At 50.9% G+C, this 138,048-nt stretch overlaps 6 protein-coding genes, 1 long non-coding RNA gene and 2 pseudogenes across 34 annotated transcripts in view, besides 6 other annotated features; 4 read left to right on the forward strand and 5 right to left on the reverse strand.

The window, feature by feature from the left end:
* The first annotated feature begins 3,280 nt into the window (after window positions 1–3,280).
* Window positions 3,281–4,633, forward strand: Nppa (natriuretic peptide type A). The gene is made up of 3 exons (NM_008725.3): window positions 3,281–3,513; window positions 3,617–3,943; window positions 4,334–4,633. Exons 1-3 carry the CDS (start codon window positions 3,394–3,396, stop codon window positions 4,343–4,345), a joined length of 459 nt encoding a protein of 152 aa, NP_032751.1. The 5' UTR covers window positions 3,281–3,393; the 3' UTR covers window positions 4,346–4,633.
* Window positions 4,634–6,817: 2,184 nt separating this feature from the next.
* On the reverse strand, window positions 6,818–41,372 carry Clcn6 (chloride channel, voltage-sensitive 6). Its single transcript, NM_011929.3, has 23 exons — window positions 41,240–41,372; window positions 40,473–40,532; window positions 31,946–32,011; window positions 31,109–31,174; window positions 29,092–29,158; window positions 26,668–26,774; window positions 25,926–26,052; window positions 24,019–24,086; window positions 22,277–22,335; window positions 21,400–21,532; window positions 20,462–20,575; window positions 20,055–20,221; window positions 19,411–19,537; window positions 17,060–17,186; window positions 16,691–16,844; window positions 16,426–16,585; window positions 16,235–16,341; window positions 15,176–15,362; window positions 13,531–13,688; window positions 13,213–13,369; window positions 11,458–11,565; window positions 11,240–11,365; window positions 6,818–9,420 (listed from the first exon to the last, which is right to left on the reverse strand). The coding sequence occupies exons 1-23, from the start codon at window positions 41,324–41,326 to the stop codon at window positions 9,340–9,342; spliced, it is 2,613 nt and encodes an 870-aa protein (NP_036059.1). The 5' UTR covers window positions 41,327–41,372; the 3' UTR covers window positions 6,818–9,339.
* On the forward strand, window positions 34,018–35,038 carry Gm13207 (predicted gene 13207; annotated as a pseudogene).
* Window positions 41,086–41,724: a promoter, noted in NCBI's record as "upA (-2646/-2047)". NCBI's record gives its function as "drives expression in brain stem, hippocampus, and thalamus, cerebellum and cerebral cortex, adult testis and epididymis" and the evidence as "EXISTENCE:reporter gene assay evidence [ECO:0000049][PMID:16274753]".
* Window positions 41,086–43,770: a biological region, named in NCBI's record as "Mthfr promoter region". NCBI's record gives its function as "regulatory_interactions: Mthfr".
* Window positions 41,535–41,724: a promoter, noted in NCBI's record as "updD (-2236/-2047); minimal strong promoter". NCBI's record gives the evidence for it as "EXISTENCE:reporter gene assay evidence [ECO:0000049][PMID:16274753]".
* On the forward strand, window positions 41,636–62,121 carry Mthfr (methylenetetrahydrofolate reductase). 3 transcript variants are annotated; one of them, NR_027809.1, is made up of 13 exons: window positions 43,748–43,880; window positions 44,143–44,388; window positions 45,984–46,222; window positions 47,003–47,113; window positions 50,632–50,825; window positions 53,931–54,181; window positions 54,424–54,558; window positions 54,658–54,838; window positions 55,073–55,255; window positions 56,139–56,240; window positions 57,544–57,663; window positions 57,932–58,492; window positions 59,562–62,121. NR_027809.1 is itself a non-coding variant. In NM_010840.3 (12 exons), exons 2-12 carry the CDS (start codon window positions 44,156–44,158, stop codon window positions 58,145–58,147), a joined length of 1,965 nt encoding a protein of 654 aa, NP_034970.2. In that variant the 5' UTR covers window positions 41,636–41,691; window positions 44,143–44,155; the 3' UTR covers window positions 58,148–62,121. The 3 variants fall into 3 exon arrangements, 2 of the variants coding, with proteins under 2 accessions (NP_034970.2, NP_001155270.1); NM_010840.3 differs by lacking the exon at window positions 43,748–43,880 and adding an exon at window positions 41,636–41,691 and having other exon boundaries at window positions 57,932–62,121; NM_001161798.1 differs by having other exon boundaries at window positions 57,932–62,121.
* Window positions 41,977–43,770: a promoter, noted in NCBI's record as "downA (-1794/-1)". NCBI's record gives its function as "drives expression in neural tube, neural crest cells, dorsal root ganglia, heart, and endothelial cells of blood vessels in 10.5 dpc embryos, postnatal brain stem, hippocampus, and thalamus, and epididymis" and the evidence as "EXISTENCE:reporter gene assay evidence [ECO:0000049][PMID:16274753]".
* Window positions 43,497–43,770: a promoter, noted in NCBI's record as "downD (-274/-1); minimal strong promoter". NCBI's record gives the evidence for it as "EXISTENCE:reporter gene assay evidence [ECO:0000049][PMID:16274753]".
* Window positions 43,708–43,729: a protein binding site, noted in NCBI's record as "NF-kB site". NCBI's record gives the evidence for it as "EXISTENCE:protein binding evidence [ECO:0000024][PMID:16274753]".
* On the reverse strand, window positions 60,552–79,085 carry Gm13201. Of its 6 annotated transcripts, none has more exons than XR_004691353.1 (10): window positions 77,907–79,085; window positions 75,533–75,675; window positions 73,456–74,569; window positions 73,303–73,346; window positions 72,658–72,865; window positions 72,080–72,207; window positions 69,742–69,917; window positions 69,064–69,250; window positions 63,040–63,283; window positions 60,552–60,660 (listed from the first exon to the last, which is right to left on the reverse strand). It is a non-coding gene; the product is annotated as a predicted gene 13201 (long non-coding RNA). The 6 variants fall into 6 exon arrangements; XR_004691354.1 differs by lacking the exon at window positions 77,907–79,085 and adding an exon at window positions 77,484–77,900; XR_004691352.1 differs by lacking the exons at window positions 75,533–75,675; window positions 77,907–79,085 and having other exon boundaries at window positions 73,456–75,524.
* Chchd2-ps (coiled-coil-helix-coiled-coil-helix domain containing 2, pseudogene) lies at window positions 70,379–71,093 on the reverse strand (annotated as a pseudogene).
* Window positions 79,086–79,619: 534 nt separating the features above from the next.
* On the reverse strand, window positions 79,620–90,623 carry Agtrap (angiotensin II, type I receptor-associated protein). 2 transcript variants are annotated; one of them, NM_001301281.1, is made up of 5 exons: window positions 90,523–90,623; window positions 86,518–86,552; window positions 84,830–84,935; window positions 84,122–84,317; window positions 79,620–83,163 (listed from the first exon to the last, which is right to left on the reverse strand). In NM_001301281.1, exons 3-5 carry the CDS (start codon window positions 84,830–84,832, stop codon window positions 83,042–83,044), a joined length of 321 nt encoding a protein of 106 aa, NP_001288210.1. In that variant the 5' UTR covers window positions 84,833–84,935; window positions 86,518–86,552; window positions 90,523–90,623; the 3' UTR covers window positions 79,620–83,041. The 2 variants fall into 2 exon arrangements, with proteins under 2 accessions (NP_001288210.1, NP_033772.2); NM_009642.5 differs by having other exon boundaries at window positions 90,476–90,623.
* Window positions 90,624–100,995: 10,372 nt separating this feature from the next.
* On the reverse strand, window positions 100,996–133,698 carry Draxin (dorsal inhibitory axon guidance protein). Of its 2 annotated transcripts, none has more exons than XM_006539170.4 (7): window positions 133,541–133,698; window positions 118,118–118,559; window positions 115,271–115,464; window positions 112,604–112,715; window positions 112,181–112,270; window positions 110,494–110,583; window positions 100,996–105,141 (listed from the first exon to the last, which is right to left on the reverse strand). In XM_006539170.4, exons 1-7 carry the CDS (start codon window positions 133,595–133,597, stop codon window positions 105,029–105,031), a joined length of 1,098 nt encoding a protein of 365 aa, XP_006539233.1. In that variant the 5' UTR covers window positions 133,598–133,698; the 3' UTR covers window positions 100,996–105,028. The 2 variants fall into 2 exon arrangements, with proteins under 2 accessions (XP_006539233.1, NP_081702.2); NM_027426.3 differs by lacking the exon at window positions 133,541–133,698 and adding an exon at window positions 133,132–133,257.
* The window catches only part of Mad2l2 (MAD2 mitotic arrest deficient-like 2), a 15,547-nt gene continuing 10,215 nt past the window's right edge, over window positions 132,717–138,048 (forward strand). For 3 of the 19 annotated variants that reach the window (XM_006539188.3, XM_030253793.1, XM_006539190.4), the window contains exon 1: window positions 133,435–133,525. The gene's annotated coding sequence lies outside the window, so the exon portion shown is untranslated. Of the gene's footprint in view, window positions 133,083–133,217; window positions 133,526–138,048 lie in introns of those variants that run through there. The other 16 variants (XM_030253789.1, XM_006539187.2, XM_030253798.1 and 13 more) reach the window with 16 other exon arrangements.

Consider the following 138,048-nt stretch of genomic DNA (forward strand, 5'->3'; position numbering starts at 1 on the left):
CCCCCAGCCTGAAACCTGCTTGCTCAGGGGTGGAGCTTCCTGCTCATTCGTTCTGCCACGCCCACTGCTGGAACCTGCGGAGCCACACACGTGCACCTTTCTACTGGACCAGAGATTATTCGGCGGGAATCGGGTCCCCTCCCCCTTCCTTCATAACTAGTGTCGCAACAATAAAATTTGAGCTTTGATCAGAGTAATTGTCTTGGCTACATTTCTTTCTCTCGCCACCTAGCCCCTCTTCTCTTCCAGGTTTCCAAAATGCCTTTCCAGGCTAGAACCCAGGTTGTGGTCTGCTGGCCGGACACAACAGGTTGGCCTTGAACTTGATACATAGCTGATGGTGGCCTTAAACTCCTGATCCTTCTATCTCAGCCTCTAAGTGCTGGTATCACTGGTGTGCGCCACAAGACCAAGCAAAACATTGATTCCTTGTTCAAAACAGCCATGCCTAAATGTTCCACAATATCTTATCTGCCCAGCCTGAGAGTCATACTGCTTCTATGCCAGCCTTTTGGGTATGTGGCTTTAGGGACATCAAGCCTTCCTGCAGCAGCACACAGTGTCCCCAGGGATAGTTATGAAATCAAATCCCAGACTACAAACTGTACAGACCAGAATTCTAGACCCCGGATTCCTATATAGAAAGTTCGTTCTGCCCACCATTGGCTGAGGTGACTTCTTCCCTGAAGTGAGCATGGAGAGGCTTTGGGCCCAAGAGGGTGGGCCTTTCCATGTCTTTTACATTTCTTTTTTAACTTAATTTTTTAAATTTCTTGTGTGTATGCATACATGATGTATGTGCACATGTGTGCACCCAGCACATGGGGAAGCCAGAGGAGGACATTAAGTGTCCCGTTCTAACCCTCTCTGCCATACTCCCATAACGCAATGGGCCAACCCCTTTGCTGTCACGACCCCTTTGATGTTTGGGTTGAATGACCCTTTCACAGAGGTCACATATCAGATATCCTGCGTATCAGATATTTGCAGTGTGACTCGTAATGGTAGCAAAATTAGTTATGGAGTAGCTGCAAAGTAATTTTAAAGTTGGAGGTCACTGCAACCCGAGGAACTGCATTGAAGGCTGAGAATCATTGCTAGAAGTGAGGTCTCTCACTGAACCTGAAGTTATTTTTTGTTTGTTTGTTTGTTTGGGCGGGCTAGGCTGGCAGGCAGCAAGTTCCAGAGAGTCTCATGTCTTCGTCTCCCAGCATTGCATGCTGTGCCAGCATCCCTGCCTGGGTCTATGAATGATGCCGAGGACTCGGCCTCAGGTCCTCCTGCTTGGGAGATCAAGCATACACCCAGCCCTACCTATTGCTTTTCTTTTTATCATTCCTAAAGCTAAGGCTGGCTGGCTTCTGGACATCTCAGGAAGGTACCCCAAAGCAGAGCAGGACTAGAGATATGGAGAGAAACTTCACATTGGGTTGCCTTCCGATTGGTGCTCAAATCAAAGGCTTCTAGAGGACTGGGCTGAGTGGGTGATGGGCTCCACCACTTGTCAGACACAGTATTATACACTGTGTTGGACATGGCGGCACTGAGGTACGGAGAGCATGCAGAGCATCACAGCAGAGCATCTTTTGCCCCTGCCCCTCAAGGAAACCCTGAGGTCACAGAGTCTCAGTGGATGACATTCACGTCCCCTCCAGTTCCACCCTGGAAAGTTGACTCTAGCCAAAAAAAGATGGGCAAACCTTGAAATTGCACTCCTGGGGCACTGGTCAGGATCATAGCTCTCCTAGGGCCACATAGAGACTTCAGATGTGGCTCAGAACAGAAAAGCAACAGCACTTGTCTGAGGCCACCCGCCTCAGCCGTTCTTCAAGTCTTTGCCCAACTCAAAGACCATCTCCAGGAGGTAGGTCATGTGACACACACAGCAAGGAGCCCGAGTTCCCCCAGTAGGGCTGCTCGCCTAGTCCTCTCTGCTAATAATAATCCCCAGGCACACAATTAAGCAGTGAGCGCATCCCAGGGACTCATCCGGAGGCGACAGTGTGAACTTGCACAGATTTCAGACTTCAAGGAGAGATTGGCCAACCCAAATTGGTTGCCTACAACCCCCAGCTTTCTCAAAGGGCTCTCTTTTTCTATCTTAGAGAAAACATCACCGCAGACACCTCTTGTGACTTCCAGCCACATGACAACTCCACCAGGCAGCCACAGGGTCAATGGGCGTGGAAGTCTTCCAATAGCCCATTAAGACGGTCAGAAAGCAGAGAGCAGCAGAAAATGCACACACTTATCACACACACAAAGCATACATATGTCGAAAATGGCTACACTGGGGTGTGGAGACCACTTGTTAAAGGTGGACTGCCTGCTCATGCTCCTGAGGCTGCCAGAAGAATTCATGGCTCACTTCCTTGGTCTCAAAGGTCATGAAGGACATTATGGAGAATGGTGTATGTGTCCCCCCCTCAATCCCTTACCTCCTCCTTCTATTTCCCTGGGAAGGGTGGGACCACCACATATTTCATGCTCAGAGTCTGGGCTTTGGAAAGAAGAAAAGTGGTTTCATCCTCCAAACCCATCCTGTTGGCACCTTGGACACGAGTCTTGGGAGGCAGTAAAAATAAACTTTAGAGGAAATATGCTCTTCTAACATCCCTTGGTGTTTACACGTGTAGCTGAATTCTTTAGAGCCTGTATCATGTTGGCTTCCTGGCTGACTTCATACTCTAAAAAAAAAATAATAGCTCTTTCACCTGACTGCTAACAGGGACATCTAGGGTGGGGGTGGGCTGTCTGGGGCCAGAGGTCCACCCACGAGGCCGATGAATCAGGTGTGAAGCTAGCTCCAGCATGTGTACTCCCTGGCCAGCCTAGCTGGCCTCCCAGCTGCCTGTCATTGCCTCCTCTCCCGCCCTTATTTGGAGCCCCTGACAGCTGAGCAGCAAGCAGGGGGAGCTGGGTGCAGGCCAGCCGTCACCCTCTGCTTCCCTGCATGGGTCCTGTTGCCAGGGAGAAAGAATCCTGAGGCGAGCGCCCAGGAAGATAACCAAGGACTCTTTTCTGCTCCTCTCACACCTTTGAAGTGGGGGCCTCTTGAGGCAAATCAGCAAGAATGTGACTCTTGCAGCTGAGGGTCTGGGGGAGGGGGGTGAGTGGAGCTGCTCAAGGCAAAGGGGCCGTGACAAGCTTTGCCGAACTGATAACTTTAAAAGGGCATCTTCTGCTGGCTCCTCACTCCATCGCTTTATCGCTGCAAGTGACAGAATGGGGAGGGTTCTAGCCCCCCTGCCTTCTCAAAGAGCTGGGGGGCTATAAAAACGGGAGATGCTGGCAGCTAGGAGACAGTGACGGACAAAAGCTGAGAGAGAGAGAGAAAGAAACCAGAGTGGGCAGAGACAGCAAACATCAGATCGTGCCCCGACCCACGCCAGCATGGGCTCCTTCTCCATCACCCTGGGCTTCTTCCTCGTCTTGGCCTTTTGGCTTCCAGGCCATATTGGAGCAAATCCTGTGTACAGTGCGGTGTCCAACACAGATCTGATGGATTTCAAGGTAGGGCCAGGAAGTGGGACACAGACTGGGACCAGGGTCTCTTTGGTACTGGGTCCATTCCTGAGACGTCCCCTTTCTCTGTATTTATTTTGCCTTTATAAAGAACCTGCTAGACCACCTGGAGGAGAAGATGCCGGTAGAAGATGAGGTCATGCCCCCGCAGGCCCTGAGTGAGCAGACTGAGGAAGCAGGGGCCGCACTTAGCTCCCTCCCCGAGGTGCCTCCCTGGACTGGGGAGGTCAACCCACCTCTGAGAGACGGCAGTGCTCTAGGGCGCAGCCCCTGGGACCCCTCCGATAGATCTGCCCTCTTGAAAAGCAAACTGAGGGCTCTGCTCGCTGGCCCTCGGAGCCTACGAAGATCCAGCTGCTTCGGGGGTAGGATTGACAGGATTGGAGCCCAGAGTGGACTAGGCTGCAACAGCTTCCGGGTAAGAGGAGCTGTGGATGGAAATGGGATAGAGGTCAGGTGGGGTCTTGTTAGGGCTCAAACCTTGCCAAGGGACACTACCAGGGAGCATCTTTGGCAGCTGAGAGCCTGATGCATGTATCATTTTCTCTGTGAGTTCTTCCTCACTACGATGGGTGTCCCTTGAGTTTCAAGACAATGACAACAGCTGCTGCAGGGTCTGAGCCACAAGCACTGGGGAGTTAGAATACAGGGCCAAGACTGCCTCATTAATGCTTACCAGTGCCTTGCTTGCCGGTTTAATCACAGAGGCTAGACTGTGGCTTGTGGGAAATAGTTGATCGCTGTTCAAGTGGAACAATTTAGCCCAGTAAAGGCAGATCATCAAGCCAGTATATTTTTCTCTTTGTAGTACCGAAGATAACAGCCAAGGAGGAAAAGGCAGTCGATTCTGCTTGAGCAGATCGCAAAAGATCCTAAGCCCTTGTGGTGTGTCACGCAGCTTGGTCACATTGCCACTGTGGCGTGGTGAACACCCTCCTGGAGCTGCGGCTTCCTGCCTTCATCTATCACGATCGATGTTAAATGTAGATGAGTGGTCTAGTGGGGTCTTGCCTCTCCCACTCTGCATATTAAGGTAGATCCTCACCCTTTTCAGAAAGCAGTTGGAAAAAAAAAAAAAGAATAAACTTCAGCACCAAGGACAGACGCCGAGGCCCTGATGTGCTTCTTTGGCTTCTGCCCTCAGTTCTTTGCTCTCCCCAGCCTTGATCCCTCATTTCTCCCTCCTTCCCTCCCTCTTCTTGCTGTGTGTGTGTGTGTGGGGGGGGAGCCTCACGTCATAGTCCTCAAAATGCTCTGCCTCCATCACAGAACCCGGGAAAGTCCACCCAGGCTGAAAAGGGCATTTATTTTTAATTCATGAAAAGGGAACACGAACACACCTTTTCCTGAGGACAGGTAATGACATCTCTGCTCAGAAGTTTCAAGCATTCCTTTCTGGTTAGAGCCTGGGTGGCTTTAAGGGGCATTTAGAGAACCAGAAACTGCCCAGATCTGTTACAGAGTGCCAGCTGCTGTGACCATGTGAATTTCACTCTCTGAGTATGGGCAAGTGTGAATGGAGGGTGGGTTAAGCAGCTGAGAGGAGGAAGGTTTACAGGCTGATGGGTGGCCAGTTCAAACGATTTGTGGGCTACCCCACTGCTGCGTCACCACCTATCCACGTGTATCACTCGGTGCTGGAGATCAAACTCAGGGAGCCAGAGGCATTTGAAAATAGCCACAATCTCCCTAACACAGGACTGTGGAGCTTCAACTTGTACGTTGCGTGGAGGAGAGAACCACCAGGAAACATGCAGTACCTTATTTACTTTTAGTTTATGTAGCTTTGGCTGGCCTCAGACTCTAGGAGACCTGCCTTGCTACATTACCAAGTCTGGCTAAGGTGCAGTGTTTTTATACCAGCTTGTGAAAGGCACTGCTCTAAGCAGAGAACACATTCAGGGCTCATAGTGAACACTGCTTCTTCTCTGAGATCACTCAGGTCATCTTATAGCTCCAATAGGATATGGTTTGCTAACCCCCCTGTGTGCTTGTGTGTGTCTGTGTGTGCGCACGCATGTGCGTGTGCCTGTGTACTTGTGTCCCTAACCTGTACTGGGCATGTTATATAAAAATGGGGAGGATAACCCGAGTAGTATCGTGCACACCTGTTGAGGGGCAGCAAGGCCAGGAGCAGACAGTGATTGGCTGGAGATTGAGGAAGAACTTCAATCACTTCCAATCAAAATATTCCTGTCTGAGCCAGGCATGGTCACATATACCTTAGTCCCAGCACTGGGGAGAAAGGGGTCGGCAGATCTCTGTAAAGTCAAGACTAGCCTGGTCTACACAGTGTGTTCCAGGACAGTCAGTGCTATGCGTGAGACACTTACTCAGTTAAAAAACAAAACAAAAACCCACTTTCTACCTGGATCTCAAATTAGAGAGTACAGAGAGCCAGTCAGTGGAGAGTGACATGTGAGGACCAGCGTGAATGGGAGGGAAAAGCATGCATAGAGCCAGTCAGGGGAGAGTGACGTGCGAGGACCAGCATGAATGGGAGGGAAAAGCATGCAGAGAGCCAGTCAGGGGAGAGTGACATAAGTGGACCCGTGTGAATGGTAGGGAAAAGCACGCATAGAGCCAGTCAGGGGAGAGTGACGTGCGAGGACCAGCGTGAATGGGCGGGAAAAGCACGCAGAGAGCCAGTCAGGGAAGAGTGACGTGCGAGGACCAGCGTGAATGGGAGGGAAAAGCCTACATCGGGAGTTGGGAGTCATAATTGCTAAGGAAAAAAAGGAGCTGCTAGGGGTGTCCCCCAGATGTCATGGGACAGACATGGTGACAGGGCAGGGGCCTGACGGGCTATGACTGGTGACAAGGCAGCACAGACACAGCAAGTGGTATTCCTTGTAAAATAAGACAAGCAGGCAGAAGCGCATGCGTATGTGCAAGCACACACCAGGAGAGCTGGGAGGGCTTCCTCTCCTCAGGCTGCTGTTAGGCTCTCGTCTCTGGGGTAAGTCCCCAGACAGACTGTCCACTGTTGCCCTGGTGCAGCTGGCAGGAAGAAAAGATCAACAGACCAAAAGTGTGCATAGGTGACAGGTGCCGCAGAAGAAAGAGGGGTGGGGACAGGCAGTGAAAGGGAGGTGCGGGCCAGCAGACTGCCTTTCCTGGCTGGGTCTGATGGCAGAGACCTGGAATCCCAGCATGTGGAAGGTACGGAGGGGCAGGGCAGCTCAGGTCATCGCCTGCGTTCCATCAGACCTTGTCTTAGAAACAGACTGCTTTGCTACAGCGCCTTAACTTTCCCTACTTAAGAGCGAGCGAGCACCGTGGAGACAAGGTCTACAGAGAAGGTGCAGACATTTTTATTCTGACTTAAGAGTGACCACAAGAACGTCCACCTTCCAAAGGGCCAAATAAAAATAGACTTTTACAAATTAAAAAAGATACCATTTATCTACACAGTGGAATCAGCTAATGTTACCGTATAAACACAGTATGACCGAAAGGCGGAAGCTGCAACTGGACAGTCTCTGAGGTCCACAGGAGCCAAGGGCAACTCTCCTTGTCAACATGGCTGGGCCAGGAAGGCTGGGCTGGCCTCTCCGGAAGCTTTCTTGTCACCAAGGTCTGCATCAAACTGTCACATGGCTAGCTGAGTCAAGCTAATGTCCGTCCCAGCTGGAACTGCTTAACAAGGTCACATGCAGACATCTCATAAAATACCCAACTCCCACAGCAGTACCGGAGCCACACAAATGCCCAGGCGCAGAAGCCAGCCAGGAAACTGCCTCAAGCCAACCTCAGTGACCCCCCATGGAACTGTGTCTGACAAGGTGCTGTGGTGCATTGGGGGATGGGGTGGGGGACCAAGCTTCGACAAGTAAGAGACTGAGCCACTAGTTCGAAGGGACTGCCATGGGTGGAGGGGTCCACGGCTTAGTTATAGTTCACAGGTGAAAAAGCTGTTGTCTTTGGGCTTTTCTGGAAAGGCAGGTTCAGCAGGGACCCAGAAAACTGAGTGTCCTAGAGGAGCATGGGCCAGGGTGGGTATGCCTGGACCCTGTCCACTCTGGGCTAAACTGATGGTCACACACACACACACACACACTCGATGGACAAATCACAACAGGACTGGCTTGGAGGCAGGGAAGCTGTGGACTGAGGTCCTCCACAGGCTACAATTCTGCAAACCCACCAGGCTGGGAAGACAGTTCTGTGGTGTGTCACACTTTTCTCTTAGTGGGAGCAACTGGTTTTCTTCTTGATAGAGCACACAGCAGGGCAGGAATTGAAATCAGCCATAAAATGAAGCTGGCAGCGGCCAAACACAACCATGCTTAGCTATTTTCCCAACTACTTGGGAAGAGTTTCAACCCCCACCCCACTCCCAACCCCCAGTCAGAAGTTGAAAACAGAGTAAGTCAAGCTCTTTCTGGTAAAAAGGTAAGCAAATGGGGAAAACAGAGGGCCAGGGTCACTGTCAGCCCTAAAGATCCAAGGTAGCCCCTGACCATGGCCGTGGAACAATTTCCCGAGTGCTGGTCAGAGGACTCTGCCAGGCCTGGTGGCCACACTACTAGAAGCCAAGCGTATCACAGATGCCTACCACCAAGTTCCATGATTTAAAAAGAATCTAAAACAAATGAATGCCACATGTATCCAAAGAACAGCTGCCACAAGGGCCTTGGGTTGCAGGAAGATGAATGCAAATGTCCCTACTCAGATGTTGGTTCCGAGAGGACCAGCAGCCAGGAGAGAAAGAAGCCATGAAGTAATGAAGCACAAGGGCAAGAGCATCCCACTCCTACCTGGGCCCCGAGACCAGCAGCCACACAGGTTCCCCTACAAGTCCTCGGGAAGAGGCCGAGTCGGGAGTGCACTGGGAAGCTGGGCTCGAGTAGCGACCACAACAGGGGCCATTGGCTTTCTCCTAAGGTTGGACCTTTGGTCGGTCCTGGCTCAGGACAGCTTGCTTGCCAGCTTGTAGAGTGATCTCAAATTCACCAGGACTCTGGTAGTGGTTCTGTCTAGGGGTTCCTCAATTTTGGTTGACTTTGGGAATGAATCCAAGATAAAGTTGTGGCTGTCCCACCAGGAAGACAGATGAAGGCTTAGAAAGTCGAGTAGTTGTAGAGAGGAAAGGAATGACAATGGGAGGAGAGCGTGTGTCACTGGGAGAACAGGTGTAATCAGTGAGTGGGGACTACTGAATGTTCACAGAAGGGAGAAGCTGTCCCCCTGTGGTGGGATTTAATGCTTCAAAGGCTGTTAGCTGGAATTTTAGTGCATCAAGGATCTGGTCAGGAATGAGTCTAAAGACATTCAAGCCACGGGGTCAGAGCATGAACCCGCTCCTAGGAAACAGAAGGAGAAGAAAGTTGGGCCAATGAAGAGGCAGAATGTATCTGAAGTCTTGGTTCTGATCCCAGGCCTCCCCAAACATGGGGAACAGTTCTTAGTGCCCAATTCTTGAACCTAGTAATGAACATGATATGCAAATAACATCCTCAATGTTTGCCTCAGTCCAACACCTTCCCGGGAGGGTCTGGGCAAGAGCTGGGCTCTCCAAGAAACAGCAACAGAGAGGTACCAAGTGTCCACCTAGGATCCAGCCCGACGGCACCCTGACGTCTCCTTAGGGGAGCTGGGGAATGGAAGATTCTTACAGAGGAAGTTAGTAAAACCCCAACTTCCTACTCAACACATCCCCAAAAACTTCTGACCCCCATCTTCCAGGACTCCAGGCATCTGAGCAAACGGGTGAGTGGGAGCCTTCATGCCGGCTGTGGGGGCCAGTAAGTGAGCGGGCCACCTGCAGAGGCACCTCTGGGAGAGTGGGCTGGCTTCAGCCGGGTGCAACTGTCAGAGGGTCTGGTAATGCTGCCGCAGCCGGGCCTGCAGGAATTCATTTGTCAGGTTGTGCCGTGTAATGATCCCCACGATCTAGGGCAAGGAGAAAACACCCAGGTCAGCACAGGCTAAAACCCACCAGGAAGACTGTGTGTAAAGAGAGCTGGTTCCCGTCAATGTACACAGGATGTAGAAACAGACAGACAGAACTGGGACCTGGATAGCGTGAGGACACGACACAGACTTCCTCCTCTCAGGGGAAGTTAGGAGTCATGGCAGCCTGGGCACAGATGGAATCAGTGGGTCCTGAAATGGGAGAAAGCTGGTAGCAGGAGAGGAAGAGGGACTGGAAGGGGACTCTGGGCCACCTGCTTTCTCCCAACACAAACCTCTGTGTGGCCCAGGCATTCTTTTATTGGTTTTGGTTTGGGTAGAGACAGGGTTTCATTTACAACACAGGCCAGGCTAGCCTTGAACTTGCCTGTGTGCTGGGATTACAGGTGTGTGCCACGACGTCCGGCAATAACTACCCCGCGTTTTATCTGGTGTCCTTGTTTATGAATAAACCTAGGCCCGCGCTCTATCATTTAGCTACACCCCAAGTCCAACCATGTCCTGTCTTAGGGTTCTGTTGCTCTGATGGAGCACCATGACCAAAAGCAACTTGGGGAGAGAATCTGTTTCAGCTACTTCAGCCTATCACTGAGCGAAGTCAGGGCAGGAATCTGGAGGCAGGAGCTAATGCAGGCTCTGGAGGTGCTGCTCACTGGATGGCTCTTCCTGGGTTGTTTAGCCTGCTTTGGTATAGCACCCAGAACCACCAGCTCAGCCATGGAACTCTGGGCCCTCTCACATCCATCACTAATTAGGAAAATGTTTACAGCCCTGTATTATGGAGGCATTTTCTTAATCAAGAGTCCTTGTTCCCAAACAACTCTAGCTTGTGTCACGCTGATATAAAACTGGCTAGTGTATATCCTTAAACAGGGCACATGCAAGACCCGGTGGTACATACCTATAACAGCACTGGGAGGCTGAGCCAAGAGGACTGCCTCAAGTTCAAGGCCAATCTGGCTACTTAATGAGTGTCAGGGAAGCAAGGGAAGGATGGAGGGAAGGCAGGCTGTCCTTAAACAGGAACCACTTCCAAAGGTTTATCTTGGTGACAAAGGACTGGGTCAAAAGGGAACTGAAAAGTAACTAAAGAGAAAGACAAGGAAATGGACCACACAGCCACGATGCTCAACATCACAGCGGTGGGTGGAGTGTTGTAGCTTCAGGGGAGAGTGCCTGCTGCGGAGATGGGCACCTGCAGGAAAACCCACTAGGAACAGTGACCTCTGGGTATGCAGAACCTGGGCACAGCAGAGCTGACAAGGTGATGACCTCAGCAGGCCAGGGATCAGGGCTTGTTTTTATTTATTTATATTTTCTGATTTTGCTACAATACAGTACAATAGTACAGCAATAACTATATAATAAAAAATTAAGTTGGGCTGACAAGGTGGCCCAGTGGGAGACCAGAGTTTGATCCCCAGAACTCACTGAAGTGGAAGGAGAGAACCAACTCCAAAGCTGTGCTCAAACAGCACACGTAAACAGGTTACAAAGGTAACCCTGAAGTGATGGGAAAGCCTACAGAAATCATCAATGGGGGTGCTTTCTTTAAACCCCTCTGAGCATTTTGCCTCATATTCTACTAATGCTATGAACACCCGTAAGAGATGTGGGAGCCAAGAAACACAGAGCTGGTGGGGAGAACCCAGGAGCCAAGACAGGAACAGGCATGGGAGAATGGAAGGCAGGAGGTGCCCCCTGCTGGACTGGCATGCGCATGGAAAAGCACCAAGTGGGAGGACAGATGAGAGGCCACCCAGATGAGGGACACTACTTCCTCCACCCACCCACTTACCTCTCCTACTGCATTCACCACAGGCAAGTGGCGCAGGCCCATGGTTCTGAACAGGTTGAACACTTGAGAAACATGGGTGTTGGGGGAGACGGTAAATGGTGAAGGATTCATATATGGGGTGACATCCTGTAGCAGAAAAATCAAGAATCACCCACAGCCTGGGATAAACATGGCACACAGCAGCATATGGAACAGCCACAAGAAACAGCCCTCCTTACCACAATCATTCGGGGATTCAGCAGTGTGAGGTCCAGGTCATGTATGTCCGGGTATCGCGGGTAGTCCTCAGCCATCTCAGCGTAAGAAAGACGTGGTTGGCTGGCACTCTGCAATTCCGACCAAAACAATGTCCTTGCAACAAACAGAAGCTGCCAGGAGGGTCATTCTGACAGTCCCCCTCCCCAGTTATGATAGTATCTTCCAGTCATGTGCCACCGGGGGAGGGGCAGCTGGGCAGTACAGGAGCCATAGCAGGTGCTGAGCAGGGAGACAGCCTGATACCAAGCCAGTTCTAATGAATGATAAGGCTGCTAAGAGGGGCTATGGGTTGAGCTGTGTCCCCCCAAAAGACAGCCAACTTGTAAATCCTCGTACTATCAGGTGCCTTCGCTGAAAATAGGGTTCTGCACATTTACTTATAATGAGTGCATACTGGACTAGGAGGCCTAATTCCAACATCAGGCCCCCTTACAAGGTGGAGAACAGAAGCAGGTGTGCACTGTGTGCAGACAGGTGATACTGAAGTGCTATCAACCAGCGAGGCCTGGAACTGTTGGCAACTGTAGGGACTAAGACGAGGCCAGGAAGGACCCCCTCCTGGCTCCTTCAGAGAGCTTGCCCGTGCACTCTGGATCTTGTACTTATGGTCTTCAACTATGGAAGACCCTGCTTCAAGCTCCCAGGCCGATGGCAATCTGGCACAATGGCTACAGACAGTGTCACTAGAGTGTTGTCACCACCCCTCAGATTTCACTGCTGTGTGACAGGTCAGGGAGGCCAGTGCACGGGCTCACAGGACAACACAGTGGCCACAGTACTGGCTGGGAGTTGCTATCTGAGCAGGCTCCTGCTCCCTGAGTCTACTCTGTGCACCTCAACCTGGCTCACAGCAGGCCCCACTGCCAGACAGAGCCAGAATCAACCTGCTCTGGCAGGCCAGGCCAGGTACTTCAGGACCTAAGTTGTCACCACTCCAACTTCCTTGCTCCTAAATGCCCTACCAATCTCTACCTATTCCAACCAGGCCAGTCACCCACACTCCACCCAGGTCCCTGCGCCAGGGCAACTGCTCTTCTGCAGGCTTATCAGACCACAGAAGGGCTCAGGTGGCTGTAATGGGAGAAACCTGCAGCTGCTGACATCAGCAGTCACTAGGGAAAGCAAGGCTCTGGGTGACTTGCTTAGGCTCCTGCCAAAAAGGGGTGAGGGGTGTGGTCTTGGGTGCCATGGGGACACCCTAAAACCAAATGGAAGAGAAAAGATGGCTACAGTGGAGCCGGCAGGAGGAGGGGCACTTCTTGCACTAACACATGCAGAAGAGTCCACTTGTACCAGAACTCAAGTCCCGCAGTATTAGGGTAGGCATGGCAGCCAATGCCTGGGATCCAGCACATGAGCTCTGTATTAGGCATTCATCCTCAGCTACCCTGGGGGGTAAAGACCAGCTTGGGCTACACAAGACCCTGTCTCAACAACAGAAGAAAACAAAAGGAAAAACCCCTCGGGATATGAAAAGCTCACCGGCCAGCAGGCAGGAGGCACTAGACAAAATGTAGCAGAGGATAAACAAGGGACAGCTGGAGTCAACTTGCCCTCACCTCCCTCATGACCTGGGGGCCTCACAAACACAGCAAAAGGCCCTCCCTACTCAGCAGCTCTGTACACAACACATGCACTCAAGCACCTCTTCCGGAACAATAGGGTCTGTCCCTGTCCTTATCCTGCCTTCCAGTACACCAGAGCCCAGGACTTACGGACTGACTTTCCGAATAGCACACTCCTCGGACAAGCAGGGTGACAAGCTGAGAGCGCAGGACAAGGCCGTGAAAGGTCAGCGGACGGAAACGCTCCTCCATGGTCCAGTCTTCACTCGGGGACTGGTCAGGGTATAGGTTGGGGTAGGGAGTGTATCTGTTACACAAAAACCAGACGCTGCCTCGTATCCCCTCAGCAGGGCCACTCGCACATCCTCATCGCCTCCCCGTACTCTCCAGCAACAAGGACTCCCTCACACCCTCTGTGCGCAGGGTGCTCTGCATGGAGGCTGTAGGCAGCCAGTGTGAGGCCCTCACCTCCTCTCCAGCATCTGCTGTAGCAGGTCCTCCTTCTCTGCCGGCTCCTCAGAAGCCACATGCTCATCACACACGTTGCGCAGCTCGCTGGAAGGGTACGACTTCATGGACTGGCCCCGCTTGCGCTGCTCACCAGCACGGGTCAGGATACTGGATTTCTACAGATGGAGGTGGGGGCAATGACAGTCTTTACAAGGGCCAAGATGCCATGGTGCTGGGCATACAGATACAGGAACATCTCCAGGGCTGTGGTGATGGGAACAGTACTTTTCATGGAGGTCTGTCTGCAAGACACTCAGAGGTGCAGGCCAGTCAGTCCTTAGACTTTAACATGAACCTGAGGCCTCACACAAGACAGGCAAGTCTCTACCACTATACTACATCCTGTGACCCTGCCCAGCCCAAATGTGACACTTGACCTTGATGGTCAGTTTGACTGGGCTTTAGTAATATTGAAACAGTCGGGATGTCTGTCTGTTTTCACAGGACCAGATCCCAAGGGCTTTGACCTCAGATGAAGAGAAGGTGCTAGGGTCCAGATGGGGAAGTGGGTCACAGCTGTGTGTGCACGCACGTGTGCTGTGTCCTCAGGGGCCTCACCTTTCCCTGACCCCTCCTGGACTCTGTGTCTGCCTTCTCCCCTCCATGCTGCTAGATATTCTGTTGTTTATTCTTGGTCCTGATGGACAGAGCTACCTCTGAAACAGGACAAATGAAATCCTTCTCCTGAGTGGCTAACTTTTATTGGTTTTTCCTCTGTGGAGCAGGGCTGTGCGCCTCTGCCTCCCGAGTGCTGGGACGAAAGGCTCGTATCAGCACCACCGGCTTGGTTTGTCTAAGTGCACCAGCACTGCCCACACTGTCTAAGTACAGTCACACCACATATTTTGTCACAGTGATGCAGTTACCTGCTGCAACAAAGCTCATGCTTTTGCTGCCTAAGGCTTTACCTCCTCTCATCTGGGGAGGTGCAGCTCAATTCTGCAGAGGGAAAACAACCTTTCTCTTACATTCTGTCTTGGAGCGACCATCAATGTTTATGTTTGTTCTTCCCAAAGCCACCAAAGCCAACTGGTGGCCACATAGCCTGTGTGAGGTGATGGACCTACCCTCCATGGACTGAGAGTTGGGAGCTACCCAAGGTCAGGGAGCCACCTGTGTATACCACATAGCATCATGAGGTCAGTATCTGCATCCCTAGAGCTCGTAGCCGGGGTCTGCATCTGCAGCTTCCTCTCCCTCCCTCTCTCCCTCTCCCTCTCTCTCTCTCATCTGTGGTTTCTTCGGACAAGAGTCTCTCTATGGAGCCCACGCTGGCCCAGAGCTCAGTGATTCTCCTGCCTGGGCCCTCCCTTTCCTAAGTTGGCCAGAGCCCATTTATGTTAGCAACTCTAGAACCCTCCCTTACGCTTGTACATGGCAAATAATTAATACCAAGTCTGCTGACTTTTCCAAAAGGACCCACCCACCTGTTTCCTGCTGCCCAGATGACCCACTGTGCCAGTGTGCGAGGGTGCTGCAGACTTCCCTAGACTGACCCAGTCTGAGTGCAGCCCAGCTTCAGAGGCAGCATTACACAGCCTGAGTGTTGGGCCAGAGGGTCCTTCCTGCCTCACTGGCCTCCCCTTTGGGCCATTTTCTTTACCTTGAACTTGATGTTGTTGCTTATGAGCTGGTTGCCCTTCATGAACTCCTTCTCGTTGCCCCGGTTCTCCGTGACCACTGGGAAGGCATGGTGGACCGTAGTGCGCAGGATGCTCACCAGAGACTGGATGCGAGTGTGCGGGTAGACGTACGTCAGGTTGGGCTCCATGATGTCACTGGCTCTCAGCCTGCAGAGGGAGAAGCGGTCACAGCCTCAAAGACACCACTGCCACTGGGGACAGGCTGAGTTCGGCAATGGTGCTCATCTCCGTCTGGATCATGGGAGCCTCTCTTCTGAACCATGACCAGCAACTCCTCCAACTTCTACACCAGGCCTGCTACACTGCTCCTCACTTCATCATGCTCGGGGCCACGGCTACTCCACAAACCCCACCTGCTTCCCCAAGGGTTGACCAGCCACTCCTTGACACAGCACATCACATGCTATGATCCATCACCACTAGTCACTAGTAACCTGCAAGTGAAAGGGCAATTCTGGAGCCCTTGTTTAGACCAGGATGGCAAGGCCAGAGCCCTCAGATCAATTCCAGTCTTGCACATTCCTTCATGTCTGTTTTCCCGCTGCAGTGGAAGGGCTGTGGGTTGACAGGCTGCTGACCCTGCATTAACTCATAAGGCCTGCCTGATATCCAGAAAGGAGGCTGGATACCTGTGGATGGTCCCAGCCAAGAGTGGAGCTTGGTTGAATGTGTGAGCAGGCTGGTGTATTGCCAGGGCTGTGCATGTTCTCAGTGTGACCATCTAGCAGTGTTAAAGTTTGAAGCAATTCTCACAAGTGATTTGGCCTTCAAGCTAAGGAGACAAATAAGCACAAGCAGCCCTGCTTCCCTGTGCCCTACCACGCTACCCAGTCCTGGGACCTGCTCTTCAGATTCCTAGCCAACTCAAGCTACTCAACATCTCTAAACACACAGGGCCGCAGGTGTACCTTCTAAGTAGAACAAGGAACAAGGTGACCGACCCACTGTTCCCCGCCGCCCCCGACAGCCCTGCAGCTTGGGCGCTGGTGCAAAGGCGTAGGAAGCGGCCAGCGTCTTACTTGTCCATTTCCACGTCTGTCTCCCACTCCAGAAGAGGCACACCTCTCAGCCCAATATGGACGTCATAAATGCCCTTGTTGAACAAGTCTCCAGTCCACTTGGCCACCTGGAACACAAAGCAGAGTCCTGAAGACAGGCCTTGAAGGGAGCCTGGCCCTCAGCCTGTCGGCCACCAGAGGGATGCACTCACCATCAGAGTGACCATGATCGGAAGCCCATAGGTGATCTCATTTGTAGACTCGATCAGGATGACTGTGAGGCTGATGGTCATCCTTACAACCCCACCCAAGAAAGCTGCCGCACCAATCAGGGCAAAGGTCCCAGAATAGAGGTGGCCCAGTCCAATGTAGCTGGTTGAAGAGAGAAACAGAGCCAGGCTTAGACTCACAATGGTAGTATGGGCTCACACACCTGTAAACATGTGGGCACATGTGTACTCATTAAATCCGCACTACCTTTTCAGGACATTGGCAACTAAACGTCCAAAAGCTGCTCCACACAGCAGGGAAGGCACGAAGAGGCCACTGGGGACAGATGTGCCAAAAGTCCAGCATGCGAGCAGGAAATAGAGGATGAAGAATAAGGCCAGGGTGACGGGGCTGAAAGTCCCTGCAGGGTGAGAACAGACCTGAGTCACACCAGCAGATGCCTGCACAGGCTCAGAAAACTGTGTTGGGTCCTCCAGGGTGGCTTTTGCACACCAGCCTGGTCACCTGCCAACACTGGAGGCAGAAACGTGACCCTCTGGCATGGGACACTGTTGCAGAGAGATGCCTGAGAGGCAGCTGGCATCGACCCCGGGCGTGTGCAGCACGGACACTCACCATCCTGATGGAAGAGCTGCAGGATGGCAGACTCCTGGGAGTTGAAGAAGAGTGTGGCCATGTCATTGTAAGTGTCATTGGGACAGAAAAAAGCCTTGATAGTTGAATTCACATCTTCTGATGTGACCTGAAGAAAAGGAACCAAAAGGTCACTACAAAGGCACCTGACTGGGACGCACAGGTCTTCAGCGCGGTCGGTCTCCTAAGAGGTCAAGTGTCTGGCTGGACAGCTTTCCCTGTGGGAGGAGCTGGGGTCAAGCTAGAGGGGGAAGCAAGTACACATCTGCCGTGGCGCAAGACAGCAGCTACTGATGCTGGTTCCCGCACTGTGAGTGTGGACTCAAACAATGTGGGTGAAGGTGAGGGCCTCTGCTGATCCACGTTTTAAAGAATATTTGCATATGTCTGTGTGAGTAGGTACACAACTGCGATAGCATGAATGCCAAGGTCACACGACATTGAGCTGGGGGACTCTTACTTACTACCGCACATGTCAGACTAGCCGGCCCTGCACACTGTCCATCCCTATCTCCCATCTTGCCATGGCAGCACTGGGATTTCAGACATGAGCTGCCATGTTCAGCTTTCTAAGGGTCCTAGGGACCTAACCCAGGTCCCCGTCCTCGTATGGCAAATGCTTTATCTGCTGCGCCACGTCCTCAGCCCTCACTCACACTCATCACTGAGCACAGCTACATCAGGGCTCACGTGGCCTTTCCTCCTTGGTGCAGATTCTGAAGTAACACAGCTAAGAGCTCAGAGTGAGAGCCCCAAGGACTATGGGATGACAGTGCAGATTAGAGATCAGCGAACCCCCAACTTTGATTGAAAATGAAACCAAGCAACTAAGCAACCAAGCAACCAACTTTTATTCTGGATTTTCTACTAAAGAAACAAACCTTAACCTGAGGCCCAACAGCAGTATCATGTTAAGTATCATGTACCAATCCCTAGGAGAACACAAGTCTACATTCTCGTCACACTGTGTGAGCGTAGGATTCCCATGCCTCCTGAATTGTGAGTAGAAGCAGGGCGTCTGCAGAGGGGTGGTTCTGGGTTTCTGGCTGGTGGTGTGCGGTGGCTGAGCTTCACTGCACCGCTGTCCCTGTGACTAGGGACAGTAAGGAGGTGGAAAGCGCCTCCTGTTGGCAGAGAGGCATGAGTGCAGGGGAACAGTGGACTAACTGTTGCCTGTGGCTTAATAACTGACACATGCAGGGTTTCTCAGAACATGTCTGGAGGAAAGCCCATCCAACAGTCTATGGGAAAGGTCTTGAGGCCAGCGGCACCGCTGAGAGTCCACCCGTCTGCTGCGGAGAACAGACTACTAACTCAGACGGCTTCAGCACTAACTCTGCACTCTCTGGGAAGAGCTTTTACTTCGGAAACTCTGGCTTTTCCTCATCTACAAAAGAGATTAGTACCTTCCCCTTCATGCTACACATTACCAGCTAAGGGATCTTGGAAAAGCCTCCACGTTGCCTCTCTTTTCTTTCCTGAAAAATGGGGATACTATTATCAGCACAGTAAATGAAAAATAATGGTAGCTGTGTAAAGTACTTGTAAAAGATCCGAGACACTGAGCACCTAAGCATCTCTGGTGCTTGCTGGACTATCGTGGGCCCAGGAGTCCCATAGCCAAGAAAGTCAATGCATCCCAGGACAGTCACCTTTGTCTAGTTTTAGTTAATTTTTTTTAAATTGGCCAACTTGAGCACAGAATGTTTTATGTTTTTTATATTATTAGTGTTCCACAACAAAATACATTTTGAAAAGTCTGGTCTCAGAAATGATGTGGCCTTGGGAATAACAAGGTGCCAGTAAACTTCTACTCTGTGTGGTACCTTCTTTTGTCCCAGGCACCCTCTGCCTGAGGGCTACACAGAAGGCTGCTGCAAGGGCCAGATGTAACCCTTGGCTATGGCTGGCTGACCTTTCATCTAAAATGTCCTGGAAGTCACAGACTGCCTCTCTCCCAGACAAGCTGCAGAGGGCTCTGAGAGCCCTGAGTTGTTACTTGGAAACAAGAAGGCACGCCAGGGAGAGCAGCCCAGCACGTGAGGGACGAGTTAGCATCACCCTCTGAATGATATCACAGAGGTGAGGTGGTGGGTGGCAGGGCCCCGAGCCAGTGTGTTCCTGCGGGCCTGGAGAGAGGTGAACAGCAGGCTAATGAGCAATGCTTCCCATGAAGGACAGCTGAGCTTTAGACAGCAGAGGAAGGGTGGCAGGCAAGAACTCATCCTCGCAGGTGACAGGCACAGCACACTCAGCTGCAGGCAGGAGCAGCATGGCTCGAAACGAACACACTTTTCTGCTTGGAGGATAGACACCAAGTTTGTGAGGGTTACCTGGAGCTGGAATGAGCCATTACCGGTTTGACTCGTGGAAGACATCTGTCGGCATTCTCCTAACACCATGGAGGCCACAAACACCACCACAGTGGTCACCAGGGACACCAAGAGGCTCTCTAAGACTCTGGAAAGCAGAGCACAGCTGTTACAATGCAATCGTGCTTGAGCACACGTGATCACTATACCTGCCCCATCACCACAACCCCCCACAGGGCAAGCCTTGCAGTCCTGGTGAGGACACACAGCCAGGATTCACTCCCGACTTGCTGTGTCTAGCTGGCTGCAATAAAGGGCAGGCAGCTGATGAAGGAGGCTGTTGCACACACATCATCACTTTCTAAAGAGCTAAATGGTTTTTCCTTGCTAAGTCCAGGGCAAGGGTAACTCCTGACAGACAGCTTGTCAGCAGAATCTGCTGACCCTCCTGACTTGGTCATGTGTGTCAGCAGAAGAGGGTGAGCCACCTAGCCACTCAGATGTAAACTCAGTCTCAGTTTCTCTGGCCTTCATGGGGCACTCATGAGCTTCTTTACAGGCTTAGTCTCAGGAGAAATCACAGTGGGCGTGGGAAGCAGGGTCTATTCACAGGACCATCTTCCTTGGGAGAGATGGCCCGCCCACAAGGGGCTCACTGCAGATACCTGACGAGCTTAGGTTTCGGGTGCACGTTGCGCATACGGTACTTTGCAAGCCTCTTGTTCAGACAGTTGAATGTGGCTCCCAGGAGGCCCCCAATGACCCCCATCACGACGAAGAAACCCAAATCCATAGCTGTCCAGAGATGACATTTTTTATCAGAGTCAGAGCACTGAGAGAAGGGGGAAGGGAGGGAGAGAGAAAAACCAGAGTGGCCATGAGCACAGGAAGGGAAAGAAACAGAGACAGGAACAAGAGCAGATGCTTGCCTTCCCTGCCGAGGGTTCAGGCTGTCCAGGCACACTGCTCACGGGAGCAGGTGTGCATAGGAGGCGGCCACTTGTCCCACTGGGCTTTTAAGAGCAAGTTTCATGGGTACAGTGAAATATCCTGGGAGGAGGAAAAGACATACCTTAAATTCACCAAAGTTCAGCAATCCAGGCAGCTGGAAGGAACCCCAACTTCCAAACTGAATCCCAGAGCGGAAGAAGTTGAGGGTGAAGGTGGCGGACATGGAACAGAAGAGCTAGAGGACAGGTAACAAAGCAAGGACACTGGTGACATCACCCTCTCTCCTTCACTCCCTCTCCCACTTACTTATTCCTTCATTCATGGACGGATTTTGTACTATATATGTGGTGCAGGAGCCAGCTCTCTCCTTCCACCATGTGGGGCCAAGGGTCCAACTGGGATCTGGCATGGCATAAGTGCCTTTATCCAGAGTCATCTTGCCAGCCTGATTAAGTCCCTAGGTGTGGTGGCACAGGCACTCAAAAAGACAGGCAATCTCTGTAAGGCTAACTTCGTCTACATAGTGAGATCCTGTCTCAAAGCCAAACCAAATCAGTAACAAAAATAAACAAAGAAATAAAGCCCCATTGCTCCAGCAGAGGCCTTGGGAAGTGGCCGGTTCAGGACCCCCTGGGGAAAGCAACTGAAGGCAGCTCTGAGCAAGTTTGTGAGGGTCTTGAGTGTCTCTACGGTCCTCCATAGTGCCCAATGCTGAGAGCTCCTTATGGAGCAGGCCCTATGCCCAACACAAAGGGGGACAACAGAACACGATTTCTAGTCACAATCCTGTCATTGAGACTTACACATTCTTCAGGCAGAGGGTTCACAAAGAGAGAGCAGCAGCTGTTTGGCATGGGTGTACAGTTGGGGGTGGGGGTGGGCTCACAGGAAGAACACAAAAGCCTACTGTTTGGAGCCTATGGTGCTGTGACAAGAAAGTTCTTTGGAGCCAGTCTGCCAGCTCCAACAGAAGGACAGCTATATGTCTCAAGTGACCTTGGGTGCATTCTGGACTCATGCTTGGGTCTAAGAGGTGGCATCCACAGACAGTGTCCTTACCACTTTCCACGTGAGCCCCTGGTTCCAGAAGGATGAACCCTCCTCCAGACTGAACAAGGTGCCCCCTATAGGGGCCCCAAAAGCTGCAGCAACGCCAGCAGCTGCCCCCGCTGACACAAAGTCACGCTTGTCTCTAAGGAAGAGGAGGGAAGGGGGAGAGAAACGTTTGTGTATTTAAGAAAGAGCCTTCAGATTGAAGAGCCAGTTTCTTACTGTTTTACCTATGAGCCTTCTCCCTCACAGCTCGGGGTGTCATGGTTCTGGATGGCAGTCACAGCTGCCTCTGAGCCACACAGACTACCTACATGCGTGAGTGTGATGTGACTATCCTCCAGTGTGTTCCGGGCTGTGGCCCTGAGGCACTGCTGGAAGGCGCTAGAACCTGAGCAGTGGGGCTGAGGAGGAGGAACTCAGCCATTTGGAGTGTATTTGTAAAGAGGGTACTGGGAGCCATCCCAAGCCACTCCATGAAGGTCACCAAAACCTTCAAAACTGGGAGGAAAAACACTGCTTTCATTTCAGCTGCCCATCTCAAATGTGTGTCACTGTGACAAAGCCAGCACACTGCATCCCACTCTCGCAGGGTAACAGCTCTTCCTTCACCTGAGAGGAGGGGCTCCCTAACCCAACATGGCTTCAGTCGAACTGGGCATGGTACAGGACAGTACCACACAAACCCACGAGGCTAGCGTCTGCACAGCAGGGCACCCTTCTCTGGGTTTTCAGTTTGGGACCATCATTGCTGCCTGAAATGGCTCTTACAACAAGAGTCTGTCAGGACAATAGCTAGGTCCTTTTGCTAGCGTTCCCTTTTCTGACAGCTTCAGTCAAAGGTCAGCCCAGTGAGGCTGGGCCGCACCTCTCACCACTCCCATACCTGTCGCTGCGGAAGTAGGGGAAGTTAAACTGGATCTTCCGTAAGGAGATGCTCTGGAACTGAAATGGGGAAAACAGTGTCAGAGAAGACTTGAGGGCAGGGGCTGGGCTGCACAGCCCCACAGTGGCCCCAGTCCATCTGCACAACTGTACAGTGTGCTGCAGGAAGGAAGTCACCTAGGGTTTACTCTGTGTAGTGTCAAGTCAGGAGGAGGGGGACAGCAGAGCTAGGGGCTGGAAGGGATGGAGACCTGCTGCATATGATGTCACTACCTCTATCACATGTCACTGGGACCCTAGATGCTCACACAGGCCCCCATGCCATGCTAGTCTCTTTCCTCTTCCAGGCTGGGAGAGCCGGTAGTTGAGCCTAACGAGCAGATGGGCCTGGAGCCTTCCTCCCTCATCCCAACAACTCACACTCCAGGTAAGTCTCTTTCTAGGAACAGGGAGAAGGTCCCAAGTGAATGTTCTTCTGGGACTCTACTGGCTGCTTTCGTGTGTCACTTTGACACAAGCTGGAGTTATCACAGAGAAAGGAGCCTCCCCTGAGGAAATGCCACTATGAGATCCAGCTGTAAGGCATTTTCTCAATTAGTGATCAAGGGTAGGAGGACCCATTGTGGGTGGTGCCATCCCTGGGCTGGTAGTCCTGGGTTCTATAAGAAAGCAAGCTGAGGGACTGGAGAGATGGCTCAGGAGTTAGGAGCACTGACTGCTCTTCCAGAGGCCCTGAGTTCAATTCCTAGCAACCACATGGTGGCTCACAACCATCTGTAATGAGATCTGATGCTCTCTTCTGATGTGTCTGAAAACAGTTACAGTGTACTCACATACATAAAATAAGTAAATTAATCTTTAGAAAGAAAAAGAAAGAAAGAAAGAGAGAGAGAGAGAGAGAGAGAAAGAAAGTGAGTGAGCTGAACAAGCCAGGGGAAGCAAGGCAGTAGGAAACATCCCTCCATGGCCTCTGCATCAGCTCCTGCTTCCTGACCTGCTTGAGTTCCAGTCCTGACTTCCTTTGGTGATGAACAGCAGTGTGGAAGTGTAAGCTGAATAAACCCTTGCCTCCCCAACTTGCTTCTTGGTCTTGATGTTTGTGCAGGAATAGAAACTTTGACTAAGACAGGGACTAAGACCTCAAATGAAAGGCCATGTGTCCAGAGGAACCCTTAAGACTAGGAGCTTTGCCCAGGTGTGATGGCGAGGAGGGTACTGAGTTCAAAGCCAGTAAGGATATAGTGACACCCTATCTTGGCCAATCAATCAATGAAACCTCATTTTAAAGGAGATCTTAAGTCTTGAGTTAGCTCTTCAGCATCCTCATCAATGCTTAGGGGTCTAATCAGTTCATGACTACAGAGAAGAAAGGAACTGGGACACACAGTGTAGTGCATAGGTGACACCTGCCTGGCCTGTGACTATCACTACATCATCTAATGTGACTGAGCAGAGGTGGGCCTCAGACTGTGCCAGCCAACTCTTCCAGACACTTGGCTGCAGTGTGGCTGCATTGCCACACTGACTGACTGGTTTTCCTCTGCTTCCTGTCTCCGTTCCAAAGACTCAGCAGTGATGCTATGCTTTGAGGAGCAATAGTTATTTGCTGGGACAGACCACACAGTTTCCACCTCAACTCCAAAAGGCAACAGGTTCTGAAATTGCATGAGGGATATCACATCTGCTGGGCCTATGCAAGAGACCCATTCTAAGGAACGCATCCCCTGGCCCACCAATCCTTACCTGAGGGAGGCCAGCTCCTACCACAGCACCACTGTGGATCATGGGGCCTTCTTTCCCCACAAAGAGCCCTGGGAGTGGGGAGAAAAGAGGGGCACAGTCAGCAGAGGGCCCCTGGCCTAGATTTTGCTATGTAAACCTTTCAGCAACTAAAAACTGCAGGCAAGCATATGACTGACTCTGTAATGTAAAGACTGAGCCAGGGTCAGGGAGACAGCTCAATCAGTAAAGAACTTCCTAAACAGACACAAGGGCCCAAGATCCATCCTCAGCCCCAACTTAGAGAACCCGGAAAAACAGCGTCCAGCTGTCATCCAGCTCTGGGGAACTAGAGGTAGGACTGCCGAGGCTCTGGTCAGCCAGCCTAGCTTAACTGACAAAGTTCCAGGCCAGTGAGAGAGCCTATCTCAAAAAACAAGACCAGTAACTTGTAAAAAGTGACATGGAAAGGTTGTTGTGTGGTTTCCTTTGTGCCTCAGCCCATCCCGCATACACATGGGCTGGGGCAAATTTTCTTCAAACAAGCTCCATTTGTTACAAGAAATAATAGTTCTTATTTTCAAATTCCAGTGCAGGGAAACCACCCTGTCTGTTTCTGTACACCCTGAGAACTTTTACTCCCTTATGTATTGATGGTGCTGGGAATCAAACCAGGAGCCTCATATATTCTCAGCAAGTGCTCTACCTACACTCCCAGCCTTTATCTGTTTATTTTTGGCTTTATTTTTTGTACATGCTTACAATGTAGCCATGGCTGTCCTGGACTAAAAAAACAAGGCTGGGTTCAAACTTGAAGCTACTCTGCTGCCTTTGCTGGGATTACAGTTATGTGCCACTATATGGTATGGTTTAGTTTTATTTTGACACAGGGTCTCACTAAGTTACCAACGCTGCCCTTGAATTCACTCTGTACCTTAAGCGAGCCTTGAACTTGAAATCTTCCCGCTTCAACCTCAAAATAAGTAAGGATTACATGTGTGTGCTGCTAGGCGCAGGATTCATTTCTTTCTACCCTTTTGCTGAGTCAGTATATATATATATAGTGTATTTCTAGCCCAGGCTGCCTCCAACCTCTGTGATCCTGCTGAGACTCCCAGGACCCGAGATTCTTAAATGGGTATGTCGTACAATTCCCTAAGTTCCTACACGATGTCCTCAGTGACCTCTCCTGGCCTGCAAAGGTTAAATCATTGGCCATTTATACAAAACATGGGCTAACGCTGCCAGAACCAACCCTACAAACCAACTGAATGATAGCTCCTCTTCAATAGAATGGTAGTGTCACTGGGTATATCGGAATGGCAGTGTACTAACAATGTCTGTATTTGAAAGCCCATAGACAAGTCACCCTGGGCTACATAATGAGACACTACTTCAGAAGACCAGCAAAGGGCGGGGGGGTGAGGGGCGGGACAGGAAAGAGAGAAGGGTTGGGGAAAGAAAACAGAAAGTAAGGAAAGGAAACAAGACTGTGTGGAGTGACCTGCACTGGGATGTGAATCTGAGCTTCGCCTATCTGGTCATGTTCTGAGGCCTCCAGTGTGTAGAGCTGTTCTGAAGGCCGTGGAACCTTAGAACATGAGGCCTGGCTAGTAAAAGTGGGTTACTCCGAGGTGGCCTTCAAAGGTATAGTTCAGCCCTGGTTTCTGCTTCCCGGTGCCCACAACATACACCCTCCACCATGAAGTGTCCCTCGTCTGTCCAGCAATGACGGACTGAAACCCTTCTGAAACTAAGTACAAGCAAACCTCTCCCTGCCTCAAGCTGTTTCTGCCACATATGCTGTGACAGAGACACATAGCTAACAGGACAAAAAGTCCTTACCAGATGAGGAGCAGCCATAGCCCAGATCTACTCAATGCACAGGATGCCTTCACCACTCCATGGGAAGAGTAGAAAGCTCTCCTCACCTCCAGACACACTGAACAGCACCCCAAAGACTTTGCAGAGCAGGGTCCGGAGCCGGACAATTCCTGGCACTTTCACACCATTCAGGTAGCACTTGATCTCGGGGATTCCAGAACCTGCTGCCACTGGCTATTAGGGAAGGAAACACACAAATAAACTAAAAACCTACTCCGCCGCTTCCACTCAACAAGCCAGGGACACCCGCATCTTCTGCCCGAGAGCTGTTCACCCACAGACGCTGGGCCGCAGCCTGAGCTCCGACTCTGTATCTAACAAGCTCCTCATTGCATGTGGAGTCTGTTCACATGGGACCACTGAGCACCACTGCAGAGCCACCTTCCCCACATTCTGGTGATGCTCTCCAGGCAATCCCAAGGTGAAGGAGAAGAGCACCTCCCCCATCCATGTCTTTAATCCTCCCATTCCTATTAACCTCTCCCCGTACTGCAGGCTTTACTTTTAGGAAGATCTCCAGGTGAAGAGTAACCCGTAAGCCTCATGTACCTGTTTCCTAACACATAGCTGAAGAACATTACGTTCCTCTAGCTGGGCAGTGGTGGCACACACCCTTAATCCAGCAGTCTGGAGGTAGGAGCAGGCGGATCTCTGAGTTCAAGGCCAGCAGGATTAGTTTCAAGACAGCCAGAACTACACAAAGAAACCCTGTCTCAAAAAGCTACACACACACAGACACAAAGTGAACAGTACTAAAAACTAAGACAGTCCATTTCCAAACCACCTTACCTCTATCAAGACAAGAAGGCTTGCCAGGAAGACAAAGGTCAAGTTAAAGCCCAGGAGCTCCAGGAGGGACAGGGCAAGGCAGCCCTTCTGACTGCATTCCTCCACCGCTGCAGAGGCTGAGTCAAGGAAAAGGGCTCTCAGCCACTTGGCATAGCACTTGAAATGGGGCAGCCACGGTGGCTGCTCAGTGCTTATTTCCCTGTGCTCCACATACAACAGCTTTCTATGTCTTTCTCTGTCGCCTTGGCTGTCCTAGAACTCACTCTGTAGACCAGGCTGGCCTCAAACTCAGTGATTCACCTGTCTCTGCCTCTCAAGTGTGGGATTAGTTTAAATAGTTTAAAGACATGTACCGCTGCAGCTGGCTCTATACAACAGCTTTTAAACATTTTATTTTGGGGTGTGTGTGTGTGTATGTGTGTAGACAGGTGTATGTACACTTGTGTGCTGGTACCCAAAGAATCCAGGAGAAGGTATGGGTCCTTGGACTGGAGTTACAGGAGGTGGTAAAGTTGAGAGGTGGTTGTGAGGCTGTGGGTACTGGGAACAAAATTCAGGTCCTCTGGAGGAGCAGCAGGTGCTTTTAACTTCTGAGCCATCTTTCCAGCCCCACAACTGCTTTCGTTGGGTGTGGGAGTTGGCATCTTTAGTTCAAGTAAAGGCAGGTGGGTCTCTGTGAGTCCAAGGTCTGTCTGTCTATATAGGAACACTTCAGGCAGTCAGGCCTATATGAGACCCTCTCTCAAAACTAACCAACAAACAAAAAAGAGCCACTTTAGGGGCTGGTCAGACAGCTCCATGGGTAAAGGTGCTTGCAGCCGCGCCTAACAGCCTGAGTTTTCCCTGAGACCCACATAGTGGAAGGAGATGACACGTTGTCCTCCGACCTCCACACACACTGTGGCATGTGCAATGCCTCCCCACCACACACACACACATAAAATAAATGAAAAGAACTACTTTGAATTTACAGGATTCCCCACGCCCAAACATTACAAAGAGTGACCAACACCTTCCTAAGCCTCACCTGAACAAACCTCTACACTATGGCCTGTACAGTGCCCCGTCTGCTGTACCTCGTGTCCCCACAACTTTACTGTATCATCCCACAGTATCTCTCAGTGTTACCCACCTGAGCGTTAGCCATGTGCTCAGCTGACTTGTGCACCAAATTACAGTGCTGTGAAGGAACCACACTTTCTCCATGCCCTCATCTGTTGTCACAGCCGTCACAAAAGCTGCCTTTAATATACCTGAGGTCCATCTGAGGAGGAATTTAAAAGCTACACACAGAGGATGTGCACACCCCAGGTTCTTGCCAGAGCTTTCGAGCCTCTCCATGTTTTCCTGAGAACTCAAGGGGTTTGATTTTGTTCTGGTAAGATGGAGACATTCTTTCTAGATGCGTGGAGATGAACTGTCTCCTTTGTGTGGCACTAGGGATTGGAAAGATGGCCTCCCTCTGATACTGTGTCACGCCCCAGCCCTGTTTGCTTTTCACTGAGACATGGTCTACATTGCCCAGGCTGGCCTAGGACCTGCGTTGTAGCCCACGTAGGCCTGGAGCTTACACATCTCCTGCCTCGGCCTCCCTGGTAGAGTACCAAGAGGTCTAGCTCTGTTTCTTTTTTTTTTTTTTTTTTTTTAAAGATTTATTTATTGATTATATGTAAGTACACTGTAGCTGTCTTCAGACACTCCAGAAGAGGGAGTCAGATCTCGTTACGGATGGTTGTGAGCCACCATGTGGTTGCTGGGATTTGAACTCTGGACCTTTGGAAGAGTAGTCGGGTGCTCTTACCCACTGAGCCATCTCACCAGCCCCTAGCTCTGTTTCTTAAGTGCAGGGAAAACCTATTCCAGACTGTGCACTCAGATTTCCCTTTATTTTACAATGTTCTTGTTCTTGTTGTTTGGGTTTCTATTTGTCTTCATGAATGGAGTGTTTACTTAAATGTGGTCAAGCTTTAAGATCAAAGGTCCAGGATGAATTCTTTGCCGCCAACCCAAGTCTCTGGAGTTTTAAGAACTTATATAGTATTCCTGCCGTCATCCATTCTCCCGCTTTGCTCTTTTATATCTTAATCCTAAACCCAGGAGAGGTGATGTAGATTTCGTAATCCCTGCATTTAGGAGGCTAAGACAGGTATATCAGGAGTTTCAGGCCAGCCTCTGCCATACGATGAGTTTGAGTCCAGCCTGGGCTGCATAGCTACTTGTATGACAACCAAGGCTAGCTAATAGACAGTATCTCAAAATAAGGAAAAATGTCGTGCTTTCCTGTCCTTCAGTGACAATTTAAAAACTCCTGCCTGAATGGCTAACAAACAGTCTCTCAAATACCACATTTACTGATAAATTTCTCAACAAGAAAGAGCCTCGAGAATGAAAGGGTCTGAAACAATGGAGCCGTAGAAAGGATACACGTTTGAACCACTCCGAACTTCAGTTGGGTGAAGAGTCGCACGGAAAAGTCCACAAAGAGACCCACCTGCAGAGGATAAGAGAGTGGACATCTTCATCTCCAGGTGAGTACAGGTCTCTTGGAAGCTTCACCTGACCTCACTGCACTTCCGTGGTCACTCAAGGCACCTGCAGCAGCAGCAGGAGAGTAAACTCTGCTAGTCACGCTGGCTGAGAGATCCTGCCCCAGAATAGCCTCACTGACTCTCCAAAGAAAAGAGAAAATAAGCCGGGCGGTGGTGGCGCACGCCTTTAATCCCAGCACTTGGGAGGCAGAGGCAGGCGGATTTATGAGTTCGAGGCCAGCCTGGTCTACAAAGTGAGTTCCAGGACAGCCAGGGCTACACAGAGAAACCCTGTCTCAAACAAACAAAACAAAAAACAAAAAAAACCAACCAAACAAAAAACAAAAAAAAAAAAAAGAAAAGAGGAAATGAAGCAGAGTAAAGAAAGAAGGCGCAGAGAAGGACGAGAAGAGTCCTGCGGTTAGAGAGGGTAAGACTGAGTCACCTGGGGAGTCACTCAGCAGTTTCCAATTTCCAAAGGAGGATTCACAAGAATAGCCAAAAACGTCTTCAGTGGTGCTCAGCTGGACAAGAATGCGACTTTAAAGGGCATTTCCGTGGCTGGCACAAGTGGTCTCTGGGTTTGGTATGAGCCCTTTTTATTTTCTCAGTCATTATTTCAGGGAGAACCACTCTATCACTCGCTGGCTACCTGGGAACCTACAAGCCACTGTTCTACTCCACAGAGCTTATGGGAGGCCCAGGAAGCCCCCAATGTGGCAGAGTGACATCAAAGGCCTTGCTTTAACTCCAGCCTCCCTGGGGCTAATGCCTAGAAGCCTTTAACTGCAGCAGAAAGTGGAGACAGATCAAAGGGTTCCGAGAGAAGGGCTAGGCTGCAGCAGCCACATAGCAGAGGAGGCTGCCTTCTTAGCATCTCTGGGGTAAAGCCATTGATGGCAGTTAAAAGGCTACAACACACAGAAAAACTAACAATTACATGCAAATGATGCTTATTACTGAGAGAGCCAAAACCAGAAATACACAGGACAGGTGCTTGGTTTTTAGTCCCTGTCCCAACCATGGACACTGAAATTATATAACACAATTAAACCAACCCAATTTCATTCCTGTGATGCCCTCAGAGTATTAGCAAATGGGCCTCCCGACTGCATTACTGCCACTAGATACTCCCTGTGAATTCACCACAGTAACTCTCATGAGTACAATGTGAACGGGAAATGACTGTCACTTGGGGCCGTGTGACATGATATATACGTATACACTACCTAGATATGCGACTGAGAGTTAAGCCTAAGACTTGTGGCCAAGTCCTGAGAAAGGCAGTAAGGAGGTTGAGCCCCTCTCTGCCAGTTTATTGACAAAAGTCGGACTTGGCATGTGTCTTCCGGCTGGCTGCCGACTTTCCCAGCTTCCCTTTTTGGTTTAGAGATGATGAGGCCACAGTTATGGCACCAGACATAACTGCTATCATGATCTTTGGTGCTGTGTCCAGCTTTCCCTGTGTGTGATCCGTCTGTGAACCTGGCGAATCCAGGAGCCCTGTCCACTCTGGCATAGCCTTTCATCTACCACTGCCAACAAGGTGGGCGTGACAGTGTGACCTCAACATCCATCGGGCTCTGTCTGCCATGTGCTACCGCCACCAGAAAGAAGGACTGGCTCACTCAGTAGAGTTCTGACCAGGCAGCCCTGGAGTGCTGGGCGAGCGCAGAGTCTTTGACTGTGACTCACTTCTGTAGTACCCAAAGCAAATGCAAAGTCACATGAAAACCCGGGCCAGGATAATTAATTTTCAAAAGAAGGAAGAAAAAGAAAAGGCAGTCTTGAAGAGAGTGACAACTATCCCAATGCTGCAAATGTCACAGCGACAGATGACAAGGGTCACTCACCAGGCAAGGCTTTCCCTCTAATCCCGACCCATCCAGCTCACCCCAGCTTCCACTACTCACCAGCCCCGTACAGACGCCAATGGCGAACACCACCATCCACTTCACCGCCTCGTATCTTCGCCCTTTCTGCTCACAAGGGAAAAGAATGGGTCCATTTGTGACAGGGGAAAAAAAATGTATAACAGCTAACCAGTTCTGGACTAAATCTACAGAGACAGCAAGTGTGATGAGGAGGCACAGCTGCAGGTGCCCTGCAATGACACTGATGAGCCCGACAGGACTGAGCTGGTATAGTGACTAGGGGTACACTGGATGGCAGGAGGAAGTCTAAGAATGTACCAACACTGTGTGTGAGAGAGAGTGTATGTGTGTCTGTATATGTAGTGTCTCCATATGTATGTCTGTGTGTCTGTATGTGTATCTGTGTGTGTGTGTGTATGTGTATCTGTGTGTCTGTATGTGTATCTGTGTGTGTGTGTGTCTGTATGTGTATCTGTGTGTCTGTATGTGTATCTGTGTGTGTGTGTGTGTGTCTGTATGTGTATCTGTGTGTGTGTGTCTGTATGTGTATCTGTGTGTGTCTGTGTGTCTGTATGTGTATCTGTGTGTGTATCTGTGTGTGTATCTGTGTGTGTGTGTGTGTGTAGGCCAAAGGACAACTTTTGAAGTTAGTTCTCCCCTTTCACCATCTGGGTACTGGGGATCAAATTCACGTGGACACGCCGAGCAGAGACTCCTTTTCCTGCTGAGACATCTCAGCAACAGGGCTTATGGATTTAAATGCCACTCTTTCATGAAAAAGTTTAAAGACAAAAGTGGACACTTGGGTCACATGAGGACAGAAAACAAGCTGCTGAGACTTCTTCAGTGCTAACAGACCAAGAGCTATGAGCTCACCTTATTATCCATGGTCTCCAACACCTCCAGGTAAGGGTCATTGATGCAGCGGTCATAGTCCAGACTCTGAGAGAACACAAGAATGCTAATGGTGCACATGGAATCGCAACAAAACCTAACCCAAGGAAAGCTCCAGTTTCCCCCTGTTCAGCAGGAAGAGGCATCAGCAGTGCCAGGGAAGGAAGGATCGGTGCAAATGTAGACTCCAACCCTGTGGCCAGCGGCTTCTGACCCTGCGCACGAACAGGACCCCAGGTGAGTCACATGTGCAGAAGAGCCAGCAGCACTGCTCCCGAGAGGCCTCATGCTCAGGACAAGCTTTGGCTAGCAACCGTTAGGATCTGGGAAGTAACGCTCAGTGGTAAGATATCATACCTAAGGCCTTGTGTCGCATCCTAGCACAGGGGAAAAAGACAAAACAAAAAAGACAGATTTTCCTGTTTCTACACAATAGTTAAAGGCTTTTGGCGATCCCTAGTCTTGCCCAACTTATTCCCTTACATGTGAACAAACCTTTAATTAACCAGAACCAAGCTAACCCAGATCAACTGTTGTAATTCTCTTTATAGGAGGCCTCCATGAAAATGAGGTTAGCCAGCCAGGCGTGGTGGCGCACGCCTTTAATCCCAGCACTTGGGAGACAGAGGCAGGCGGATTTATGAGTTCGAGGCCAGCCTGGTCTACAAAGTGAGTTCCAGGACAGCCAGGGCTACACAGAGAAACCCTGTCTCGAAAAACAAAAAAAAAAAAAAGGAAAAAGAAAAAAGAGCAGCACCAGAATACACGACAGCAAGTGCTCTTAACTGCTCAGCCATCTCTCTGGTCCCTACGTCTTGTTTTTTAATCACTCCCCCCCCCCCCCTTTATGAGTCTGAAAAATTTTCATATCTGGTGATAAAAATTTTTTTAAAGATTTATTTATTTATTATATGTAAGTACACTGTAGCTGTCTTCAGACACTCCAGAAGAGGGAGTCAGATCTCGATGGTTGTGAGCCACCACCATGTGGTTGCTGGGATTTGAACTCCAGACCTTTGGAAGAGCAGTCGGGTGCTCTTACTCACTGAGCCATCTCACCAGCTCAAAGATTTTATTATAATGGTTTGATTGTTACCCCGTCTTGTGCTGAGATATGTGATAACTGATCAACTCCAGGACTTTTATACAAAAGGAATCTGGACTTGCCCTCAGCAGTCATAGATGGATTAAATTGTTACACATCACACGTATATTTGGCTGACTTAAAACTTGGCTTTGGGAATAAGGCCGCAGGCCGATGTCCAGCTTGCTTATTAACTGCCGTGGCAGTGGAGCTGGCTATGGGGAGGGAGAGCACAGGCTGGGCCTTCTCTGTGCTGGTGCTCTCAGGAGGCCTAGAATTGAGATTTCCTTTGACTGCACCTGCACAAAGGCCACAGGATGTCCGTGATCTCTGGAGCCTGGTGAAGTGATACTGCCTGAGGGGCAGAAACTGGAGGAGCTGGGCTCAATCTGTGCCTCTTTTGACAGACAAGAGAAACTGCTTTTTAAAATAGTCTGTCTGGGTCTGTCTTGTGGCTAACCTCATTTTCTTTTTTCTTTTCTTTTTTTTTTTTTTTTCGAGACAGGGTTTCTCTGTGTAGCCCTGGCTGTCCTGGAACTCACTCTGTAGACCAGGCTGGCCTCGAACTCATAAATCCGCCTGCCCCTGCCTCCACGCCCGGCTGCACTTGCTGTTCTTATAGAGGACCTGAGTTCAACTGCCAGTACCCACATCAGGTGCCTCACATCAGCCTCAAGTGTCACTGCTCTCACATATACAAGTCCATACTCACACACACACACACACAATTTTTATTTATGTAAAACTTTTTTAGATTTATTTTTATGTATATGCACGTTTTACCAGCCTGTATGTATATGCACCATACGTGTGCCTGGTGTCTGTGGGTGCTGAAGTTTCAGGTGGTTCTGAACCGCCATGAGGACGCTGAGAATAGAACTTATGTCCTCTGTAAGAGCAACAAGTGCTGTTGGCCACTGAGCCACCTCTCCAGCTCCATACATATAATTAAAAAAAAAAAAAAATCTTACTGAACCAAGTAGGCTCGTGGACCAGTGACACCCTGAAATTAAAAAGTTTTTGGAACCCAGGAGGTGGCGGGACAGCTCCTCTACGGCTGTCATCATGCCACAAAATGAATATACTAAATTGCAAACGCAAACAATATGGATATCATTTGGACTACCATGAGAAAAAGAGAAAGGTCGGGAGGCCCATGAACATTCAAAGAAGGAAAAAAAAATGGCCTGAAGGCTAAGCTCTACCATAAACACTCCATGCCGAGAAAATACAAGTGAAAAAGACCATCAAGATGCATGAAAAGAGAAACACCAAGCAGAAGGATGATGGGACGACTCCACAGGGCGCTGTCCCTGCCATCCCCGCCTATCTGCTGGACAGAGAGGGGCAGTTGAAAGTGAAAGTACTTTCCAACATGATTAAGCAGAGATGAAAAGAAAAGATGGGAAAACGGAAGGTCCCTCTACCCAAAGTTCCTGCCTAAGGAGAAACAGAAGTATTGAATTTATTCAAACAGGAAAAAGGAAAAAGAAGGCATGGAAGAGAATGGTAACTAAAGTCTGCTCTGTTGGCGATGGCTTCACAAGAAAACCACCTAACTGTGAAAAGTTCGTTAGGTCAATGGGTCTACGTTTCAAAAAAGCCCATGTCACGCACCCTGAGCTGAAAGCTACCTTGTGCCTGCCTATTCTCGGTGTGAAAAAGAATCCATCATCCCCATTATATACAACCCTGGGTGTGATCACCAGTTACTGAAGTGGATGAGAGCGAGCTGGGCCTTGTGATACAAGGAGGCAAGGTGATTTGGAGAAAGTGTGCTCAAGTTCCCAACAATCCTGAGAACGATGGGTGCATTAAATGCGGTCTTGCTGGTCTGACAATGACGTCATACACGTCATTCCACTCACTACCAAAGACCACACACAGTCAGGAAACACCATCGCTGGGGTCTTTCTGAACTACCTTACCCCATGTGCACTCAGCAAGCAGTAGTTATTAAACTGTAAAGGAAAATAAAACAATGCCCAATTAAAAAAAAAAATCTCAAAAGCAAGATGCAAGCCAGGTGTGGTAGCACACACCTTTAATCCTCGCACTTGAGAGACAAGAGATAGGCCTCTGAGTTGCAGGCCAGCCTGGTCTATATTGTAAGTTCCAGGCTGGCTGAAGCTACACAGTGAGACCTCAAAAGACAGCATGAGGAAGCATGATGCAGTGTGTGTATACACACACACAAACACACACACCACACATACATACACACACACTCCACAGACATACACACACACACCACACATACACACACATACCCACACACACCCAGACATACACACACACACACACACACACACACACACACACACACACACACACACACACAGACTTACACATACACTTTAGAAAGTCAAGAGTAACTACTTTCTAGGAACAAACTAGGAAAATGAAAATACTCAATCTGTTGATCTCTTTTTGTGTTTTAAAGAAAAACGGGCCATCACTGGAAAGAGAGGCCCATTGGACACGCAAACTTTATATGCCCCAGTACAGGGGAACGCCAGGGCCAAAAAATGGGAATAGGTGGGTAGGGAAGTGGGGGGGAGGGTATAGGGGACTTTTGGGACAGCATTGGAAATGTAACTGAGGAAAATACGTAATAAATAAATTAATTAATTAAAAAAAAAGAAAAACGAGAAAGGGTACTTATTAGTCACATGACAACGAGCTGTTGAGACTTCTTCAGTCTAAGAGACTAAGAGCTGTGGGCTCCTTATTATCTGTGGTCTCCAATTCCTCCAGGCAAGGGTCCTTGATGCATCAGTAATAGTACACACTCTAGACTATGGGAATAAAAAGAATTGAAGGAGTGTGCCACCTCACAAGGCTCTTATCTAGCTTTAAGAATTGTTTTTCAGGCTGGGTGTGGTGGCACACACGCCTTTAATCCCAGACAGAGGCAGGGAGATTTCTGAGTTCAAGGACACCCTGGTCTACAAAGTGAGTTCCAGGACAGCCAGGGCTACACAGAGAGACCCTGTCTCAAAAACAAAACAACAACAAATAAAAACCCACAAACAAACAAACAAAAGAATTGTTTTTCAGGCTGGCGAGATGGCTCAGCGGGTAAGAGCACTGACTGCTCTTCCGAAGGTCCTAAATTCAAATCCCACATGGTGACCTCCCGTAATGAGATCTGACACAGAGCTACAGTGTACCTGTTTATAATAATAAATAAATCTTTGGGCTGGAGAGAACAGGGACTGAGTGAGCGGGGCCAACTGGAGCAAGCAGGGCCGGCTGGAACGAGCAGAGGTCCTAAAAGTCACTTCCCAACAACCACATGAAGGCTCACAACCATCTGTACAGCTACAGTGCACTCACATACATAAAATAAATAAATAAATCTTAAAAAAGAAAGAATTGTTTTTCTAATTTCTTAAAAGTGCGTGTTTTCTTTTTTTCCCATTACCCGAGAACCAACTCTTTCAGAGGCCTAGATCTCCAGAGTATGAAGAAGGCCTTCTGCACGCTATTGTAATGCTATTGTAATGACTAGGCTGAGGGCTGCTATTGTAATGCTATTGTAATGACTAGGCTCAGCGCTGCAACCCTAAAGAGTCAGGATGTGGTTGGCCGCCACAGACACTGATTAGAAAGTTCAGTTTTCACCCAGGCATATGCCTATTACACAGCACTCAGAAGGACCTTGAGTTTAAGGCCAGCCTGGGCTACACAGCAAGACTCACAATCTTTTGCTTAGTCTTCTATTTTTCTCCCTATCCTTCCTCCTTCCTTTGTTGTTCTGGGATCAAACCCAGGACCCTACACATGCTAGAAAAGTGCCCTGCCACTGAGATATAGTCCTAGACCCTGGGACACTGTGTCTCAAACAGAAAAAGGAAAGGAGGGGAGAGAAATTTACTTGTAACCTCTGACCTCTGAGAAGAGAGACAGAAGCCGGGCGTGGTGGCGCATGCCTTTAATCCCAGCACTCGGGAGGCAGAGGTAGGCGAATTTTTGAGTTTGAGGCCAGCCTGGTCTACAGAGTGAGTTTCAGGACAGCCAGGGCTACACAGAAAAAAACCTTGTCTCAAAAAACCAAATTAAAATAAAATAAAATAAAATAAAGAAGAGAGGCAGAAGACTAAGCTGCTCACCAATGGCAAAGGATGCCATCAGTCACACCTACATAACAAAGCCTCTAAGGAGCTGAGAGGACTAGGTCCCAAGAGCAGGAGGATACTGGAAGGATGGCCCCCCCAGGAGATCAGGAAAGCTCCCACAAACCTTACCTGCACACCTCTATCTGCCTGTACAGCTATACCCTTTAGTAAATGCATTAATAAACTGGGTACCCAAAATCATGTTTTCCTGAGTGCTATGAATGGCTCTACCAATCTAATCAGACTGGGGTGGCACGACAACCCAGTCTTTCTTTCTTTCTTTCTTTTTTATTTTTATTGTTTTGGTTCTTCAAGGCAGGGTCTTACTACGTAGCTTTGGCTGTTCTGAAACTCACTACATAGACCAAGCTGGCCTCAAACTCAGAGATCTGCCTGTCTCTGTCTCCCAAGTGCTTTGATTAAAGGTGTGTGCAACCACAGCCAGCTTCCTACCACTTTCGGCAGGCAAATGCAGCCCCCAACCTGGGGATCTGTTGCTGCCTCCAAATAACCAGTGTCTGCTGGAGATCTTCTTGGGGTGTGGGCAAAGAAGCCTCCTGCAGCTGGAGTCAAAAATGGGGTACAGGGTAAGGTGAGAGGGAGAGGAAGTTCTTTCTCTGAAGCCTCTGTCTACCTAAGGTCAGGATTTGCCACAGGACAGTCAAATGCTGGGAATCCCTCTCCAGACTTCCTGTCAACAGGGGCAGATAATGGAGACAGAATCACAAGGCAGGACAGAGATCTAGCAGCCAGCCCAAACTGTCCCAGCAACTATCTGTTCTTTAAACCCAGTCACCTGTCTACCCTAACATCCATGTAAAATCAAATAGAGATAACTCTATTTTAAATGTCAAAATTTTAAAAAATGAAAACCAAGCTCTCTCTTCTGAAGTTGCCTATACCTATCTGCCTGAGAAGAATGCTATCCTATCTCTCTCTCCTGCTGTGCCTGGCTCTCAGGTATGTACCCGCCTCTCTGTCTTAATCCAGCCATGGCAAGTTTATTCCCCCACCCACCCACAGGGAGAGATGGGAATGGCCTTTGTCCCACACCAGGGCTCCACAAACAAGTTTCAGCTATCCAGAAGAAGCAAATCTACAGAGGCAGAGGATTAAGGGCCACCTACACTGGGTGTGCCCCTAATACGGATATACGGCTGTACTGGAGGCCATCTAGGGGTACACAGAGTGACCATGTCTTAAAAAAAAAGAAAAAGAAGGGGCTGGTGAGATGGCTCAGTGGGTAAGAGCACCCGACTGCTCTTCCGAAGGTCCGAAGTTCAAATCCCAGCAACCACATGGTGGCTCACAGCCACCCGTAATGAGATCTGATGCCCTCTTCTGGTGCTGTCTGAAGACAGCTACAGTGTACTTACATATAATAGATAGATAGATAGATAAATAAATAAATAAATAAATAAATAAATAAATAAATAAATAAGAAAAAGAAAAAGCTGACTCGATGGCTCAGTGAGCAAAACCATAGACCCACAACCTGAGTTCCATTCCCAGAACCCAAGTAAAGATCAGAAAACTAACTCCACAGACCTCCACATGTGACCCCTTAACAATAACAACAGATTTTAGCCGGGCGTGGTGGCACAGGCCTTTAATCCCAAGCACTCGGGAGGCAGAGGCAGGCAGATTTCTGAGTTCAAGGCCAGCCTGGTCTAAAGAGTGAGTTCCAGGATAGCCAAGGCTATACAGAGAAACCCTGTCTTGAAAAACAAAAACAAACAAACAAACAAAAAAACCCAACAGATTTTATTTTTATATGCACAAGTGTTTTGCCTGCATGTATATATGTGTACCACATGCATAACTATTTCCCACAAAGGCCAGAAAGGGACACTGAATATCCTAAAATCGAATACAGATGGAATTGAACCCAGGACCCCGGGAAAAGCAATCAGTGCTTTTAACAACTGAGCCATCTTTCCAGCCCCTAACAATAAGTTTTAAAATTAAAAAAGAAAAATGTCATCCCCCTCCCCCCCATCCCAAATAAATACAAAAAGCTGCTCAGAGGGCTGGCCCTTAGATGTACGCTGAGCAGACTTCCCTGATTAGTGTCTGAATGAATTTGCTCTTATGAACATAAAACAGTTGGGGCGTGGTGGCACACACTTTTAATCCTAGCTCTTGGGAGGCAGAGGCAGGTGGATTTCTGAGTTTGAGGCCAGCCTGGTCTACAGAGTGAATTCCAGAACAGCCAGGGATACACAGAGAAACCCTGTCTCAAAAAGAAAAAATAAATAAATAAACAAAACAGCATAAAACAAACAGCTTCCCACAAACTTGTATGTGGAGATGGCTAAATGGGAAACATTAAAGATTTGAGTGTAAAATCACTAATCCATAAAAAAATTCACATGAGGGGCTGTCGAGATGGCTCAGTGGTTAAGAGCGCCGACTGCTCTTCTGAAGGTCCCTAGTTCAAATCCCAGCAACCACATGGTGGCTCACAACCATCTGTAACGAAATCTGATGCCCTCTTCTGGAGTGTCTGAAGACAGCTACAGTGTACTTACATATAATAAATAAATAAATCTAAAAAAAAAAAAAAATTCACATGAACATTCTATCAGCCTAAGGCAAGCGAGCTACAAATGGGTGTGACAGAGTTACTCAAAAGGTTGGATAGGGAAACAAAAATGTTGGATAGGGAGGCTGGAGAGATGGCTCAGCAGTTAAGAGCACTGACTGCTCTTGCAGAGGTCCTGAGTTCAACTCCCAGCAACCACATGGTGGCTTATGACCATCTGTAATAGGAATCCGTGTCCGAAGACAGCTACAGTATACTCATATACATTAATTAAATAAATAAATCTTTTTCAAAAAATAAGAGGTTGGGATAGGATTGATGGAGCAGCCTTTGTGAGTCTCCAGAAGAGCTCTTCCCATCTCAGCCTCCCAAGTCCAGTGGCAAACTAAAAGGAACCACAACATGTGGCCCCACACTCTTCAAAGTTTCATATCTGAAACTGGAAACTATAATCCAGAATAGGGCAGAAGAGAGAGAGGCAAGGTCTCCTCACAGCTCACGAGAGAGACTGTTTTGAGCACTCACAGGGAAGAGCTTCGACCCTGGGTCCCTGGAAGGTTTAATGGCAAACACGCTCTATATCCAGGCAGAACTGGAATGCATCACCACCAGACTGTGGGACCAGGTTAAGGACTTGCTAGGCAGTCATCTCCCCCATTCCCTGAGGCAGAGGGTCAAAGAGCATCTCTGGTTGGAGGCCTGAAGCACTCAGTCCTCTCACTACACCAGTTACCCAGGACAGCATCTGGAACACCTCACCTCATAGTCTTTCCTTGGAAGAATCTCATCCTCTTCTTCCTGTGTCTCCCCAAGGATGGTCTAGAAAAACAGATTCACAGAATGGAGATCTTTTAATGGGTTAAGGGTACAAGGAGGGTAGTATTATTAAAATCGAAATTAGCTAGAGCCATCTTCAAAGAGGAACAATGTTTCAAAACCATGAGCTCTACATTTCTATTGATCGGCGAATTCTTTAAATCGTAATGCTCACCTTCAGGACACCTGAAAGATGTCTGATGGCAGCTTCGTTGGAGGAGAAAATTCGTGTTTCATTTGACAATAGACTGACTACGGAATCGGGGGGAATGAATCAATTCTGAGAACACAACTCAAGTTTTCCCAGCTTGCTTTGCACGGGGAAGCTGGATCACCAGTGACCCAGAAAGAGTGAAGGGTAGAGAATAAGAACAGGCCAGAGAAACTACACCAACGGCATGGGCGTCACGTCCCGCGCAAGGGCTCATTCTACAATGCTTGCTTCGTTCAAAACTCAAAGAGAATATGGACGGCATTAATTCAAGCTGGCCGAGGCCCTCCCTCGGAGTCCAGAGAGAGGTTATAGAACAGAACTCTGGCTGGGGCACGCGGAGGTAAGCTGGATGCTTCCCGAGCCCAGGCAGCGGTCTCCGGGCCCCACCCGCTGCCACCTGCAGGCGCGGTCCGGCGCGGCCCCACCCCCGGCAACGCCTCTTGTCATCCTGTCATCCCTCCGTAGCCACCCCTTCCCCAGCCAGGCAGCCGCTCACCAGCTCCTCGGGGGTGCGGCTCTCCCGTTCACCGCAGCAGCAACACCACCGGCAGCAGCAGCACACGGACCCCCTGCACCCCGCCATCTTCCTCCTTTGCTGCCGCTCCGGACCACCTAGGCCAACCCCCCTCCCACCCAGGATCCGCGCCTCACGTGACTGGCCCCGGGAGGGTCACGTGGCCCTCTCGAGCTCTGGGTCCGGAGACAGGGAGTGGCTGCAGACGGGTGGGGCGAGGGCTCGCGTCACATGACGCAGTACTTGGCTGGCTTCCCCTGAGACCTCTGGGCGCGGCCATGTTGGGGCGGGACTTCCGGCCGTCGTCTCGTCTCGTAGATGTGGCTTCCGCCTGCCGCTCGTCCTGTTTCCCTTAGCAACCGACAGCTCCGCCCCGCCTTCTTCGCCAGCCCTAGGGAGGTGGCACCCTCGCCGCCACCGATCTGACGCAAGAGGTAACGCAAAAGGCTTGGGACGCTGCGGATAGATTCGCAGAGTCGGGAACACACCACCGCAAGCTAGACCTGTGGGCAGGCGGTTAGGTGCTGGCCGGCCCTTTGCACGTGAAGGCTCCTTAGGGCCTATGAATACTCATGGAGGCTGTCACCCCAGCCCCACTACCTGCAGGAAGGTATCTCAAAGTTAAAGGAATCCTGGATCTGGGGCAGTGATCCAGACCCTGCAGCCTTCTGGGACCCGCATCCCCGCCACGGCCTGTGACCCATTGACCAGGTGACCCGATTACCATCCCTCAGGCCATGGTGGCTGCCTGCCATAGTGTCTGTCTGTCTAGCTCTCTCGCTCGCTCTCTGGGATTTTGTTTGGTTTGGTTTGGTTTTCGCGACAGATTCTCTGTGTAGCCCTAGCTGTTCTGAAACTCTCTGTAGATCAGGCCTCGAACTCCGAGATCCATTGCCTCCTGCGAGCTGAGATTAAATATGTGCGTTGTCATGCCTGGTTGCCATAGTCTCTTAAACCCATCTCCCTGACAGCATCTGGAAAGGAAGAGTGGACCGACCATTAGTTTCAACGCCCAGGTGTCCATAGCATCCTGCAGTTCACATGCATCTATCACAACTCTTCCGGGAGTGGTGGGCTCAGTGTTTGTCAGTCTTATTTAAATGATCAGTAGGTGGCAGCGAGGCATTTTGAGATTGGTGTGGAGGTCTTGGCAGTTTTGAGCCCAGTGAGTACTGCCTGTTTTACTACTCTGCCAGGCACTGGCGATGCCACGCCTGAGACTGGTCTTTCTGGTCCAGTCACAGGCAGGGGACTGGACAGTAGAAGGGTAAACAAATTTGTCGGTTCACAGGCTCATCCTTGTGTGATTTGGGAGCTCAACTAATAATGGATAGGGGGTGGGAACTGTTAGAAATGCTTAAACCGAGCCGGGTGTGATGGCGCACGCCTTTAATCCCAACACTCAGGAGGCAGAGGCAGGCGGATTTCTGAGTTTGAGGCCAGCCTGGTCTACAAAGTGAGTTCCAAGACATCCAGGGCTCTACAGAAAAACCCTGTCTCGAAAAACCAGAAAAAAAAACAAAAATGCTTAAACCTTGGAGCGGTTTGCTGTGCCTGAGTCAGCTCCTCCGGTTTTGTTCCAGCAGTGAAAACGAGGCATTTCCCTTGGGTGGAGGAGGAAGGCCTTTGAAGGCCTTTCTCACTCTCCATGAGAACCTGGCAGTTTTAGGTCAGAACAGAAGTGGGACAGATAGATTGGGAGTAACACTGGCACTAAGTCTGGAGTCCAGGAGGGGAAAGAGCAATGGATTTCTTCCGATTCTTGAAGCTGAGACCCAAAATGGTACACTGACTTAAGAGGTGGAAGTTTCTGGAAAGAAACAAACCTGACCTGGTTTCTCTGTTGCTCCACGTCACCACACAGATAGCCACTACTGTGCTGGCCCACTGCTGTGCAGTGGTAGTGTTTGCTTCTTTTCCAGACTAGACTGCAGTATGGCCCTGTGCCCTGTTGGAAGGGCGTATGTGGTAGACTGTGGTCACTGATCCTTTTGACTTAATTGGCGTGTTTAGGGAGAGCTGCTACCAGGGCAGGCACAGATGGAACAACCTTTGTTCAGAGTTGGACATAAATCCATCCCTACCCTCGGTGACTTCAGTCCACCTGCCTCTGCAGCCCAGCCCGTGGCAAGTTCTAGCTCACAACACAACAGTCTTTTTGAAGTAGTGTGATCTCAGGAGATCTGGCTGCTTGGCCATGCTGCAGAAAGCCTATATAACACGTTCCAGGCGAAGCCAGCCACAGTGAGCTGTTCTTTCTTTGGTGGGGGAAATCTAGTGATCCTGAATGGCTAATAGCTAATCTCTAACCCCTGCCTGCCCACTCCTCCCCTCCCCCACTCATCTTCCTCCTTTGACTTGCGCCTGAGCCTTCTCCAGCCGGGAAACCTTACTCCCGCCCCTTTGCGTGGCCCCAGCTTCAGCTCGGGGCTCTTTGTCACAGCTCCGCCCAGTTGGGCACACCCTCCAGGAAAGGTTCCTTCCCCACTCACTCTGGGTCTGAGCAGATCGGGATGAACCATCAAAAAGCCAAGGTCCTCCCAGCTGGGCACTGTTATCCATCCCTGGGGATGTGGGCCTCAGAGGCTGGCTGCGTGAGGCTTTCTGTGCCACCCTCTATCAGGTAGCTGTCGCCTACGATCCGATCTGTGAGCTGAAGGACCCAAGAGCCGCTCAGTGGGAGGTGGTCATACAAAGAGGCAGACGACAGCAGGGGCGTGGGGGGGAGGGCAAAGCTCTTGGAGCCTCTGGGTAGGAGCTGCAAGACTCTCACCCGTGCTGACTGATGAAGCAGTGACTGCCACCGGAGCCGCCTGCTCAGGTGTTGGGTGTGCATGGGGTTTGGCTACCAGCCCTCTAATACCCCCGGCCCCCACCCTCTACAGCAGGAATCCAGCCATGGTGAACGAGGCCAGAGGAAGTGGCAGTCCCAACCCGCGATCTGAGGGCAGCAGCAGTGGCAGCGAGAGTTCCAAGGACAGTTCAAGATGTTCCACCCCCAGCCTGGACCCAGAGCGGCACGAGAGACTCCGGGAGAAGATGAGGCGCAGAATGGACTCTGGTGACAAGTGGTTCTCCCTGGAGTTCTTCCCCCCTCGAACTGCTGAGGGAGCTGTTAACCTCATCTCCAGGTGAGTAGGGAGGTTAATCGCGGGGGTCGGCAGGCTCAGGGGAGCGTGAGCTGCCCTTTAACCCGGCAGGAAAAGGCTCTGGGGAGGGAGGGGAGGCAGGAAGAAGCAGAGGCGAGACAGGGAGTTTAGTCTGTGACTTATAACTTCTTGTCTGTGAAAGTCCCTCTGAAGCAGCATTAGATAAGTTTGGACGAACTCTCAGTGAGCCAAAAATGTTCATTTTTCAGGCTGCATTCTTTGGCAGAGCTTGGGGCTGGCTCATGAGGAGCTTAGGAAGTCAACAAACCGCAATTCAGGGAATGTGTTGAGCTAGCTGGACACAGAGAGAGTGCTTTTCCAAATCAGGAAACACCACATGTTTTGTGATAGCACTTTCTGAATTCCAGTTCCTTTTCTTCAAGTCAGAGAGTGATTTGTAGACCACAAGACCCCTGGGCTACGTCCTGCAGCATCACAAAAATGAGAGAAAGGAAAGTCAGGCACACTGGTATCCTTAATACCAACACTCAGAGGCAGGAGGATAAATAACTGTGAGTTCAAAGCCAGCCTAAGCTACCTAGAATCCAGGCCAGCCAGCCAGGGTTATGTAACGATGCCCTATCTTTAAAAGAGGGAGGAGTGTAGCTGAATTGATGGAGTAAATAGCTTGTCAGAAATCTTAAATTTGATTCCTAGCACTGCATAGACAGGGTGTGGGAACATGACTGCAATCCCAGCACTCAGGAGGCAAAAGCAAGCAGATCTGAGGTCAAGGATAGCCTGGTAGAGAGCCAGGCATGGTGGCACACACCTTTATTCCAGCACTTAATAGGCAGAGGCAGGCAGATCTGTGAGTCTGAGCTCAGCCTGGCCTACATAGTGAGTTCTAGGACAGCCAGGGCTACATAGTGGGACCCTTGTCTTGAAAACAAACAGCAAACAAAGAAATACTCAGCTACATAGGGAGTTTGAGGTCAGTCTGGACTACACGAGACCCTGTCTCAGAAACAACCACAAACATTAATGCCTTTTAATCCGTATTTGTCACATGCTGTTTTCTGGGTCCTGAAATCAAGACCCTGATGTTTAAACACACCATTATAGCTTTAACAGTGCTGATGCCCACAAAAGCTTTTGAATCTAGTTCAGGAACTGAGCCTTCCTCGGCAGGACTCTTGGCTGATGCAAAGAGGCCATGGTGGCAACACAAGAGTCTGTTGATTTCTCTCTGCCTTCCCTAAAGTGAGGCTCTCTGCCCACCCACTACTGAGATTCCTGAACCCTCAGCTGTCAAGACTCTTAAAAAGCTAGTGTGTTCCACTCTGAGAAGCGCAGAATGCTGTTCACACAAAATAGTGACATTGTTATACATCAGTGTGATAACCATTGAGGCACTCACTGAGCCCGGGCCCTGCTCTGAGGAGGCTGCACAGCCATCTGACCCAGAACCCTGATGGCTGTCCAGTAGGTACTGTCACCTGCCACACCTGACAAAGAATCTGCGGCTCCATGCATTACTAGGTCATGTGCCTGGGAAGTACTGCTCTGATACCAACTTGCCTTCTCTGAGCTCCTATTTACCCCAGGAGCCTACTTAAGGAGGAAATCCCCTACAGGTTTGACCGGATGGCAGCAGGGGGCCCCCTCTTCGTAGATGTTACCTGGCACCCAGCTGGAGACCCTGGCTCAGACAAGGAGACCTCCTCCATGATGATCGCCAGCACAGCAGTAAACTACTGCGGCTTGGAAACCATCCTGCATATGACCTGCTGCCAGCAGCGCCCGGAGGAGATCACAGGCCATCTGCACAGAGCCAAGCAGCTGGGCCTGAAGAACATAATGGCGCTGAGGGGAGGTGTGGCGCCAGCACCCCTCCTCTTTGGGTTCTTGCTTTCCTGAAGGCTTCTCCTGTCCCCAGACAAGTCCTTTACTTTCCTTGGGCTCTGCACTAAGCACATCCAGGGCCAGCTTGCTGCAGGAGGATCAGTGATCAATCGCTGTGGGTAATGAGTCCATTGTGGGTGTCACACAGGTGGGATGGCCGTGTCTACAGCTTGACCTGTCTACAGTTCAGCTGGGACATGGCTTGTGCCCAATAACCCTGTTAGAATTACACAGGGCCATCAATCGGTTGTGGCACTGTCTGACCTAGTCATAGAGTGAGTGCTGTGTTGGAATTTCCCAGGAGCACTGGGAGCTTGCTATCCTCAGGGCACTCAAGAGTGGTGGGTGGGAGCCTGGGGGGGGGGGAGATCTGTGGCTTCCGCTCCCACCACAGAGCTCCTCTTGATGAGTAGAAAATCCACCCAAAACCCAGGAGCTCTTCCAGAGCAGAGAGGTGGGAGAGGGTGTCTGACCACACCCAGGGCATCAGGGCGAGGCCAGGCTCAGTGGAGAGCCACACCTCCTCTGGTCCCACCACCAATGGGGCACCTGCAGAGTAAGCCTTAGTAGGCATTTGACAACTGACCACTGCCCTGCACCTCCTACTTGCCAGGTGCCAGGCTAGACTCACATAATAGGAAGTCTCGGCCTTTGAGGGACCCTCAGCCAAGTGTAGGCATAGATAGAGGGAACAAGAAGACTCTGGAGGTCAAGGGACACCCAGTGACCATGACCTCCAGCAACCCTGCAGACCCTGTAGGTGACCACTGGGAAGCAGAGGAAGGAGGCTTCAGCTATGCCACAGACCTGGTGAAGCACATCCGGACCGAGTTTGCTGACTATTTTGACATCTGTGTGGCAGGTAAGTGAGGACAGAGAAGGGTCAGGATGAGAGGATAGCCAGCTAGTCTTTAGTTCAGGACGTGTTGATTGGGTGGATACAGAGTGGGGGGACACAGAGGTGAACTGAATGGCACCAGTCCTGGCCACCTGCTGCCCCACAGCCCCACACTACTCCCACTCCAAAGCTTTCCCCCCTCTGCCTTCTGTACTCAATCTTCTCGTGGGGGGGGGAGGGGGGAAGGGGGAGGATGTGCTATGGAAGACTCCGGGGACAGGATTCATTGAGCCCTGAAAGGTGTCAGGAACTGTGGTCCTTCATTCCCTCTGTGTCCACAGGGTCCTGGGCTGGCTTCTCACTGTGCATCTGCTGCATGAGAGGCCCTCATAGACGCACTGTCCTAGGCCTGAGTCCTGCTTCTGTGTGTGTGTGGTGTCAGCTCCAGGCAGCCCCCACTCTAACTCTTCTCAGTGTTAGCTCTCAGTTTCTAGGAAATGAAACTCACACTGGCTTAGCTCTAATCCTTGCACTAAGGGATGAGGAAGTGGGTAGAAGAGAAGGATACAAGTTCAGGGCCAGCCTGAACTTGTCTTAGAAATCCAAAGCTGAAGAGGGAAGATGTTGGTGTAGGCCTTTAATGCCAGCACTTGGGAGGCAGAAGCAGGAGGATCTCTCTGAGTTCAAGGCCAGCCTGGTCTACATAGCTAATTCCAGGACAGCCAAGGCTACACAGAGAAACTCTGCCCAGAAAAAAGAAAGAATCCAGAGCTGTAGTTTGGTGCTAGAGAGCTTGTATGTGCTAGAGGTACTAATGTGTGCTAGAGGTACTAGTGTGTGCTAGAGGTACTAGTGTGTGCTAGAGGTACTAGTGTGTGCTAGAGGTTCTAGTGTGTGCTAGAGGTACTAGTGTGTGCCGGGTCCCGGGTTCCATCAGAGCTTGCCTCACCTCATGTGTGCCAAGTTCTGGGTTCCATCCCCAGCACTGACAAAATAGATAAATGAATAAGTGCCTAAGTTATGGAGTAACATATCAAGTAGTAACATTTTATTCAGCGTGTGTGTGTGTGTATATTCGTGTGCTCACGAGTCCAGGTCAGAGGCCAGCCTTCAGGAACAGTTCTCTTTCTGCCATGTCAGTCCTGGGATTCAAACTCAGGTGGTCATGCTTAACAGCAAGCACCTTTACCTATTGAGCAACCCATGGGCCCTCAAATAATATAATTTAAAAACAAAGTTTGCAGCTTTAGAATATTGTCATATGAGAATGGGCTTTCTCCAACCTCCCATTCGCGCATGCTCCTCTCAGCTGGCTACATAACCGGCTAGGAAGCACTGCTAAAGAATCAAAGGAGCAGGCATTGCCGGCAGCTCTGATGGTCACTGCTCCTGCTGGCCCAGATGCAGCAATCTGGGGACCTGTGCCCACGGGCTCTAGCCGTGGGTGTGAGGAGGTGAGGGGAGCCTAGCAGAGCTGCAAGCTCACAGTTGTCAAGTGGTTTTGTGCTTTGCCTATTGTAAACTGAGTGGTAACACTGGCTGGTTATATTTACCAAGCTTGGGGGATGAGCAGTGGGTCAGTGGCTAAGGGTACTTGCAGCTCCTGCAGAGAACCCTTCTAGCACCCATACCCTGTGGCTCACAGATATCTGTAACTCCAGCTTCAGGGATCCAATACCCTGGCCTGGCCTTCATGGGCCCTGCACACACATATACACAGACACATACACATAAAACTAAAAGTAAACAAATAAAACATTTTTTAAATGGGCTGGAGAGATGGCTCAGTGGTTAAGAGCACTACCCTCTTCTGGTGTGTCTGAAGAGAGCAATGGTGAATACATAAAATAAAAATTAAAAAAAAAAAAGCGCGTTTTTAAACTACCAAGCTGGTCATGGCAAGAAAAGAACATAGCAGGTGATGGCAGCCCAGCTGTGGGCCCATATGGATTTGCCTGCTGATGCTCAAACTGCTTAACTGTGTGGTTTCAGAAGCTTCCCACTGGAAAGAGCTTTGCTGTTCAAAGTTGAGTTTCTGGCACCTAATCTCCACACAATAGTTTTCCCTATCTACCCGTGGTGACTGTGGTTTCTTAAGAACCCTGACCTTATCACAGGAAAGCAGCTTAGCTCCCGGACTGCTCTGGCTTCAGGCTGGCCCTCTGCTTAGCTCTGCTCCTGGTGGAGCTCAGGCAGAGGGTTATCTCTGCCTCTCCCCCACCCCTCTCTGTCTCTCTCCTCCTTCCCCTCTGTCCCCCTGCCCCACTCTGAGGCTACCTCAAAGCTGTGCCTTCCTACCTTTCTGCCTGGGTAAGGCTCTTCTCTGCCCCTTATCCTCCCCACCCCCACCGAGGCTGCCACAAAGCTTTTCTGCCTGTTTAAGGCTTCTAATGAGTTTAATCATTGAGAGATGGCGTTGTAGAGTTCACAGGCCACCAGTGGTCCAGCCTCTGGTGCCAGTCTCTGTAGATTTGGAAATCCCATCTTCTACATGGTCAGCTTAAGATCATCCTACTGTCCCAACCCAACACCGCCCATCCCCTTGTGTAATTAGACTGCAATGAAAACAATACTCTTTGCCTCTTTATTTTACGTGTGTGTGTGTGTGTGTGTGTGTGTGTGTGTGTGTGTGTGTGTTTACAGAAGAGTAAACACTCAACTGCTGAGCTCTCTCTAGCCTCTCTATTCATTTCTTAAAGCAAGATTTTACTTTCTTCAATTCTTCACATAGTGTGAATTTTAAATCATTACTTTATACATATGTTTGTCCTGTCTGCATATATGTCTGTGTGTCATGTGCACGCCTGATGCCCACAGAGGCCAGAAGGGGGTGGTCTGTAAAAGTAGTGAGTGCTTCTAACTGAGTCATCTCTCTAGCCCCAACGTGATTCCCATCCTTTCAGATGGATTTTAGTGTCATATGTACTTTTTTTAAAAATTAAAAAAAAAAAAATACTGTTAAGGCTGGGTGTGGTGCTGTTTTAGGCACAGCATTTGGGAGGCAGAGGCAGGTAATCTCTTTGAATTCAGGTTAGCTTGGTCTCCAGAGTTCTAAGCCACTCAAGGCTACATAGCTATATAATGAGACCCTGTCTCAAACATACACACACACACAAACACACACATAAGAATGCTTGCTTAACATGCATAAGATGTTAGGTTCCAAAAAACCCACATGAACCAACTCCTTAGGTCCAATGCTCAGAGTCACATCTGGCTCCCTAGAAACAACACAGTTAGGATTCAATGTCTTGTCTGTGGCCACAAAGTGCAGGTCTGACCTGATTTGCCTAGCTGAGTGAGACAGGACAGTGTATAGCATTTAAAACAGTCCACCCCTCTCCTAGAGGCTCGTCCACAGGGTCTGTGACACAGCAGTAGCTTGGACACCCACAATTCAGCAGTCCAAACTGTTTCTGGGAAGACCACCGCATGCAGTGCCTGGGCTGAGGACTGCTCAGGCCCCGGGCTCTCTGATGTCTTCACTCCTTGAGCAGGTAGGTTGAGACCAGCCTCCCTACTCTCTTGTCTCCTCCTGGTAGGTTACCCCAGAGGCCACCCCGATGCAGAGAGCTTCGAGGATGACCTGAAGCATTTGAAGGAGAAGGTATCTGCAGGCGCCGACTTCATTATCACTCAGCTCTTCTTTGAGGCCAGCACCTTCTTCAGCTTTGTGAAGGCCTGCACAGAGATAGGCATCTCTTGCCCTATCCTGCCTGGGATCTTCCCTATTCAGGTGAGGGGCTTGGGAGGACCTGATTCCCTCCGTCCAGTGCATGCGGAAGTTCTTCCTCAGTGATGCTCAGTGCCCATTGGGAATTGTCCACATGCTGCATTTGGTCACCTCATCTGTCACCCCTGGACAGCAATGGTGTCTGTCAAGGGCTTGTACGGAGAACAGTTATTAACTCTTGAGCGGAAGTTTTGGTTAAGCCGAACCTGAGGTACTTGTTATCCCAGCACTCTGGAGCTAGAAGAGGAGCAGGAGTTTGAGGCAGCCTTGCCTCCATGAGACATTATCTCTGAGTCAAAGAGGAGTCCCACAACTGAGTCCCCAGAGTCCACTCCAGAATCTAGGCAATCTGATGAGACAACCTGTGATGGTTTGTATATGCTTGGCCCAGGGAGTGGCACTGTTTGGAGGTGTGCCTTGTTGGAGTAGGTGTGGCCTGGTTGGAGTAGCTTTGTCACTGTGGCATGGGCTTTAAGGCCCTACTCCTGGCTGCCTGGAAGTTAGTATTCTACTAGCGGCCTTCAGATGAAGATGTAGAACTCTCAGCTCCTCCTGCACTGTGCCTGCCTATTCCGCCTTAATGATACTGAACTGAACCTCTGACCCTGTAAGCCAGCCCCAATTAAATGTTGTCCTTTGTAAGTCTTGCCTTGGTCATGGTGTCTCTTCACAGCAATGTAAACTCTAAGATACAAGTTGGTACCAGGGACTGAGGTGTTGCTGTGATAGGCCTGGCTGTGCTTTTCTCTGGAAGAGTGTGGATTTTGGGACTTTGGATTTGGAAAGCAGTGGAATGCTTTAAGTGGGGCTATCCTAGTAGGAATATGAAAGGCTGTTACTGAGTGATTTCAGTTGCATGGACCTGGCCCAAGAAGTTTCCATGGAGAATTTCAGTATGGGCTTTAGAGACTGCTTTTGTAGCATTTTGGTGAAGAACGTGGCTACATTTTGCCCTTGTCTCAAGAGTCTGCCTGAGGCCAAGTGAAGAGACTCCGATTAATTGCATTGTCAAAGGAAGTCACAAAATGCCCAACAGAGACTTTGTTCTTTGGTTAAGTTCGATGAAGAACATTTGTAGCAAACAGAGGAAGGAAAAATACAAAATATATAGTTTGAGTATTAAAGGCACACCAAGAAGAGAAATGGAGCTGAATCTTATGTTCAAAGATATTAAATTGAATTAAGGGAGAAGTGACCTTGGGGCAAGATCCCACCCAGGTAAGTTTAGATCTAGACATGGTAGTGTAAGCCTTTAATACAAGGAGGCAAAGACAACCAGATCTCTGAGTTCAAGGCCAACCTAGAACAGAACAAGTTCTAGGTGAAGAAAAACTTAACCCCAGGAGTGGTGAACCACATTTTAATCCCAGTGCTTAAGAGACAGGCATGCAGACCCCTGAGTTCAAAGTCAGTCTATGAAGCTTAGGCAGTGAGGGAGTTGGAAAACAGAAAACTGGTGATAATGTAATAGAACAAGGAGGCCATGTTCCAGTCCCAGCAAGCAGCAGAGCTCAGCAGCTTTGGTACATGGCTCTGGCTTTAGAGTCCAGAATAAAAGGGACTACTGGAACAACTGATGCTGGTCAACTGGGACTAAGAACTCAGTGGTGGTTAAAAAGAGATCAGCATCACTGAGGTGAAAACTTCTGAGAAACGTTTTCTGAGAGCACAAAGAAGCTGTGTTCCAGAGATAGCCAAGGTTGTACCTTATGCTGCTGCTGCTGGACTTGGTAATGTGTAAGAGTCACCCAGGTGGGACTGGTTTTGAAGGCATGAAGGGGTCATGAAGACCACTGTGAGGGGCCATGAAAGGCCATTGGTGAAGGTACAGTTGACACTTCAGCTGTAGTTGATGGCCCAGGACTGAAGGAGTCATGCAAAGGAGCTGAGGCTTGGCACCATGAAGAGAGCCTGAAGGGCTATTGGTGAAGCCTAGCTACAGCAGAAGACCCTAGTGTATTGGAAATGCCAGTACCATGGGATAATTACCAAGAACTGAGCTCGAGTGCTACAGAGGGCAGAGCTGGAGACGTGATGCTGCCCTTTGCTGGAGCCCAGAAGATCAAGTGTGGATCCCAGACACTGAAAGAAGCTGTAACATTGAAGTTACATTGGAGATCGAAAGATGTTAAAGATGCCAAAGCCATGGGATACCCGCCAAGGAAAGCCGTAACAAGGAGTGGAACCAGCCCAGGAGAAAGATGTTTGTTGCAGTCAACAAAGTTGAAAAAGGAGTGGAGATCTGAGACCACTTTGACATCGGACATGGAGATGTTTGGAGTTTGCCCAGCTGGTTTCCTGACTTGCCTTGAGGATTACAGTTAAGTGATTGGATGGATCTCAGAAGAGACTTTGAACTTTGGACTTTTAACATTGTTGAGGCTTTGGAAGTTGGACTAAATGCACTTTTTTATTATGTTTAGGTTTGGCCCCCATAGACTCATGTGTTTGAACAAGCCTATGGGAGCCAGGGAGTGGAATGTGATAGTTTGTATATGTTTGCACCAGGGAGTGGCACTATTTGGAGGTGTGGCCTTGTTGGAGTAGGTGTGTCACTATGAGTGTGGGCTTTAAGACCCTACTCCTGGCTGCCTGGAAGTTAGTATTCTGCTAGCAGCATTCAGATAAAGATGTAGAACTCTCAGCTCCTCCTGTACCGTGTCTGCCATGTTCCTGCCTTGATGATACTGGACTGAACCTCTAGACCTGTAAGCTAGCCTCAATTAAATGTTGTCCTTTATAAGTCATGCCTTGATCATGGTGTCTGTTCACAGCAGTAAAACCCTAACTAAGACAGAACCTGAGGTGGGACCTATGAGGTGGGACCTTTAGTTTGGCAGATGATTGGCTGGTGAGGCTTAGGAGTAACTGAGTTAGATGACTGCTGTGTTGAACTCAAGGCCTGGCTTGGGCTGATGGCAGGAATGCAGCAGGCCACTCCCAGACTCTACAAATGAGAGAGAAAGTAGGGCGGGCCAAGTACTGCCTTGCAATACCACCTGCCTCTCCCAGGCCCTTCCCCATGAAACTGACTAGCCAAGAGACCAGGAAGGAGATACAGTGGAGCATAGGCCAGAGATGACCCCATGCCCCTTGTGTCTCGGACAGGGCTACACTTCCCTTCGGCAGCTTGTAAAACTGTCCAAGCTGGAGGTGCCACAGAAGATCAAGGATGTAATTGAGCCCATCAAAGACAACGATGCTGCCATCCGCAACTACGGCATTGAGCTGGCTGTAAGCCTGTGCCGGGAGCTGCTGGACAGTGGCTTGGTGCCAGGCCTCCACTTCTATACCCTCAACCGCGAGGTGGCCACCATGGAGGTGCTAAAGCAACTGGGCATGTGGACCGAGGACCCCAGGTGAGCGGTGGAAGCTGGAGGCATACCCATGAGTCAGAGTCGCGCAGGTGCAGCACCAACCATACATTGAGGATGCCCTCAGGAGTAACTAGAGTCACCCAGTTCCAGCCTCCACCTCAGAGAGAGCTTCCACATGCAGTAATTAATGTTGAGAGTGAGTGGGGTCGCAGTGGCCGAGCTTGCTGTGCTCCTCTAGCTCAGTCTACCTAAGCCTTTGTCTTTTCCCTCTTCCTTCCCACCAGGCGTCCCTTGCCCTGGGCTCTCAGTGCGCATCCCAAGCGCCGGGAGGAAGATGTCCGTCCCATCTTCTGGGCCTCCAGACCAAAGAGCTACATCTACCGCACACAGGACTGGGATGAGTTTCCTAACGGCCGCTGGTGAGGAGAGAAGCCACCCCCTGTTAGGAATTGCTGGTGCCTGGGTGGAATAGGGACAAGATTTACAACAAAGTGCCTTGTTCCTTATACTCCTGCCAGGGGTAATTCTTCCTCACCAGCCTTTGGGGAGCTGAAAGACTACTACCTCTTCTACCTGAAAAGCAAGTCCCCCAGGGAGGAGCTGCTGAAGATGTGGGGCGAGGAGCTCACCAGCGAAGAGAGTGTCTTTGAAGTCTTTGAACACTACCTCTCTGGAGAGCCGAATCGCCATGGCTACAGAGTGAGTGGGGTGAGGAGGAACGGCCCAGCTTTGTCTCAGCCTTGGGCTGGACATGGGGCTGAGCTATCTCCCCTATATGAGATGTGCGCCTCAGGTGAGGGAGGCAGGGTAAGAGATCCCACTTAGGAGCCCGTGGAGACAGAGATAGCTGGGTCTCTAGAAAGACTGTACAAAGGGGAAACGGCCCAGTCCCAGACTCAGTGCTGCCCTCGCTCAGCGCACCCTGCCCTGCAGGTAACCTGCCTGCCCTGGAACGATGAACCCCTGGCAGCGGAAACCAGCCTGATGAAGGAAGAGCTGCTCCGCGTGAACAGGCTGGGCATCCTCACCATCAACTCTCAGCCCAACATCAACGCAAAACCATCCTCAGACCCTGTTGTGGGCTGGGGCCCCAGTGGGGGTTATGTCTTCCAGAAGGTATGCTAGGATGCAGTACTCTCGATATCCCCAGGGACTGACACAGAACCCTGGCCTTTCCCCCGACCCTGCATTCTGAATGACTATAGAGCAGGGCAAGTAACAGGCTCTGTGAGCCCCAGTTTGTCCTATAAAATGGGGCGAGGAGGTATTTTACATTCTGGGGCAAAATAAAATGAAGAATATGACAAGGTCTGCCTGGAGGAAGAACAAATAGTCAGCTCCCAGGAGCTCTGACCGTTAACGAGATGAGACCACTAACGAGATGAGACCGCTAACGAGACTGACTTTAGTTCCAGCCCCACTGGAGCTAAATTACTATTGAGCAAGACCTGTAGCCTTGGACTGGGAGGACCTGGATTTAGGTGTGACCTCTGCTGTTTCCCTTGGTAAACACCCTGCAGTATTCTGAACATTCTAAAGAATGAAGGCAGAGGCCCTCTGCAGACTGAAGCACCTTGCCCAGCCCTATGGGTGTTGTTCTCATCCAATTGGGGAGGCTGGCCTGTGCTAGGCCCCTCCCTCATCCTAAGCTTGTCAGAGTGGCTGCCTCTGTTCGGCTCCTAACAGGCTTCTCTTTAGTGGCTGGCTGGGAGAGGTGGCTTGTACAACCACTTGGACCACTCCACACAGAGACGCCTCTTTCCTTCTGCATCCACCCAACTCCATGGTCTGCAGTGCTACCTCTAATCCCAAAGCCTTCACTGTCCCACACTTTCTTGATGGTCTTCTCCCTGGATGGCTAGGAGGACGGGCATCTGGCTGCTGGCTGAGGGATGGCGTGGGCAGATCTAGTCAGATGTGGAGACAGATTGGAGCAGGCTGAGAAGGCAGAGAACTTGGCAAGTAGTGGGGTTGACATGTTGGGTGTATTCTCCCTCAGGCCTACCTCGAATTCTTCACCTCCCGTGAAACTGTGGAGGCGCTTCTGCAGGTGCTGAAGACATACGAGCTGCGGGTCAACTACCACATCGTGGACGTGAAGGTAAGCCAGCTCCCTCCGGCTTAGACGGCAGCAAGGCTTGAAAACACCTACATTTATTCTGACAGTCCTCAAATGCCCAGCCTAAGCCAGACATATTGTACAAGACAGACAGACCAGATGGAGGCAGGCCCCCAGACTGTGAGGTAGATGAATATATGCCGTGACAAATCTGTGTAAGTAGGAAAGGCAGATTCAGTGTAGGATGCTACAGGCTCCAGAGGAGAGATGTCTCACTGCAGAGGTACAGGGTGTCTATGTGTGCACACACACACACATGCATGTTCTCTCAAATGGAGGCCAGAGAAGGATGTCTGGTATCCTGCTGTGTCACTCTTTGCTTTATTCCCTTGGGACAGTATCTCTCACTGAACCCAGAGCTGTGATCACCAGTGCTAGGGTGACGGGCACATGCAGAGCCATACACAGCTTTTTTACATGGGATCCAAACATGCGCAGCAAGCCTCTTACCCACCGTACCACGTCCCCAGGCCCTGGTCTGAATCTTTGTAAGGACAAAGACTAAGCAGGAGGAGAGGCTCTGCCCTGCACTGCCTGTGGAGAAACTGCAGATGGCAGGACGTGGTGGCTGTCATGCTGTCCTGTCTGAGGCCTGGAGACTACCAAAAGCAAAGGGAGCCCTCCTCCCCAGGGCACAGTGCCTGGCTCCACTTCTTTTTTTCTTTGTTTCCTTCTTTCTTTTTTTTCTTGTTTTTTTTTTTTTTTTTGTTTTTGTTTCTGTTTTTGTTTTTTTGAGACAGGGTTTTTCTGTATAGCCCTGGTTGTCCAGGAACTCACTCTGCAGACAACCAAGCTGGCCTTGAACTCAGAGATCCACCTGCCTCTGGGACTAATGATGTGCACCACCACTGCCCAGCGCCTCTATTTCTTTTTACAAAGATCACAGCAGGCAACTAGGAGAGTGGCAAGGACCACGGGACCGCATGGGGACCCTTGTGGCCCAGGTAGAAAGCCGGGCTGCTACTGTAGGTCTAGATAAGAAGCCGCAGAAAAGCCTAATAACCCCAGCACTAGGTCAGCCAATTGCTGGACGATCTGAGTTCAAGGCCAGCCTGGGTTATAAGCAAGTCCTTGTGTGTGTGTGTGTGTGTGTGTATGTGTGTGTGTGTGTGTGTGTGTGTGTGTGTGTGTGTGTGTGTGTGTGAGTGCAAGGCAGAATAGAAGTTCAGTCAGGATGCCTCTAGGCTCTGATTTAAGCAGAGGGTGATGGGTTTTGGCAGACCAGGAGGGCTTATGAGCAGTGGGAGGTTTCGGTCACCCTCCTCAGCCCTGCCTCTGTTCTCAGGGAGAGAACATCACTAATGCCCCTGAGCTGCAGCCCAATGCCGTGACGTGGGGCATCTTCCCGGGTCGAGAGATCATCCAGCCTACTGTGGTGGACCCCATCAGCTTCATGTTCTGGAAGGTAAGGGAGTGGGAGGGAGTGGAGGACCCTGGCTACCGTGAGAGCCCTGGCCAGACAATAGTCCCAAACACGTAGCCGAAAACCATACCCCAGGCAGGGTAGACTTGGCCCTGAAGGCCGTATGTTAGCACATGGTGTTTATTTCTGGGCTAGCTTGGAGTGGCTCTGTCTTGCTGTTACCTGGGTGGCCTGCAGGGAGACAGCAGGGGCCCAGACCTGGAGGTACCAGCCGTGCTGACCCTGCTCGTGTGTCTCTGTCCACACGTAGGATGAGGCCTTTGCCCTGTGGATCGAGCAGTGGGGCAAGCTATACGAGGAGGAGTCGCCATCCCGCATGATCATCCAATACATCCATGACAACTATTTCCTGGTCAACCTGGTGGACAACGAGTTCCCGCTGGACAGCTGCCTGTGGCAGGTGGTGGAGGACACGTTTGAGCTGCTCAACAGGCATCCCACGGAGAGAGAGACACAGGCTCCATGAGCCTGCATCTCTCAACAGGCACACCATGGAGAGAGAGACACAGGCTCTGTGAGCCTGCATCCCTCAACAGGCACACCACGGAGAGAGAGACACAGGCTCCGTGAGCCTGCATCCCGGTATCTTCCTCACCTGGAGCCCCTCTCCCTCATCTCTCTACACAGGATAATGGCAGCTAGACTAGCAGGAAGCGTCCCGGCTCTGGCTGGACCTAAGATGCCCCGTCGAGGAGGCTGATGCTCTCTGCTCAAGCCCAGAGCCCGTGTTCTTGCTGTGGCAAGCGCCTCCATCCTCAGGGGGAGGAGACCAGAGATTGCCCAGCCACTGCACCAAGGCAGCCTCTAGGAGGTGAACTTTGACCTGGGGTCTGTGTGAGACAGACAGTAGGCACTGTGAAATACTGAAGGAGGTAGGAAGAGATGTGCAAATGAGGGTACAGAAACCTCCTCCCTGCTCAGCGGACTACACACCAGGTCCCCAAGAGAGGCCTGGCTGGTAACACAAGCCTTTCTTGCCATCTTAGGCCAAAGAGTGCAGGAGTTCTGCCTCTGCAGAAGGTTGGTTGTGTCTGTTCTGTGGCTGGGAAGAAAGTGCCCCTTCAGGGTTAAAAGCGTTCTGTCCTCAATGGAGGCTTGCTCTTGGCCTTGTTTTCTGTCCTCTTAGCGAGATTTACCTGGGCAGGGCCCAGCTCTTCCCGTGGCTGTATGAAGCCTGCTCCCTTGCTTCTGAGCAGACTCCTGCCAGCTGCACCGTCTTCTCTGTTGGGCCTAGACTAGGGGCTGTCCCTGGCACTCCTCCCCAGTCAGCCCTCAGGCCTGGCTGCCTGGGGCAGTGACTGGCAGGCACAGATGACTGCTCCCAGCCTGCTGGTCTTGTTTGAGTCAGGGAATGGGAGAAAGCGGTCCGTAGAGCAACTTAGGGAGAGCAGGGGGTTCCTGCCCTCGTCTCCCAGGCCTGGGTGACTGCAGTGGAGAGCAGCCTTGGAGAGAATGAGCAGAAGCAGCCAGGAGGAGGAGGTCCTTTTATTGTCCCAGAGCTCCAGGCGCTGGCCCCTCCAACTGTGGGCCTGTTCCCTCCCTCGGAAGGCTGGGCTTGGTTCTCTTATTTCTCAGGAATATTTCATAGCTGCTGCTGGCCCCTACTCACCCCATGCCTGCTACACCTGAGCCACTGTAAACTGTTTCCAGGAGCACAGGCTGCTGCTAGTTCTTCTCATGGGCTCTTGGCTACCAAACGCTGGTGCCACTTTTCAAAGGCTTGGAGGCAGGGCAGGAAGTACTGCTTGTCTCAGGCTCCCTCCAGGGTCTGTACTGGGCCTGTCAGACTTGACACCTAAGCCATGTTCTGTGTGTCTCAACCAGAGGCCCTTTCCTTTGCCCTGGCAGCCAGCCCACCCTGTCTCTGCCCAAATATCTAGGCTCAGAATAGACTGGACTTGTGACCCGGGAAGCTATGCCCCGTGACCTGCAAACAAGACATCTGTTCTGGACGCAGGCCCTGCAAGGACCAGCATGGGGAGCCACTGCCACAAACAGACTGGTTCTCTGAGTGAGTGAAACTGATACTTGGCTGGGCTTGAGGCCCCTAGTCAAGGGCTCTAATGTCCAGGCTGTGTGCTCTGTAACCAATGGCCAATTCAACTGAATGAGGATAGCGCAGGGTGGTGAGCAGGGACACCCTCCCCTCTCCCTGGCTCAGCCTGGAGGTGGCACTGGTCTTGGAGGGCTGGCTGGGTGAACCAAGGTAAAGTCACCTGGAAAAGGACCCGGCTCTCTTCTCTCTGGTGTAGCTGTTGAGCCACCCGGAGCTGAAGGACCTTTTTCTGCCATGTCCTCCACGCCTGTTCCAGGTGCCATTGTCTGAGCTACAGAGAGAGTTGATAGAAAAGATCCTCTGCCATCCTGTCAGCCCTGGCCCTTCTGCTGCCACCCCAGGGTGAAGGAGATGTGACAAGGGGCCATCACCTAAGAAATGTTAATAAGTGATCACACCTGAGCCCATCCCTAAGGCTTTGGGCATGAGGTGCAATTAGTAGTTAGTGCCTCCAGCTAGCCAAGGGATACATAGGATGAGTGGGGAGTTGTTCCCAGGGCCTCTGCTTGGTACAGAGGAGCTGAGCCTCCCTACCAGAGCCCAAGACAGCTGCTCCACCCAGTGAACATCTACCCAGCGCTGCCATGCCCTTGCCAGGCTCCAGGCCTGCTGGGAAACCTGACTATGCCAACACTATAGGTACCTGTCCCTGCAGGCCAAGAACATCTAACCTCTTCAACAGCAAAGAACAAGAGGCCCAGGCTCGGCCATTCTGCCAGAGTTGAAAAATCCCTTGCCTGAAGGGACTGACCACCCCTCCCATGCACAGCTGGTCCACCTTTGAGGAGCCTGGCCTTGGCCCTTCAGGGCCCTAGTCTCAGAGCTGCAGGGCTCACCTATTCCTGTAGGGGGCCAGTGGAGGGCCCGTGCAGGCAGTGGCAGCCAGAACTCGAGGGCTGGGCAGAGGGGTCTCTCTGTGACACCTGAAAAGGAGACTTGGGTCAGGAGAGGATGATGCCTTGATTTAAAAGAACAGAAGCCCCACCCACCTACCCCTCAAGTCTCCAGGCTGTGGGCTGGCCCAAGGCGCTAATGGGAAAAGAAGGGAATTCTTCAAGTAGCTGGGACACTCAAGAAGAGATGGACAGGGGCATTGTTTCAAAGGGTGTGGCCTGAGGACTGAGACTCAAAGCCCAGGTTGTGGTCCTCTGTGCCTCTTCCATGTGGCCGTGCCAGGCTGAGCAGCACATTCTCTACAGCAGGTGGCCAGCAGCTGTGAGTCTGAAGGAAGAGCAGGGGGACAAGGACCAACTGCAATGGGCTTGACCCTGCTGACCACAAGGGGGTCCTGCCTGCCTCCTGCCAGAGCAGGCTCCCACCTGCGTGCATAATGGGGCGCTTCACCTGACACTCAGGAGTCCCAAGACCCCCAGATGAGGCAAGCCACCCGTAGTGGCACAGCTCCCTCTGACCATCCTCCCCGTTGGCTGAAAACATCTAAGCAGAGGCTGGCTCAGTACTGCGGTGGAGCTCAGGCCAGCCCTGAGATTGACATTATGCTCCTGAATTAAGCTTTAGATGTTGCCGAAGCCTTGCCTCTCACATGTGGCCTGACTCCAAGGTCTGGGCTCCCAACTAATGCAGCATACACAGGGGATTCACAGCACCACAGAATGGCTCGCCACCTGCACGTGTTGCCAGGGGAAGGCTACCTGGGCATGCATGAACCTGTGGTAAAGAGCAGGACCCTGGGTACCATTCTCAGTGTCTGCGTGTTTCTAGAAACCTCAGTTTATCAGCATATCAGCCCTGCCTTCACTAACAAGAAGAGAATGAAAGTACATATACTTTTAAAAGGTTCTAGTGTACTGGTGAAATTTCACGACGCTGAGGCAAGAGGGCGAGAGGCTGCCTCATGAGCTTGAAGCCACCTGGACTGTATAAGCTGGGTCTACAAAGCCTGTAACATCAACAAGCCCAACAGCATGAGGCCCATGGTGTGCCAGCACCCTGAGCCCGTACGAGGATTCTGAAACCCAGCAACGCTAGTCTTGCAATTCTGTTTCAAAGGCAAAGCCACTTTGATGCCTTATGTTCTTTCCAAAGTTAATTCTGTTCCTCTGGCATCTGAGCAAGAGTCTTGGTGAGGCCAGATTGTCTTTGGGAACACTGTCTAGCCTGCCAGGGACTTGGGCTGAGTCCCCTAGTTACATCTGCAGACCTCTAGGCAGTGTTGTTTCTTGCACCTGGCATTTGTGATTATCTCTCTCCTCCTGATAGGCCTTCAGCCTCTCACTGTTGTGTCAGAGCTAAGAACTTCTGGTCTGAAGGTGACTTTTTGGTACAGAAAAGAGAAAAACCCAAATTTCTACTTTATTTTCTAAAATGAGCACATTGCATTTTTCCAATTAAAAAAAAATTGCTGTCTCCATATAGCTGTTTTTAAATGCTTAGCGTAATTTATTTTTGTGTGCATGTGTGTGTGTGCGTGTGTGTATGTGTGTGCGTGTGTATGTGTGTGTGCGCGCGCACGTGCGTGTGCACACACCTATGGAAGCCAGAACAGGCCATTGAGTCAACAGATCACCCGGAGCTTGAGCTTCACAGGGTTGAAAGCCACCAATGTGGATGTGGGTGCTGGGAAACGAACTCTGGTCCCTCTAGAAAGAGCAACCAGTTACCATGGAACCATCTCTCCAGCTCCCAGATGGTGCTGTAACTGAATTTAAGATCTGAAGGTGTAGCTTAGTGAACATTTGTCCAGCGTCTCTCTTAAAAAAACTATGTGGTGTTTGTGGTATACGTGTCAGGAAGGGCAGGCATGCCTTGGTGAGCATGACAGCCAGAGGACAACTCTGGAGTTTATTGTCTCCTTCTGCCTTCACATCAGTTGTGATAATCAAATCAAGTCATTGGGTTGGCATGGCAAGTGCCTTTACCTGCCCAGACACCCTGCTCACCCATGGATACTTTTTTCCCCCTTTGAGACAGTTTAATTATTCAGCCCTAGCTAGCTTCAAACTCCCGGAGATCTTGCCTCTGCCTGCCTCTGCCTTCCTAATACTGGGATTAAAGGCACACAACACCGTGCCCAGCCACAAACACTTTTAAACAGTGTCCATCTCCCTAATAGAGACCCTTTGAAGGCAGACCTGCACAGGGCTGTCACTCAAGAGGTTTGCTAATGGATCCTCCCGCTTCCACCCTGTTGTTGGCCACCCTGCACTGGGTTGTGTGGTGTCTGTAAATATGTTTGCCCCTGGAGAAGTGTCTAGCCACAATCCCATCGTGGGCAGAAACCAAGTGATTTTAAGGGTTTGTTTTGGAAAGTTGACACCACACCACACACACACACAACTCACACGCATCCAAAAGTATGTGGTGTCCGTCAGTAGCAGGAGATGCCCTCTGCTGGCCAGCCTAAGCCAGTGTCCTAAGTCCATGCCCTGTGCCTGGGTCTGTGGCTCCAGCTTCTGTTTGAACAGAGTTGACTGAGACTGAACCCGGTGGGTCCTAAGGAGACCCCGAAGCCGCTGCCAGCATTGGGTGATAGCAGTTTGTTGGACATAAGCCTGGGCCGCTAACTGCATCCCGACCTCTGGGACTCTGGAGAAAAAGGAGGAGCCTGTTAGAGCCAAAGACAAATGCTCAGCCTGGCCCCTCCCATCCCTATTTTTGATGATCCACCAAATATGCATGAAAGGGGTAAAATATCAGACAGCAGAGGCAACTGTCCTGTTTCAAGGGACAGAGAGGGCAGTGCTAACAGCTACATCCTGTCCCCTCCCCTGGGGAATGCCAGTGCACTGCCCACTTCTGTTGAGTGCATGCGCACACTTGCCCAGGCTAAGACATAAGGCAGTTAAAGTCAGGAGCTTTTCCAAGGATGGGTGACACTAGAAAGTGACAGAATTGGGATCCGCTCCAAAGATCAGGATGTCTCTGTCCTCCTGGCAGACAGACAGACAGACAGGTACCACTCAGCCACGCAATGTGCTCCCCATTACCAAAATCCAAGTTCAAGACCTCGCCTGGAAGCATGGTGTGAGGTTGCCCTCCGGTCTCGGGCACTCACCGCGTTGTCAGCTGCTGGGCAGCATGAGCCTGGTAGACCTGGCCTAGGCAGGGCTGGTACATCCACAGGATCCAGTACAGGGCCACCTGGGCTGAGGCCTCATGGCACCACCCTAGGGTGACTCGCCCCACTGCAAAAGCCTGCTGGGCCTGTGTCCTCCACAGCTGCCTGACAACTCAACTCTGCCGCACAAAGCTTCTCCAGCCCAGGACAAAGGCCACATATTGGTCCTGTGCCAGGGTCCCTGCTCTACAGGTCTCCTGCAAGCTATCGAGTATGGCCCCTAGGTCTCTTCTCAGGCTGTCCTGGAAGTCTTCACGCTGGTCCTCTGACACTCTTATGTCCCTCATATGGTCACACTAGGCCTGGAAAGAGCTGCAGGGGGCAGGGATGTTGATTCTCAGTTGGGTTTTGTGTTTATTCAAAATGATACCTGCAGAAATGCCTGAGATCCCAGCACTGAAGCAGGGGGGTTCCTAAGGCTAACCCAGGCTTGAAGACCTTGCAAGGCTAGGAATCTAACTCAATTAGTAAAGGGCTTTCCTAACGTACACAAAGCCTATGGTTCAATCCCTAGTACAAAGTCTGGAGTCCAATCCCTAACACTAAATAAAGTAGGCATGGTAGCTTATGCCCAGAAGCCCAGCACACCTTATATAGAGGCAGGAAGATCAAGATTCAAAGCTATCCTTGGCTAACCAGAGGCAGTTGGAGGCCAGCCTGAGCTATACGAGTTCATCCTCTCTTGGCTACTTTAAGAGGACTGAGGGCCTAAATCTCCTCAGAGCTAAAGGAAACACCTACCTCTGTCACCGTCACTGGCCTATTGAAGTCAGAGAGCTAGCCTGGTCAAGAGGTGAATTGTGAGGCTTGTTACCAACCCCAAAAGTAAAGCGAGGCTGCTGACCAACTCCTCTGGCTCAGACCAGCTTTCTCCTTAGTTCTCCATCTCACCTAAGTCCCAGACCTCTAGTGGGAATCCCCAGAGCTTTTCATGCCCGGGCTCCCTGCCTTTCCCAGGTGGCAAGGGCAGACCCCTCCTACCCCACAAGCCCCTACCCCTGAAGACATCTCAGCTACAGCCTGCTGCCGCTCCAGTCCCTAGACACAGCCTTCTGAAGAACCTGGAGGTGGACCTGTCCCCACCTCTGGTACTGTTCACAGAGAAACTGCTGCCCTGGGGCCAGAGAGACTGAGAGCCACTGGGGACCCCCCCAGCCTCTTCCCTGTTTCCTGCTCAGCCAGCCCTCTGCCCTACACTCTAACTGCCCGGCTAAAATGCTTTTGGTTACCAGGCACTGTATTCAGGAAGTTGAGGCTCTGTTTGTTTTGTTGTTGTTGTTGTTTGTTTGTTTTGTTTTTCTTGGTGCTGGGGACTGAACCCAGAATGTTGCCCATGTCAAACCCACACTCCCCAGAGAATGCCATTCCCAGACTTTTTGTTGAAGATGTTGGCAATGTTTTTAGGCACTGGAAGAATTCAGTTTTAAAACTCTCGGGGCTGGGTATATAGCTCTGTTTCAAGAACACATGCTTTGTCTCATGTGTATAAAGCCCTGGGCTCAATCCCCAGAATAGCACAATCCAGGCATGGTGTCAGAGGACTATAAGCCCAGCACTTGAAAGGTGGGTGGAGGAGGATGGAGTGTTCAGAGTTACCCTCGGCCAGCTACACAGCAAACTGGAGGTGAGTCTTGGCCACAAGAGACCCTTTCTTCAAACAAACAATAATAAAATGAACTTCCAATCTAGATTTGCAGGGGCTAGAGAGATGGCTGTGCAGTAAGTGCCTGTATTACTTTTCTAGAGGCCTGGGTTCCATTCCCAGCACCCACATCAAGTGGCTCACAACTGCCTCTAACTCCAGCTTCAGGGATCTGATGCCACTGGTCTTTGAGGGCACCAGCATGCATGTGACCTACATTCACACAAATACACAGATGCATTCATGGTTAAAAAAGAAAAGAAATCTTCCCCCCAAAAAAAAAAATTAGATTCTGATTTCTCTTTTAAAACCAGAAAATTTGACGTCCATTCCTGAGAGACAAGTAGTGAGCTGGAGAAGTGGCTGGCCCCAGTGGGCAGGGCACCAGCTGTCTAAGACAGTCGAGTCTGTACTGGTGGGCATACAGGACATTGAAAATGGCTGCCACTGAGCTGGCAAGATGATTCAGTAAGTAAAAGTACAGAATTAGGCCCTAAAGAGATAGGTGCTTTGGCCCCGGAACCCGAGATGAGTGGGTTCTGCAGAGATGCCCTGTAGTGAGACTTACCAGCACCCCTACAAGGGAACTTAAGAAGTAGGTGCCTAGCCCCCACAGAGCTTTCAGATGTAGCTCCAGCCCTGGGTGACCCCTCACTGGTAGCCTGATGGGAAAGAAAGAAGCTGGGGGGGGGGCCCCCTAAGCCATTGGACTCTCTCTTGCTTTGTTGACACCATGAGATGCTAAAAGTCTGTGGTTTAAAAGTATAACCTGAGCCGGGTGTAGTGGCACATGCCTTTAATCCCAGCACTCGGGAGGCAGAGGCAGGCAGATTTCTGAGTTCCAGGCCAGCCTGGTCTACAGAGTGAGTTCCAGGACAGTCAGGGCTATACAGAGAAACCCTGTCTCAAAAAAACTAAAAAAAAAAAAAAAAAAAAAAAAAAGCTGTAATAGTGGCTGGGAGTGTGGCTCAGTGGTAGACTGGAGCGCTGTATTCTATCCCCAGAACTGAAGTTAATTTCTATCCCCATTTAGTTACATAAAATGTTGAGGCTATTTGTTGCTCAGAAAGGGGTGGGAGTCTCCTGGAGAGGTGACTACAACTTGGCTGGGGTCAAACTGAGGACAGGGATAAAGATCTTTGTGCGGAGCTAGGATTCTGGGAAGCTAGAGGGGATTCATCCCCTTCCTTCCGCACACAGGCTCCTTGCTCTGCAAGCCTATTTCTTCTACCTCTGCTGCCTAACTGGCATCATGGTCCTGAGAGCACCAGGACTCTCTCTTCCTGGACCTTAGAGCTTAAGCCAGCAACATCTGGAGGCCAGGCAAGGCAAAGGTGATGGGGAAGAGGGAGGTGCTGATATTCTAGCCCAGGGTTTGCTGTGGACTGACAGGATCCCCAGGATCCCCACAGGCACTCGGTGAAGTGGGCACAGTCTTATTCCTGGTTTACAGATGGCCAACCACAGACCGAGAGTACTTAAGTGGCTTGCTCAAGATCCACACAGCAGAAGATAAAAGAGCAGAGACCCACCCAGTCCTAGGTGTACCCTCCGTGATCCAATCCTGGGCTCTGAGATGGCTCTGGAACGGAGTGTCACTAAGGGACCCTTCTGGTCTTCTCCTCTCCCAGGTGTCCCCACCCAGTCCTTGGCTCCCTCTATCAGCAGGAGAGCCAGTGGCTCAGGCCACTCGCACCAGTCCCTGGCCTCGCTCCTGGACTCTCCTGCACTGTCCACCATCCCGCCAGCAGCTGCTTCCACAGACCCATCACAGCCCCACAGTTCCAATTCCAGGCCCAGCGAGCAGCCAGCTCTCCCTGGGCCCGTGGAGTACCGCTGCTCCAGCTGAGGAGGACACTGGGGAGGAGGGGGAATATCCGCTCTGAGCACAGCCCTTAGGCCAGCCTCACCTCTTCCTCCCCGCAGCAACAGGTATGGCCTGGGTGGATCTTTTCCCGGCTCTGATAAACAGATTAGAGGGGTCTGGGGCCCTTCCAAAGGACATAATGACAGATGACAGGACTACAAAGGGCCCTCAACCTCCGATGCCCAGTGCTCAGCCATCAGGGTTGGTGCTATAATTGTGTAATTGTCCTCATTTTGCAGACAGGAAAAGCAGAGACACAGAGAAGTTAGGTAACTTGCCCCAAATCACACAGTCAGAGGCACAAACCAAAGGTATGTAGGTCGTCCCTTCTCAAACCCCGCCCTGTAAGAGCTTCTGGGGAGAAACAAGACACTACAGACTGCCTTGCCGGACCCCCCCCTCACAGCAGGAGAGCACATGAGATTTGGGGGGCCATGCTGACTGGGCTGTGAGACTCCATGGGGCTGCTGCTGGGAAGACCAAGGATGGGTCAGAGGAGCTGTCAGGAAGCAATGACTCCACTACACAATGGACAATGGGGTCCCCCCTTCCTGCAGAGAGGTTCCTACCACCTCTGGAGGGTACACCAGTACAACCTCGCTGCATCCAGAGTCTGCTGGAACTGCACCTGCCAGGGAAGAGGGCACAGCCCCTGCTCTGCCACCTGACTGCTCTCAGGATACCCACCAGAAAGGTCTCCAGGGGGGTGGGGGCCCTAGGAAGCTGGGGAGGAGGGATGAACCCTGGGTCTCCTCATCTCCACCCCACTCCAGCCCCTCCTGATGTTCTGCACTCCAGCCAGGCCTCCCCCATCTTGGGCTGCTGCCGCGTGCCTCCAGGGCTAACATGGTCTTCATGTCACTTGAGGGAGGGTCTGGACCACAAGTGCCACTGGCTTAGAAGGTGCTGCAGAACCCGCTTCTGCATGCCCTGGAAGAAGGATCTGGGGGGGGGGGGAGAAGGAGGGAGGGAGGGAGGGAGGGAGGTGAGTGAGTCCCTGGGGCTCCTAGCACCCATGACTGGGTCAGGCCCGCTGTGAGAGAGCCCAGCTGGTAGACGGTAGCTGGTGGAAACCAAGGGATCACTCAGAGCTTCAAGAAATGTCGTAGCTCAGTGGTGGACACGTGCTTAGGGGGATGAGTCTGAGCTCCTGATGCCCAGCCCTACAAAAGACACAGACAAGCCACTCTAGTGACTGCCAAGCCCACGCCCTCTTGTGGGGGACTCAGTTAAAACAAAACAAAACAAAACACTTTTTCTGAAAACAGTGCAAAGCAAAACAAAACAAATGGAAACCAGAAACTATCAAAAATACAAGCCAGGCAGAGTAGATTGATTGCCAGAGTGTGCAGTCATCCTGAACTATGTGCCACCATGCTTGCTAGAACGGAACTCTTAACTAGGGAACTACCAGCTTATTCTCCAAGGCAGCCTAGTTGAAAAGCTGACCTCTGGTGACCCCAGCCTCCCCAGAGCTAACAATCAAACCTGGTCTCAGAATCCTTGTAAAGGCAGCTGGGGGCAGTGGTAGCCCTAGGAGCTTTCTGACCTTGAGGTCACTGCCTCAAGGTCCCCTGGCCACCTCCCAGAGCCTGATATCTGCTGGGCTACACAATGTATCATCATATCAGCCCCCCTGTCAAGGCCATGGGAAGGCTGGGATTGTCAGACAGGCTCTACAGGACATGTACCCACCACGCCCTGGGCTGACCCTGGGTCGTCAGCTTTCAGACGCTTACCCAGTTTGCTGGCGCTGGTAGAATCGTGTCCTCCAGAGCAGCAGGGTCCGGTACAGGGCCAACTTTTGGCAGATTTCCCACAGGGAGCACTGATCTGGACCCTTGGATAGCTGTTGGGCGTGGGTCACTGTCTCCAGGCAATGGGCCATGGCAGCTCCTGGGGCTAAGCCGCTGAGAACCTCATTCCCTGGGGAGAAGGCAGGAAGTGGTTGAGCTCCTGGTTGCAGACGTACAGCTCCCTCCTGTTCCTCCCCGTCATGGACACTGCCTCCCCATGTCCTCTACGTGCTCCCCGTAAGGTTATCTTAAGACCCCACGATCCCCAGCTGGGGAAGGGGACTGGGCATGTGTCCTACCTCACACTAGAGACTTTCTGGAGCAGAGAGCCCCTTGTTTTCTGAGCAGAATGTGTGATGACCCAGCGCTAAGCCAGAATAGCCCCCTGCCCAGAGCAGCTTACGTGGAGCCAGGGATGCAGCCCAGCCAAGGTCTGCTCCCTCGGGGAACTCCTCCAAGACCTCTGGTACTGGCAAGGTTCCTCCCACCCCTAAAAGGCCCAATTCAGCAAAGTCCCCTCCCGCTGTAGCATTTTTCCTGAGCTTCACTGGGCCCTTGAACTTGGCTAATGGGGGCTCTGGTTGAAGGAAAGGGACTCCCCTGTGTTTGCCACAGGCTCACCTGCCTTCAGCCAGTGGAGGGCCAACTGAGTCACCTTTGTGACATCTGAGGCCTGGAGCCGCTTCATCTCCATCCACTGTCCCAGGCATGCCCTTAAGGTCCTCACTCTTCGGTGGGCCAGATGTCTTCTGTACTGGGCCCCTCTTTGCGCTAACCGTTGCCAGGCCCTGAAGCACCTACACCATGGAGAGAAACTGCCACTGCCATGCCCACACTTCCGGACCCCCGGGGTTTGCCTTTCTGAGCCTCCATATCTCGTTTATAAGGTGGAAGGCTGTGAGAGACTGTGGCTCAGGCCACAAATGTCATCCCCAAGTGTCTGGAGGACGCCGGCATCCTCCCGCCTGGCCTCCCACACCCACCCTTGCTCAACTTATTCTGTTGGTTCTGACTCAGTGACCACTGGCATGTTGCCTTCATCTTGAGTCCAGTCCGCTTATCTACCTGCTCAGCCTCCTGGGGCATCTCCTCTGCTCCTCAAAACTCAGCTCCTCCCCACGGCCCCCAAGGCTATGTAGGACCTGATCCCAAACACCTTTTTCAGTCATCTCAGAACATTTCCCAGTCCCTCGAGACTCTCGTCACTGCTGCTTTTCTCCTTCATGTATTTGGTCTTTCTTTCTTTTTTTTTTTTTTCCAGAATAACCAATTTATTTTTTTTTTAAACTCACAATCACAACACAGTCCAAGGAGGCCAAACACTTGCCCAGTAACCAACACTACATACAAGCCTTAGTAAGCATCCATGGCCATTCCAAAGCAATGAACTGTTAGAAATATAAGGGTCCACACTTGTACTATCAATTATACAGAACCAATGTCACATCTCTTCAGCTTGAATTTCTTGATTACATTAAACCATTTGCAATCCTGCACTGCCGCAGCACCTCATTGAAGCCCTCACAGAGCTTGACATCGCTCTGGTTCTGAGCACACTCCAGAAACTGCTTGATCTCTAGAGAGCAAGGTCCAAAAGACTGCTGGTTCTGCAGCTGGGCTCCCTGAGGCTCCTGGTAAGTGATGTCGGGCTTTGCGGGCTCAGCACTGCCACCTCCACTGAAGCCCCCAGTGATGGCGTGACCCAGGGTGTGCCCCACTGCAGAGCCCACAGCCACACCGGCCGCGGTGGTAGCCATCTGGGCCATCAGGCCTGGCTGCCGGGGCGCAGCGGCAGGTGATCCAACTGCAGATGGCGCAGCTGCTGCTGGAAGCTGAGCTGCAGGTGCTCTTCGGGGAGCAGCCCTCCTCTGAGGGGCCCGGCTGGCCGGAGGAGTCACCCGGGAAGTGCGGCTTCGGCTTCCACGCGGCATCCTAACTGCTCGAAGTCTCACCGATCAGCGAAGACAAACTGCTGTATTTGGTCTTTCTACGTTGCCTAAGATGACCTTGAATTCCTGGACTCAAGCTATCCCCCTGCTTCCACCTCCTGAGTAGCTGGGACTAGGAGCTTTTACTACTACACTGGCTCCTGGCATCATTACGCTCCTGCTGAGGCCTTTGCACACTCTGTTCCTTTCGTGTGGTACCCAGGTCCCTTCATCCTCCTACAGGTTACTATCCATCCCTAAGTCACTCACCATGTCTAGGTCATTAGGTCACTTCCAGTGTTAAAAGTTATTGCTGGGGGCGAGGGATCAACATGAGTTAATGGAATTAAAAAAAAAAAAAAAAAAAGGCCCTGCGGTGGCACACCTTTAATCCCAGCACTTGGGAGGCAGAGGCAGGCAGATTTCTGAGTTCGAGGCCAGCCTGGTCTACAGAGTGAGTTCCAGGACAGCCAGGGCTACACAGAGAAACCCTGTTTCGAAAAACCAAAAAAAAAAAAAAAAAAAAAAAAAAAGGCCCACAGATGTATAGGAGCTGGAAAGATGGCTCAGTGGTTAAGAACACTGGCTGCTCTTGTGGAGGACCCAGGTTCAGTTACCAACACTCACGTCTGTAGGCACACAAACCACCTGTAACTCTAGTTCCCAGGGATCCATTGCCTTCCTCTGGACTCTGTGGGAACCTGCATGTGTGTGGCATGCATACAACCATTCAAGTACACACACATAAACCGAAATAAGTATAAAACATAAATAAACAAAACACACATAATGGCTGCTAACTCAACAGTGTACCACGTGGTTAGGCGGACCCTGACTGTCCTTTTTTTATAACTATAACTGGTGTCAGGACTGGCATATTTTGTCCAACTCTTTGTCCTCATCCTGGCTCTAGGTGGAAGAAGCTGGTTGGCAGGTGCAGAGGCAGAGGGTGAGGCAGAGGGCAGGGTGGGGGTAGAGCAGGCCACCAGCTGCCTAAGGCCACATTGCCCAGTTTTGGTGCCCAAGCTTACCTGCATCTCCAGGCAAGATCTGCGGCTGCTTTTCTTTCCAAGGAAAGGCTTCCCCTAGAAGCAAGGAACGTTGGCACAGCCTGGGTATGAGGTTGCTCCAGTTTCTGCCGCAAAGCGACATGTCTCCACTGGGTCAAAAGACAAGGGGCAAAAAGATGCTGGCTGAGGCTTGGGATGAGGCTCCCAAGAGAGCAACAGGGAGGGGCAAGCGAGAGTCACAATCCTGTACCAAAGCTCTGGCCCAAATCATAAGGCTACCCCGTTTCCTTAGGAATGAATGAATAAATAACAAGAGGCAGAGCTTTCCTTTGGAGCCAAACCTTCCACTCTTCCTTACTCAGTACCCAAGGAGGAAGAACCCCCATACATCCTCTCAGCCAAGCTGGCAAATAACCAAAACCAAAACCAAAACCAAAACCAAAACCAAAACAAACAAAAAAACCTAGCAGATGGCTGGAGAGATCATTATGAGTTGCACCCTAGGCCCAGCAGGGGCCCCCTCTTAGTAGACGTGGTCTCCTCTCAGATATATCAGGACCATGTCATTCCACTCAAACCACAACCTGGAGAACCCAGACCTCTCGGAAGCTCCGGGCTAGAAGGGCCTTTGCTTGTTGCTCCCAAGCTGCCTCCAGTCGGGTCTTCTGGAGCCATAGGACCCAGTGCAGCTCTCTGAGGCTCTTTCGAATCAGCTGCCTGTGTCTCATAGCTGTGGCCTTAGCCACTGCCTGACGCCTCTGTGACAAGCGCCTCCAGACTCTGAAACTTTCGGACAGCAGCTTCCGGCTGAGGACATAACAGGACTGATGGGGAGTGGGGAGGGGGGTAGGCACAATTCTCAGCCCCCCCCCCAGGACACCATCCTTGTGACTTTTCCAGTAATCATGAAGGTGATGCCCCCTTCCATAGCAGAAGACCCAAAGAACTCTCTTGTTGATACCCTGGACTCCCAGAGAACAGGAGACTCCCAGAGAGAGGATAATTTCCCCACTACCCTGATGTCTACAATTCCCAGTGATCCAAACCCAGGGGCATAGAACCTGGGCCCATAAATTCCTGGGCCCTATTTCCCATGAGGCACAGGATAGTTCTGTCCCCTTGAAATCCTGCCAAGCCTCTGCCATCAGAAGCCTAACTTCCTCAAGTCCCTAAGATACAGGCAAAAGGCTCAAAAGTTGAAATGGCCCCAACTCTACCCCAACTCCCACATAGCAGGGCCTCACCAGGCTGTCTGGGAGTCCAGGGTCACAATGTTTTGAGCCTCATTCTGCAGAAACAAAAGACAGGACAGTTCTCAGGCCAAAGAGTAGGTGTGATAACTTCAGCCAAGCCCATCTTCTGGGAGTGGCCCACCCCCAGCCTCTGGAGGCCTCTACCTGCGTGGTGCTCTGAGCCGGGGCTATGTTTGACGGGCAGGAGGCCATCCTCTCCCCATCCCTGCCTGTTTTTTCCTCTGGGGCCCTCTCTCTTCCTTCCTGCCCAGGCAGGACGCTGAAGATGCCTGGAGATTCAAGTCTGGTCTCTTTGCTCCTCTCCTCGAGTGTGACACTGAAGTGCCCTCTGTGCCTTTTGTTAAATAGAAAGCCTGGGGGACCCCTCTCTCTTGCTCCAAGGTACTGGGAAGAAAGGACCTCATGGTCTGAGTCAGAGAAATCCCCAGCCAGTGTTCCCAGAGTGGCCTCATGTAACAGGGGCATGTATATAGGGGACTCAGAAAATCTAGCTTGGACCTCCAGAGTCTCCAGGAAGCTTAAACTTTCCCTAGAGTGGCTGGGCCAAGATTGGGCAGGAGTTGACTGGCCACCACAGTTGTGGGGTCCTCTCTGGGTAAGACCTAGGTGCTCCCAGGATGTCTGGCTTTCAGGTTCTAGGTGTTGGGTGGAGTCCAGCAGCCAGTGGGCAGTACTACAGGAGAAAGAGGTTGAGGCCTGAGACTGACTGTGGTCAGAGACAGACAGGTCCTCCAAGGTGAGAGGCTCCCCCACAAGCCTGGGTGCCCAGCTCCCTGAACGACACCAGGGCCTGGGGCCAGGCCATGTGCACCCATCAAGAGGTGCCAAGTCCTCTGAGAGTCTCAAGTCTAAGCAGCCTGCGACCTGGAATGTCTGCTTCTGGTGGGAGGATGGGCCAGCTGGTGGCAGGCAGCTGTTCTGCAGATGGGGGCTAGCAGTTCCTCGGAAGCACAGGTTACTCTGCTGTACAAATGGCTCTCGGATCCTCCCCTGGGACCTCCCTACTGGCAGCTGTAGGTTACTCTGCTGCTGCAGCCCTGTGTCACCTAGTCGGCCAGCTGTGTCCTTCAGGGCAAGGGCCAGGTGGGGACATGGACAGGCCAAGTTACTTTGGACTTGGCAGGGCTTCTGGCATAGCACTGGGCCTTGGGAGTATGTGGTGACCTGGCACATGGGCATCTTCTGGTCTCCTCGGCTACCCAAGCTGATGTCCAGGTTTGTCCAGGGTCTCTTCAGCTCTGTAAGAGACAGCCACACCCTGAGGCAAGAACCAGATGATGTCTTCTTAGATAAGACAAGTGGGTATCCAGACCTCAGAGCTGGGGACTGGCTGAGCTCCTGGTAGGAGGAGTCAGGACTTGAGCTATACAAGCCTGAGGGAGCCAATGTGCAGGCTCCAGAACAAGGTTTGACTTGAGGCCCGGCTATGTGGAACATGGAGGGGAGGGGAGAAAGAGGAGCCTGCAGGAGGGTTATCTGTAGGTAGGACCAAGGTACATAGAGAGTTGTGGAAATGGGAGTAACCAGCTGAGATGAAGGAGAAAGGGAAAGAGTGAAGGGTGAGCAGCTTACGGTTTGCCCCGTGGTCTCAGGACACTCTCCCCTTTTAGTGCACCCTCAGGCTGCCCTCCAGTGACCCCCAACTGTTCCAAGCATAAGGATCAGAATCTGAACTTGTTCTTGGGCTCTCTGTACCCTATGCTGGACCAGTTCTGTAGCCTTTTGTTTGTTTGTTTGTTTGTTTGTTTTTAAATTTTATGTGCATTGGTGTTTTGCTTACATGGATAAGAGTGTCAGGGCCCCTGGAGTTACAAGACAGTTGTGAGCTGCCTTGTGCCTGTTGGGAATTTGAACCGGAATCCTCTGGAAGAGCAGCCAGTGCTCTTAACCTCTGGATCCTCTCTCCAGCCCCTCTGTAGCCTTCTTGTAGGCTGAGAAGCCTCACTCCCAGAAGCTTGCCCTCCAGAGACTCTGGCCCAGAGACTTACTCTTCAGGAACTCCACCCTTCAGAGGTGGGTGCTCTCCCAAGGCCCTTCCCTTTGGGACCCCTCCCTCCTGACGTCCCATGTTTCCATCCTTCTCAATAGCTCTCCCTCGGGGTGGGTGATGCTGTACCGATCAAGCTGACCTAAGGAAGCAAACCTCTAGAGCCACAAAGGTGCTAGGTGAGCAGCTGGAGAGGACCTGCTGCCACCGCTTTACCAGGCTCAGTGAGCTTACCTGGCCTCAGGACAGCCACAGTCTTTGGGGGTACATTTTCCTTCTATCCGGTGGCAGGTCTTGGTTCCATGGGTTTGGGGACAGCTGTGCATTCAGTTAGATGGGTTGGGCTGAGGTACACGTAGCTCAAGGTGAAGCCTGACCTGCATATGTGAGGCCCTGGGTTAGATTCTCAGCATAGGAACAGGGAAAGGGCACTCTGCGGAGAAAGAACAAGATGCCCTGGCCACAGGGCCCTGTTCTCTCTAATACCCTTGGGCCACATCCTCAGCTATTCTGGGCAGCGCCCCTCTCTGCATAGGCCTCTTGGGGGGTCTCTGCTCACTGGCCCACATAGCTTTTCCCTTTTCTGTTGTAATTATTTTATTTTTCAATTGTTTTATTTTGTTTTGTTTTGTTTTGTTTGTTAGTTTGTTTGGTTGGTTTTTTGGTTTTTTTCGAGACAAGGTTTCTCTGTATAGCCCTGGCTGTCCTGGAACTCACTTTGTAGACCAGGCTGGCCTCGAACTCAGAAATCCGCCTGCCTCTGCCTCCCGAGTGCTGGGATTAAAGGCATGCACCACCACGTCCGGCTTGTTTTGTTTTTTTAAGGCAGCCACTATGCTACCCTTGTTGTCCTGGAATTCACTATATAGACCAGGCTAGCCTTAAATAATAAAAGGTCACCTGCTACTGCCTCCCAAGGGCTTGGATTAAAGGGCATCACCATGCCCATTTAAGAATACCAAATCCTGACACCATTGCATACACTAGCAAGATTTTGCTGAAAGGACCCAGATATAGCTGTCTCTTGTGAGACTATGCCAGGGCCTAGCAAACACAGAAGTGGATGCTTACAGTCAGCTATTGGATGGATCACAGGGTCCCCAATGGAGGAGCTAGAGAAAGTACCCAAGGAGCTAAAGGGAACTGCAACCCTATAGGTGGAACAACAATATGAACTAACCAGTACCCCGGAGCTCTTGACTCTAGCTGCATATGTATCAAAAGATGGCCTAGTCGGCCATCACTGGAAAGAGAGGCCCATTGGACTTGCAAACTTTATATGCCCCAGTACAGGGGAACGCCAGGGCCAAAAAGGAGGAGTGGGTGGGTAGGGGAGTGGAGGTGGGTATGGGGGACTTTTGGGATAGCATTGGAAATGTAAATGAGGAAAATACCTAATAAAAAATTAAAAAAAAAACCAAATCCCCAGAAACTGAAGTTACAGATGCATATGAGCCATCATGTGGGAACCAAACTGGAGTCCTAGGTTAGGAACAATATGGAGTGCTCCTAACCACTGAATCTCTCCTGTCTCTCTTCTGTGTCTCTCTCTCTTCTGTTTTGAGAGTTTTTGTTTTTGTTTTCAAGACAGGGTTTCTCTTTGTAGCCCTGGCTGTCCTGGAACTCACTCTGTAGACCAGGCTGGCCTTGAACTCAGAAATTCACCTGCCTCTGCCTCCCAAGTGCTGGGATTAAAGGCGTGCACCACCACTGCCCAGCCTGTTTTGAGAGTTTTTAAAACGTACATCAGGCTGTCCCCAAATTCACTATGCATTCAAATTCACTATGCCAAGGATGATACCGAACTCCCCTTCCCAAATTCTGGGATTACAGGCTGTGCCGCCACACCTACTTTGTGCAGTGCTGGAGTTCAAACCCAGCGCTTTCTTTGTGCTAGTCAAGCACACTACAAACTGAGTTCCAACACAACCTTTCCCTCCCGCCCGCTTTTTTTTTTTTTAATGTTCTGCTGTATATACACCTGCAGGCCAGAAGAGGGCATCAAATCTTCTTACAGTGGTTGTGAGCCACCACTATGTGGTTGCTGGGAATTGAACTCAGCATCTCTGGAAGAGCAGCCAGTGCTCTTAACCACTGAGCCATCTCTCCAGCCCTCCCTCCTTCCTTTACATCCTCCTGCCTTAAACATTACAGTAAGCTCTTCTCTCATGCTGCCCACACTTACTCTCTGTGCCCTGCATGAGCTCCACCTGGCATGTGCCGTAACTGTGTCTAGGGAAGAGATGATTTCACCTGTACAAACACAAGCCGCATACAGAACAGCCGGGCACGTGGCTGGGACTTAGAAACGTGTTAAGTGACTGAACCACGCTAAACACCAGCTCAGCCATTAGAGAAGTTCTGCACCGCGGTCAGTGCTAAGATTTAGTTTGCTGGTTCTAGAAACGAGGCAATCGAGGCTTGGAAAGGCCACCCGCCGGTTGCATAGCCCTACAGCCTGACCGCTCTGCTGAGAAGGCCGATTTGGAATTAACGGCGGTTTCCCTGGCCACTCCCGTATTAAGTCCAGCTCTCTCACCCCCACGCCCACATAAAGTCACTTTTTGCCACCATGGAAACCTAGAGCCAGTTCCCTGCCCTTCAGGACCTGCTCTCAGATGCTTCAGTCTTCCTTGGGACCTTTCCATTGACCAATCAGGTTTGAGGGACCGCTAACGTTTAGGATAAGTGTGAGGTAAAAAGAATTTCAAACACACGCGCGCGCGTGCTCGCCTAGCTCCGCTCCCGTCCCCAGGGTGCCTTGCGCGTTCCCGAGTGAAAGTTGCAAACCTCTGCGCATGCGTAGTTCTAAAGGCGTGATCCGGCCCTGCTCTGTGCTGAGTTTCAGGCCCTGGACCTGCATCTCAGTTGTAATGGATGTGGCTGCGGGCCGACTTCCCCTTGCCCGCCCCACCACTAAGTTGTCTATGGTCTCCAGGCCTCAGGTCTCCCCAGAAATAGCTGGAAATCACCCAGTCTTTTCCTTGTACACTTTGATGTTGGTTTATTCACGTTTCTGTCCAAACCTCCCACATTTCACATCTTTGCTTGGGTTGTTCCGTGGTGCACCCTGCCATGTGTGCTTTTCCTGTGACACCCATAGGAAGATGAAAGATCGTGGGCTCAAGTCTCAAGGCTTGTGCTGTTGGGTGGCTTTATCCAAATCCCAAACCTCTGACACCCTCAACTCCACTCCCTTCCCATTTTTAAAAGTGGTGCTAGGGATTGAACCTACGACCAGTGCAAGCTAGGCAATATCTTTTCCACTAGCTTAGATCCCTAGCTTTCCTCCTACCGTCTTCTTTTAAGTCTGCGTCGAGCCAGGTGTATGGTAGCCTTCTGGAGGCAGAGACAGGCAGATCAGTGTGAGTTCCAGGCCAGCCTGGTCTACATAAGTGAGCTCTAGGCAGGCTAGCACGACATCGTGAGCCAGGTCTCAAAAGCAAGTAAGCTTTTAAAAAAAATCTTTGTCAATATCTTCCTAAACCTGGTGGATGGGACCTTTGGCCACCTTTCCCCAACCTCAGCTTGTAAACTGCACTGAATCTTAGGTTGTCCCTTGGTTGCTTTTCTGAGAGTCCTTCAAACCTGTCGTGCAGGCTATCAGCCCGCAGGTCTGTCTGCTGCACTGAGTTTCTGCTTTAAACCATGTTCGTCATCTGTGGAATGATTGCCCTCTTTTTAAATTCCCAGCCACCCCAGCCTCTGAAAAGCACACTCCAGTTCCGAGATAGCTCTACAGGGTCCCTTGTCCACGGCTCCTCTGCCCAAGTTGGTGTGACCCTGGATCAGTTTCCCTTTAGGGAGCTAGGGAACCCTATGTTCCCTGGTAATGTGTTTGTGTGTGGTGGAGGGAGTTAGAGTGCTCCAACAGACAGGCTCTCGCTTTCATATTCTGAATCATAGGTAATTCTATCATGTAAAGAATTTAAAATGAAGCCGGGCGTGGTGACGCACGCCTTTGATCCCAGCACTCAGGAGGTAGAGGCAGGTGGATTTCTGAGTTCAAGGCCAGCCTGCTGGTCTACAGAGAGTTCCAAGACAGCCAGGGCTATACAGAGAAACCCTGGAAAGCGCTTAGCTCTCTCCAGGCTCAAATCTGGGATTCTGAGATCCAGTCTCAGAGATGACAGTGGATGGTTGGAGCCATTCACTGACTGCAGATATGTGCTTCACAGAACAAAACCTCAGAGGATACTTCCAGCCTTCTGATATTGTGTAAAGGTGCCTCCCTCAGGATGATCACACGATTGATAAATGATAGGTATCTGGAGGAGCAGGCTTCTCACCCTCCCCTTGTGATTAATCACACAGCAATGCATACAATAAGCTTTAACATTTATTACCATCGAGGTTCCACTATTCTCAACCTTCACTAGTCCCTGAGTCACACACGATTTTTATCCTCACTTTATTTTACATTTTTACCGTGTGTGCGTGTGCCACACACACACACACACACACACACGCCAAGTGCCATGGTGTTTATATGGAGGTGAGAAGTCTCTTCTTATACATGTCCTAGGACTCGAACCCAGGTCATCAGACCTGGCAGTATGTACCCTCTACCCACTGAGCTATCTCAATGGCCCATCTTATCCCCACTTTTCAGAACAGGAAACTGAGACACAGTGAGATTTTTTTGTTTGTTTTTGTTGGTTTTTTGTTTTTGTTTTTTTGAGACAGGGTTTCCCTGTATAGTCCTGGCTGTCCCGGAACTCACTTTGTAGACCAGGCTGGCCTCGAACTCAGAAATCTGCCTGTCTCTGCCTCCCCACAGTGAGATTTTTTAAAACAGTTGTTTCCTATACAGAAATCTCAGGGTACCTTTAGATTTAATTACGTTTATTTGTGGAGGAGGCATGTGCCACAGTACTAACATGGAGGTCAGAGGACAACTTGCAGGAGTCAGTTCCACCCTATGGGACCCAGAGATCAAACTCATATTTTAGTGACAAGGCCCTTCCCCAACAGGCCATCTCACTGGTCCTTTGAAATTTAAAACAAGGTTCTCTGGTTGCAGAGAGGGCTGGACCTACAGGGCTGTTCTGGAGACTGAGTAGGGCACACCAGCAGTTTGGCAGACAGAACACTGAGTGCCTCAGGGGCAGTTTCTCAGGAAGATTCAACTCAACAAGCAAGCAATAGACTTGCAAACAGGACAAGAGACTTCAGCTCTGCAGGCAACAGGTAAGAGACCTCCCAAGAACGGCAGGCTCTAGACTAAAACCTGGGGGCCAGCCTGTTTCCAAACCACCACGGGGCCTTGTGGCACAAAGGCAGGTGCCCGTGAGAGCAGCTGGTTGAAGAGCCCCGTCCCACAAGCACAGCCTTCTGGACCCTGCCTGGCCATCCTGTGCCCCACCAGCCTGTGTGCTCCTCTTGGCTTTCCAGTCAGTGGCAACTACAGGGTACAGCCCCAATCCTACTGTTAGTATTCCTGGCTTCTCTCTTCGGTGCATCAGCAGTTCCCGCAGGCCCACCTTCAGAGTGTGTCCAGGAGGTGACAGTTGTCACATTCCCACAGCCAACAAGTACAAAGTATCCTTCTAGGGAGTATCAACCAGTCACATTCAGATTCGGATACCGATGCATGCTCTCTTGAGTTCTTACTCAGTGGAAGGCAGTCCCCATGGTGGCTCCCAACCTGCTCTTCTGCTATCTGACACTAAGCGCTCCAGCCACACCACTTCCTAACCACATGCTGGCCAGTGTTCCAGGCCAGCCTTCCTGGGGGGCTGCCCCTCCACTTAGACCCTCTCTAGCCCACTGCTGCCTCTAGGGCATGTCTCTTCTCTTCACCCACCTATTCTGCTTGCCTCGGGGCCTCTCCTCCATCAGCTGGAAGTTTGTCATCCACTGTGGGACAGCCATTGACCAATGAGAAAGCCCAGCTCCCCTGCTCTAGTCTGCTTTTGGGGCTCTTCCAGAGATATTCCTCCTCCACCTTTCCCTAAGGTCAGCTGGATCTGAGGGATGCAGGCTCTGGGACCTGTCTTAGCTACTTAGGCTGAGCCCCTGCCTCACCTTATTCGTCTCTGCAAGCATGACCTATTCCAAGAGACACGGCACTGATACTCCAGGCCTTCCTTCTGCCTAGAAACTGCCCAGAAACAGGAGAAACACCCTGGGTTTTCCATCTTCCTTGCCGCAGGCCTCATGTTCCCTTCTCCCCCAAGGCCTCTGCAGTCAGGAACTTGACATGCATCCCAGAGCTTTTTTGTTATTTTTTTGTAGACAGGGTTTCTCTGTGTAGCCCTGGCTGACCTGGAATTCACTCTGTAGACCAGGCCTGGCCTCAATCTCTGACATTCACTTGCCTCTGCCTCCCGAGTGCTGGGATTAACCACCCACCAGGCAGGTTTTTAATATTCTGGATTGTTTGTTTTTATCTATCTTTCTTTCTTTCTCTCTCTCTCTCTTCTCTCTGTTTGTGTGTAAAACCTCATACCATGACAAGAGTATGTGTGGAGGTCAGAGGACAACTTTCTCAAGTCGGTCCAAAACTAAACACAGATTGTCACGCTAAGTAGTAGACTGACTCCTTTCACCTGCTGCTGAGCCTCGTCTCTGGGCCCCGGCTCATGTTTTATACTGTGCTGCATACAACCTAAACAAACCTAAGGGTTTTGTGAGAGGTTGCCTCACAACTACCTCCCTCTAGTGGCACACGCTGCTCCTCACTCTGCTCACACTGGGCTCAGGATGCTGATTGTATGGGATGCTGATTGTATGGGATGGTGTTCCACAGTGACCCTGTCCAGAGGCGGGGGTGGGGGGTGGGGTTCACTTTTCACAGATGCTGTCACTCAGCCTCCCTGCCTGTCCACAGGTGTGCAGACAGTCCTTTCAGGACAGTCACCTCAGCCTGTGGTTCCCCATAAGTCTTCAAGTATCTGTCCCCAGAGATCTGGCAGTAAGAATAGGGGCCCTGGAACCTCAGGAGGCAGTCGACTGTGGTAAGAACGCAGGAGATAGAGGGAGTCACCCATGCCCTGCCTCATGGGTCAGTATCAGAGGCAGTGATAGTCACTTAGATTCAGAGGACAGATGTCTGTCCACATGCCACACTGACCGTTTGGCCACAGTCAGGCTCCCCCCACAGGCCCACAGGTAGCCCTTCCTTCCATCAGGCTCTTGACTCAAAGGCAAAAATCATACCAAGACAGCAGGGTGGGTCTGTGCTTGGAGCTCAATCGTGGCTCAGACACAGAGCAGCCACAGAACCCCTGAATTTTTAATGCCAGCACTCTGAGAGGGGCCTCTGAAGAACTACTGCATCCAGGCCTGGGGTTCTCAGACACCAAGTCATGAGGCCGTGACAGGCACAGGAACTTTGCCCCTTTGCAGAGCAGGCTGAGCGGGACCACAAGCTCACAGAGCTTCTAGGAAGGGCTGATCACCATGGGGCAGCCCGAGCGGCAGTGATCACTAACCCATGAGGCCTGGCTGGCCCTGAGCACTCTGGGCAGTTCAGTAGGAGTGTGTTATAGTTATGGGGTAGGAGGGGAAAAAACCAACCACAGCTCTAGCCCAGGGGTTAACAGGTGTCTTGAAGGGAGGGGTAGCCTGGAGAATTAGGACTGGGCTCTTCTCCACTGAGAAGCTAGAGGCTCTTGACCTCCAAGGGCACATGACTCAGGCCACCTCTGTGATAGGGAATGGCGGATGCCCCACTGTAGGTCCAGGTAAAGAAGGTTTGAACAAGAATCCTGCTGGGGACCAGGACGACCAGGGACAGCTTCAGTACCCCCGGGGGACAGCTTGGCCCTTGTTCTCCAGGCTTGCAAAGGGGTCTGCAGCAGCGTCTGATGATGAGTCAATTGTCTGGTAGGCACTGTGCTCCTGAGAGGGTCCGAAGAAATCTAGAGGACAGGGACATGTGCATAGAGAAAATGAGACCCTGGGGTTTTTGCTAAGCACAGATGGATCCACCGTCTGCCATGGCTAGAGTTCAACACCATGATGCTAAGGACAATGTGCAGTAGCAGAAGCCCAGACACCAAGCCTTTGGCAGGCAGCATCCACTCAATCCTAGCATCTGATGGGTGGATCTGCAGATGAGAGACATCTGAGGGTCAGAGAGACAGGCTGATTTGATATCATTTGGCTTGAGGCATAGGACACTGGGTTCCAGCCTAGACATCAGGTCCTATGGTCAGTGGCTCCTGGCTGCTGTGCCAAATCTGCCCCAGAAGCACTGATGAGGGATCTGAAGAGGGGTGGCTAGTCCTCAGCCCACGCACTTTTCTCCTGCTCTCCTCAGTCACCATTTCTAGAAGCCGCAGAGCCTGGCATAGCTGTCATAGCCAGAAGGCTGGGCTGAGGGTACAGGGCAGGACAGAAGGCACCTGTGTCTCCCACATTTCTCCCTCTGTACATTTGTCCTGGGGCCATGAACAAGTCCCAAGGGCAGTGGACCTTCCTTCCTTCTCCCATCCCTTCACACCAGGCAGGTCTAGGTTAGCATCGAGATAAACCAGAGTGGGCAGCCATAGGCCACTCTTGCACTGGCTCAGTACTGGCTACCTGGGGACCACACCCAGCTCCCATAGAATAGGTTCAGAGAGGGCAGGACAGTGGCTTGGCCCACCACCAGAGAGGACAGTGCGGGCTGGGCCAGAGGCTAGAAGGTTGGCACACAGGGTTCCCCACACGGCAGGAGAGCACACCCCCAGAGCCAGGGCTGGCTGGAGACAGAAGGAAGATGTCCCTGCGGCAGAGGCTCCAGGCCACTTCTGTGAGCCGAAACCTCCCTGGCTCCCCTTGTGCTCTGGGCCAAGGGAGGGCCACCAGGGGAAGGCGGGGTAGAGCAGGACTTACCGGGGCGGAGGGGGAGCTCACCCCCTCGTTCACGGTGCATGTGGTAGACGAGGCAGCAAGAGAAGGGCTTCAGCAGCAAGCTGAGGATGGCCATGCCGGCGCCGAAGCGGCCAGTGTCCCCAGTGGCAACACTCGAGTAGAAGATGCTAATGTAGATAATGTCCAGGAAGATGGTGGCAACCAAGCCACCAAGAAACTGCAAGGGACACCATCACAATATCATGGCCACTGACTCTCCAGACCCCAAGCTTCACACACACACACACACACACACACACACACACACACACACACCCCAGCCTGGTGACTGGCAGCCTGTGACTGGCACCTGTGTGGCCTAAGAGCACAACATACAAGTCTGGCTCTAGCCTGTTGCCCCAGAATTCCTCAGCCCCATCTCCTGCCATTGAGGTCATAAGGGGCCTGTCTCCAGAATTTCTGAGAGGGACAGTCCCTTGGAGTCCATACTTTCTGTTTACACTGCAAGAAGACAAGGAAAACCCCCTTTGTAATTCTCCTAAGGAGCCGTTGGGGTTCTGTGACCTTCCCCCATGTCTGTCTTGGAGGGGGACAGCAGCAGAGGTGGGTTGCTGTGTGGCTGGCCTCGCTAGGCTTGCCATGTGCAGAACAGCAAAGGGTCGGGTATGAGGGAGAGAGAAGACACGGGCAGACGAGGGGCGCACGGCCAGTTTCCCCACTTCAACTCACCATGCCTATGGCATCTATAGAGTCCCGCTGGGCCACAGCCCACACACCCAGGGCCAGGATAGTGAAGTTGCCCCAAGCATAGGAGCTTGAGAACACCAAGCAGCCCCTGCACAGAGAGACACACACTATCAATCAGCTAGTCACCAACTTGAGGTGCCCACCCCGTCCACACAGTTCCTTCCCCCTGTTCCAGGGTCTTAACCTCCTCTGAGAATAGTCACTCCTGCCCCCTGCAGGCAGTTATTGAAATAGCAGGCAGTGTGAATCAGATCATGTGACTCCTCCAAGCCAACCTTCCCACCGGTTTGGAATAAGATACCTTTTTTGCTGTTGTCTATGGGGTTCCCACGAGAGCCCCACCCTTACCTCCTGGCTGCTACACCCTTGAGGCTTCGTTTTCCTGAACAGGCAGCCATTTCTTGCCATCTTAAGAGCTCAAACGTTGCCTGAGAGATCCACTCTCATGCAGGCCTGACCAAGCTCCTCCCTGCTCAAGTTTTCAGAGTATCTCTGACATTGCCTACTAGTTTGCTTGCAGAGCCGGCTTATCACAGTTAACACGGGGCACTTCCTGGGACCTGACTCTGCCCCACTTGTTCTAAATTCATTGGTTCACAGCTGCTCTTTGGAGGGAGGTGTTGTTAACGAGTCTTATTTTACAGACTCAAAGTCACCGACTTAATAGGTGACTAACCAGGTCACACAGTCGCACAATGAATGACCATGAGGACTGACCGATCCTAGGAATGGGTGAGGAGAAGGTTTTATTGTAGATATGAGAGAGAGACAGCAGAGGTATCCGCAAGGATCCCGACTGAGCATGGCCAGCAAAATGAGTAAGGCCATGGGGGGTGTGGGGGAAAGCATCAGAGGAAGAGAAAGAAAGAGGTTGAGAGGGGCAGAGAGATAGAGTGGTCCAGAAGAGGAGCCAAGGGCAGAACAAAGACAGCAGGTAGCCAAAACGGAATCAGAAGCTAGGTGAAGGGAAGCCCAGATCGCGAGCTGGAGAGGGTTAGGGTAGGGGGCAGAGTGAGAAGGGCGGGGCCACGGGTACTGAGTGATGCTGGGGTAACTGGGCAGGGCCACAGATACTGAGTGATGCTGGGGGAACTGGATGGGGCCACGGGTACGTTGTCTGGGTTTCTTTGGGACCCGACCATTAGCAGGGCTGGGACTGGAACAGTGGAATTAGCAATTAGGCCAAGAGGTCCGATGTTTTCCAGTCTTTCTCGGTCTCGGGAAAGCAGGTGTGAGCTCAGCCTAGTCACCAATGTGGAGCTGCAGGGAAAGTGACACCCCACTCCCTGCTGTTTACATCGCTTACAGCAGTTGGCCTGGCCACTGCCCCTCAAAGCCTGCAAAGCACACGTGATCTCAGTGGTTTCCTGACTTGCTTTTGGCAGCTCCAAACACACGACCGAAGTGACAGTGAGGTCAAGCTGCAGCTGCACCCTGGAGCCCCACTTAGGGGCTTGGTTAGTACGCACTGCCGCAGGGGCCTGTCCTTATCCCACTGTGTAGATGGAAGATAGATCCAGCCCTGCGCCGAACGAACTGCTAAATGTGATGGACTGAAACAGTGCAGAATGGGACCTGGCCAGGCAGACAGGACCCGGGAGCACTGACCCCAGGTGACACAACACACAGCCAGAAGACGTGGATACAGCCAGACACCCAGAGTCACTTACCAGGTTGTCAACAGCCAGTGAACCAGGAGAATAACCTGTAGCACAAAAACAGGGGTTGGATAAGTCTGTGAGTGCAAAGGCACAGCACTCAGGAAGAGGCAGGTGGGCCTCTCTGAGTCTGGGGCCAGCCTGGTCTATAAACAGAGTTCTAGGACAGCCAGGGCTGTTACACAGAGAAACCCAGTCACAAACAACAACAGAAAACAAAACAACAACAAAAAAAAGAGAATAAGCCTCTCATGCCTCAGTTTCCCTCTCTTTGTAATGGGAATATAATCAGCCCTCAGTGATAGGACTTCCAAGAAAGCTGCAGGGAGAAAGAGAGCCAAGTGGCCCAGCCCTTCCTGGAAATGTGCAGCGGGAGGGACCAGAGGCTTCTCAAAGAGAAACTGGGAAGGGCGGAATGGAGCAGAGCCAGAGCGGGGGGATGGGGAGGGGCGGGGCTATGGGGGACTCTCTTCCCCAAACAAGGTCAACAAGCTAGGGCAGCAGGGGTCACTGGTGCTGGTTGCGGAATGCAGGCCCTCTCGGTGGTGGAGATGGTGTGTGTATCACACAGGGAGCATCTATCCCAAGGGGACCTTGGCTTCAGGGAAAGCAGGAGCTTGCCAGTGCTCCTCACCTGGGGGGGGGGGGGGGGCGGGGATCCTCACTCTGAAGTCATTCCATCCACGAATCTTCTGCCTACACTGCCTCCAGGGCCAACTGGAGCAGAACTCACTAGAGACTCAGCACACCAGGTCCAATCAGAAAGGCAAGCAACAGCCCAGCTGCAAAGCCCAGATCAACCACCCCTGTTCTGAGCTTGCTTTCTGTCTGGCTTTGTTTCAGGGGCTTGCAAAGGTAGACCTGGTTTCTGATCTGACGGTTGTTCTCTTGTTTGTTTGTTTTGTTCCCTCCTTTTTTTTGGTCTTTTTTTTTTTTTTTTTTTTTTTGGTTTTTTGAGACAGGGTTTCTCTGTGTAGCCCTGGTTGTCCTGGAACTCATTCTGTAGACCAAGCTGGCCTCAAACTCAGAAATCTGCCTGCCTCTGCCTCCCGAGTGCTGAGATTAAAGGCGTGAGCCACCACGCCCGGCTTTTTTTGGTCTTTGAGACAGAGTTTCTCTGTGCAGTCCTGGAACTCACTTTGTAGACCAGGCTGGCCTCGAACTCAGAAATCCGCCCGCCTCTGCCCAGCTGGTCTGAGTTTTTAATCCCCTCATCGCCCTAGAAGGCACAGCTTGTTTCCCACCTCTTGTTACAGTGAACAAACTGATGTGCAGAGAGGTCAAGTAACCTCCTCAGTGTCACACAGATAACTCTGTCAGAGCCTGGCCTTAAAACCTCGCCCCGAAGCCAGCATTCTCTCCACTGTCAGGATCTCCAAGGTCAAAGGCAGGGCAGAGGGAAGGGAAGTTTAACTTAGAAAAGGGTGGGTCAGCAGAAGTCTAGGGGCCAAGAGGATTAATTAACCTTTGTTTGGGGCTATGGACTGTGGTTCCGTGGTAGAAAACTTGCCTGGCCTGTGGTACCCTACCACAGGAAAACAAAACAAGCCTTTGTTTACCACTCCCAAAGGAGGAGGGGCTGGGGATGTCCCAGACCTCAACTTAAAACATCCCCGTGTGTCCTGTGCAAACATTTGGCGGCCTATTAGACAAGGCAGTAGGATGCCCCCAGGACAGCTAAATTCAAGGGCTACCCAGGAGGAGAGGCAGGTCCTCTGGCAGACTTTGGAGTCAGACCATGGAACAGATCTTAACACATAAACTTGGGCAAGTCTCCATACATACAACGGCCACCTGCTCTTCAGCGCAGCAGGGACTCTGTGGTAGAAGTGTGTCAAACACTCAAACACAGCAGGCCGCATCGCTGCCCCCCCCCCCCCACTGCTCCTCCCAGGGCTTCACAAGTCTAGTCCAACCTGAGCTGCTTCAGTTTAGCTCCTGCTTAAGACAAGCAAGAAGCCCAGTTAGGGACCCGACTTCTTTCACAGAGCCTGGGCCAAGTGCTGAGAAGAGCTGGTGTCTTTTTAAAAGACAGAGAGGGTGGACTGAAAGGGGCAGCCAATGGTGTCCCAGCTGCCTCCCATAGGGACACCAGATCTTGCAGACAAAATAACACAACACCCAGCCTCATTCTGAATTTCAGATTGTGAATGATTCAGTGTGTCCCCAATCCTGAGACACATGGTACGACTTTGTCCTTGATGCGAAGCCCAAAAGTGACTGGGTGTTACTTCACAACCCCTAGCCTGGGCACTGCCCTTCAAAGCCTGCAAAGCACACATGATCTCAGTGGAGGGCCTAGTGTTTGTATGCTGGGCTGGAAAGCCTGCTATCTTACATTTGTGATGGATACACTGTACCTATCAGGTTCTAAAAGACGATGTAGGCCATCAAAACCAAAGTTAGCCCAAAGCAACAATACCAGGAAATGCAAACCACTGGAGCTGAGTCTTTGGGGGTTCGAATCCTGACTGTACCACTTATTTCTTGGGAGACTCGGACAATTTCCTCGTATGATCTAAGCTGAAGTTTGCACCCCGATAAAAGAACACGGCTTCTCTAGGTCAGGTATGGTGGTGCACACCTTTAATCCTAGCACTCAGGAGGCAAAAGCAAGCAGATCTCTTGTCAATTCAAAGACAGCCTGATTTCTATAGTGAGTTCCAGGCCAGCCAGAGCTAGATAGCAAGTCCCCCAACTCTAAACAAAAACGACAGAGTACAGCTTCAGCTTTTTCAGCGGAGGACGGAGACTAAGAAAAACAAGCAACACAGGTTGGGGATACGGCTCGGTTGGTGGAGTGTTTCCTTATCCTGCAGGAAGCCCTGGGTTTCATCGCCACTACTGTGTAATCCTGGCACTGGAGAGGTGGAGGCAGGAGGATCAGAAGTTTGTGGCAATCCTCAGGTACACAGTAAGTTCAAGGCTACACAGTAAGTTAGTACACGAGACCCTGACTCAAATGAATAAAACATATCAGCCCATAAACATCACATTTTTCTCACCTGTTCCTGCGTTTTATTATTATTTGTTAGTGTGTGGTCCTGGGATGGAACCCCAGGCCTGGGGTGGGCTACTCAAATGTTCTACCATTGAGACTTGTGCTGTCCTCGTAATTATTCCAGCAGAATAAGGCAGAGCCTGACCTCCAGACTGCCTCCAAGTCCTGCCTGTAATTCTGTCCCTAGATAATGGATCGCTCAAGCCCATTCCTTTGCTCCAATCTCCCTCCTGCTGCTAGCCAGCAGTTTAGGAATGGGAAACCGGCCAGAGCAAGTCACAGCCCAGCCCATATGAAATCACACAACTGCTCCAAAGCACCTCTATCTTCCGGCCCTTTCCTCTCAGACACCAAAGGGTGCTAAATGGCTTAACACCTGGGAGTCTTAGGGTTTCACGGAGCTGGCACCAAAGGCCCAAGATGGCCGGTTTACTTCCAGGTCCACACGGTTCTGGCCGAAGCTAAGTGGCCAGCACCTCTGTTGCAAATGAGGAGGGCTGAGAGAGAAAAAGAACTTAGGAAATGAAGACATCCTACGCAGCCCCGCTGCCCGGAGCTCAAAGTAGCCTCTGGGGTTTTTGATTTTAGGAAACCTCTTAAGTTCCTGCTTCTTAATTATGAAATAAGGACGCTGCATGTGGAAATTAGGGAGAAGCAATTGTTTGGGGACAGCGGATTTCTCCTAACTTGAGCCAGCACTCAGACAGACCCCCCCCCCCGAACTGCACTGACCTCTCAGAAGGATAGATGTCCCTGTCCTGCTGTGGGGGACACCAGGAGCGCAGGCCCGGGCGGTCCGGTGCCCGTGCCAGCCTGGGTCTGTCCGGGAGGGGCGGCCCTGTCCGTCTCTGTCCCCAGGTGTCCCTCTCCGTGTCCGCCGCCTCCTCCCCGGGGCTCTGGACCTTCCCTTCTGCTCCGACTCCGTTCCCCAGGTTCCTGGACCCCCGCCCGCCCCGGCCGCGCGGCCACCTTCAAGTTCACGGCAGGCAGCTCCATCCCGACCCGGCGGAGGGCACCTGAGCGACGGCCGCGGGGACTCCTGGGCTCCGAACTCGGGAACAAACTTCCTGGCCCCGCCCGTCGCGTTGCGCCAGTTCCAACGGCGGGAGGCCAACTCGCGCGGCCACGTGACTGCAGCCGGTTGCTAGGAGACGGCGTCAGGCAGCTGCTCTTGCTGCTAGGCTCAGGCTCCTGCTACTACTACTGCCTAGGCCTCTACCAGCTCCTGTGCTTCAAGCCAGGAGGTCGGGATTTCTGCAGCCTAGGGGCTCAACGGGCTGCCTAAGTGGGATCGAGGTGAGGTGGTGGGACGACCTACAGCCAGAGGAGCCTGGGGCAAGCGGGCAGAAACTGCGGGTGTGGTAACAGTTGGTGTCTGCCCAGAACATCCTCTCTCCTCTCTTACTTCCCTTGCACAAGAATTAGAACAGTGCCTACCTCATCATCTTTGTGAGGATCAGTGAATGAATTCATGTCCATAAAGATAAAAAGTGAGGGTTGGAGAGGATTCCGTGATTAAGAGCACATGTTACTACTTTTTCTAGGCTTGGGTTCCCAGAACCCACATGCCGGCTCACAATCATGTACTTGTGATACAACCACCCTCTTTTGTCCTCCGCAGGCTCCAGACACAAGTGCATATACACACACAGGCAGGTGAGACATTCGTATACACAAGACAAAAATAAATAAATCTGAAAAAAAAATCGAAGCTCTGTTCTTACTGTATTAAATTTTCCTTCCAAGCTTATTGGATTTCAAGAGAATTTCATAGAATACATTAAAAAGAAAGGAAGGAAGGGGAAGTCGAGGCAAAGATATAATGATATCAAAGCCTGCCTGGCTTATAAAGTAAGACCGTGTTTATGTCTTATTGATCTACTTAGTGGGGTGGGTGGATGCATGCCACAACATGAGTGGGGAGGCGAGAGTGTGGATGGTTCTCCTTCCATCCTGGGTTCTGAAGCCAGGGTAAGGAAAGGGAGACAGGACCTGAAGTCAAGAAAGGGGCTTTCCAGCTGATGGCTGAATAGCCCCCACCACAAGGGAAGGAGAGGCTGGAGGACTCTAGAGCCCAGCAGTTTAAAGCCAACCTGGGCAACAGTGAGACTTTGTCCAAAAATGAGGGGGTCAGGGCTCAGTGTTATAGCATCTGTTTACCAGCATCTGTTTACAGTACCAGCATAGCCTAGGTAAAGTTCCAAATGATCAGAGCTGTGCCGGGTGTCAGTGGCTGATGCACACAAGCTCTAGTACCACCAATATATGAGGAGCCAGCCACTTGGAGTCCACTTGCCCAACATAGCAAAAGTTGGAAGACATTCAGTCAGGACAATTAACAGGAAGTCTCCCCTGCTGAGCCTTCAGACATGCTGAGAGCTCTCAGGAGGCGGGAGCTGCCCAGCCTGGGCTGGTGGGTGTGACTCCAGAAGAATAGAAGCCATATGGGAACCCATGAGACCCCCTGAGTGGACACAAGATGACATCTAGGTCACAGATCCCCAGATAGGACTTTTCTTCTGGGAAGATGAGAGAAGTTGGGGCGGGGCAGACCTAATTTAATAGCCCATTTGAAGGCACAACCCTCAGTCCCCAAGGAAGGCGAACTACAAGTCTGCCATTGTAATGGACAGCTATTCTGATTTTGTTTCTAGGCAGAGTATTTCTGTGATGTCCAGGCTGGCCTTGAACTTGAGAGTTTCCTGTTCTATCCTCCCAAGGGCTGGGATAGCAGGCATGTGCCTTTACCTGGGTCTAATTATGGTTTATTGCATAAGTTTATTTAACTGTTATAAAAATTATATACAGTAGCAAGTTGTTTCCATACCTGTATGGCAATATATCCTGTGATGTTTATTTCTTAATCATGTTTCTTTAGTTTGTATGTTGATATGTAGGCATACATTCCATGCCCCTATGTGGAAGAGGACCAACTTCCTTGAGTTGATCTTCACTTTTCTACCTTGTTTTTGAGCGAAGGTCTCTTCTTGTTTCTACCATTTTGAACACACCAGGTTAGAATCTGAGTGATCCTCCAATCTCCATCTCCCAGTTTCTGTAGGAGTGCTGGGATTACAGATGCACACTACCACATCTGATGTCTTACATGGGTCCTGGGAATCAAAGGCCAGTCGACAGGCTGGTGTGGCAAGTGCCTTTAACCACATAGCCATCTCCCTGGCCCTTTAGCCTGGGCTTTGTGAAATATTTATGTATTTAACTCTGGTGTGTGTGTGTGTGTGTGTGTGTGTGTGTGTGTGTGTGTGTGTGTGTGTATGTGTTTATGTGCACATGCATATATAGGAGTCTGCAGCGGTCAGAAGAGGCACTGATCCTTTGGAATTGGAGTTGCAGGTGGCTGTGAGCCACCATATGGATGCTGGGAACTAAACCCAGGTCCTCTGCAAGAGCAGTAAGTATTCTTAATTGCTGAAGCATCTCTCCAGCCCTCTGTACCGTTTGTTTTTGTTTTTGTTTTGTTTTTTTTCCATTTTCTTTATAATTCTTTTTTTTAAAATATTTATTTATTGATCATATGCAAGTACACTGTAGCTGTCTTCAGACACTCCAGAAGAGGGAGTCAGATCTCGTTACGGATGGTTGTGAGCCACCATGTGGTTGCTGGGATTTGAACTCTGGACCTTCGGAAGAGCAGTCAGGTGCTCTTACCCACTGAGCCATCTCGCCAGCCCCTTCTTTATAATTCTTATTAGGTATTTTCCTCATTTACATTTCCAATGCTATCCCAAAAGTCCCCCATACCCTCCCATCCACTCCCCTACCCACCCACTCCCACTTTTTGGCCCTGGCATTCTCCTATACTGAGGCAGATAAAGTTTGCAAGTCCAATGGGCCTCTCTTTCCAGTGATGGCCGACTAGGCCATCTTTTGATACATATGCAGCTAGAGTCAAGAGCTCCAGGGTACTGGTTAGTTCATAATGTTGTTCTACCTATAGGGTTGCAGATCCGTTTAGCTCCTTGGGTACCTTCTCTAGCTCCTCCATTGGGGGCCATGTGATCCATCCAATAGCTGACTGTGAGCATCCACTTCTGTGTTTGCTAGGCCCCGCTCTATACCGTTTTTAAGGGTTAGAGTGTAGCTCGGTGGTAGTGCATTTGCCTCGTTTGTGTATGTGTGTAGCCATGAATTTCAACAGCACACACACACACACACACACAGAGAGAGAGAGAGAGAGAGAGAGAGAGAGAGAGAGAGAGAGAGAGAGAGACTGTTGATTTTGCTCCTTTGGTAAAATGCTTCCTTAGCATCATGAGGCCCTGGGTGGGATGTCTAGAACTGTATAAACAGTGTGGTGGCATGCATCTATAATCTCAAAACTCACTCTAGGGGCAGAAGTAGGAGGATTCAGAAGTTCAAGGCCAGCCTAGGCCAAATGAAACCCTGTTTCCTTGTGGTGGTTTGAATGAGAATGGCCCCCCATAGTCTCATATGTTTGAATGCTTGAGTCCCAGTTGGTGGAACTATTTGGGAGGATTAGAAGGTGTGGTCTGTTTGGAAGAGGTGTCACTGGGGCAGGCTTTGAGGTTTCAAAGCCTACACTATTCCCAGTTATCCGTCTCTCTGCTTCCAACTTGTGGGTCAAGATAGGAGCTCTCAGCTACTGCCTGCTGGCACTGCCTGCTTCCACTATAATAATCATGGACTCTTACTCTCTGGAACCATGAGCCCCATTAAGCCTTTTCTTTTATAAGTTACTTTGGTGGTTTGAATAAAATAGTATCCACAGGCCCGTGGGGAGAGGTACTATTAGGAGGTGTGGCTTTGTTGGAGTGGGTGTGGCCTTGTGGGAGGAAGTGTGTCATTCTCTCTCCTGCTGCCTTTGGATCAAGATGTAGAACTCTCAGCTCCTTCATCAGCACCGTGTCTGCCTGTGCACCTTCATGTTTCCCGCCATGGTGATAATGGACTAAACCTCTGAACTGTAAGCCAACCCCGGTTAAATGCTTTCCTTTATAAGGTTTGCTGTGGTTGGCCGGGCGGTGGTGGCGCACGCCTTTAATCCCAGCACTTGGGAGGCAGAGGCAGGCGGATTTCTGAGTTCGAGACCAGCCTGGTCTACAGAGTGAGTTCCAGGACAGCCAGGGCTACACAGAGAAACCCTGTCTCGAAAAACCAAAAAAAAGAAAAAGATTTGCTGTGGTCATGGTGCTCTTTAAAGCAATAGAAAAACAACTTAGACACCCCTCCCCCCAAAAAATACCAACTTAGACACCCCCCCCTCCAATGTCCTCACAGGGTCCTGCCCCACACTCAGAAGGAAGAACGCTGCAGAGAGGCCAGGAAGCGTCTAAGCAGACAGGCCCTGTATGGTCTGACTAGATCAGCTCCTCACACTTCTACACTGTGTGCTCTCAAGGTACCTAAACATAAAAACAGACAGCTCCTCAGGGCCTTTGGGTCTTTGTTTCTGAGAGCTCCCGTGTCATACAGACCTTGGATTTTCTATACATGTCATGCTTTTTGTATGTAATGAAAACACGGTCACTCTGTAAAGAGAACACAACCCAAGCCAAGATGGAAGGGATGGAGCCAGGCCAGGACTGCAGACAGTCGCTGATGCTCTCGTGGGTACTGTCTTCATCCCAGCAAGCTGGGGCCAGAGGTGGGAGAGGACACATGAAGGACCGGCTAGCTAGACAGTGTGTACACAGAGGAACAGCCTCCATAAATGGCAAACAAAGGCTGTGTAAAATGTATCGGAAGACTTCTGCACTGCCGCTCTCCCCAACCTCCCCGTCACCTGCCCCTCTGCCACTGAGTGTCTGTGTCCTTGAGTGAGTCACTGGTCCTAAGTGGGGCAGTGACATCAGATCTGAGACATTGCAAGGCCCACAGAAGGCTCCGAGTGGGAAAGGACTTTAGAATGACTTCAGCTGTCCTGTGCTCCCAGAGGTAGGAGATACCAGTTTTGATGTAAGCCACTTCCTTCCCTAGAGGACAAGCCAAGCTGAAGAAACAGAGCAGAGAACATAGTCCCAAACTCTCTCTGAAAGGCACACACCACTGTGAGGAAGTGGGGACCAAGAAGCCTTTCAGTGAAGGGCCCTCAACAGCTCAGGGAATGGCTTCGGTTGGATTCAGTTTGCTCCCCTACGGTGCCGACCTTCACTGGCTCTGGGTTTCCTGGCCTTGGGTGTGGCAGGACTGGAGAGAGCCTCCATTGGGCAGAGAGGTCCTTTGTTGTTTTAAGACTTTATTTTGTTTTATGTGTATGGATGCTTGCCTGCAGGTATGTCTGTGCACTGCCACGGATCGGCCCCCCTCAATCTGTGTGGAATCAGGGGTTCCGGCAGGTAGGTGGGCATGGAGTCGGCGAGAATTGACAAACAGACGCAGACACGAGAGAGTGCTGAATCTGAATGTATTTTGTCCAAACAAACACCAGACTTTTAATACAGAAAAACAAAACAAAACAAAACAAAACAAAAAAAAAAAAAAAAACCAAGAAAACCAGGCATAGTTACATTGACACAAAACAAAAAGAATGCATACATAAAAAGATGGCGGGATGGGCTGGTGAGATGGCTCAGTGGTTAAGAGCGCCGACTGCTCTCCTGATGGTCCCGAGTTCAAATCCCAGCAACCACATGGTGGCTCACAACCATCTGTAATGAAATCTGATGCCCTCTTCTGGAGTATCTGAAGACAGCTACAGTGTACTTACATATATAAATAAATAAATAAATAAATAAATAAATGTTTAAAAAAAAAAAAAAAAAAAAAAGATGGCGGGACCAGGCCGAGTTTACCGCTGAGAATAGGAACAACCCTTAATTAAAAAGATCAGCTAAACTCGGGAGGCAGGTGAATGCTCTGATGCAATGCTAGTCTATTTTTAAGCCCACGACCAGGGGTTCTTTAGTAAATACCTGATTATGCTATTCCTCTGGGCCTAGTGAACCTCATGCAACAACCCACCTATTTCCTAGGCCGTTGTGTATTCCTGTGTTTGGGTGTCCTAAGTAATTACTATGCAGACTAGCCCTGAGCTTTTCTAGCTCCTTTTCAAGTAAATTGTAATGCCTGATTAGTTTCACTGTCTCTACTAGAAGTGAATCTGAATGTTACTGAATAGGTAACATTCTTACTGAATGCCAAGCTCAGGGTCTGCTTCAAGGGTTTTCTAGGAACCATTGGAACACTGATGGAAGCTTAGCTATATCAAAATCAATCCTTAAAGGCACTTATAATAAAACAATACTGAAAGAGAGCACATGGATCCAAACACCAGACTAACACGGGGTCAGGGTTTGAGTATACGGGCTATGGGAATGCCAAGGTTCCAGGAGGCAAAGTTTCCTTGAAACTCCCTGCCTCAGGACTGCTCCCAGGCTTTCAGGCCTGTAATGTGTCACTACTGGAGTGGATGTAGCAGCAAACCATGTGTATGAAGTTCCCAAGAATGCCACAAGAAGGCGCCAGGTCCCCTGAACGAGACCATTTTTTTTAGGTGTCCTTTAGAGAGTCTGGAACAGGACAGTATAAAAAGCTGGTAGTAGGCCAGCACTGGTCACACACACCTTTAATCCCAGCCCTCGGGAGACAGAGGCAAGTGGATCTAGGAGTTGGATGCCAGGATGGTCTACAGAGCCAGTTCCAGGACAACCAGGACTCCACAGAGAAACCCTGTCTTAGGGAAAAAACAAACAAACAGAAAAAGCTGACAGTGAGGGGCTGGCGAGATGGTCTAGTGGTAAAGAGCACTTGCTGGTCTTGTAGAGGACCTGGGTTCAGTGCCCAAACCCCCACAGATGGTTTACAACCACCGGTAACTCTAAGGCTCCTGTTCTGACCTCCCCGGCACCGGGCATCCATGCAGCATATGCACATGCGTGCAGGCAAAACACCCAAACACATGAAAGAACATGAAAGTGGACAACGAGATAGCTGGGCCACTCTTGTCTCTGTGCTGTAGTGAGGCATGAGAGAAATGGGGTATCCTGCCGTGATTTATGTGCCTTGGTGCAGAAGCGAGCAGGTGAGCCACGGTGGGGAGACGCGCAATGTGAGGGCAGAGAGGCCAGGTGTTCATCCTGGTGTTAGTTACGTGGTGGGTTCAAGTGTGGAGTCAGTGCAGTTTCAAATTGCCAGCAGGCGAGGCTTTCGCTAGTGGGACCTGTCCAGTCACTTAGTGCTAGGACTGGAGCATTCCAGTCCCTGGCAGTGAGGAACTCATCCAAAGGCCTGGATGGAAACAAAGGCACGTGGGGAAATTGCCTCCACTCTCCTGTATCCTAAGAACTGGCCAGAGGAAAAGCTGACACGGAGACCATTGCCTGGAGGAAGGAGGCCTGCCCCCCAGCTCTCTGTTCTGTGGTGCTCCCCAGCTCTCTGTTCTGTGGTGCTTCCCAGCTCTCTGTTCTGTGGTGCTCCCCAGCTCTGTTCTGTGGTGCTCCCTTTCATTAAGTGTGAGTGTGTGATGTGTGTGTGTGTGTGCGCACATGTGTGTGAATACTGTGTACATGAATATACATGTGTGCTCAGGTGTTCTCCCGGTGTTTGGTGCTGAGCATCTTGTCCGATGGCGTCCCTATGCCTGTGCCAAGGCCTCCCTGAAGGCCCCTTGCTCCTCCAACCCACCATAGCACATCAAGGCTTCAGGACCTCAAGCCCCAGCCTTCCCTGTATCCGGCCTCCCATCGTTCTGCATGAATGGTGTTGGAAGGTCCATTTCTGGGAGCATCTAGGAGCTCCGTCTGAGTACACACAAGAGTAGCTGTGACCCTGGTCCTGCCACCCCCACGATGCCCATCAGTTACCAGTTTCTCTGCGTGTTTGCTTTCCTTGTATCTGATCCCACAGTCTCTGGGAGGATTGCCTTCCTTGCCCAGTGTGGTAAGATGCTGGAGCCTGAATCTGTACCCAGGCGGCTGCAGCCAGAGATAAGAGAGGAATGAAAGAGGACGGGGCAGGAGGCCTCCATATCCCACCAGCTGGAAAGCACTGCCCAGGAGGCATCCCCATGGTGCAGCCTATGGGGGAAGATAGGAGTCCAGGTTACCTAGGAGAGATGGGTACGTGTCAGTCATCTGCAGGTGCTCTGTGAACTTGTACCATTCGAGAGGGCCAAGGCCTTATAGACATAGGGTCCAGTTTTGGAGTTAGTCACCAATGAAGTCCCAGGTCCACCACCAGTTGCTTAGCACATCTCCAAGGAAGGGACTGAAGAGATGGGTCTTTCTCTGTGCCTGAATCGCTCTCCTCTGTAAAGAAAATCCAAGTATTTTTAGTTACAAGGAGGGTGGGAGCTTCCTTCAATAAACAGAAGCCGTGGCTGGGTTTGCAAGAACCTCTCCCTCTCTGTATCAGGCTAAAAGGTTAAGGTCAAGGACACGGGAAGACAGTACAGGACATCGTGTACAAAGCTGCACTGACCAGTCACAAGGACTCAAAGAGCCCAGGCATCCTGTTTCCAGTCCCCTGTGTGCACCTGGGAGCTCCAGGATATGCCATGTGTGTGTGAGGAGATAAAGCTGGAAAGGAAGGGCTGGAGAGATGGCTCAGAGGCTGAGAGCAGTGACTGCTTTTCCAGAGGTCCTGAGTTCAAATCCCAGCAACCACATGGTGGCTCACAACCATCTGTAATGAGATCTGGTGCCCTCTTCTGTCATGAAGATATATATGCAGAACACTGTGTATACAATAAATAACTAGATCTTTAAAAAAAAAAAAAAAACATGGAAAAGAGCAAGGGATCCCAGAACTACACTGCCTGCCAGAGGAACTTTGCCCCATGACCAGGTGTTGTGATGGACCGAGGAGCCAAGCAACAGCGCCTCTGTGGTGGGCAGTCTTAAGTGTTTTGAAGGCTTTAAGACCAAAACTGGAGGTCTTGGGGGAAGAAATCCGGCCTCAGACAACATTAAGTTCTGCCTCAGTTTCTGGCCTGCCAGCCTGCTCTCCAGATTGTGGACTTGGTAGTCCACACAGTCTAGACAGCCAAGTGCTTAAGATAAAGCAAAGCTGTGTGTGTTGATATGTATACACAGATACATACATGTATGACACATAAACACATAGCTTTTTAAAAAGTAGATAACTATAAATGCCTGTTGGGTTTATTTTTTCTCTCTCTGATTTTTTGTTCTGAGACAGGGTCATTATCTAGCGGAAGGTGACCTGGACCTTCTGAGATCACAGGCACTGGGCCTCCTTTTGGTTCTATTGCTTTGGCAAGCCAACAGCTCTGCCCCCATTGAAGCTATCTGACCTCTGAGGCCTGTATCCAAGTTGCTGACACCCCCGTGATCTTGGATTTGTCTGGCCTCCTTCATCTCAGGATCACTAATATCTAGAAACATATTTTTTAAGTTGGCATGCCAGGATAGAAAGGATGTGAGGAACCGAGGGAGGCAGAGGCAGCCAATTCTGAGTTCTGGCGAATTTCTGAGTTCGAGGCCAGCCTGGTCTACAGAGTGAGTTCCAGGACAGCCGGGGCTGCACAGGGTGTGAGGAAACCGTAGGCCTTTCTGCAGCCATTGTCTAGAGGTCAGCTCCAGGTGAGTAACTGTAACTCAAAGGCCAGATCTGGCCCCTTGCTCTTCTGTGGCAGTACAATTTTATTAGTGCACAACACCTGATTCCATGCCACCAAATGGCAGACCTTAAACGTTGGGACAGAGAAGGCATGGCCTTTGTTGTCTGTAGGAAGGGGACATTCTGAGTATGGTTTTCTAGAACCACCCTCAGTTGAAATACCTTGGCTCACTGGGCAGGGGCACAGGAAGGGAAGTTAGGTGCAGGACTCTATAGTCCTAAAGTCTAACAGGCCAAGTCTCAGGAGCACAGAGACAGTGGCCCTCTGGGATCAGAAACCCGAGATGTCTTGTTGGATGCTGGAGTTGGATGGGAGGGTCCACTATTTAAGAAAGCCTAGGTTTGGGAAAGCTGATCCCCACCCACTCTGCCCAGCAGGGCAGGGAAGTCTTGCAGGGACACCAGGCTCCAAAGGTGTCTGGGCTCAGCCTTGGCTTTGGGATATCAAAGCCATTGTCAGGGGAGCCAGAAATGCTCTGATTAGCCAGATCTGAGAGGACCTAGTGAGCAGACAGGGGTGGTACTGGCAGGAACAGTGCCCAGATAAGAGATGTTCCCTCAGGTGCAAAACCAGGCCACCGCAAGCAGTTCACAAGCTTTCGCAAGATGGCATCTGAGCCTTCCCAGACCCTGCCAGGAGTGGCAGGGCTTTGTTCTGCACCACACTGAAGCAGGTGGCTGCTGCAGCTGCTGCTAGCCAGCCTGCTATGACCAGCCTCCCAGTCTCTGGGAAGCCCACCTGGATATCCAAATATGAGGACCTATGGGTGAGGTGTGGGTGAGGGAGGGAGGGACATGTTTGCCTTGCTCATTCAGAGCAGACCTCAGTCAAACATGTGGAGCCAATAAACAGGAAAGGACAAGAGAAATAGGGTCCCCTCTCCCTGCCAGCCAGACGAACTATCTCCTGGAAGAACAGGGACAAGAAATGGCTTAGCAACTGTCACCTCTTTATTTACAGCTTGGAGAATCCATGCAAGGAGGCATTATAAATCAAGGCATGACACCCCTTCCCCTGATGCTCCCACGTTCCAAGGTGGAAGAGCTACAGCCCTCCAAGGAATTATTCAAGACTCCAAAAGTCCAACCATAGAGGCTCTGGGCCTAGGAGCCCACCTGGCGTCCTCTAAAATGTTAGTTTATTTTTTTATTTCCTGTACATTGATGTTTTGCCTGCATTATGTCTGGGTGAGGGTGTCAGATCTTGAAGTTATAGGTAGCTGTGAGACTACCTGGGATTGAACATGGGTCCCCTGGGAGAGCATTCAGTGTTCCTAACCACTGGGCCCCACTTGTGTCCTCTAAGCAGAGCCAACAGCCCAGAAGGCAGGCTCTGGGTGTTAAGTTTGCCCTTGCTGATAGTTGCCAGGAAGCAGACCTCAGAGTTGCCAAGCCACAGCGAATGCAATAGTGCTGAACTGTCCAAACGACTGTCCCCGGCCCCCAGCATCTGTCCTCCATCTGTATCCTGGACCTGTGACACCCAACCCATCACACCCAAGAGCAACCTGGAGATTGTATTAGAAGCCAGATGCTGGGAGTGGGGAAGGGGACACCCTTGTGACTGTGCTTCAGTAGGTAAGGGGTAGAACCCGCATTCCTGGCAGCCAGGGCTCCTGATCTTTTGCTTTTTAAACATGTTTCTTGCAGGTTATGTAGATGGTCTTATTGGTACCTGCAGATGTAGACTAGGGAAAGTTGAAGGGAGGCTCTGTGATTCTACCAGATGACTTGGCAACAAGAGGAGGCTTGGCCATGGATCTGTCCCATGTCTGCTCTTCCTTGAGATTTGGAAACCTCATTCCCTGCAGTATAAACACCTTGTTCTGTACGCAGCCGGCTTAACCTGGCCTCCCATTTTCTGTGTCTTCACAACTGCCGTGGCCTACAGTAATCACATACTCCCTGTGGCCTGTGAGCATGAAGGCTGTCATGGAGGGCCAGAATTAATGGAGTCCAGACCCAAGACCCCTCAAAAGGGAGCCTCGGCTGTTGGCCTCTCCAGACTCCACTTTTCTGGCACCCAGGACTCCTGGTTCCTTAGTTTCTAAACATGGTCCTTGTAGGCTCCATAGGTTCACTGTAGGCAGTGGTAGGAGGAGCCTGGAGAGGACCCGAGGAGGCTTGGAGAAGGACTCAATGAAGCTCCTTAGCAGGAGAAGGGGTGAGGTCTTGGAACTCGACCTCCTCAAAGGGCAGGCAAAGCTGTCATTTTCCTTTGAAGTTTGAGTCTCAGGTCACAGGACCCTCAGCCCTTTTCCACCAACTGTGAGAACAACCCCTTTGCATCATCAGACAAAACCCAGACAAATAGTCCCTGTCTGGGGACAATGGAGATCTGTCAGAGTGTTCTTGAGGCATCAGCTCAGGTGGCCTGTCTAGGCAGCTATTAACCTCTCCTCATCCTGCTCAGTCCTCCACCAGGACCCCCTTTTACACACACACAAACCTGATCCTGCATAGCCACAAGCTCTTCCAGCCCTGCCTCAGCCGGGAATCCAAATGTGTCCCCAGCAAAGTGGCTTTGCTCTGTGCCGTACACTTTGGTTTTTGTTGTTGTTAGTTTGGTTTTTGTTTTGTTGTTTTGTTTTTTGAGGCAGGATCTCTCTACATAGCCCTGGCTGTCCCGGAACTCTCTATGTAGACCAGCCGTGCTTTGAACTCACAGAGATTCACCTACCTCTGCCACCCGAGTGCTGGGATTAATGCACTTTGGAGAAACCAGAGAAAGAGAAAGCATCCTGAACTGTGCCTGGAGATGCACACCTTTAATCCCAGGACAGGAAAGGCAGAGGCAGAGGCAGGCAGATCCCTGTGAGTCCCAGGCCAAGCCAAGCTGGTCTACGTTATGAATTTCAGATCAGCTAGGACTGTGTAGTGAGACATCAATTTTTAGAAAAATCACTAGCTATATGATGGATCACTGTGGAAGAAAAGGCCCGTTGACGTTTGTTAGCTGGCACTCTAGGTGTGTGTGCATGTGCGCGTGTGTGCGTGTGTGCGTGCGTGCGTGTGTGTGTGTGTGTGTGTGTGTGTGTGTGTGTGTGTTATGGGCCAGACACTGTACTAAACACCTGGTAAGAACCAGACATGAAAAGTCAAGGGACAGAGACCTTAAGTAACTTCCCTAAGGTCAGCAAAGTGAGTTGGAAGAACAGGCTCTTTACTGCAGCAGGTGAGAAGACAGGGGACCAAGGCAGCTCCCTGGGGGAGCTTTGGAGACTTTGAAGCCCAGACCAAGTTAGCACGTAACTCAGTAGTCGAGCACTTGCCTGGACCGTGCAAGGCTCTGGTACTACAAAAAAGGAAAAGAAATCTGTATTAGGACTTGCTTTCCCACCTTGGCCTTGATCCTTCCGACTCCTGGCCCCGCCCCCACCCCGCCCACTCCCCAGGCCTATCAGACCCAGCTTGGAAAGAAGAACAAGCATATTTGATTTCTTCTCGATCTGCCAGCTTTCCTTGGAGCCTGACCCTGGACCAGACTGGTTATCCCAAAGCAGTAAACAGCCCTGGCATCCCACGGGTGAGGTCCAGGCTGGGGAGGGCTTGTCCTGGGAAGGCTTTTGTCCTTCGCAAAAGTTGATCAGGACGGAGATGCCAGGCGCAGGGATCTCAGATCCGCTGAGACATGTCCTGAGTAGTGCCGGTAAGCGTGGGCTTGTCGTCACGGTTCTAGCCTGTAGGGGTGCTTCACGCTGTACCCCAGACTCAGAGGTGGCCCCACTTTCCAAGGGGGCATCGCTGCTGATGTGAAGGATGGAGTGTCAGGGATGGAGGGTGAGAGTCATTACACAGTATGTCTGGCGAGCATGTGGGGACGTGTGTGCATGCCTTTGCAGCAGAGCAGAGACTGAGGACCACTGAGGAGGGAGTGACGTGGCGTCTCAGGACTGGATGATCTGGGCTATGGATAAGCATAGGAGCAGAGCAACGTTACTGTTTCTCCTATTCATGATGATGATTAGCACCTGTCACATGCAAGGACCCAGCCATGGGGATTATTCTTCACTTGAAAACAGGTGCCCTGTGTAGGAGCTGAGGGAAAGAAGTGGGAGGAGGGGGAAACGGAATGGGAGCAAGCCCAGGGCCTCGCGCAGGTGAGGCAAACAGCTTACTTTGTTTTGCTTGAGATGCAGTCTGCTGTGGTCTGGCCTCACACTCACTAATCAGAAGAAGTCCAGCCTGGGCAGGATTCATGCATTCCAGGCAAGCATGTTACAAACGTAGCCACATCCCCAGCCCTAATGTCTTGTTTTTAAGGAAGATACACCTGCCAAATATGCTGACCCATGCCTATAATTCCAGCATTTGGAAGACTGAGGCAGGAGGATTGTCTGAGTTGCCAGCTTGGCCAAAGAGTGAGACTCAGTCCATCAAAAAAGACATAAGTCTCTCTTGGGAAAAGCCTGAGAACAGGTCAAGTCTAGTCTCTGTGGCCAAAACTGGAGGATCATGGATGACGTGGGACTCTGAACGTGGGATCGCGCACCTCAGGTGCGGGTCAGTGGTCTCTTACCACGGTCTCTGTGGAAATTCAGTAAAAATACATGTGGCGCTTGGCGTTTGCCTGCGACATAGCATTCCAGATCCAGGACTGTCAGTTGTCCCCTCTCTTTCCAACCCTTTTCAGTCAAGGAAGCCTCTTGTTTTCGCCAATTGAAACTGCTGCAATGCTGGTGTCGAGCAGAAGAGGGTGCGCTACACAAAGCCACCGCCGAGTCGAGCAGAATCAGGGAGCAGGTGGGGGTCCCACCCCGGACTGCGGGCGGGCGGGCTCTGGCGCACTGCTCTCTGCTAAACCGCTCTCCAGCTTGTGGTTGAGTGTACTGGGCGTACACCTGCTGCCTCAGCCATTGGTTCCCTACTCAGCCCAAGCTGAGCTAGTTACTAACACGGTCCTGTTTGTCCTAAACCTCCCTGGCTCAGACCCCGGGCCGGTGGGGAGGCACCACTAGGGCACTAGATGTTGATGAAAGATCCCTGGTCCCCGTTGGCTGTCTCCGGTTCCACGCAGCGCCCCTTCCTCCGAGTGACCCTGCGGTTCCGGTGGAATTTGGCATAGCAACGCAGCCCTGAGTGGAAGAAGGCAAGGAAGTCAGAACCGAGGGTGACAGTCTCCTCTTTTTTCTTCCCCTCCAGCCTTCCCAGGCTTCTCATCCAACAGCCCCCATACACACGAGCCTGAAAAGACTTAAGAAACTGGGCTGGTCACACAGGCCTGTACAGTATCCTAACACTAAGGAGGCTGAAGCAGCAGGTTTGAATCTAGCCTGAGGCTGACCAGGACTACATAGCAGACTCAAAGCAAAACAAAAACAAAACTTAAATGTTGAATGTGGGGCTTGTGGATATTAAGAGCACACTCATCGCTGAACTACACACAACCTCATAAATTTAGGTGGAAAAAGTTGAGCATAGTGGCCCATTCTTTAGTCCCAGCATTTGGGAGGCAGAGGCAGATGGATCACTGATTCTGAGGCCAGCCTGGTGTACAGAGTAAGTTCCAGGCTAGCCAACTATACAGTGAAACCCTGTCTCAAAAAAAAAAAATCCAAAAGATTAAACGAACAAATGAAAGACTGAAGCTGTAGGCCAGGTATAGAGTACTTGCTTAGAAAGCCCTAGGCCCAGGAATCAAGAGATAAAATCTCTCACCATATGGGGAGATGGCCTAGGCAGTAAACTGATTGCCCTGCCAACATTAGGGACCCATGTTCAGATCCCAAGAACTCCTGTAAAAAGCCAGACTCTGTAGTGCATCTGCAAGGGACTACAAAGCTTCTACGGCAAGATGGGATTGCTTGGCCAGACAGCACCCACAGCCAGGCGGTGGTGGTGCACACCTTTAATCCAAGGCAGGCAGATCTCTGAGTTCAAGGCCAGCCTGGTGTACAGAGTGAGTTCCAAGATAGCCAGGGCTACACAGAGAAACCCTGTCTTCGGGGAAGAACAAGCAAACAAAAACAAACAAACAGGGGGCTGGTGAGATGGCTCAGTGGTTAAGAGTGCCGACTGCTCTTCTGAAGGTCCTGAGTTCAAATCCCAGCAACCACATGGTGGCTCACAACCATCCGTAATGAAATCTGATGCCCTCTTCTGGAGTATCTGAGGACAGCTACAGTGTACTTACATATAATAAATAAATCTTTAAAAAAACAAACAAACAAACAAACAAACAAAAAAAGGCATACATAGCAGCAAACGAGTGACCCTGTCTCTAGCAAGGTAGAAGGCAGGGGCTGACACGTAGGATTGTCCTCTGTCTCCACACATGAGCCTGGCACATGCACCTCTACACTCGTATACAAACACACACATACATCACACACAAATACCTCAAACACACACCACACAGGCTCATCCGTCATACACACAAACACATGATGTCACCTAATTAAGTGTGAACCTGCTGACACCAGTGGGTAGGTATCTTGCCCGTGGCTCTGTTTATCGGGGCTTTAGTCTACCTGAGATGTGAGTAGATATTTTTTTTTTTTCATTTAAGATCATAGTAGGTCCCATCCCCCTGATAACATGAAAGGAGATGTTCTCTGTGGCCCAAGAAACCCCTGCATTTCAGGGTCAGAATGACCTCAGAGTGAGAGGATACCTCTGTTTCAAGCTGGAGGGCAAAGGGGCTGCTGGGAAGTTTGTGATTGGAAGGCTAGAATTTGTTACGGTTTGAAGACAAGGTCTCATGTAACCCAGGCTGGCCTTCCACTTGCTTTGTAGCTGAGGATAGCCTTGGCCCTCATGATCCTCTTATGTCCATCTCTAAGGCACTGAGATCACAGGAGTGCTCCACCAAGCTTAGTTTTATGTGGTGCTGAGTGAGTGACCCAATTCTTTCTGCAGCTAGACAAGCGCTCTGCTAGCTAAGCCAGATCCCCAGCCCCAAGGCCCAGCACTTGGCCAAAGTGACAGTAGAGGGCCAGTTGTAGAAGCAGGAATGTTAGGCGGTGACAGAAGCCATTAGGAGCTTCCAGACTCTGCTGGCCTGGCCTGCTCTGGTCCCTCTCAGGTCCTTCCTGAGTGGCATCTTGGGTGAACCCCCTTACTTTCTGGCCATGTTTAATGTTTAATGAGCTATCCAAATCATAGCTTCCACTCTCCCCTTTGTTCCTGGAATCTGAGTCTCCAGGAAGAAGTAGGAATTTGGGTGAAACTAATCAGTACAGGAAGACACAATTAGGCTCTGGATGCAGACACCTGGAGGATCCCTAGAAAGCAAGCAGTGTGAGCAGCTTGCCATCTGAGGCCCACAGGAGGAGGCTTTCCCCGTGAGAGCCTCCCACAGCCCCCTTACCAGGCCAACACCAAGGCCTCAGTGGCTCACCTATATACTGTGCCCCTGTCTGCCGCTCTGCGAAGTGGCCGGTGCTCTGGACACAGGCAACAGCATCTTACATCTTTTCACTCGTCCAGCCTATTCCCTGTCCTCAACTGTCCCCAGTTCTGCAATCAGAGATAGCTTTTGGGGGGGGGGGGACACAGGGTCTCATGCCTCCAAGGCTGGCCGACTGAGAATGGAGTTTGATATCCCAACCACTCCCAACCGTTCTTCTACCTCCCAAGCTTAGATTGTACGTACACCAAATTTTCACCAGCAACAGAACTCAGGGCCTAGGGTATGCTAGGTAAGCTATAGTGAGCCTTGTCACTATACCTAGCTTACCAGAGCTATCTTTTAAACACAGCGGCTAGACCATGTGACTTCTCTGTATAAGTGTGGGCATTACTTCCGATCACTAATCAAACAAAATCTAAACAAGGGCAACACAGTGTGGCTCTTCTGGAAACTTCCTTTATCCTTCTTCTCTACCTACTAACCTTCTAGGAAAAAGCAGCCTTTACAGACCTTATGACATTCCAAGGACCTTTCTTTTCTCTTTTTCTTTTTGGGGGTGGGTGTAGTGTAGTTGGGATGGACACAGGGCCCTCTATAGCCTAGGCTGCCCTGGGTGATATTCCATAGCTGGTTGAAGATGACCTTGAAGCTATGAGTCTCCTGTCTCTACGTCTGGATGCTGAGATCACAGGCCTGTGCCACCGTGCCTGGCTCCAGGGACAGCTTATCTATGGATTTGTTTTCTTGTTATCTCACTTCACTGGAATGGACCTCAGGAATGGAGATGGCACGGGGCTCTTCTGAGGCTGTGAACTAGACTTGGAGCGGGGCTCAGGTTCACAGACCAGCTGGGGAAGGGTTGTGCTCTCAGAGCCTGGAATGCAGGCTGAATTTGGTTGGCTTGTCCATTCTGATACCTTGTATTTAAAAGGGTGCTTATCTCTCAGAGCTGCGTGCCGAAATAAATACTGTATAAATAAATAAAGATCCGATTGAAACAGGGGAAGCCTGTGGCAGTGACAGCCCCATTCAGGATGGCCACGTTGGTCTTTAATGAATCTCACTGGTGGGAACCAGGTACTCAATGATACTATGGCTACTTTTGTGTCAGTCTGAAGATTCTCCGAAGATGCAATTAGAATTATTTTTCCACTTATTTCCTTCATCCTTCTCTATTTAAAAATTTTCTTTAAGATTTATTTTGAAGTCAGCCAGCGACAGCACATACCTTTAATCCCAGCACTCAGGAGGCAGAGGGAAAAGGATCTCTGTTAGTTCAAGGCTAGCCTGGTCTACAAAGCAAACCCAGACCAGCCTGGGCTATTATACCATAAAACCCTGTCTCAGACAAACAAACAAACAAAGATTTATTTTGAGTTTGATTGTTTTGTCTGCTTGTATGTATGCGTACCAACATAATTGTTTGGTGTCTGAAGGTCAGAAGAGGACACTAGATCCCCTGGAACTGGAGTGTTGGATGGTAGTGAGCTGCTATATTGCTGTGAGGAACTGAACCTGGGTCCTCTGCAACAGCAGCAAGGGCTCTTAATCACGGAGCCATCTCCCCATCCCTGGCTCTGCCTTTCATATGGGTAGGGGATTGAACTCGAGGCCTTCCAAGAAAGAGCTCTACCACTGAACTACACCTTCAGCAATTTATGTATTCATTTAGAAACTGGATCTTAATATGTATACCAGGCTGGCCTTGAACACAGAGATCCACCTGCCTCTGACGCCTGAGAGATTTTATCTCCAAATTTTTTTTTTTCCTGAAGCAGAGTTATGCTAAGTTGCAGAGGAAGGCTTCAAACTCGTTATCCTCCTGCCTCAGTCTGAATTACAGATCAATGGCATCATTGCTTTCTCTCTCTCTCTCTCTCTCTCTCTCTCTCTCTCTCTCTCTCTCTCTCTCTCTCTCTCTCCTCTCCCTCTTTCCCTCTCCCCTTTCTTCCTTTTTTGGTTCATTTTCATTTATTTTTGTTTATTGATGTGCGTCTGTGTGTGCACTGTGCAGGTGAAGGGCAAAAGACAACTTTGCTTGGCTCTCTCCTTCCACCTTTATACAGATTCCAGGCATTGAATACAGGTCATCAGGCTGGCAGGGCAAGCCCTTTACATGCCCAACCAATTGCTAGTCCTAGTTTGTTTTTTTCCAAGCCAGGTGTCACTGTGCATCCTATGCTGGACTCAAACTTATGATGTCGCCCTTCAGACTCTCAAGTGCTGGCGGTTGCAAGTGTTATACCGACATAGCCAATTTTTCTCTTCCTTTTCATTTCTTTCCCTTTCCCTCTTTCCCTCTCTCCTCCTTGATCCTTTCTTTCTACCTGTGATAGTAACAAGAAGAAGGAAGAGAAGAAGGAAGGAGAAAGAGAGAGCCAGCAATGGTGGCATAGACCTGTAATCTAGCTGCTTGAGGAGCTGAAGCAGGAGGATCATGACTTTGAGAACGGTCTATGCAATTTAGCATAGCTCTGCCTTAGAACATTTCCAGGAAAGAAAGAACTCAGCGTAGAGCAGGCACCAACAGGCACATGTGCGCGGTGGGCACACGCTTCCTCTCAAGGCTGGTGCTCAGGGCAGTTAAAGGAATAACCCAGCGAGCCTCTCCCAGTGACTGCTTGGAAACCCACCCAGCTCCAGCCTCCCCACTATCTCACCTGGAAAGCCTCCTATCTAGAATTCTACTGAGAAGCGCCAGCCTTCTCAGGTTGGATCTTATTTAAAGAACTATGTTTTTGTCTCCTCCCTTCTCCCCGTCCTGATCCCGAGCGATCGTGCCAGCTTGGATTTCAAGAGGTGAGAAATACAAATCTGGGAGCCGGTGCCAGGGATGGAAGCACACGGAGCTGACAGATTGGAAGACCCCAGCGAAGCTGTTCCTACTGGAGCTTTCAGTTCCCAGGGGGTTCTCCTACCCACTCCCTTTTCCGCAGCCCCTCCATCCACATCCACCCTCTGCCGGGGAAACCCCGTGCCCCACTCATTGCGGAGCTGGCTGGGACACAAAGGCTTCAAGGTTCTGGGAGCAGAGTCGGTGGGGGAGGGCTCTCCCCTTCCCAGGCTCCAGACTGACCTTCCATGCACATGCAGTCGTCGAAACATTTGTTGTTGAGGCCGCGGTTGTGGGGTGTGCAGAGATGTTCCCGGAGGTCACAGCAAGTTCCTGGCAACATAGCAAGCACATGTGGTCAGCCAAGCTGAGCGGCTCCTCCCTGCCTGCCGCCTGCCCTACAGAGTCCCACCGGACAGGAGATCCATCATATGTGTGGCAGGCCATGCCCTAGCAGGCCATCTGGTGTGCAAGGCTCTGGGCCGGGACCGCTGCTGGATGTCATGGATAAAGTCCCCAGAGACGGGTGGCAGAGACTTGAGCCTCCCCAGATGGGCCACTTGATTGATCATGGGAGGATCAAAGGTGGTGTGGGGTTTTACTTCCCAGGGATGGGGTTGTAACAGCTAGGGGTGCCAGAGGTAGAGTCTGCTGAGAGCTGCAAGGGGCCTCCGGGATCATGGACCAACAACATCCTCTTGGACAGATGGGGAAACTGAAGCCCTGGGCGTGGGGGTAGGTAGGGTTCAGGGCAAATCTAGGCAGGGCCGAGGCATCTCTTTGCCCATTACAAAGCTAGCTTCCAAGTTCTGTCCTGTTGGCCCTGACTTCAGCTTTTTCTTCACACTCAGGATGCAGACAGCCTGTCTGTGCTGTGTGTCTTCTGCAATGCCGAATGGCTTCTACTTTGCAGACTCTCCTACTGATGTGGTTGGTGCCTTGGAGATGGCTCCTTGGGTCTCTCCAGCTCCCTCTCGTCTCCCAAAGCACTCATTATTTAGTGGCAAGAAGGGACATGAGTCACTGGTCTCCTGCTGTGAGCAGTTTCAGGGGCCACCTTGGCTCATGTCCCAACCACCCCTTCCTCAGCAGCTTCAGGCAACCGCCAGCCAGCACCGGGGCCACCATTCTGCTCAGCACAGGGCTTTTCTGGCAGGATTTTCTCCACAGCTCCTGCAGAGCCAGCATGACATCAGACCCGAGGTTTTCCTGTCATCTTGTTTCCTCTCTTGCCTTTAATAAATATAACCACCAATGTCCTAGATAAGCACCCAAGACAGGGTCTGGCCTGGAACTCTCTCTGTACCCCCAAGACGACCTTGAACTCTTGATCTTCCTGCCTCCACCTCCCAAGTGCTCTGATGGTAGGCATTTCCCCTCCACAGCATCGAAGTCTATCCCAGTCTGCTCTGAAGAGGTCCTCTGGATGCCACAGGGCCATCAGTCCGGACTCTAATCAAACAGAAGGCCCCTTCCATTTATCCTGACCTGATAGGTAGAGCTGTTGAACAAGCAACAGTGTCACTTACACTGTCCCCAGAATGCCAGTTGGTGCCATGATGAGGAGACTGAATTAACCCCTGCGGGTGTTCAGAGGACAAGGTTAGGAGCAGGCCATCTGACTCAGGGCAGGGTGGGATATGGGTAAGAAGCTTAGGAACCAAGTTGGCCCAGGCTCGCTTGCCCTCCCCCTCCACCACCTCTTTCTGAGGTCATTCTGTGAGTCAGTGTATGGTAGTGACTCTCAGGAAATTGGTGGCCGCTGATAAGGACCCTCAGGAAAAACTGGTGGACACTGTAGCTTCTCCGTATTGCGAATAAAGGGCCACTACTCCCTGGCTTGCTCCCAAGCCCTGTCTCAATTACCTTACTGGTATTCCCTCCCAGCCTGGTGCCTCAAGGGTGGGTGTTGGGGGGGGGGGCAGAATACCTGGCAAGCAATCCTGGTGATGGTCACACGGATCCCCCTCAGCTGGCGAGGTCTCGTTACCATCACTGGTAAAATGACTCCAGTGTTTCTCTGGGGACAAGAAAATTTGTGATTAGATTAAGCACAAGACTTGGGTGTCATGGTGCCAGATGGCCACTCCCACGGTGCGACTTGGACGAGACCCTCTGCCTTTCTTTCTCTCTCTGCTTTTACTTTCTTCCCTAAAGAGACAAGGGGCCCGAGTAGCGTGCAGTGAGTGAGGGTTATGGCTTGTCCCAGTGAGTGTCAGGTCCAGCTTAGATCAATGGACTCCAGCCCACCTTTGGATACCTGTAGGTCATTCTGGTCTCAGCAAACGTCCTCCACCAATAGATGCTGGAGAAAGGAGTCTAAGTGTGGGGTGGGGTGGCAAAGTGGACATACCTTTCTTCTTTGCAGAAGGCCAGACCTCTGGCTTTAAGTCTTCATAATCCGTCCAGTCAAATAAGGCCATGTCCAGTGTGGGCATCACCTCCCCGTCAGACCTGGGCTGTGTCTGCAGAAGTCAAGGCAGGAGAGGGGACCTGGAGCCTTCGAAGTGAAGGGACTGGGAACCTGGGATCTCAAGGCCAGAGGCCAGAGGACAAGGCCACCTTGTTTTCTGCTTGGATCCTGGAATCCATGCTGAAGATGTCAAGATAGTGGCTAGAGAGGCTGTTCTGATTGCTCAGCATTTCTAAACACGTCAGGGAGGGAACCAGACGTGGCCCACTGCTCACTTCCCTGTCCCTTCCTCTGAAGAGTCCTGTAGAGACCATGCACAGCCTTCAATTCCACTCACAGCCCCCACCAATAGTCTGGAGACTACTGAGGACCAGATACTATGGCTGAGTGCTCATGTCCATGATCACTAGGGTTCAGCGAGGCACGGACCATAACTACCTGCTCATGGCCTCGGCGTTGGCCTGACTCTCAGGATGGCAAGATGAAGAAAGAGGACAAAGAATATCTACAGCCGTCTCCTGATACTCAGGAGATGTGGTCCAACCTGACAGCGATGCCTGGAAGAGCTAAAGCCTGTGTGTGTACTGTTTCCACACACATCTTTTTTTTTTTTTTGGTTTTTCGAGACAGGGTTTCTCCGTGTAGCCCTGGCTGTCCTGGAACTCACTTTGTAGATCAGTCTAGCCTTGAACTCAGAAATCTGCCTGCCTCTGCCTCCCGAGTGCTGTTCAGTTCCCAGCGCCCACGTCAGGTGGTTCACAAATGCCTGTAACTCCAGCTCCAGGAGATGTGGTACCTCAGGCCTCCAAAGGCACCTCTGCTCATGTGTGTATATCACCCTCCCCACAGACATACATAATTAAATAAAAACAATCAGTTTAAACAAGGCACAGCAAGAGATGAGCAAGAACTCACAAAACAGAGCGGCACAGCAGTGGCACTGCCTCTCTCTTTCTCTCCCTCTCCCTCCATTTCTTTCTTCCTTCCTTTCTGAAGAAGAATATCACAGAGCCCTGACTGGCCCCAAAGTCACTGTGTAGCCAAGGACAATCTCAGACTCCTGATCCTCCAGTCCCCACCTCCCGAATGCTGGGATAATTGTCACGTACCAGCTTGCCTATTTTATACAGTGCTGAGAATCAAACCTAGGGCTCCAGGCATGCTAAGGAAACATTTTACCATCAGAGCTACATATTGTAATATTGTATTCTCATCAATATACACATATGTATTCTATCTCATCAATATACATATATATATGATCCATTTCAATGGTATTACTTCATTTTGAAAGCAAAACAGTGTTTTAGTTTGTTTTGAGACAGGGTCCCACTTCATAGCCCAGTTGGCCGAGAGTTCCTGTTGTAGCCCAGGCTGGCCTCAATTCTGTGGTGATGCCACTGCCCCTGTCCTCTGTCTCCCAAGGGTTGGGATTGTAGATGTAAGACACCACATCTGGCACTGAAAGATTTTATTTTGAAAACAAAACAAAACTTTCTAAGCTATCGGCAAGAATGACCTGGTGAATGCCTGTCCCTTTCTTCTAGAATCACCAACCCCCAGATTTGTGCAATCCCCTCCCAACCCCCTGCTCCCCCTGTTTTCTTTCCACTTTCTTTTTCAGAGTTGGGGAGTAGATAAGTCAACCCCCCAACTGACTATGCCATTCTAGATCTGTTTTTTAAAATGATTTATTTATTTATTTATTTATTTATTTATTTATTTATTTATTTATTATATGAGTACACTGTCACTGTCTTCAGACACACCAGAAGAGGGCATCAGATCTCATTACAGATGGTTGTGAGCATTGCTGGGAATTGAACTCAGGACCCCTAGATGAGCAGTCAGTGCTCTTAACATCTGAGCCATCTCTTTAGTCCCTAGATCTGGGCTTTAAATCACCGTGGCTGCTTTCTGTACTCTTCCAGACTTTAAACGTCCTCCACAACAGTCCCACCTCTGTGTGTGCAGAGAACAGCATGCTGAGATGGAATTGGCTTCCTGGTTGTCCCCAGCCCGAGCCCCAACCATGTTGTCTGGGTGCTGGCAGCCCCTCTACAGACAGACTACCTGGTGGAGTCAGAGATTAACGGTGTTCACTACCACCCCGCTGTGCCTCAGTTTACCTAAGTGGAACAGGAGGTGAATCAATTCAAGCAGCTGGGCACACCTGTGAGGGACTTCTCCTGACTGGATGGTTGAAGCAGGAAGCCCCACCTCAAGTGTGGGCCACGCCTTCTTGAGGTAGCCTCCAAGAAAGGACAGGGAAGGAGGAAGCGTTTGCTTTTTTTGCCTGCTTGCCCTGACTCTCGCTGGCAAGTTCATCTATCCTGCTGCTGAGGCATTCCTTTGCTGGTCTTAGAACCTGCTCCTTCAGAATCCAACATAGCCCAAAATCCCCTGAGCTAGCCAGCCTTGGAGTCTTGCCTTTCCATCGGGAGACAGCTGCTTTTGGACTAGCCGGACCACAGCCTGTAAGCCACTCTAATAAATCCCTAGATATTTACATTCACACTATCACTCTGTTCATCTAGGGAACCCTGACAGGCAGCTTGCATGAGGCTTAAAGGCGTGTTCAGATTCAAGGCCTCGTGGGGCCCCTACCTGGGGCCGCAAGGACGTGACAGGCAGGATCCGGGACTCTTCTGTAGTAGGCGTGGCACCGTCTGTCATGGTCAGGAAGAACATGGTGGGGGCCAGGCTAGTGGAAGACTCCTCCATGGTACCCTCCAGCATCCGGTCTTCAGAGGGTTCCACCTTCTTCATGAGGGAGCTGGGGCCACGGATGGCAGCTCGGCCTGAGACAAGGCAAGCACAGGCTGACCCACCTGCTGTTCGGTGTCTACCTACAGGGCATCCTGTCTTCTCTGCTGTGCCACCCCACTGTGTACTGTGTAAGCCAAGGGCTGCTGGGCATCATGAGCCCTTGATCTACCCATCATCCTTGCTGTCTACCCTGCTAGAGACCTGTCATTGGGGAGGGGTCGGTGTGTGAACAGAGGATTCTCCACTAGAAGCTACATTCTAGTAAGTCTGGATTCAGGATGCCTGAGGTTGGCCAGTTACATAAAATCATAGAAGACTTCCTGGAGGAGGTGAGGTTTATGGAGGTTGAAGACACTGCTTGGGGAGAAGCCTTTGAGGTAGCTGGGAGGAGAGCCACTGCTTACACACACACACACGCACACGTACACACATACTCATGTACACATGCATGCACACGCATGTGCTTCTTGATATTGCACCTGGCATGCTGGGTCCCCAGTGAACCCCTCCATGATAATGACTTCATCTAACTTCCCCAGGGACTCTTGAGAAGTAGTTGCTGCTCTGCTCATGAACAGGGGAGGAGCCTGAGCCAGAGAGGTTAGGCAGTTTCGCCAAGGACAAACAGCTCGTGCCTGGCAGAGCGTGGATTTGAACCTCAGTCCTGAGTGCAAACCTGATGCTTTTAACTCCTGGGGCCATCTTGAAAGACACCTGGGTGTGGGATACTGACAGTGGCAGGGAACAACACAGGGTCAGCAGAGGGTCACAAGCAATGGGACCAGGACAGAGGCTGGAGGAGTTGCAGAAATGAACCCCAGTCAATCTGAGGTTTCCCAAATGCTGATAAACTGGCCTGGCCTGGCCTGTGGACTTCACCTGCCCTCTGCCACCATGTCACCATCCCTCAGGACATCCCTGCCGTTTCACTGAAGCCATCACTTCGTGGAAACTATGGGCCCCATGTGAGTCCTCAAGGCATCAACATCTTCTAAACTGGCAGAGGGGATCTCGAGAATGGGAGGGCATGTGTTGCCACGTAGGGGTCTCAGTCGACCTGGCAGGGAGGCAGTTCCTGCCCTACTCCACTCCTGTTGCTATCCACAGGAGAAGCAGGCTGAGGCTGCTCCAGTTTCTTCTTAGAGAAATAATACCCTGTGAACCCCACCAACCCATCTGTGGCGTTGTTGTTCTGCCCCTACAGGCAGTCACAGGTGGCCTGTGCAGGCTCAGGGCCAGGTGAGGCTGGGCAGAGGCCCGCTGGCTGGTGAGTCTCAGGTTTGCTGGAGACTGTTCGTTTGGGCCTGGGTGACCGCAGGAGCACAGGGAATGGAGGCAGAGAGTGTGTTAAGGAAGGTTGAACACAGGCAGACATGGGACGGTGACTTCTCTCTCTCAGGACACTGAAGTTTATGTCTTTGATGCGCCCGAGGACCCAGGGCTTGGTCTTGGGGCTGGAGAGATGATGCAGCAGTTAAGAGACGTCCTGCTCTTGCAGAGGGCCTGAGTTCAATTCCTAGCACCCATGTCAGGCGGCTCACAACTTTGTTTAACTCCAGCTCCTGGGGGTCTGATGACTGTGGCCTCTGGTGGCACCCATACTCACATACACATACACCACCCCACCTCCACACACACATACACATAATTAAAAATAAAAATAAATCTTAAAAAAAAACAAAAACAAAGAAAAACTTGGCTCTCCAGCCAGTGGCTCTCCATGGAAACAGTAGGGCCCTCTGGGAGATGAGGCCTAGCAGAGGAAACTTGAGTCATCAGGGTGTCTTTGAAGGAGATATGGGGACCCAGATGTTCCTGCGCTGTCTCTTCCTTCCTCCCCCTTCTCCTCTCTCATCCCTCCTCTCTGTGTCTATCTGTCTTTCTCTCTCTTCCTCCTCCTTCTCTGGGCCGCTGGGCACCATGAGGTGTCAGTTCTAGGCTTCTTCTATGATGCTTTGTCTCACAACCAAGCAACTGCAGGCTGGACGTCCTGCATTCCCCATCCCAAGTCAACCTCTCTCCTGCTTTGTGCCGCATCTCCCAGTGATCGCCACACGGTGTCGCTGGTGTTCAGGGTTGGAGGATGCCGACTGGGGAGCCAAGGGTTTAGTAGCAGTTTCCCTAGGCTTTGTGAGCATCAGCTCCCTCTTGCACTAAGGTTGGGTGGCATCTTTGCAGCAGGACAAAGCGAGGCTTAGGAAGGGGACTCGCTCAAGGCACAAACTCGCTAGTAGCGGAGTCAGACACGGGTCTCAGCAGATCTGGCTTTAGAGCGCAAGCTCTCCACCCAGACTCTGCTCCAGAGCTCACTAAAGGATGTGCTAGGAGGAAGACTCCAGCCGTTCTGTCTGTACGCAGGGAAGCTGTGAGTAGGGTGGATTTAGGTCAGATGCAAGGTGACTGATTGCCTAAGGGAGCAGAACTTCTATGTCAGTTTCCTCTCTTTCACCCCTGTCTCTCTCCCAGGTCTCTCCCTTAGCCTTTCCCTGCCTGCCAGGCCACTCTGACTTCAGGAAGATGCCTCCCCTCTTCTGGGTACCCCTTCTGCCCTAGGTGGAGACCTCTGAATGGTCTCTTCGGGGCGCGGGGGCTTAACACGCAGACTTTACGACCACTTCCTGCTCTTGGCACTGGATTAGAGCCTTCTCCCGTGTAGTTCCCTCCTCCCCCCAGGTCTCCAGCTACCTCGGTGCAGTCGCAGACGGTCCCTGCGTCTCTTGTGTTCTCTGCCACGTTTCTTCACCCTCTCCCAAGCGGGAGACCGGGCCTCCTTCTCGGGGTAGGGCAAAGTCAGCCCCAGAAGCAGCTCCTTATTCTGCAGAAGGCCAGCAGGGGGCTGTCCGAGTGTCATCTGGGAAGCCTGCTTGGTAGCAGTGACCACAGCCCCCTCCTGGGCCCGGCTAGGCCTTCCTGGGCCCCTGTCTTTCTTCCCCAGGCCCCGACGGCCATGATGGCTTGCCTGGGACACCCACAGTGCAGAGCTGGGGAGGTGGGAGTGGGTCTCCGGCAGGTTCCGGGCAGAGGATCCAGATGCAAGGGTGCCTGCCGTGTGGAGCTCTGGAAACAGCAGGAGGATCAGGAACAGCGTGGGGACCCTGAGGACGGGGCACCCTGCCATTGGCTCTCCCTGAAAGAAAACCAGCATCATGAGTGCTGTACACAGCCCCCCCACCCCCCCACCCCCACACACATACACGACATCCCCTCCCAAGGCTCCATATCTGCATCCCATCATCCAAAATGCTTTCCCCTCGTGGGTGGAGGAGACTCGGCTCCCTGTACACATTTCTGATTTTAACTTTTAAAATGTTTTTTGGATTATATTCTTTAATATTTATTTATCTTATGGATATGAGCACACTGTAGCTGTACAGATGATTGTAAGCCTTTACGTGGTTGTTGGGAATTGAATTTTAGGAACTCTGCTCGCTCTGGCCCAAAGATTTATTTATTATTATACATAAGTACACTGTAGCTGTCTTCAGACACACCAGAAGAGGGCGTCAGATCTCATTACGGATGGTTGTGAGCCACCATGTGGTTGCTGGGATTTGAACTGAGGACCTTTGGAAGAGCAGTCAGTGCTCTTACCCACTGAGCCATCTCACCAGCCCCTGGACTGTTGTTGTTAATTGAGGTTTTATGTTGGTTTTGAGACAGTCTCGTGTAGCCCGTGTAGCCCGGAATAGCAGGAGGAGAACTGTTCCTCCCGCCTCCATCCCTCAAGCATCAGAATTGCAGGCATGAACCACCGTGCCCAGCTTCTTCCCTTTTGGGGGAAGATTAAAAAATTCATTCGCTTACATACATTTATTTGTTATGTATGGTGTGTGTGCATGCAGAAGTCAGTTCTCTCCGTGGGTCAAGTACCACACTCCAGCTTCACAGCAAATTCCTTTACCTATTTTTTTCTCTCTTTTTAAATTGTTAATGATGTCACGTAAATGCAATACCTGGGGAGGCCAGAAGAGGGCACTGGATCCCCTGGAGCTGGGTTCTGAGCAGCCTGATATGGATGGGTGCTGGGAACCAAATTCAGGTCTTTTACAAGAGCGTCAAACAACAAGCACTCTTAACCTAAGAGAACCATCTCTCCAGCTTCTGTTCCCCTCCTTGAGACAAGGTCTTTCTGTGTGGACCTAGAACTTGTTATATAGGCAAGGCTGGTCTCAAACTCACAGAGATTCACCTTCCTCTGCCTCCTGAGTACTGGGATTGAAGGAATACAGCACCACATCTGGCTCTTTCTTTCTTTCTTTCTTTCTTTCTTTCTTTCTTTCTTTCTTTCTTTCTTTCTGTCTGTCTGTCTGTCTGTCTGTCTGTCTGTCTTTCTTTCTTCCTTTAAACCATATTATTATTATTATTATTATTATTATTATTATTATTATTATTTTGAGACAGGATCATGCCGGCCTTGAATTCATGCTGCTCCATCTGCTTCAGGATCCTGCATGCTGGGATGATAGGTGTGAATCACCAAGTGCTGCTGCGGTCATTTCAACATGTCAAAACGGGGTGATGTGAACGATTTCTGATAGGAGGAGGCCAAGAGAGCAGGTGGGCACACCCACACCACGATTCAGAGTTCGGTTCCTCCACAAAGGATAGTCCTTACAGGGCTGGGAAGATGGCTCAGTGGTTAAGGACACTTGCTGCTTTGTTCTCAGCACCCACATGGCCATTCACAACCATCTATAATTCCAGTTCTGAAGAGCTATCGCCCTCTTCTGGTCTCCTTGGGTACTGCATGCACACAGTGCCCAGACACACATGCAGGCAAAACAGCCATACACATAAAATAAAATAAAAATTTTAAATCACCTGAGGCTGAGGATCTTTGGCTTCCAGACTAGTCTAGATGTCCTTTCTCTGCCTTTGCCCTTAGCCAAGCCCTCTGAGACACAGCTGAGCTTCTTAGAGCCCAGAACATACCCCTTGCTGCTGAGATTTGACCTGTATCTCACATCCAGAAACTGGAGTGCTCTATTTCCTTAGCACCTCTCTATGGTGACTCCTGTCATTTCCCCCATATTCCTGATGTAGGAGACAGTTGCAGGATGGTGAGTTACACCTTATGAGCAAGTGTCTGCCCTCTGGGCCTCATGTGGCTGTCCAGAGTGGCTTAGCTCTGTCATTGTCCCTATTATCCACTCTCCCCACCTTTGATAGAATCTCATGGTGCCCAGGTTGGAACCCATTATATAATGAAAGGAGACTTGGAATCTCTGCTTCTCTTGCCTGCCTGCCTCTGCCTCTATAGTGCTAGGATGACAAGCATGCATCTGTTTGTCAGTTCCCATGAGCTTTGAGAGTCTCCAGAGGTTCCGGCATTGTCCCATGGAGCTGAGGGCTTTGGGAATGGCTGTGCAGAAATGACTCTGACCATCCCCCCTCTGCCACATACACACAGAGTAGAGCAAGCCAACCTGTTCTCGTACCCATCTTAGGCAAAGCAGAGCCTCTTGGAGATTCAGTGCCCAAGCATGAGGCTGAGCCCAGTGGGTCCAGAGGACTGTTTCAGAGGGCCTGGATGTAGCGGGTGGATGGGACATGTCTGCCAGTCCCTGAGGACCCTCCTGCCTGTAGCAATCGTATCCACCCCAGCTTCACTGCCCTGGCCAGGCTCATACCAGGTCAGCTGGCTGATTGAATTTTTATGGCACAGGATTCCATTAGGGTCCCCAAGGTGCTGATACCACCATTTCTTTGTGATTTGTGGCTTTATAATTAGGTCTGGAAGATTCCCTGGTTCCCAGCATCCCTCACTCTAGCTGGCCCAGCTTCTGAAGCCCTCAGGACCACCTCAGTCAGGCTGGTCTTTAACAACTGGAAGCAGGGGCTGCCATGCCCAGCCTTGGAGTCACCACCTCGCTGACCCACAAGGCTAAGAAAGAACCACATTTCTCTCCACGCTCCTCTTCACCTGGGGCCCTGGGCTCCTCTCAGAGCCACTGACTAGATGAATGTCACCAGATCTCCTGGCTTCCTGTTTCCTCTGCTATCTTGAGATCAAGACCTGAGGTGCTTTGAAGCCAGCTTGCTGTCCCCATGGAGTCACAAAGTCAGTGACCCTCAGAGCTTCCCTATCAGCCTGGGTGTGGTCTTGGAGAACAGCTCTTCCCTTGCAGAATCAAGTGAGAAAGCCCATCCCCTGTCTCAGGATGCTTGATCACATTGTGAACCCTAAAATTAGAAACTGGAAAAAACTTTGTCATGGTGTGGCTAAGCCTAACACTCACCTTTAATCCAAAGAGCTTTCTGTAAACAGGAGTTAAATAAAGTCAACGATAGGTCAAGAGGAAGTGGACATAGGAAGTAGAAAAGGAGGGATATTGAGTTGAAGGTATTTAAGGCAGGTGGCATGGTAAGGAGAAAGAGCTTTTTCCTACTGGGAAATAGATGGAGTGGGGAAGTTAGTTGGGTGCGTTCTCTGCCTCTCTCAGCTAACAGGCTTTCACCACAGCAGCCAGCTCCTGAGTCTTCATTGATTTTTGTTTTAAAACAACATCCACCATCAAGGCTGGGAAGATAGTTTGATAGAGAGATTTCCTAGCATGTACAACACCCCCCCCCATGTTTGATCCTCAGCCCTGCATAGACTGGTGTGTAGTGGTGCACACCTGTAATCCCAGGACTCAGGTGGTAGAGACAGGAGGTTCAGGAGTTTGAGGCCATCCTTGGTTATGTAGGGAGTTGGTGGGGGAGGGGGCAGAGAAAGGGGAGAGAGAGAGAGAGCTCTTTTAAAGAGAAATTAATGGGGGCTAGCGAGATGGCTCAGCACTGACTGCTCTTCTGAAGGTCCTGAGTTCAAATCCCAACAACCACATGGTAGCTCACAACCACCTGTAATGAGATCTGACGCCCTCTGCTGGTGCGTCTGAAGACAGCTACAGTGTACTTATGTATAATAATAAATAAACCTTTGGACTGGAGCAAGCAGGGACTGAGGGAGCAGAGTTGACCGGCGCGAGCAGGGCTGACCTACCAGAGCAAGTGGGACTCACCGGCGCGAGCAGAGGTCCTAAAATTCAATTCCCAACAACCACATAAAGGTTCACAACCATCTGTACAGCTATAGTGTACTCATATACATAAAATAAATAAATACATCTTTTTAAAAAGAGAGAGAGAGAGATTAAAAAACAGGGCCTAAGAGATGGCTTAACAGGTAAAAGGGCCTGATGGCCTGAGTTCAACCCCTGTGATGCACATGTTGGAAGGAGAGAACTGATTTCTGCAAGTTGTTCTTTGACCTGTATTTGAGTACTATGTCCCCTGTCCCCTACCATCTCTCTCTCTCTCTCTCTCTCTCTCTCTCTCTCTCTCTCTCTCTCTCTCTCTCTCTCATACATACACACATACACACACACACTAAACAAATATAACACATTTTTTTTAAAAAAAGAAAAAGACAGGGCTGGGAGCATTTGTTGCTCTTACAGAGGATCGGGGCTCAGTTCCCAGCACACACACACACACACACACGGCACACACACACACACACACACACACACACACACACACGGCAGCTCATAAGACCAGTATCAGGGAGTGCCATGCACTTTTCTGACCTCCATGGGCGACTGTGTATGCATGATGTAGAAACATGATGTAGAAACATGCATGCAGACAAACACATAAATAAAAATTAAAGAGATAGAAAACAAATCTTAAAAAAAAAACAACAACAACAACCCAAACCCACCCATATATGAAAAGCTCCAGGCAAGCCACCCTCCTGTTCCCACTGGCAAGCATCCCGTTGTCACGTTCTGTGTGGTGTGGGCTCATCCGTTGCATGTGGGAACCCCGACTCAACAACGGTTTCCTGTTCCTTCCCTCCCTTTTCTCCGGATTAATCACACACACACACACACACACACACACACGCAGCCAGGCTGGGCAGAAGGCAGGACTTCAATGCACCATGCCAACACACCCACACGGACCCACCCTCTTCTCAGACCTTAACAGCCCCATCCTGCCCCTGTCCCTGAGCATAGTCGCCAGGACCTCCCACAATGACTTTCAACTACTAAAGACTGTTCATGGCTCCCTTATCTTCCCACTTAACCCATCTCTTCACTTTAACATTCGAAAGCTTTGTGTAACATAGGCCCAGCATACCCTTGGTGCCTTGCTTTCTCCCCTTCGAAGCCTGTGGGGACACTTCAGACACTCCCTCTTGCTTGGAACCATGTCTCCCCTCCACACCATCTTTCTTTGACAAACCCATCCGTTCCAAATGCCCCTTCCTTTGTAAGGCCTCAGTCAGCCCCACCTCAATAATTCGCCCAAGGTACTGAGTGTAATGTTCCCTTCCGCTGATGTTCCTCCTCCATTCTAGTGCTCCCCCAAGTGCTCCTCCTCCATACTGGTGCTCCCCCACGCATGATGATAGCTCTTCATGCTGGTATCTCCTAAGGGCGCCTAAGCCACCCTCAGCCCTGCAGGACATCTAGGATTCTGTATGCATAAGTACTGGTGACCAGGTTTGTGGATGTATGTAAATCTGGTGCGTGTGTGTGCATGCACGTGCATGTGTGTGCACAGGAGCTGGCAGACTTCACAGAGCCCCCTCTCCAAACTCCAGGGATTTGTAAGAATATCTTGGCATAGTCCAGCAGTCAGGATGCCAGCCTGGCAGAGAGCCACTTGGGAAACATGGGCCACCACAGAAACGGTGCCAAGGATCCCCAGTGAAGATGGGCTCCAATCCATTCCTGTCACTCTGAAAGCCAGTTGGAGGCTGTGTCACAAAGTGCCAAGCATTTGCGCACAAAGCAAGGCAGGTGCTCCCCTCCTCTAGCCCTGTGTGGCTTGTTCCCAAAGTCTGAGACTGGCTCAGAACTGTTCCTTCCCACAGTGAGGATGGTCCCCAAGGATGACCCAGTCTCCAGTGAGGCCTAGCAGCGAATCCTCAAAATCAAATCAGATATGAGAGTGATCCACTCTGTGGTGTTTAAACCCCTCAACTGCTTGGCGCCATCTCCACATTTAAAAAATGAGGATACCAGCCAGGAGGGCATGGTGGCTCATACTGGCCAACCCCAGCATTTGGGAAACCGAGGCGGAAAGATTACCATTGGTTTGAAAACAGCCTAGGCTAGATAGTGAATTCTGGGCAGCCTGAGCTAAGAGTGAGAGACTCTGTCTCAAAACAATAAAAACAAAAATGAATGTAAGAAGAGACTGAGGCCCTCAGACAATAAAACACAGTTCCTGGCCTGGGCTCTTGGGTTCCCTGTGCACAGGGGACATAGTGCTTATCATAGTGCTTATGTTCAGTGCTGAGGATTATCTGTCTGATGTCATTCTTCCCTGTATTTGCTGTGACCAGTATCTCTACTGGTGAGCGCAGGGGTCCTGCTGAGAAGTGAGAGCCAGAAATTGGCAAGGAAAAACATGAACCTGAGGAAGAAGTGGGAGGGGAGGAGGAAGGGGAAAGGGGGGCTTGAATTCGGGCTCTGTCTTGCCTGGCACAGTGGGGAGAGAGTTGTCTAGTAGCCAGTCTCCATCCAGGAGGCAGCAGGAGGCAGTGTCATATGCAAATGAGGCATCCAACCAGCTGAAGCAAGCTTAATTCCTGAAACCTCTCCCACCAACAGCCCTGCATGGGATAGGGCACACAGCACTGGTGGGGGGGGGGGGGGAGACTCCCGCAGCAATAACAAGCCTGGCAGACAACTGTGGAGTCTGACCACCTGGCCTCCCACAACAGCTGCGGAGCCTGCATTCCTGCCTCGCTGACTGGCTCTGCCCACTGGTTGCACGGTGGGCTGGGGTAGATGCTGGCTGGAGCATCTTGTGGGAAGGGCTGCTCTGCTGGGTCTAAAGACTGGGTGGCTTGATCCAAGTTCACTCAGAGACCTTGATGCAACACCAGGTCCCTAACCCCAGCCTCCTACTCCTCCTGATGCAAATACTTTAAAAACTCAGAAGCATCTGAGTCTAATTAGGTGGGTTTTCTGTTTGCTGGTTAGTCTGTTTATTGGATGGGGGATGGGGTGGTGGTAATTGAAATAGGGTCTCATTATGTAGGCCTGGTTTCCCTGAAACTCCTAGGCCAGGTTGGCCTCTAGCTCAGAGATTTGCCTGCCTTGGCCTCACAAGTGCCGGAATTAAATGGGCGTGGCACCACACCCAAACAATTGGGTTTTAAAGATTGTAGGAATATAGTACCGGGGATGGAGCTCGGTGGTAGACTTCTGGCCTACCCACTTCTCACGAGGCCCTGTTTCATGCCCCAGCACTAGAAAATGTATGAATTTAATTTAGAAATTTAATCTATTAAAAAAAACAAATACAAAATGATAAATGTTCTCAATGAGGTATCTACTAAGTGTGTGTGTGTGTGTGTGTGAGTGTGTGTGTGTGTGTGAGAGAGAGAGAGAGAGAGAGATCCCAAGACAGAGTTTCTTTGTGTAGTCCTAGCTGCCCTGGAAACTCTCTCTGCAGACCAGGCTGGCCTAGAACTTGGGGATCCACCTGCCTCCTGTCTCCCCAGTGCTGTGATTAAAGGTGTACACTACCACGCCCAGCTGAAACAGAGTTTAATGTTTAACGTAGTCCAGGTTGGCATCAGGTAGCCAAGGATAACCTTGAACTCTTGATCCTATTGTCTCCACTCCCCACAGAGAGTTCTGGGGTTCCTGGGGTATACCCCCACACCTGGTTTTCTGTGGTTCTGGGGATGGAACCAGAGCTTCATGTATTGCAAGCATTGTACCCACTGAGCCATGTGTCCAGGCCCTTTATCCGGTTTAAACACAAGGGACACTCACCATGACCTGGGTTTTTTTCTTCTGGTTCTCCGAGGAACGCTGTGGGGTACCCACAGAGAATTCTAGCACTAGCTCCAGGGCACTCTGGCACGGAGGACAATGTGAAGCCAGGCTGAGTTCATGCCTGCTGCTGGCCAATTTATGTCAACTTGACACAGGCTAGAGTTATCTGAAAGGAGGGACCCTCAGTTCAGAAAATGCTCCCATCAGATGCTGTAGGCAAGGCTGTGGGGGCATTTTCTTAATTACTGATTGATGTGGGAGGGCCCAGCCAATTGTGAGTGGGCTCACCCCTAGGCTGGTATTCCTGAGTTCTCTAAGAAACCATTGGAGCAAGCCAGTAAGTAGCACTCCTCTATGGCCTCCGCATTGGCCCCTGCCTCTGGGTTTGGCCCTGCTGATTCACCTGAAGTAGACATTCTAAAGCTGTGCAGAGCCATAGCTGCACAGGATGCTGCACAGGATGCTGCACAGGATGCTGCTCAGTGAGGCTGAAGCCTGAATGCAGGGTTTTCAGTTGTGTGTGCTTAGCTAAGTCAGGGTGAATCATCTTTTCAGCAATGAGTTACTGGTGAGTGCAGGTGCTTACTGCTTATTAAAATATCACTTTTGTTGGTTTTCTGCACATTATTGGGATCCCAGGTTAGATTTCAAAGATTTGCATTGCTCCAAAGATTTTTGGAGCTAGGGATGGTGGTGTTTTTATAACGCGAGCACCTAGGAGGCAGAAGGATCTCTCAGTGAGTTGGAGGGCAGCCTGGTTTTCATAGTGAGTTCCAGGGTAGACCTAGACAGAGCTAGAGTTCTAAGATACAGAGTAAGACTTTGTCCTTAAACAAAACAAAACAAAACAAAACAAAACAGCAAACAAAAAACAGAGGGGAGAGAACCAATTCCATAAAAGTTTCTTTTGAACTACACAGGCACACCACGGCGTGTGCCCCCATCCCTACGGGGTCTGGGGTTGTGCTCAGTGCTTGCTTAACATGTGCCAAGAGTCCCTGGCCTCCATCCTCATGACATCAGTACAAAAAGAGCTTGGGAGAATGGGTGTCACGGTACCCAGAGTCCTGTCTGCAAGGGAGCTTGGGAATTCACGATCTGAAGTGAGGCATGTCGTCATCTGTCTGTCCTGACTGCCAGTTCCCTAGAGGGGGAGGTAATAGATACACTCCCCTGGGAGCTTGGGGGGGGGGAACACCCTTGCATGGGCTCAAAGGATAACTTGTGAAGGTTACAAGGAGAGACCCAGAACTCCAACTCTGACAGCCTATGTCTGTTGCTCCCTCTCTCCAGGTCTTCAAGGAGTCGGTCCACTTTGCTCTCTGCTCCTGTTCCCAGTGGCTGATGATCTCTGGCACAAGTGAGACATTTACGGACTTGGCTATGGGATGGCACTTGGAGACCAGGCCTTGTTAGGGCTGCTGCCCATGTCAGGGGATCTTCAGAACAGAGTTCAGGTTATCACAGTAAAGTACCGGGACAAGGAGAGTCCTGCTGCTGGCAGTTCCCCTGGGATATATCTCAGATGCTCAAATGCCCCTCCCCCAGTGAAAACACGAGCCTTTTTAGGCTTGGAAGAAATTTGAAGCAATTGTATACTGTTAAAGGTTGTTAGGAAGACCCTTTAGACCCCACAGAGACCAAGAAGAGTCTAGCTCTGGAAATGACCATCTGTTTTTGTTTTAGAGACTGGGTCTCATGTAACCAAGGCTAACCTTATGTAGCAAAGGATGGCTCTGAGCTTTTGATCCTCCTGCCTCCACCTCCTGAGTGCTAGGATTACAGGTGTAATTAACTGGTTTGTGTGGTGCTGGGGATCAAACCCATTGCTTTATCATGATAGACAAGTATTTCACCAGTTGAGCTATACCCAGTCCTGAAAGCACCCATCAGAACCCAGCCTAGACGCTGTCTCCTCTGGGACTACCAGGGTGAGCAGCCTTGGATCCACGAGACAATTTTTCTTACTTACTGGATCTGGGTCAGGGGTTCTAGCCCATAGTCCATGGCAGGCCATCTTGCAACTTCTCCTTTGTGGATCCTGGAACCAAAAACTGACTTCTCTCCTCAGAATTGACAGCCACGGACAAGATGGGCCTCTGGGCAGAGTTACTTCTCCTGGTCCCTAGCCCTGCTATGTTTCTTGTCCCACTACCTGCTCTTCAGCCTTTCTGCTGAAGGATTCTCTATTTAAACACTGTGCTCTCTGGCAGCCACACTGTATCCAGGCCCATGGTTGTCAGGCAGATGCTGCTGCTGGGTTTTTGATTGTTTGTTTGCTTGTTTTGTTTTTTTTTGGAGGGGGGGTGTTCAAGACAGGGTTTCTCTGTATAGCCCTGGCTGTCCTGGAACTCACTTTGTAGATTAGTCTGGCCTCGAACTCAGAAATCCGCCTGCCTCTGCCTCCTGAATTGGGATTAAAGGCATGCGACACCACGCCCGGTTTTGTTTGCTTGTTTTGAGACAAAGTATCACTATGTAGCTCTAACAATCTAGGAACTTGCTACGTAGACTGGGCTATCCTTGAACTCACAGACATCTGCAGGCCTCTGCCTTCCCAGGGCTGGAATTAAAGACCTGTGCTATCATGCCCAGCTAAAAAATGTTTCTTGTGGGAACCATTTCTGATGAGGCATCTCTATACTTCAACAAAGACACTAAGGATGAGTTAATATGGGGTTGAATTGCCTAACCCTTCTCCCCTCTTCCATCTCCTTTCACAGGAGAGAGAGTACCCCAAGAATAGCATCTCTAAGCGCCTGCTTGCAGCTACGTAGCAAGCTTGAGGTCAGTCAGCCTAGGATAGGAATCTTGCCTCCGACAAAGAGAAAAATAAGTTAAACACACCATACACTTACACATTGCAAACCAAAACGAGCCCTGGGCAAGCTTCACTGAGCGCAGTGAAAGGAGTCTGGGCAAGTCTCGTAACTACTCGAAACCTCTATTTTCTCCTCTTGTAACACACTGGGAATTGTGAGATTCAAAGGAGGCAGGGTTTATAGAAACAGTAATATTGTTGCTTCCACTGAGGGGAGGGGAAAGAGAGGGAGCCTCAGGGTAGACTGGGCATGGGAGGTTTCTGAGTGTGTGCAGCCTTCTGCTCTCCTAGGGTGATCAATGGGGGACCAGGACCATTCTGACAGTTCCAGGTTAGGCTAAAGGGGTCATTGTCCTGGTAAATGAATTTTGGCTTCCTTTTAGGTGGGTTTGTCTGTGTTTATTGTGCTCATAACTAGCCCTGAGTGATTCTACACACACACCCTGCTCTCACACACACCCTATACACATAACACACACCTTACACACACACACACACACACACACACACATCATGTACACACACACTCTGTACATATGACATACACACACCCTGCACACAGACACACCTCACCTGCTCATAAACACACTCTGCCCACATAACATATAACATCCTACATACATCACACACACCGCACACACAACACACACCTTGCACACATAACACACACCCTGCTTTCACACACCCTGCACACACACATAGACACATACCCTGCTCACATAACACACATACACCCTGCTTACACCCACCCACCCATTGTTTGTGTAAGTGGAGGAGGGGTTTTTGTTTGTTTGTTTGTTTTGTTTTGTTTTTGCTTGGTTGGTTTTAGCTTTTCAAGACAGGGTTTCTATGTATAGCTTTGGCCATCCTGAACTTGCTGTGTAGACCAGGCTGGCCTTGAACACAGAGATCTGCCTGCCTCTGCCTCCTAGGTGCTAGGATTAAAGGCACATACCTCCACACCCGATGTTTATTAGTGTTCTGCTTGCTTGTATGTTTGTGCACCACATGTATGCTTGGTGCCCAGTACCCATTGAAGTCAGAGGAGTGCTTCCAATCCTCTGGGACTGGAGCTGACAGTTGTAAGTTGTTAGGTGGGTGCTGAGAATCAAACATGGGTCCTCCACTAGAGCGACAAGCACTCCTAACTACTGAGCCACCATTCTTAAGCAGTTTCAATACAACTGCTGTGATTATCAGGGATCAGCGACATGTACTAGGGTCTTAACACAGCATCCAGCACAGAGATAGCATCTAAAAGATCCTCCTCATCCACTCCATCCTCATCAAGATCCTCCTACCCTCACCCTAGCACAGGAATGTGCCAGATGCTGAATGCTGGGCCGTGATATGGCACGGGTTGTCAAAGCTAGACCCAGAAAGCTTGCCCAGAGCAACAAGTACTTGGCTCCAGTGACCTTTCAGGAAAGTGGATCTGTCCCTAGGCCACAGCTATAGAGGAAGGTTTGGGATGGGACCAGCAAAGGAGGAGGCCAGACAAGACAGAGGCAGATCCTGGCCAAACAGACCGGAACAGAAGCCATGCATGTCCATGGCTACTATTGGAGAAAGTCTCCGCTTTTTTCAAGGGTCGAGGAGGTCTGGGTGTATAACCTGTCCTACCTCTGTTACATTACTCCAGTTGGCATAGTAGCTAATGATGGCCAGTTGGGATGCAAAGGCAGGCTGCCTGGTGAATCTCTCTCCTGTGATCAGGCACAAAAGGAGAACAGGCCTATTTTCCAGAGCCCAGCCCAGCTCCAGAAACACAGGGACTTCCCAGCCACTTGCTCTGTCTCCAAACAAAGTCCTTGCCCTGGAGCCAGCTCTGCCTCTAGTCTGGCCAGCAGGACCCAGCAGGACCCAGAGGACCCAGCAGAATGCAGGGGGAAGCTACAGCCTGCAGTCCTCCATTAATCTCTATCCTGTTGACTAAGGACAGATGGGTGTGTGTATCACACTTAGTGGGTGCCAGGCTCTAGGACCACACTGAAAGGAGAGCCAGCTCCCGTGTAGGGAAAGGAGACTCTCACACCAAGCCTGGGGTCATGAGAAACACAGAGGCCAAGCAAACCAGGAAGGGGACACCTGATCTTAGCCTGAGTAGATAGTATGCTCAGTCCAAACACAGAGCAGAGAGAAAACATAGATGAAGGGATGGACCCTAGCAAAGGCTCAAAGTGAGTCAGGGCACAGAAACGCTTATGCCTTCCATTGCTACTGAAACCTAGGAAGTAGACGGGCTTGTAGTAAAAGGCTAAGGAGAAGGCTGAGCCAATAGAGGTTTCTGTGGTTAATTTAGTGGCCACACTCAGAGCCAAGAAGACAGAGGAGGCACCATCTTCATTTAGTGAGGCAAGAGGGTCTGAGTAAGCTTCCCAGGATTACAGAAACTGCTGAGCTGGTTTCCTGCACAAGGCTGCAACCAGAGGATGCAAGAACAGAGATGTTGGGGAGACTAGAATGGTAACAGCTGGGTTTGTGTAACAAGCAGCAGCAGGGGCCTGAATGGGGAAGGCCCCCATCTTCATTGTTGCCTCATTGCAACACAGGCTGCAGCTCAAACAAAAACAGCCTGGGAGCCCCCACCCAGCCTACTGATCGAAGGCTGCATCTCCAGAAGCTGCCCTCCTTGCTCTGTGTGCCATATCACTGTCGGACCACAGATGATGGATGGATGGGGGAAGGATGAGGGATTAAAAAGCAGGTTCAGGGCTTGGCAAGTCAATCCACCAGAAGGAGGCAAATACCTCAGCTCACAGCTGACATCATGGACCGAGGAGGCTTGGGGGCAAGACAGAGAGGTCCACAGCTGGGATGAGTGCTTCAGACACCTCCAATGCACTTGGGGCATTGGTAGCACCTATACAGTCACACCACCTTGTTCATGCAGAGGGAGAGGTCACTGTCACTGTGGCTGGTTGTATGCACAGGCAGGGGATGTGTGTTGAGTGTGAGGATAAGACAGGGAAAGTACAGAGAATAGGATTTTGGATGGTGGCAAGGTCTCTAAGCCTGGACTTTGTGACAGGCTGTGGACCTCCACCCCCCACCTCAACCAGGGACTGTAGAGTCCCTCTCTTGTCACCACCAGCACCGCGAAAGTACCTAGGAGTGTTCTCTCATCCCTACAGGTAGATCCTATTGTCCCTGTTTTATGACGGAGACACTAAGGCTCAGACCTACACTCCTTTGTGTAAGACTGCTTACTTCCAGAGCCCCAAGCCTAGAGTGACAGCAACAAACCAGTTGAGAACATCTTGTCTGCTACCAGACTGGGGTGATGGACTAAAGGGACAAGCAGCAGTAGCAAGGGTCACTGCCTGAAAGAGTGAAGGCCAAGAGAGTACCCAGCTGAGATGCCCAGACAAAACTTGTTAGGGAAACCCAGGAACACTCACTCCTTAAACACAAGCTCTGGCTCCGGAAGGCAGCTGAGCCCTTGTGTCTGAAAAGCCTCATGGTGGGAAAAGCCCAAGCCATCCCAGAGAATGGAACTAGGTGCCCTCGAGGCGTAAAGCAAACACTAGTCCAGCCCCAATGGGGAAAAAAAATGTGAGGCCAGGCTATGCCAGTTTTGGGTGAGTTTAGCGTCCCGAACACACCCAGCCTCCGGGGGGCGTCGTTGAAAGGGACAGAGGCGCCCTGGTCAGCTTTGCCCCCACTCAGGCAGTCTCTGGAGACTTCTTCCAATGGTGATAGACGAGTCCTCGATCTGAGATACCACCCAGAGTTAGAGACAAAAAGACACTGGGTCCCAAAGGTAGAAGGCTAGTGCGGAGGACCCGGTACACCGAAAGAGCAGCAAGGGCGCACGCGAGGCAGAGTGCCACAAAGCACGAAAAAGTGAGTGTCCAGTTCGGTGCCAGGAAGCAGATCAGGCAGCGGGACACAGAGCCGGGAGGCAAGGGGACACCAGGTGCGAAGTGAAGACAAGAGTTAGGCGGATAGACAGACAGACACGCCAGTCAGAGGGCAAAGAGGGAAGCAGAGCATCCTCCCTTCCAGCAGGTTGCGGACCGTGGTCAGGGTGGTCCACCAGGTGAGCGATGGGCGGGGCCGGGGGCGGGCCGAGCCAAGCCGAGCCTTACCTGTCGGGCGGACGGGGAGGGGACCGAGGGCTCAGGGCCGAGCGCCTGCGGGAGTGGAGCGCAGCGGAGGGCGGAGGGAGAGGTGCACGGGTGGCAGGAGGCTGCTCGGGCTGCGAAGGAGGGAGTGAGCGAGGGGCGGGGACGGCGCGCAGGGAGGGGACGTAGGAGGGGCCGCGGAGCTCCGCGACCTCCCGCCGAGGGCCAGCCCCTGGCCTGGCCAAGCCCCGTGCGCTGCGGGCGCTGCGCCCTAGCCAGCTGCGCTCGCCGATCGCCGCCCGCTCCCCCGAGGCCTTGGCGCCGCCGCCAGGGCGCGGGGCAGACAAAGGAGGCAGACAAAGGCGAGCGCAGCCCCGCGGCCGTGTGGGCACCGGGCGAGGCGGGCCCGCTCCTCCGGGTGCGTAAAACCCACCTCGGCGAGGCCCCGGGGCGCGTGGGACGGGAGGGGCGCCGGGCAGCGGTGGCGCATCTGGAGTGGCCCCGTGTGTGTGTGGGGGGGTGTGGGGGACAAAGGGCAGCGGCAGGGCGTCCCTGGCGGACCCCCTCCCCCCAACAATAGATTCAGGCTGTGAGTTCAGCTGCGGCTGCGTCTGGCGGGGCAGGAGCCGGCGGGGTCCCCAAAAGGATTATTCCGCCTAGGCTGTCAAATGGGACGGAAGAAATGCCCGCGGCAGGGAAGGCGGGACCGACAGCGGCGAGGCCTTTGTAGCCTGAGAAAGTGCGCGGAGTGGGGGAGGTTCTCAGAAGTCCCTGTACTAAAGGGGTGTGCGCGAGAACCTCAAAGAGTGGTCGGACCTCACCTAGGTACCTATGGCACACTTGTGCCTTCGTTTCACCTCCCTCCTAACACACACACACACACACACACACACACACACACACACACACACACACACACACACACACACACACACACACACACACACACACACAGAGTCAGCTTCTTGCCACTCTCCTGTCCCTAACCGGCCTTGCGCGCGCTACTCAGCCCAGCCCAATCCGGACAAAGCCAGCCAGCCCTGAGGCGGCTCATCCATCACCGTGCGGGGTGTCCTGCCGACCCTGGGAGTCCGGGAATGTTGGGTTACGGGTCCCACGGCCCCCATAACTCACAACGGGGTCAATGGGGCCGCCGACATTGCAAAGATCAAAGAGTAATGGGGCGGACCTGGCACGTGGGAAGAAGGGGAGGCTTCCATTTCCAGTGTGACAAACTGTGGCTTAGAGGTTTGGTAGTGCAGTTCCGCATCAGGCAAGATTCCTCCTCCAGTGCCAAAGGATAACCTAAGGCAAATTAATTTCTTCGAGTGGGTCATTGTATGGAACTCTGGATTAAAGGCTTAATGGCAGAGGTCTGTGTAAGAAAAATGTCCTGAACCTCCCAGCCCGCAGAAGAGGCTCCAGGGAAATTAAACCATTGCCATTGTTGAAGCTATCACATGACCATGGCCGGCACAGAACAGCTTGGTGAGAAGCTAGGTGCTAAAACTGCTTCTGTGAGTACCTACTGGACACAACTCAAACTCGAGAGAATAGACTGCAATAGAGTAAAAGCAAAGTCAGTTTCGCAGGCTCCTAGCACTGAGTTCCAGGACTTGAGAGAGATCTTATCTCAAACAAACAAACAAAAATACAGGCAGAACAGTTAGAAACTGTAGCAGAAAAGAGACTGGACTTAGGGGAGGAAGTAGTAAGCAGGGAGGGGGGCTCTTCAAGGATTGGGCAGTAGCCTGGTGTGCATGGCCAGTAGATGCCCCTTGGAGGCAGTCCCAAATGTTGCTCTGCCTGTTACCCAAGTGTGGGACTCTGTTCCTCCAGGTTCTTCCAAGAGTGACTCAGGAGAGGACTAGGCTCCTACCCCATCCAGATTATGGTGACGTGGGGCCTCGGTTTCCCTATCTGTAAGATGGGTCAGTTGATTGGCCAAAGCAGATCCAAATGTCCATCAGCAGATGAGAGTACAAACACACTGTGGTCCTTCAGGAGAAGGGGATGTTAACTGGTCCTAAAAAGGAATTCAAGAACAGCAGAGAGGCCCAACATGTAAAAATGCGTGATGCTAAGCCTGACCACCTGCATTCGAATCCCAAGGCCCACATGTAAGGAAAGTAGTGACTCCCCCAAATTGCCCTTTGACCTTTATACACGTGCAATGATGCATGCCTCCCAATAAATATAATTTAGTAATTTTTTAAAATTTAATTTATTTTTTACACTCCATATTCCATCTTACCCTCCATCCACCCTCTGACTGCTCCACATCCCACACATTGTGTCCCCCCTCTGTCTTCACGTGGATCCTCCCACCCCCCACCCCACCTGACCTCTAAACTCCCTGGGGCCTCCAGTCTCTTGAGGGTTAGGTGCATCATCTCTGAATGAAGATCCGGAAGTCCTCTATTGTATGTGTGTTGGGGGCATCATATCAGCTAGTGTATTCTGTCTATTTGGTGGTCCAATGTTTGAGAGATCTTGGGGGGGGAGTCCAGATTAATTGAGACTGCTGGTCCTCCTACAGGATTGCCCTTCTCCTCAGCTTCTTTCAGCCTTTCCTAATTCAACAGCAGGGGCCAGTTTCTTCTGTCCATTGGTTTGGTGCAAATAACTGCATCTGACTCTTTCAGCTGCTTGTTGGGTCTTTCGGAGTGAGGTCACAATAGATCCCATTTTGTGAGTGCTCCATAGCCTCAGTAACAGTGTCAGGCCTTGGGACCTCCCTTGAGCTAGATCCCACTTTGGGCCTGTCAATGGACCTATAATTTACTAATTAATTAGTTAATTGAAGGAATGACTAGGGTTCAATTCCCAGCACCAAAAACATCAAGCAAGAAATATGTGTGTATACATATATATGTATATATATATATACACATGCGCACTCAAAACACGTCACAACCTGGATAAACCTTACCATCTTTAAGTCAAAAAGCCAGATATAAGGTTTCACAGGGGTCCAGTTACATTTTTGTTTTGTTTTGTTTGTTTGTTTCTTTTGGTTTTTTTCTTTTTCTTTTTTTTTCTTTTTTCTTTTGTTTTTTTTGAGACAGAGTTTCTCTGTGTAGTCCTGGCTAACTCTCACTCTGTAGACCAGGCTGGCCTCCAACTCAGAAATCTGCCTGCCTCTGCCTCTGCCTCCCAAGAGCTGGGATTAAAGGCCTGCACCAGAACCGTCCGGCTTGTTTTGTTTCTTGAGGCAGAGTTTCTCTGTTTAGGCCTGGCTGACCTGGAACTCGTTTTACAGATCAGGCTAGCCTTGAATGCAGAGATCCTCCTGCCTCTGCTTCCTGGGTGCTGGGACTAAAGGCGTGTGCCACCACAACCTGTGTAAGTTTCTTTAAGTGTCTGAGTGTTTTGCCTGCATGCATTTTGTGTATGACGTGAATGTCATACCCAGGGAGGCAAGAGAGGGCCTTGGATGCCCTGCAACTGAAATCACAGATGATCGTAAGCCAGCATGTGGGTGCTTGGAACCAACTTGGGGTCCTCAGCAAGAGCAACAAGTGCTCTTAACTGCTGAGCCATCTCCCCAGCCCCCCTCTCTCTTTTCTAAAATAACATTTGTTATTATTATGTGAGTGTGTGCACCCAAATATATACATGTGTGCCACCATGCATGTGTTACAGGTCACAGAATAACTTTCTGGAGTTGATTTTCTTTTTCCACTGCATGTGTCCCAGGGACCCAATCAAGGTTTTCCGTTTTGGTGACTTTTTTTTGTTGTTGTTGTTAGCTATAATTGATGAGAATGTTCTAGAATTGGTTAGTGGAATGCTTAGCTCTTCAACTGTCCTACAATCCATTGGAGTGCATACAGAAAAAATAAAAGTGAGCTTCATGATTTGCCAATTATTTTTCAGTGAAGTTATTCATTAAAAAGGATCAGCTAAGTCAGGTGGTGGTGGCGCATACCTTTAATCCCAGCAGTTAGGAGGCAGAAGCAGGCAGATCTCTGTGAGTTCAAGGCTTGCCTGGTCTACAGATAGAGTTCTGGGATAGCCAGGGCAGATATACAGAGAAACCCTGGCTTAGAAAGGAAGAGGAAGAGGAGGAGAAAGAGAATGAAGGAGGAGGAGGAGGAGAGAGAGGGACCACCCTTCTCAGGTCCCTTTCCCGTGCAATGGTGCTTGCCACCTACATTCAGGGCAAATCTTCCCTGCCTCAATCAATCCTCTCCAGAAAAAACGATCCTTAATCCAGGCACTTCCAAAGCCAGCCTCCTAGCCCACCATAGTTGATGGTGTGCTGTTGGCCCTAAGACCAGTGAGGCCAGCACCCTCAAGGAGGGAATGGCGTATGTGGCCTGTGTTCTAACTGAAGGGTTGGAAGCTATCCAGTGTCAAGTGCCCGAGGAAGCAGCTTTGGTGTAGGTTGGAGGTCAGCAGTGGATCCTAGAACCAGGGGCGGCTGTGTATGCCAGGTCCTGCTCTAGAAAGCCAAGTGAGATTGGAGGATTGTGTGCTGGTCACCACTTTGTGCGTAGCATGTCTGTCTCCCCCCACCCCACCCCCGCCACCCAGCACCCAGGGGAACCATCTGTTGCATTGAGAAACGAAAAAGAGGAAGGTCGGATGCTAGGGATAGATAACTTGTTTGTTTGAGACGGAGGTTTGTGTGTACTAGGCTGGCTTTGAACTCCCCGCACAGCTAAAGATAACCTTGATCTTCTGATCCTTCCACCTCCACCTCCTAAGTGGTGAGATTAGAGGTGTATTCCACCGCCACACCTAGGTCATGAGATGCTGGGACGCCAGCTCAGCTTCTTGTTTATCCAGTGTGGTCCTCCTGAGGGCTTCAGGAGTCTGTGTGGGGTTGTCTGTTTTTGAGACAGTTGGCCTGGAACTGTACATAGTAGACCATGCTGGCCTGAGCCTCATCGGTGCATGATCTAAGGTCTGCACCACCATGCCTGATGATCTATG

Source organism: Mus musculus, chromosome 4 (genome assembly GCF_000001635.26).
Source record: "Mus musculus strain C57BL/6J chromosome 4, GRCm38.p6 C57BL/6J".
NCBI classification, from domain to species: Eukaryota; Metazoa; Chordata; class Mammalia; order Rodentia; family Muridae; genus Mus; species Mus musculus.

Coding starts and splice junctions, on each gene's coding strand:
- Agtrap (NM_009642.5), bottom strand. CDS start 90,502: ATGGAGCTGCCTGCCGTGAACTTGAAG. Junction 84,936..86,517: donor CACTGGCTGTTGACAACCTG/GTAAGTGACTCT, acceptor CTCTCTGTGCAG/GGGCTGCTTGGTGTTCTCAA. Junction 84,318..84,829: donor CTATAGATGCCATAGGCATG/GTGAGTTGAAGT, acceptor TGTCCCTTGCAG/TTTCTTGGTGGCTTGGTTGC.
- Mthfr (NM_001161798.1), top strand. CDS start 43,771: ATGAACCATCAAAAAGCCAAGGTCCTCCCAGCTGGGCACTGTTATCCA. Junction 44,389..45,983: donor GCTGTTAACCTCATCTCCAG/GTGAGTAGGGAG, acceptor AATCCCCTACAG/GTTTGACCGGATGGCAGCAG. Junction 54,182..54,423: donor ATGTGGACCGAGGACCCCAG/GTGAGCGGTGGA, acceptor CCTTCCCACCAG/GCGTCCCTTGCCCTGGGCTC.
- Draxin (XM_006539170.4), bottom strand. CDS start 133,597: ATGCGCCACCGCTGCCCGGCGCCCCTCCCGTCCCACGCGCCCCGGGGC. Junction 115,465..118,117: donor CCGTCTGCGACTGCACCGAG/GTAGCTGGAGAC, acceptor GCCTTGTCTCAG/GCCGAGCTGCCATCCGTGGC. Junction 112,271..112,603: donor GCCTTCTGCAAAGAAGAAAG/GTATGTCCACTT, acceptor TCTTGTCCCCAG/AGAAACACTGGAGTCATTTT.
- Nppa (NM_008725.3), top strand. CDS start 3,394: ATGGGCTCCTTCTCCATCACCCTGGGCTTCTTCCTCGTCTTGGCCTTT. Junction 3,514..3,616: donor CAGATCTGATGGATTTCAAG/GTAGGGCCAGGA, acceptor GCCTTTATAAAG/AACCTGCTAGACCACCTGGA.
- Clcn6 (NM_011929.3), bottom strand. CDS start 41,326: ATGGCGGGGTGCAGGGGGTCCGTGTGCTGCTGCTGCCGGTGGTGTTGC. Junction 29,159..31,108: donor TTGGCGTCTGTACGGGGCTG/GTGAGTAGTGGA, acceptor TATCCTCTGCAG/GTGGGTCTCTTTGTGGACTT. Junction 19,538..20,054: donor CCGAAACCTAAGCTCGTCAG/GTATCTGCAGTG, acceptor TCTGCTTTCCAG/AGTCTTAGAGAGCCTCTTGG.